Genomic DNA, 144,179 nt, shown 5'->3' with positions numbered 1-144,179 from the left:
GTGCAGAGAAAGGAGTCTTTCACGCTCCAGCCTCATGCTCAGGTACTCCCTGGTGGGCTCCTCAGTAAACGTAGGACCTTGGGCCTCTTCCCTTGGAGTTGGCACTTGTTTTCTTATAGGGCATACTCCTGGCAATGGGAGAAGGAAGAAGCAACCCAAGTCAGCAGCTCCCTCTGCAACCACTGCAGGTTGCTTTAGTGCTCCACCCATAGAAGTCAACTGGTTTGACCCAGTCCTCTCTAAAGCCAGCCTGAGTTCTTTATTAGTGAGCGTGAAAGATGCTTCAATCATGGCACCAGATGGTACCCAAACCAATTTGGATTGTCAGCTGAGGCCTACTCATTTCCAAGGATTTGGTCTAACATCAGTGTTATTTCCCTTACTACCCATCTAGCCCTAAGAGATGATCTTGCTGAGATGATTTTGATGAGAAATAATATTTTCCTCTACACAGGACCACAATCACTATTTCTTTGGATCTTTATTAATTTATTCAACAAGCTTTTATTGAGTGCCTGCTGTGTGCACTAGATGTTGTAGGGAATACCAAAGAGAAATCCATTTCTGTTCAAAAGATTATTAGTTGAGAATGTACAATGTACCAAGCACTATACAAGTCATCACTAAGATGAGGTACTTGTCTTTGAAGAACTTATAGTCATCGAGAGATGCTCAGAGTTGCACAGTGAGTACTGAGGTGAGGTACTCAGTCATTGAGGTGACCGAATGTCCTGACACAGCTTTTTGCATTTTTGCTGCTTGAGCTGTAAGCAGAATTTTGTTTGGTAGTTTATCCTCTCTTCTACAAGAGAAATTGTCCATAGCATTAATATACCACCTATGTGGGGTTGCTATCACAGAAGGAGAATGTTAAGAAAGGATGTAGGGAGAGTCATGATTTGGTTCTCTGCTATCTTGCTACCCAAAGAGTGGGCCATGGACCAGCAGCAGTGGCATCTCCTAGGAGCTTATTAGAAATGTAGGCCCTGCCCTAGACCTGATGGATTAGAATCTGCAGTTTTAATAAGATTCACAGGTGATTTATGCCCATTAAAGTTTGAGAAGCACTGCTCTGCTTGTTGTTTGTTCCTCAGGTATTTCAACAATGATGATGGACTCAATGAAAGACCACCACATTCATTTTTTCTTTAAATATTTATTGAGCACCAACAACTCTGTACCTGCTAGTCACATAATCATTTTGTAAAAAAGAGGTGTAGGCAATTCCTTACACATGGGCTACTGAGTTTTGGGCCATGTCACCCTGACCTGAGGGCCACAGATGATAGGACAGGGTCTAAGCCAAAAATAGTTGTTGATGGCTAGGGACCTTTGCTGCATCCTGGCAAGAAAACTTTCTACAATCGGACTGCTTTATATTATATATAATTCTATATTATATATAACTAACCCAGTCAGAGGCATTTCCTTAGGGAATTAAAAAAAAAAACTATATAGAATTGATATTCACCATAGGGAGAACTAGAGAGATACACAGAAAGAAGCAAGCGGAAACCACTGTAAAGAGTAAATAGGGAATATGAGAGAAATGTGCAGGGCAATACCACCATTTGTATGTGTTCACTTAGGAAAATGTTGAGAACTTCACATATATGACCTTTAATTCTTACTACACCATAGAAAGGCCAATGTTATTATTGTATTTTTTAAATTAAGCAAGCTAAGGCTCAGTAAAAGGAGGTAATTTACCTCCGATTACTCAACTACAGAATATTAAAGTCAGAATTTTCACCCAGTTCTAATAAGCTTCAAGCCCAGAGACACCAGTCTTTTCATATTTTTCCTTCAGCTTATTGCCTGTGTCTTTGCCCCAGTCTCTTCCTGGGCTATTTTGGGGCCACCTGTCTCAAGGCAAAGTGATGGACAAAACACATCCTCAAGAGCCACATAAAGGAAAAAGCTTAGTGTCCCCAGGGAGACTCAGGAGCACTTTTTCTTCACACACATTCACATGAAGTCACTGTGGGAACTAGGAGATAAATCCTGGCTTGCCTTCTGTATTCAAGTCTTTCTGAGGAAGAGAGGGCTGAAATTGAAAAAAAAAATGATGATGTAAGTTAGCAGATACGAGATTTGGAAACTTTATGCAGGTGGTAGGATTTTAGCAGGGCCATAGAAGAAGGGCTTTAGATAGATGATGATGAGGAGGGGTCAATCTAGGTTGGAGTTACAGTGTGACAACAGACAGGAATGAGTCTGTTGAGGTGCACGAGGGAAAAGTGAATCATCTCTTCTCACTTCTCAAAAGAGCGTCTAATTCAGGCTCCGTGAATGCATGCCATGGTCAGATATTTGTAAGAAATCTGCAGGTCCAGTAGGTACTGGAGACAGACTGCAAAGGGTCAGAGAGGAGAATCTAAACAATGAGGGAAAAGCCACGAATAAATGGACCTACTGGGGGTGGCCTGGCAGAAAGTGTAGATGAGTCAGACAAAGTGCCCAGTAATTGTGTCTACACTCAGAAGAGTGGGTGGACTGGGAAGTGGGTTAATCAAAGTCACCTTCCCCTCTCACTGCTGCTAGGATGGTAAGAGTGCTGAAGCCAATTACTTCATAAGTTTATTCTTGGAGCAGGTGGTGGTTCTACCACCTGAGTTGTCTCAGAATCTGTAATTATATGTGCCAGAGACGGTTAGTGCTCAACAAATATCCATGTGCACCCCTACGTTTCCTAGCTTCTCTAGAAGCTATAAGGCGGCCAGTGCTTGGGTTTTGTCCAATGGGATACAAGCAGGTGTCAGGCACTTCTAGGCCTGGCCCTTAAAAGCATCCCTCGCGTTCTTCAATTCTCTTGTTCTTCTTCAATGATTTGAAGGCCGCATGTCCCAGACAGTGTAGCTACAAAATGGAGGAGAGCTGCTTATGGGTATTGAATTTGAAATATTCATTTAGAGCTGCTGAAAGTTTCATGTTTTTTGGTTATCATAGCCAAGTCCAGTTTATTCTATATTGTTTGTTTCACCCACTAGGCAGTAAATGTCACTAGGGATGGTCACCAATATATTCCCAGTGATTACCTAACACATAGTAGGTGTTCATAAATATTTTCTGAATGAATACATGAACCATTATATCAGTCACTGGGACCAAGTTGGTATGATTTTATAATCTTAATTTTCTAGTCTCCAAGAGCAGAGTGGTTTTTTTTTTTCCCCTTTCTTTGCTCTTTTTCCTTCAAAGTTATCTTGAGATCATCTTTTCCTGGAGTTATCTGAGTTTTTGAGATAAAGTTGAGAAAAGAGTGAAAGGTGTTAGAGTCATTTTTCCACTGCCCTTGCCCCTGCTGGTGGTTGTTCTAGGGTCCATCCTCCCCTAGGGACATCCTTGCTAAAGGAACTAAATAGGTCAACTAAAAAGTCACCGCAAAGCCTGCTGTAGTTCTGCCTTTTGCCCATTTAAAGACTGCAAATCCAGGAAAGTTTTTCAGAAGAGCATTGCAAATCTCTGCAGCCTACTCAACATTTTACTTGTCTAATATATCCACCCAATCATGTCAAAACCTCTGAGTTTGAAAGAGATCAGTTCCCTGTTGTACTGAATACTTTTGCTGTAGCTTGATGTCCGCAAGGCTCTGATTTGTACTAGAAATGGTGTAGACTCACAAAGTGCAGTCTGGATTCAGGGCAAAGGAAAGGGCTCCTGCTGGAGCCCTTCTATGTCCTTACACACAAACTTTATCCACTTAGCTCCTCAGTTGGAACAAGGTGAGGATTTGTTTGTTTTGCAATTAAGTGCTAAGTGAAACCTTTTAGAAGTGTAGACTTTGGGGACCAATGTTTCCCACCAGGTCTCTACCCCCTCCAACCTTTCTGCTAAATATTGCTAACCCACATGCCTGCTGAGAGATCAGACCCCCAGAAGGTCTATTTGGAATCAGTGGCCTAATTTTTTTGAACTTCAAACTGATAATACAATAACAGCAACATGAATTTTTGTTTGTAGAAAAGTGTTTGGGGAGCCTGGGAGCATATCCATGATAAAACTGCATCATTCACTAATTAATACATGTCCCAATTTGAGTTCCAGCAGAGAACTGGTATATTTAGTCCAGAGAGAATTTAACCAAAATTTGATCATTTATTCCAGAATCCATTCAGAGTGACCCCACAGTCTTAGAGATGTGTAAAGCTGTTTAACACTCATGGATAGTTAAGACGTTTTCTCTCTGAAACATGAAGTTAATGCCTCGTTATTGGGGGGAAACTGAAAACAACCAAGTTTATAAACGCACTACCAAATGACATCATCTGTGGCAGGAGGGTATTGAGAGAAGTGCTAGGCATGGGGAGAACAACCAGATCTTCGCTGCCATTCTACTGATAGCTGTGTGACCTTGGGCAGGTCTCACTTTTTTTTTTTTTTTTTTTTGATTGTCTTTGTTTTTGTAAAAATGGTTGGTCCACTAAGTGATCTTTGGTCCTAACAATCTAAAGTTTTCTGGAAGGCTTAACACAAAATAAAACAGTAACATATTTGCATAGCAGAGTGGAAGCGGGGTTCCACTGTGCTGGACCGCTGATTGGTCCATATTTGTGGAGTCACTGTGTTTTAAAAATTCCCTTTCCTCCTTTGTCTCTCTTGTTCTCTCTTTCTCATTTTTCCACATTCACACAGAGGAGGCCTGCTTGTCTGGCCCTCTTGCTTGTTCCATTCTTCTTCTTTCCAGGGGTCTGCAGGGTGGAGAAATCAGACACCAGGACTTGGGAATTAGGAGGACTAAAATAAAAACCAGACCTCACAGCCTGCTTCCATCTGAAGCTATTCATGGCAGTCGGAATTGGGAAGAAGCGCTACTTGACCTCCCAACATCCACAGCATTGAATTTGGGAGCCAAACCTACTGGTTCATTGTGCACTTTCCCTCAGGGCTCCAAGGGTGTGGGTGTCTCTGATTTTAAAGAGAAATGAGACATTTCTGAGTTCCCTGGCCTAGGACCATGTTAATTCTACCCACTGTCACCCTGATTTTTTTTTTTTTTTTTTGTCCGTGCCGTGCAGCAGGCGGGATCTTAGTTCCCCGACCAGGGGACCAGGGATCGAACCCCTGCCCCCTGCATTGGGAGTATGGGGTCTTGACCACTGGGCCACCAGGGAAGTCCTCACCCTGATTTTTAAAAGTGAGTAATAGATATAGGTAGTCAGCCTGACTTAAATCAAACTATCAAACTTGGGTTCAACCTCCAGTGTTCTCCTCAACATGCCTTTAAAAACTAAACAAGGAAGAAAACATAATCAATCTTCTCCCCCTTTCCTGGATGGTCTTAAGCCTTCAACCCTAAGTATGTCATCCATGGATAAACATTGGGACCCAAGGAAGGAGGGAAAAAAGTACACAGACCTGGTTGGCTCCGAGTGCAGCTGCTGGAAGCATGGGCATTTGGAGGAGCAGGTGGCATTCCAGGTTGGGCAGGTGTATTTCTCTGACCGCATCAGCATGGAGAGTTCCATCTTTCATTTAAATCTACCTTCCATGGACGAGTTCCACTCTCCCAGCCTCCTCACCCCACGCATGCTCTTCTCGTCACCTGCTCCCTACCTAGATTGTGAGCTGGCGCTTATGTTTCCCTTCCTTCCATTGAGAAGATTTGCCATAGAAATCATTTGAGCAGTTGGGAAACTCAGCCAAGTGGCACCACATGTGGCAGAATCTGTCCCTGTTTTTCTGCACAGTTGGGGTTTAAACTTTTGGGGCGGGGGGCTCATGCCTGGATTTCATTTCCCTCCCTCACAGAGGAGTATTGTCAGGGAGAAGCAAACAACCACTTAAACGGTGAACCAGATTCCAGCCTGTATTAATTCTATCGTTCAGAGGTTGAGGGTTTTTTCTTTGGCTTAAATATAGCATCATGAATACACAGCTGCAGAGACTGTGCCAAATAGCTCAGCCGGCTGTACGCAGTGCCATCAACAGAAAACCGTTTTTCTTTTCTCCTGCTTGAGGTGTTATCACCAGGAGCCATGTGGATGCTCTCTGGGCCAACCAGCCATCTCTCCAGCACATCCACAAAAGCAGCCGCAGTGGGTGGTGGGCTCTGCCTCGTGGAAGGCCTCCTGGGGGGGAGGTTGGGTGGGTGGGTGGGGGGCTGGGATGGGGAAGGAGAGAGGAAAGGGAGATATAGGGAAGTCTATTCTGCTGATCACCCCGACAGTAATTCTGAGAAATGAGATACTACATTCCTGAGCCAGGGCTGTGATCAGAACATTGTACCTGAGATAGACATTGTTTCCACATTCTAATAAGAACTGTGGATAATGTATTTACGTCATTGACACCACTCGGTCTGGGAACAAGTTTCCAGCTGCCTCTGCTGTTCCCTTGGAGAACCTTGAACTCCATAAGGGGGTGGGGGCCCAAGATCTGTGTCATAGACACTGCAAAATTATTATAGACATAATGAAATAATTAAAAAAACAATGCCAGGAAATATACAGTTGTATCCTGCCCATACTTAAAACTGTCCGTGGTTCCCTGTTGTATAAAGAATGAATTTCCAATGTCATCACACGTGGATCTTCAGCAAGACCCCAGGCTTTCTTTGTAGCCTTATCTTCTACCTCTGTGACCTGTATGCTGTTCTTTGTCCACACAAAATTACCTACCACTCCCCAAACAAGGCAAACACTCGGACGCTTCTTTGTGTTTGCATGTGCTCCTTCCTCCACTAAGAATGCCCAAATCTTTCTCCTCCACTTGGTAGACACCCACTGGTCCTTCCCATCCCGGCTCCAGTGTGTCTCCTCTTGTCCAGGCCTTGTTGATTTCCCCTGACAGCTAGCATCTTGCTCCTCTGAATCCCCTGTACTTTGCATCTCTTGATTTCCCAGCACTCAGCACATCTCCGCCTCAATGTTCTGCTGGTTTCTCTTCCAGTAGACTGTTAACTCTGCAGGGATCAAGGGTCACCTTTGGGAATTCCCAGCATCTGGATCAGTGCTTGGTACACAGTAGGTACTCCATGAATGTTTGTTAAGTTATTTGAAAAATATTTTAAAATAAAAAAATGTACACATGCTCAGTGGAAAAACTTTAAACACAGAAGGTACAAAGGAAAAAGGGAAAAGTTCCTTGTCATTCTCGTGCATTCACGCATTCATATATAGATACACACACACACACTTATTTTGTTGTTGTGCTTGTTTTTAAGAGAAGTGGTACGGAAAATGCACAGGAATGTTGCATATTCAGGAAGATGTTCAGGAATGTTGTCTGGTAATACTTGGGGTGCAGTGTGGACTGGAGGGGAAGAAAATGAAAGAGGGAGAGAACAGAGATAGGGCATCTGGTGTTACTCAGTGGTGATGGGGTAGGGAAGGAGGAGGTAGTTAATTTTTGTTGGACACCATCTCTGTCTTCCACACTAGACACCTTACCCTCCTTATGTCACTTACTCCTTCCATATCTTTGTTTTAACTTTATTTTTAAAATTTTTATTTATTTATTTATTTTATTGGAGTATAGTTGATTTACAATGTTGTGTTAGTTTCTGCTGTACAGCAAAGTGAATCAGTTATACATATACACAGGTCCCCTCTTTTTTAAAATACCTTTCCCATTTAGGTCACCACAGAGCACTGAGTACAGTTCCCTGTGCTATATAGTAGGATCTCATTAGTTATCTATTTTATACATAGTAGTGTATATATGTCAATCCCAATCTCCCAATTCATCCCACGCCCCCTTCCCCCTTTGGCAACCATACGCTTGTTCTCTACATCTGTGACTCTATTTCTGCCTTGCAAATAAGTTCATCTGTACCATTTTTCTAGATTCCACATATATAAGCGATATTATACGATATTTGCTTTTCTTTTTCTGACTTACTTCACTCTGTATGACAGTCTCTAGGTCCATCCACGTCTCTGCAAATGGCATTATTTTGTTCTCAGCCAGGTCTTAAGATGAAGATGCAGAGGAGGCTCAGAGTACCATGCATATGGCCCGAAGTCCATAGTTTTGAATTTGAACCCACATCTGTTTAGCTTGGAAACGTATGGCCTTCTCACTACACTTCGCTGCTCCTCAGCCTGGCGAGGGGATTCGTGGGAAGTGGCTGAAGAGGAGAAGGGAGAGATGAGGGAGATGTTGTGGAGGACGGATCCCGGGGAGAGGGGGACTGTGAATGTGAACAGGGCTCATAAAAGCAGGATTTAACGTGGCTCAAGGGCTCATGAAGGGACCCATGGGGGACTCTTTGACTTTTTTTTTTTTTTTAACATCTTTATTGGAGTATAATTGCTTTACAATGGTGTGTTAGTTTCTGCTTTATAACAAAGTGAATCAGTTATACATATACATATGTCCCCATATCTCTTCCCTCTTGCATCTCCCTCCCTCCCACCCTCCCTATCCCACCCCTCTAGGTGGTCACAAAGCACCGAGCTGATCTCCCTGTGCTATGCGGCTGCTTCCCACTAGCTATCTATTTACATTTGGTAGTGTATATATGTCCATGCCACTCTCTCACTTTGTCACAGCTTACCCTTCCCCCTCCCCGTGTCCTCAAGTCCATTCTCTAGTAGGTCTGTGTCTTTATTCCCGTCTTACCACTAGGTTCTTCATGACCATTTTTTTTAGATTCCATATATATGTGTTAGCATATGGTATTTGTTTTTCTCTTTCTGACTTACTTCACTCTGTATGACAGACTCTAGGTCCATCCACCTCACTACAAATAACTCCATTTCGTTTCTTTTTATGTCTGAGTAATATCCCACTGTATATATGTGCCACATCTTCTTTATCCATTCATCCGATGATGGACACTTAGCAATGACTTCTGGATGGAGCTTTACTGAAAGAGGAACGATCTAATCCCCTAAGCTATATCTAATTCCATATATATATGATATATATATGATATAATATATATATAATATAATATATTATATATTATTATATATATAATATATATATTATTATATATATATTCCATATATATATGATATAATATATATATATTATGTCCCTGTGCCCCTTCCCACCCACCCCACATTGTACTGAATTTTCCTCTTTTTGATGTTCTCTATGAAAAATCCCCATTTCTATTGCCACACACTGAAACTGAACATTCGCTCTAACAACAGGCCCTTTGTAACTGCGTTTGTCAAAATGTCTCCTTGCAGTGACTGGAGTTATGTCAGTCATCTGAGAAAAAGTATGAGAGTGATAGGGTCATGCACACTCGTTGAGAAGGAGGAAATACTTGGGACTTCCCTCCTCCGTCCCTGAATCTAGACCCCATCTCAAGAACAGCCAGAGCAGAGGGTCATCTCCAGCACTGCGTCCCCCTGAACTTCTTTGTTCCACTTCCCTTGCATCTAGCACTCTCGCCTCTAGAGGGCACTGTTTGCCTTGAAATGAAGTTGCTCAAGTTTCCATCACCTTTCCCTCTGGGGTCTATTGTTTTTGCTATATGTACTCCGTTTTCTTCAAGAAGGGTTTTCTTTCCTTCTGTGCCTGTGTATTTGTGTGAGCGCCCGTTTCTCCTTTAGAAGTGAATTTAGCACGTATGAACATGGCAGATAATTACTCTGACCAAAGCCTGTCATTGTCTAGGCAGGTCTTTTGAAAGCTTTCTTCCCCCCGTATATTCTTCCAGTGCCCCTCCGTCTGACCCGCAGTGCACCTCCCCCAACCCCAATTATTTCAGCCTGGGGGTCACCGTCACAGCTCTGCCAATGCATCTCAATCCTGCCTCACAGCTGCCTGGGCCGGTTCAGCCAGGGCTCCCCACTCAGGGCAACTGAGCCTTGATTTATTACCTCGCTTTACACTGGTGCTGGTGTCTCCTCCGGCCAGACTGCTGATCATGCTACAATTTCAAATCGGTTCTGCACTGCAAACCAATGCCTGGGAGGGGCGATAATTTGGCCCTCAAACCCATTTCAACTATGACCTCCCTCGCTCAGGGGTGGACCTCTGCTCTGTGGACATGAAGGGCACCTGGCTGCCCCCTTTATGTTGAGAAGGTGGCTGGATAAATATTGCTTCTGTTTGCCTCTGCCTGAAATGCAGACACACACACACACACACACACACACAGGGTCTCAGCTATTATGTCTGTGTGGTGCACAGACACTTCAGGAGTTCTGAGCACGGCTGAGCGCCAGGCTGGCTTGGGCTTCCCTATTCTTTCTTCATTCTGTCCCAAGGGCCGGACGGTTTCACATTTCACGCTGCACATACGAGGGGTAAATGCATGTCTCAGGAGTGGAAATTAATGTCAGTGAACCTTGGGAAGGGAGAGACCCAGGACTGGAGAGCTGGATGGATAGAAGTTTCTGGGTAGAAGGATTGGGTGTTCCTTGGAGGCAGAGGGCATCTGTAGATGGCTTTAGGAGGGGCTGGGGATGACCTTTCCTGATGTAAAACCAACCAACAAAGATCTCTTCATTGTAATTCAGCTGATGGAGACACATTCATTGGGTCATTACCTCACAGCTGTATTATTTTTCATGAACAAGTCATTTAGAAGTGTTCATCTGAAAATTTTTGTAAAGTTTCTTGCTTGTTTGCGGAGGGTTCTCTCACTAACGTACCCCTAGAGTATGTATCCCCCCCACCCCGCCCCAGCAAGTACTTGATCACGATGCACCTGTGTGAAGTGAAGCAGGTAATGGGACTGACCCAGACTAAATGCATATGGGGGTCAAATGAAGTAACACATGTGGACATGATCTGAAAATTATAAATCCCTGATATTGCCATTAAAATCCAGAAGCTGATTTATTTTGGGTCAGGGTAGTAGACACACATCTTTGCCCAACTCTGAGTCTGTTCCATCAGTACATATTTGTGGAGTGTGGCAGAGAGATCAGGGAATGCTTTCGTGCCCCGTTTTCCTATCCATGGCCACTACATTGTCTAGAGCCCAGCATGGTGACCACCACGTAAGAGGCTGTCAGAGTTTGCTGAGTGCATATACTCTCAGAAACTTTCTTCTCATCCCTCTCTTAGACATATCATAGTAAATAGAGTCTCCTTTTCCCTCTACTCTTCACTATGACATCAGGAAATAATAACTAAGCAAAGTGGTTTCACCCAGCCATTACACATTCTCTCTCTCTCTCTCTGTGTGTGTATGTGTGTGTGTGTGTGTGTGTGTGTGTAGATAAGGCAGAAATATTCTCTGGCCTTAAGCCAGCCTCTATCTTGGATTTGTGCTGTGTCTTTGGCAACACTTAAATGCGTTTCCATCTATAGAAAGAACAGAGATCACATCTCTTGAATTTTTTTTTATTAACTAGACTTGAATTTGAAGAAGGACATTGAATAATTAATACCTCATATCATGAAGAGCTAGATTTAGTCTCAGATCTTTCCCTAGAAAGTCTGTCTCTCTTGATTCATATAACAGGGAAAAAAACAAAAACAAAATAAAAAATGATGCAGGCAATGGAGGGAGATATAGGTTCCACAGAGGACAATCAGATTATATTCCCTAAGTTTTCTCATTTAAATCCTGATACTTATGCTATCACATGTGTCTGGGACACCATTACCTCATTCTTTGTTAAGAAAAATCCTTTTATATGTCACCTTTTCCAAGAATCCAGACTTGACTCTACATCTTTTCTTCTCACTAAACTCTTGCTTTTGGTTTGTGCCTCTGTTACGAAGTTTATCATATACTGTCTAGGTTTTCAGTGTTTTAGGCACATACCATACGTCCCCTGGTAGATTGTAATTTTCTTTGGGGCAATAAACATATTTCCCCAAATAGAAAATACTTTGTTCATCTTTCTATCCTCATTTTTGTACTTCACACACTGGAACTGCTCAATTAAACCCTGTTGAATAAATAAATTAATGAAAGTGTAGAGATGCAAGATCAGGTTATGAATGACCACAGACAGTCTTCTTCCTGAGCTGATCAGTAAATTTAGATAGAATGTTTACCTGAGCACCAGGCAGAATGGAACCTGAGTATTACCTTCAGCTGCTCAATGCTCAGTGTAAGAGATGAACTTGCCATGCTTCTTTTTTTTTTTTTTAACATCTTTATTGGAGTATAATTGCTTTACAATGGTGTGTTAGTTTCTGCTTTATAACAAGGTGAATCAGTTATACATATACATATGTTCCCATATCTCTTCCCTCTTGCATCTCCCTCCCTCCCACCCCCCCTATCCCACCCCTCTAGGTGGTCACAAAGCACCGAGCTGATCTCCCTGTGCTATGCGGCTGCTTCCCACTAGCTGTCTGTTTTACATTTGGTAGTGTATATATGTCCCTGCCACTCTCTCACTTTGTCACAGCTTACCCTTCCCCCTCCCCATATCCTCAAGTCCATTCTCTACGTCTGTACGTCTGTATCTTTATTCCCGTCTTGTCCCTAGGTTCTTCATGACCTTTTTTTTTTTTTTTTTTTAGATACCATATATATGTGTTAGCGTACGGTATTTGTTTTTCTCTTTCTGACTTACTTCACTCTGTATGACAGACTCTAAGTCCATCCACCTCACTACAAATAACTCCATTTCGTTTCCTTTTATGGCTGCCATGCTCCTTTTTAAGGCTAAAGTCTCCACTTGTGAATTGTATTCTAACCCTCCTTGTTAATTAAGAAAATCGCTCCAGCAATTCTCTCTTTTCTCTCCTGCATCATCAAAATTATCCCTCTTTACCAGATGATTCCCATTCACATATAAACATGCTCTAATTTTCACCATATTTTTAAAAAAGAAAAAACAAAAGTCCTCTTGACCTTACATCCTGCTCCAGCCACTCTCTCATATCTCCATTGCCCATTACAATAAAACTTGTTGGAATTCTTGTCCCTACTCCCTATCATCAATATCCTATGTTCCTTTTGCATCTACTCTAGTCAGCTTTTTGCCTTCTCTTCTTTACCAAAGTGTTCTTGCTAAGGTCACCCATGACCTCCCTGATGTGAAGTCCAGTGGTTCATTCCTGGTCCTCATCTATCTTTCCTATCAGCAACATTTAATATCCATGATTCCTCTCCTCTCACCTGGCTTCCAGAGTGCTGCACTCTCCTAGTTTACTTCCTAATTCACCGGCAATTCCTTGTCCCGCCCTTTTGCTGGTTCTTCCTCATGGTCCTGCAACTCTAGAGTAACCGGTGACATGATGCTCAAACCTCTCCTCTTTTCTATCTCTATTCACTTCCTACGTGAAGTCCTCCAGCCTCATGACTTTAAATACAGTCTATATACTATGGGCTACCAAATAGATACCTCTAATATGGACCTCTTCTCTGGGTCCAGCTGCCTATTCAGCATTTAATCTTGGACATCCACAGGGCATCCTAAACTTAACATGCCTCAATTCTCATACCTGACCTGATCGTCCCTTCACACTTGTTTCCCCCCCTCCCCACAAGTGATTCTCCTCATCTTAGTAAATGGTAATTTTATTCTTACATTTTCTCAGATAAAAACCTTAGTGTCATCATTGAATCTCTTCCTTTCATAGTCCATAACCAGTTCATCATCCAATCCTACCAGCTCTACCTTCAACCTACACCCTGATTTCCACCATTGCTCATCACCTTTATCTCTACACTTCTGGTTTAAGGTGGCCATCATCTATGGCATCACCTCACTGCCTTCACTCTTCTCCCCCACCCCCCCATACTCTAGTCTCAAGCAAGCCACCAGGAGAATCCTTTTATTTTTATTTTCATAGTTTAATTTTTATTTTTTATATAGCAAAAGTAAGCTATGAGATGAATGTACAAAATTAAGCAGTATATTAACCCTTAACTGATAGTGAAAATTGTGAGTCAAGATTCTAGTTCTTAGATAATAACACTGTAATAACTCTATAACATTAACACTTGGCTATTATCAGGTTACAATTTTTTTTTTTTTCCATCTCAGAATAAAAGCTAAAGTTCTTATAATAGCCTACCAAATGGTCAGCCACACTGGCCTTTTTATGGTTCCTCCAGAGGACCAGCACAGTCCTGCCTCAGGGCTTTTGTACTTGCTGTTCCCTCTGCATGGAATGTTCCTCCATTGGGTTTCCCTGTGGTTCACACATTCACTTCTGTCAAGTCTCTTTACAAAAGTCGTCTTATCAAGGACACTATTTCTAACCAACCTATTTAAAAGCATTTCTTACTCCTCTTTCCCTTTTCCTTTCTCTCCACTAACATATATCACCATCTGACATGCTATATATATATATATATATATTTTTTAAACGGCTGTCTTTGTCTCTCTTTTTTAAAAGTATATTTATTTATTTATTTTTGGCTCTGTTGGGTCTTCGTTGCTGCACGTGGGCTTTCTCTGGTTGCAGCGAGCGAGGGTTACTCTTTGTTGCAGTGCGCAGGCTTCCCATTGCGGTGGTTTCTCTTGTTGCGGATCATGGGCTCTAGGCACGTGGGCTTCAGGAGTTGCAGCATGCAGGATCAGTAGTTGTGGCATATGAGCTTAGTTGCTCCGTGGCATGTGGGATCTTCCTGGATGAGGGCTTGAATCCGTGTCCCCTGCATTGGCAGGCGGATTCTTTTTTGTTTGTTTGTTTAACATCTTTATTGGAGTATAATTGCTTTTCAATGGTGTGTTAGTTTCTGCTTTATAACCAAGTGAATCAGCTATACATATACATATATCCCCATATCTCCTCCCTCTTGCATCTCCTTCCCACCCTCCCTATCCCACCCCTCTAGGTGGACACAAAGCACCGAGCTGATCTCCCTGTGCTATGCGGCTGCTTCCCACTAGCTATCTATTTTACATTTGGTAGTGTATATATGTCCATGCCACTCTCTCACTTCATTCCAGCTTATCCTTCCCCCTCCCCATGTCCTCAAGTCCATTCTCTATGTGGCAGGCAGATTCTTAACCACTGCGCCACCAGGGAAGTTCCTTACTACATATTTTATATAGTCAATATTTCCTGTCTGTTTGCTCATCACTAGAGACTAAATATCATAAGAGTGAAATTGTTGTCTGCTTTTTTTTCACTGCTGAATCCTTTCCTAGAATCAGTGTCTGCCACAAAGACGGTGCTCAATAAATATTTACTGTTGTTCTGTAAGCAAATCAATAATATTAACCAGTGGCTGCAATCTTTTAAGACTCGTGTTTTTCTCTAGGGCTGTGAGTGGCCATGCTAGTGAAGGGAGGGTGATCTTGAAAAGTTGACAATGGGTTGCGAGAGAGGAATTAAGGACAATTGCAAAAAAGAACCAGCAGTTTCTAAAGTAATATAAAGTATTATAGAGTATATATAAAGAATATAAAGGAATACAAAGTAATATAAAGAATTCTTTTTTCAAGCCTTGGCGTTTCACTTTTTCCTTGTCTGCTCTTCTCGCAATACTGTGCCCAATATTGGGGGCCCATCTTCAATCTCCAAATGATACAATTTAGCCAGTGTATGGGATTTGGGAACTAGTGGGGAGCAATTTGTTTTCTTAAGAGAAGATGGTTAACACATTCAGACATTAGAGCGAATGTTACTCATTTGTATGTTATTTTAAATTTTGAGGGCTTGTGGGGTATCTTGCTTGGCACCCTGGTTAGCAGTGTGATGGAAAGAGCCTGCTGTCTGTTTCTTTCTTGCTGTCAGCTAATCCCCGTGAGGAAGTAGTGGAAGGGGGCAGGTCCAAGGTCTGTGGGCATTTAGGTGTGTGAGACAAGAAAATGAGGGTGGGATGGAGAACAATGCTCATAGGAGAGAAGCAGAATCCTGAAATCCCTTACCTTTCAAGGCCTTGGGGTTTTGCCAAAATGTAGGTTTTGCAGGGAAATAGGCAGCTCCAAACCTAGAAAGACATGTTGCTGAAATTAGAGAAAAAAGACAAACTTATAAGGAAAGCTACTGGATGGAAGGCTGGAATGGTTTCTGTGGGGAGTGGTGAGCCCCCATGTGTGCCCACATCCACGCTGGCCTTCATTTATCAGAGTAGTACTCACATGGCCACATGGCCAGAGTGTGCTAACAAACTGCACCAGATGTTACTAATAAAGGCGGGCCCTCCTCTATACATACCAGCATTGGCACAATATTTTCTATGTTCCCAGCTCTTGTGGAGGCGTTGTTGACAGTTTGATGGCCTGAGGACTCACTGTGGGTTTGACTGTGTTTCAATCATGGAAACCCCAAACTGAAAGGTAGGCAGAGCATTAATAAGAGTTAACTATCTGTCTGGACTGAAAAATGCAATATTGGTGCCTCAGGTAGGACATCGCAAGAAAAATTGTTTTACATAAGAAAAGTCCCAGAGGCAGAGGTATAAAGCTTCCTGTCTTATTTCAGGTTCAGAATATATGAGATGTAGATCATACAATCTCTAGTGCAGATTAACTATGAGGGAGGGAAGTCAGGGAGGGTGGGGGGAAAGTCAATGATAAAACCAATGTGGCAATATGGACTAGACCATCTCCAAGAACACTTGGTCCTTGTACATGTGAACTGTCATTGCAGTAATAATGATGAAATAACAGTAGCCATTCATTTAGTTACTATGTTTTGCTGAGTGCCCTTTCTCTCATACACTATATATATATATGTGTATATATATATATATATGTGTGTATACATATGTATATAATATACCCATAAATACATATTGACAATTTTTCCTCTTGGAAAAATATGTGACAGATATTAGGAGCCCCTCCATTTGCCTTACAACATTCATTGCCGGGACTTCCCTGGTGGCTCAGTGGTTAAGAATCTGCCTGCCAATGCAGGGGACATGGGTTTGATCCCTGGACCAGGAAGATCCCACATGCTGTGGAGCAACTAAGCGCGTGCATCACAACTACTGATCCTGCACGCTAGAGCCCATGAGCCATAACTACTGAGCCCATGTGCCACTACTACTGAAGCCCGCGAGCCTAGAGCCTGTGTTCCGAAACAAGAGAAGCCACTGCAATGAGAGGCCCGCGCACTGCAACGAAGAGTAGCCCCTGCTCGCCACAACTAGAGAAAGCCCGCACGCAGCAATAAAGACCCAACACAGCCAAGAAAAACAAAAAAACAAAAAAAAACATTCATTGCTTTCTCTCGGTTTTCCTTCCCTCTTTTTCCCTAAACCAAAATCCTCTTCAGATTTTGATCGTCCTCCTTTCCCATACTTACCAGGTCGCAGCCTCATTCTGGCTGAGTGCCTTGTGGTCAGAACTATGGTGCCATCATTTCTCACATAATCCAGAAGGGTGACAATAGGGAGTTTAAACCTTTAGATTCTTCTGTCCTCTGTAGGATTGATCTTGGGACTTGCAAGTTCTCAGCATGGAGTAGTTGTAAAACCAAAACCAAAAGCCAAGAACAAAACTTTCTTCTGCTAATATTACTATCTCTGAGGGTATAACTTGCTACCAGAGGTAAGAGGGGAAAAGGAGTGAGGGGGCTAATAGGTCTTGCTTGGAGCACATTATTTGCTTTATTGTATACATGAGAAAGTACATTTCAAAATAGTTAAACTGGGGACTCATAAATGGGGGAAATGTGTTTTGAATTTGGAGCTATTGGACTTAAAAGTTCAGAGATCATATGCCATGTACTTTCTCTTGGCTTCTATTTCCATTTTTCATCTCAGAGGTCTTTCAAAATTCTGTATGAATGAACCAGTCTGACCCTTCTACTACCAGTGTCTCTGCAGGTCCCAGATGCTTAAGTTGCTAAATGGATGTGGGGGGGGGGGGGTTAGGAAAGGCAGCTCTGTACAGGGTGAGGGGAACCACACAGAGCACAGGGAGCCACAAGTCTATCTGTAACGTGGCGGGAAGACAAACAAGACCTATAAACTGAGAAGGTGACTGCATCAGCTCTTTCTAGCTAGAGCTAGGTTAGGTTTTCCCAACAGAGACCTTAGGTCCCATTTCATGATTCCCGGCACCGCCCCAGCAAAGCATGTGGTTAGGCCACCACCTGGAGAAGACAACAGACCTTGTCTCAGGCAATGGGCTGTCCTATGGGACCTGGGCTGTGTCCTCCTCTTCTTTGCTCCTGGGAGACTGGGTGGCTGTCCTTACGGTAATGATCTTCTCACACCCACATCCCCTCCCTTCCAACTCGTCCTCCCTTCCCTTCATTTGCCTCCAAATCCCCCTGCCCTGGAGTGGGAATTAATAAAGGACCCCAAACTTCTGGGCAAAGATACCTCACTCCACTCTTCTTCTGCTCCACCACTAACATTCCATTACTGTGAACAGAAGGAAACCATCTGCATCTCACCACTCTATGGAATGAGGATTGGAGGCCAATTTTGAGAGGATGTTGGAGCCCACAGGGAAAATATCCGTAAGCCTCAGGGCAATTGTGCATCAATTGTGTTCTTTTCATTGGGAACACATACATTCTTTATCCTCACTTGTGCTCCAGTTTTCCTCTTAAGTTGTCTTTTAATGAATGAACTTGCCATGACAAGGATACAGAGTGCATTGGATACTTCCAGGTCAGCTCTTTGGACAACTAACAGCTGATGCAAAGGCACAACTTATCAGTTACTAGGCTGCCTCAAGTTTGTAAAGGAAGGATATGAAATGAAGACACAAAACCAACCGAGACCCTTGAGAATTGTCAGGAGACAGAGGAAGAGGAGGAACTGAGTGCTTATAGTAAAAATAAACTACGTACTAAAGAACTCAAATGAAAAATCAGTGTCCAGCTGGTGATGTGGATAATGTGCGGGCTGCTTTTGTATCCACAGTCTTTTATAACAGAGTGCATATTAACTTATATTTACAGTCTAAGATCTATTGTGCTAATCAGGACAGTGGGTCAAAGGAAGAATCTTTAAAAGCCTGGAGGTTAAAATTCTTTACCTTATAAAACACTAAATCAGAGAAAAGAAAGAGGGAAGAAAATAGAATTAGTAAGGGAGGGCTGGAATAGTGCGAGGAAGTTTGGGGGGAAATTTAAGGGAAAAATTAGAGGGTGGGTAACAGTAGCAGAATAAGTTGCCCTAGATAACAGCCCTGCTGGATGCCAAGAAGAGAAAAGTGAGTGAAGAGAATCTTCAGGATGCTGGTCCAGAAGCACATAGTGGAATTGTCCCTTTGGGGCTTCTTTAAGAATCTTAAAACCATTGCTTTTCAAGGTCCTTTTATTATTATTATTATCGTCGTCATTGTTGTTGTTATGTGACACTATGTGAAGACTGGCATGAGGGAATCGACTTTATTTGGCTATCTACACTTAAATAACTTCACAAGTGATAGACGGCTCATATGATATTCAAAACCACAAATCCCTTTGGTTTCATTACCACGTATCTAGTCTTTAGAAAAAAAAAATCAAACATATATATTTTAAACTTTTTGTTTCAAAGTGTTCTTTGTAAGTCTTCACAATAGTGATTTCATTAAGATAGTTACTTTATAAAGCATTGCAGATGTCATAATTGTTAACATAATTCACCAGACTCTAGTTAATGGGTACAGTTCACTGAGCTCATTTTATACGGGAAAGGAAATGCCCAAACTGAGTAAAGTAATCCCATCACAGCCTAGCAGAACAAAGGAGAGGCTGTTTTCCAGACACTTCAATCAGGCAAAAAAAGAGATACAGAGTTTCTCTCCTCCAGCTGAAGTGCTCCATCAGTAGAAATATTCTGATAAATAAAAATGAGACAGTCAAGACCTAGTGACACTCAAAAGATTCCACAACTGGTAATACAGTAATGCTTCACCTTCTTTAGCTTCGAAGTCGGAGGATTTTTGTTATCTAATTTTTAAGTATCAAACTTGTGTTTTTTCAGCAGCAGCATCTTCACTCTGAAATAAGCTGTCTTCTTCACAATGTGATTTTTTACGTCCTCAAGCTCAATTTTAATACTAGGTGCACACCACATGACCTTTCTGAAAACTGCTTTTCTTCACAAGTTATGAAGAAGTTCAAAGAGGCATGGTTAAGGCAGAACGGTGGTAGTAAATACTACACATTCTTTGGTCATATTGCAACCTTTGTTTCCAATTTAGTGCTGCTCCTGCTATGGAATCAGATAGCGACAATGACAACTACCTTAGGATTTATTTTTAAACTGGGATTTAGAAACAACTGAGCTTCCAGATTTTAACTCCTTGGCAGCAAGATCCAACTTCCTCATTCTCACACTGGCCCCTACTTGTCAAAGGGTTAAATAGTCAGCATAAATGGTACTGTACCATACTGCCCTTCTGAATGCAGCATTTGGCAGAACGGAGAGGAAAGGAAGTTGTGTTACACATTGAAGGGATTGCGCAAAACACAACACATTGAAGGGATTGCGCAAAACACAAGAAGACACCAGGAGAAGGTGAAAATGTCATGTGAGGGCTTCGGAGCCCTGTATGCATCTTCCGTCACATCATCATGGTACTCGCCAGGCTGGCTTGAATCCCGCTCCAGGAACCACATTTTGCTTCTTTCTCCTCCTCTTGCCTCTGTTTGTCATTGCAAGGTACAGTCAATGAATTGGTCATCTTTGTCAAGTCATCAATTTCCAAAGAAAAACACACCTCTCTATCAAAGGATTCCCCAAACCTGCATGATATAGTGGCTTTTCATATTGTGTAATTTTATCTTTTAGTAACTTTTCAAAACAATTGAAGTCATCTCTTGAAAATGGACTCAGAGCATGGATTCTATAAGCTCTATTTATTAACACCAAATGTTTCTTTGGCTAATTTGAGGTCTGACTCTTCCTGTCATTTGTTTAGCATAGCCCCGGTTTATCTTTTAATTGTTCTCTGGTGTTAGAGCTTTAGGTTCTTCTGAACTCTTTTTTTTTTTTTTTCCTGTTGCTGTCCTTTCTTTTTGATTTTTTCCTCTTTTTTCTTTTCTGAAAAGTTTATTTCTGGTTTTATTTCTTTTTCTTTCCTTTCCCATCGTCACTGTCACCCTATTTATCCTTGATAGCCATACACCTGCCTTCCAAGCTGTCCCCACCAGGGTACTGCCGGCCCCCACCATCCATATAGGGCTCCATGTCAAGCATGTCTGCATCCAGATTGGAGGTTCCAACGACCCCCTCCAACGCAGGATGCCAACTGCGAGCCCATGTTTTTACCTGTACTTCTGATGGACTGGCTATAAGTCAGAGGTTCCTATGACCCCTTCCTTGGGTTCGATTAATTTGCTAGAGTGACTCACAGAACTCAGGAGACTTGTTTACTCACTAAATTACCAATTTATTACAAAGGGTTTTTATAGTGGCTTCATTATGTAGGCACAATGGATGAAATCATTGGCCAGTGGTGATAGAACTTCATCTCCAGCCCCTCTCCCCTCCTCAGAGGTTGGGGTGTGGGTGGGGTGGATGGAATGGGTCTGAAAGTTCCAAACCTCTAATCACAAGTTTTGCTCCACTGGTGACCAGGCTGCATCCTCAGGCGCAGTCCAAAAGTCACCTCATTAACATAACAAAAGACACCTTTAGCTCTCAACATTTAGGAGACTGCAGGCGTTTTAGGAGCTCTGTGCCAGAAATGAGGATGAAAACCAAATACATATTTCTTATTATAAATCTATATCACAGGTTGAAACTGAAGAGGGTCTTGGCCAGCCAGGCCTCTTGGCACCTGTACCAATGGCAGATCTCATGCTCAGGATCATTCATGTAGCAAAGTAGCCGGTAGAAAAGCAAGCAGGAAAGATAAGGCTGAACTCTGCAATATATCTAATGTTACAGTGGGGTTTACATTTGGCAGAGTTCTGAGAGACATAAATCCCAAGGGAGAAGGAAGGAAGGTAGATGAAAGGATAGTCAGAGACAGAAGGGAGACTTGGGCAATAGAACATTCGGAGTGCCAGTACAACAAGGCCTCTTGTTGAAGCAGAAACCCATCCCAGAGCCTGAAGATCCCTGGGTCCCTGGGAGAGAATAAGAATTTTTGATAAAGGATACCTGGTGATAAGACGAATGAGGGGGTGATTCACTTGAACTCCAATCAGCAGACGTTTATTGAGTTCTTCCCTGTTTGAAGACCACACTTAGGATTTTTGCATAACAAAATGACTCCTGTATGAGCCATGTTCTTAAAGAGGTTATACTATAGGAGGAGAACCAGAAACCCTACAAGAATTAAGTCAGACTGTGATCAGTGTTGAAACAAAAGTGACACACATGACCAAGTACTAGGTGATGACAAAGAAATGTGTTATTTCTTAGGAAAGCACAGACTTCTGGTTGACAGGTAAAGATCAAATGACTATGCTTTCACAATAGCCATTACTCTGGCAAAACCCATTTTGAAAGAAAGGTCAAGACTTAAGAAAAGGCAGCATTCACTGATCATGGAAACAGATGTAATTCCTTCCCAATGGCTGCTACCCTTGCTGGTTGCCTCTGCCACACACACACACACACACACACACACACGCAGCTCTCTTAATCTATCATATGGGTTTACAAAATCTGCCAGGCAATTTTCTGAGTGCCTAGTATGTGTAGGCATATGATGGGGAGGAAGAGCAGTGGAAGGAGGGCAAAGAATAAATGCCCCCGAGTCTGACCACAATCCAAAAGAAGCAGATGCCTGAGAGAGAGAGACAGAGACCAGGTCGAGGGGTCTAAGCTACAGAGGCAGCATTTGTGCTGCCGCTGACTGCGTACGCCTGTAAAATGTGCCATGACCACCCCTTCTGGGTTTAGAGCTGAATGTCTTGTTTGAAAATGGGAAGAAGGGTGAAGAGAGGGCTGATAATAGTCTGCTCTCCTACTTGGAAGATCTGTGGGTTCCTGAAGCTACGAGGGAATTAAAAATGTAAATTAGACTACAGAGTCATTTATCTCAAGCTGTGAGGAGTGCAACTCTGGGCAAAAACGTTGAGAAAGTATCCTCCACTGAAAAAGAAAGCCCCAGCCAATGCATCTTCAGTGCTAGCCTGAAAGAAGGAACAAACGAGATGGTCCTGTGTTTAAAGCCTTTACAAGGAGGTCTAGGCTTCCAGACAGCTGATAGGGGTGAGGGGTGGGAGGTGGGGCAGGCAGAAAATGACTGTAATCCCGACCCCCATTTAGAGGTGTTTAGACCAGTGATTGGTGGCTGTGACCAGAACCTTCCTGATAAGGAAGAGGGGTGTCCCTGGGACTTGGGGCTCTGAATATGTATGGCCCAGGTTTCTTTGTGTGACTGATATCTGGCTGGATATTTATTCTTCTAGATTACACATTCTGACTCTGAGGAACAAAGGACTGGTAAGAGCTGCTCTCTGGTGTTTAATAATTTGAAGGAATTTACATTTCAATGCAGCCTTGTGCTACATTTCTCATACAACCTCTCCCCCTTCTCCCTACTTGCCTTTCCCTTCCCCTAATTTCTTCTGATGGAAAGAATGGACCACTCTCCCAGTCTGGGAAAGGAGGTGGGGAGAAGGGAAGAAGGAGAAAACCATGGAGACATCATTGGAGGGAGATTTATTGATATTCCACTTAGAATTTATTCCCTCAGAATCCTATTTATTTTATTTATGTTTATAAATCATACATTACCAAGTACAATGAAATTGCCTAAGAACCCAGGAGGTTACTTGGTGTTCTTTGTGATTTGACAGTGGGAACAGAGGGAGAAAATGAGTAAGAAGTGAAGGTATGGGAGGGGGTGGGGACAGGACTGGGTAGCTCTGGAGAAAACATTTCCCAAGGAATAGCACATGTCTGTTCAGCTTGCTCTGTGACAGAGTGCGATCCAAATGGTCTCCTCTGTCCTTCCACCACTGGAAGCACTGTTCCTCCTCCTCCTCCTCTCAGGAGAGGGGATTCATTGTCAGGTAATTAACCATCAGCATTACAGAAAGTGCTTCACCAGGCAGAAGTGTGAAAACACATTTACACCTCATGTAAATGGGATAGATTTTACCTTTTGAGTGACACCCGAGGAGTCATCGAGTGACAAAGATAAAGTCATCCATGGTTAGGATTCCAAGATCCTAAGAGCTTACATTACGCTTCTGCAATGAATCACCCTCTCTCCCTTCATGTGGCTGCCACAGATTATATAGTGACCTGTGAGCCACAGGGAGCTTGGGGTATAGCTCGGTGGACATGGCAGCCCAGCTAAGACCCTACACAGGTAAATTAAGGGTTTTGTTCTGCTCTTGTTAGTGTGGTTATTCAACAATCTTGAAGACACGCCTAATCTCCACTGTAAGGCACTGTTTCTGCCTTCAGGGTACTGATCTATGGCTGTAATACAGGGTGATTATAGCAACAGAGGGGGCATGTCCAGGAGGCCACGGGAGCCAGAAAGAGACCGTCCCAGACACTTCATGGAGGAAGTAAAATGACAAAGGTCCAGAGAATGAAGAGAGGCTTGTTAGGTGGAGAGGACTGGCAAATACAAGTGCACCGAGGGCTGAGGGTAGTTTTGCTTTGCACGCTGCATGGTTTGGTAGGTAGAAGAGAGTGACTAGATGAGGTTATCTTAGTAGGACAGGTTTGTGAATGTATCACAAAAATAATTGGATTTTCTTTAGTAAATGATAAGATTTTATAAGAATGAAAAAAGTGCCAATCTATGGATGGAGTGGGTAGAAAAAAAGAATGGAGAAAAGGAGAAATGATCCCTATACTCACCAGGATGAAAGTATGGAAATGGTTAATGGAAGCCCTCTTTTTTTTTTTCTAAATTTAATTTTATTTATTTTTTTATTCAGCAGGTTCTTACTGGTTATCCATTTTATACATATTAGTGTATATATGTCAATCCCAATCTCCCAGTTTATCACACACACACACTCCCACCACCTCGCCATTCTTTAATCACAGGACGAGTAGGTCTAGGTTCCTCTCCACTGAAGGAGGAGGAGGGAAATAAGTGACTATAATTTTCATACCCATGAAGATATTCTGTTCAATTATTGTTTTCTCTAACCGGAACCTTCTCCATTAGGGGAAGGGCATCTATGAGCTTGAGGCAGAGCCTTGAGGGTCCCCCGCTGTGGTGTTTAATGTCAGTTGCTATTAGAAAAGCAAAGCTTCAAACTGAACTGCCTCTCCTCCAGCTCCAGATTAACTCACCTAAATCCTCACTGTAGGAGAAGTGGTTCACGTCTGAGGGTCCATCCCATCTCCTGGAAGTTATAGCCATGATTCCAACAAGCCTTGGGGTTCCATAAAAAGATGAGATTCCCAGGGTGTATGGGAACATGTCTGCAGCCAATGGACAGAGATGTGGGCCCTTTACTAAATGTTATTTGATGTCACAGAATTTTGACATAAGCAATGGAGTTTTGGGTCTACATATTTTATCAATTATTGAGAGAAGAGTGTTAAAAATCTCTATTATAATTGTGAATTTGGCTCCCTCTCTTTTAAATCAGTTTTTGCAAAGGAGTGCAGAATAAGCTTCTAGTGAGTAGTTCATAGGAAAGGTTTAGGTGGTAGGGTTGAAAAATGTGAGCACACTAGTCTTTTCCTTCTAGTCTTATGTTCTTATTTTAGATTCTGGAAAGTTCACAGGAAGTTTTTCATTTCAGACGAAACTCCATCCCAAATTTTAGTTTACCTAATTATATATCCCCTTAGTCAAGCAACGCTTGATTAATAAGTTCCTCATTGGCTTAACAACATTAGCCTATAGTTAGAAGTAAAACCAATTCATTTATTTAGCAAGTTAAGGGTAGGTGCGGTTGGCCCCTGTGATTGCTAAACAATTGTTATAAGCCAAAAGATGAAACTGAAGTTTCCTGTTTTCCTGTTATACATGAGTGTTTTTAATCTTTAAGAAAAAGGCACACATATATATATACAAATTCATAAAAGAAATATATTAATAATATGTATTTGACTTTCTTTAATTTTCTTATCTTTCTGTCTTCCTGGGGTTAAAATATCCTTACTATCAAGAAAACTGTTACTTCACTCCAAACACTATTAGGCTTATCTTCCCATGCAAACTTTTTGGTTGTCTTCTCAGCTGGCTGAAGTTTTGTAAACTGGAGAGGCTTCTGGCCTGAAGGAGTACTAGTTTCTTGTTTGTATATTGATGGGTCCTGTTGAACCCTATAAATAGTCACAAATCAATGACTACAAAATTCAAAGGAGGTGGTCACATTGTTTGCAGTTCCTAGATTCATGTCAAAAATTACGTATTTCTCAAGTCATTTTGCAGATTCACTTATGCATTCATTCACATAAACAAACATTTCCTGAATTCTTGCTGTGTGTATGGCATATGCTAGCCCAAGGTTCTCAGAGTGTGGTTCCTGGACCTGCAACATTAGAATTACTTGAAAATTTGTTAGAACAGTCTTGGACCTTACACCAGACCCACTGAATCAGAAACTCTGGGGGTGGACCCAGCAATCTGTGTTTTAACAAACCCTCCAGGTGACTCTGATGCAGCTCCCGTTTGAGAACCACAGTGTTAGACAATGGAGTAAAGACAGTGATGAATTAGATACATTGTAAAGTTCTCATGTCTAAAAAGCTCAGAATTTATTCTGTAAAATGAGAAATCTCAGGTTCCTCAAGATGAAATATCTCACTTGCCAGTGGTCTCACTACTAGTGAGTAGGAGAGTTAAGACAGTCTTCTGAAGGCCCATCCAGGGGTCTTTAAATAACATCATATTGATTAGCCATCTCTTGCCCTCTCTTCTACTCCTAGTTCCTAACTTAAAAATTGTATGTACTTGGGTAAATGTAGAATTGACTTCAAAGAACTGACTCTGGGCAGCTGATAGGGAGCAAAGGCACATTGTGGTGACCAGGGCTTATGAGGAATCCTGTCCCCTCCTCCAGCAAGGTACTTGGACTCTTAGTAAGATAGTTAGTCGGTCAGCAAGTGCTTGTCACCAATCACCACTAAGTGCAGGGTACAAAGTGCATATTGCCTTTTGGGTGGCCTAGGACTGGGGGCATGAGAAGAGGAGGAAACAGTTCCTGCCCTTGAAAAATTCACACACACACACACACACACACACACATTTTGAAAACATGGAGGAACAAGTCTGCTGCATGACAATAGCAAGGGCAAGATAATAGGTACAGATAAATTGAGCATTGCTGGGGGATTTCACATCCTAATGCCAGTGCTGGGAGGGCGGGGAGTTCATCACCCCCACTAACTCACTGGGCAATTTCTGCCTCATTTCGTTAGACAGAGGAGATTGTTACCAGAAAGCCAGAAAGGAAGCGCCATCTGGGACTGTGTGCACTTCCAGACAGATGGCTGACTCTTCTAGTCTGTTTTATTTCTGGCTGCGGATCACACAGCCTACAACTATACTGTAAAAATGGGATGTGATGGGACACGGGATGTTTTCAGAGTGTGTTTTTCTTTTTTCTCATTTTTATCCCCTGGAAACTTGTGGTAAAAAATAAAACTTAATGACAATCTTCCTGTTTTTCCTGTTGTTGTTCGAATGAAGCCCTTGGTTGGCAAAGGACTGATGGGTTCCCTGGAATTGGAGATGATGTGTAGGGATGTGGCAGAAGGCCAGGCTAACCTTGAAGGGGCTGCTTCATGGAAACCCTTTGTTAGAGTATGTGTGTGTGTTGTCAACCTTGAGATGGTTGAGAACTGCGACACACTTTAAAAGTATAGAGTGGTCCAGCCAGACTGGAACGCTTCTCTCTCAACCACTTTTTCCCTACCTACTTCCCACTCTGAGGTTTCCCCTTACCTGCCACTAACTCCCTTCATGCCGGACAGGGGAGAGATGCTGACACAAGCAGAGTAGTTGCAGTCTGTCTGCTTTTGGCCTACTCAAGGCCCTGGGTTTTAAAGTCTGGGATGTGAGGGATGGACTGGGAGATTCATATAAATGAAGAGTCCCCACTGCCAAGAGTTGTGAAGGTTAGAGCAATTACTCAAGCTACTTCCAGAGTGTAAGCTATCAGCTTGTTCAATACATATTTCTTGAGTGACTATTGATAAAGTATTACATCGTAGGGATGTAAAGAAGTAAAAGATGATCCCCAAAGTCAATAATGTACTAGAAAGAGCCCTGATCCCCAATTCTGACTTAACTGGCTTTGTGATTTGGGACAACTGACTAAACTCGCCTGGTCCTCAATTCTTCTATAAAAGCATTTACTACTGCTGTTGCCCTTCCTCCACCTCTTTTCCAAGTTTTGTCTCCATCTCTAACCCTTCACTGATTCTCAAACTTTGGAGGTACATACCAACCACCTGGGAAGTGCATTAAAATACACATTCCTAGGCTTAGAAAATGTAATGCGGTACATCTGTGGTAGGATCCAGGAACCTGCATTTTTAGGGTGCCCTGGTATAATTCTGAAACAACTCACCAGTGGGCCATACTTTGATAAACGCTGTTTTAACACTTTTCCAGATTTCTGCACCCAGGTTTAGTCAATATTTTGAACTCTTTCTCTGAGCTCCCATAGCATTTTATTTAAGCTTATGAATACTCTTTATTATGAACTGACTCACATTACAATAGGATCAAAAGAAAGAGTTAAGCCTTCAGAACCATCTAATAACTAATTTATTCAACAACTATTTATTAAACACTTATTATGTGCAGTCAATGAACAAAACAGAATCATCACGGCATTTACATTCCAGTAGACTGAAACAGAAAATTTAAGAAACCCACTAAAATAATACGTAAACAATAAAATACATTACACAGTGATAAGAGACATGGAGAAAACAAGCAGACAAGCAAAAAACAAAAAGCAGAGCAGGGTAAGAGGATCAGGAATGCTGAGGTGGGAGGCAGGTTGCAGTATTAAATAAGGTTTAAATATTAATTGTATCCCTTAAAGGTTTTATTTGGCCTTGAGCAAGTCTCTTAACCACTTCAATTATCAGTTCCTCATCTGTAAATTGTGAATAAGAAATCCCAACATGCAGAATTGTGAGGTTTAAAGAGAATGTAACACTCGGCTTTATGATACAATTAAGAAGCACAATTTTCTTATCTGTCTCCTTGTTCAGCTTATAAATTACTTGAGGGCATTTTCACCTTTGTATCCCAAGCACCTAACAGTACTTGGCATGTGGTGGGCACCCAGTAAATGTCAATGTTTGAGGCAACCAACTACTAAATACTGAGGAAAGAATACACAAGAAGCGTACTTACTCTTCAGGGCTCTGAGACTCACAGCATGGGCCTTTACATGTGGGGTTCACTCTCTGAAAGTAGGTTAGATATTGGTGTAGTCATTATCACATTGTGATTTTGAATCATGGCCAGGGTCAGATCTGAATGAGAAATTCTCATAATGCCATTAGGTTCCTAGGGAGGTTTCCAGGAACATCAGCAGGCCTGGACCCTTTCCCTTCATTTCCTAACAGAATAATACTTAAATACTAGGGCTTAGATGACAATGGCCAGCTGCCCTCTTGGCTATTCTACACCAGACTGGTACTTGGTGCACAGAGTAGGGCTGACAAGCCATCCTCCCTGCTGAAATTGTTTGGATTCTAAAGATGTCACCAATTCTGGGAGGTAGTATCCAAAGAGTATTTTCCTTATGAGAAAAAAAGGCTTTGGTATTAAATATACATAATAACTGAAAATACATCTTAATTTCAGGAATGTTAGAATGTAGAAAAAGTGTCCAGCTCAGAATGGAGAGACTTGAGTAATAGGAGCCATGTATCCTGAGTCCTTGGGTCCCTGTCATGCTAGAGGCAGTGGCAGTGGTGCTCAGCTTCTCCTGTTCTGCTCAGTCCTTCTCCCCCTCCTCATCTTTCTCTTCCTTGACTGCTACCACTGGGCTGCCGCTGTCTCAGCCCTTCCTTTGTTGAAGTAGGACCTGGAATCTCTTCTCAAAGAAAAGGAGGTGAGGGATGCAAGAAGGGCTGGCATGTGCTTTGATATTTTCAAAATGACTAAGAAGTCATCATAATCATAATGGTGCACAATTATTGAGCTCTTATGAGCCAGGTCCCGTTCCACGAGCTTTACGTGTATGACTCTACAATCCTGTGAGGTGGGCACAGTCATTCTACCTACTTTAGTGATAGGGACATTGAGGGATGGAAAGGTTAAATAACTCCCACAAATACAAATAAGGAGTACAGCTGGGGATACCCAGCTTTGTCTGACTCAGAAGTCCAGAGCTTCTCTGTTAAACTATGCTGCTACTCTATGAAATCTCATCTTGATTAAAAGAGCAGTTGGAATCAAATCAGGGAGATGATATGGAATAGGGTTGGTGGAGGTCTAGAAGAGCTATCTCTGCAGTAAATTACCTTCGTGACATTACAGAAAGGTAGAAGAAGCAAGGGGTACACTTTAGAGGCAGTTGGCATCTTGGGATTTCTTCATTCAGGGCCACTGAGCTGGCATCTGCACCCCAGGTGTTGCCCTTGAGATGTGGTCAGTGGCCCTAATAGGCTATGCCAGACCTGGCATCAAGGACCAGCTGATTTCTGTGTCCTCTGATGAGGGTTCACCTACTGATAAGGCAAGCTGGAGGGAATCAGAAAACTCAGTCGGGAAAAGATCAAGGCCTGCATTAAGGAGGAAAGAAATGTCAGTCACTCTGATAGGGAAATAGATTTTTGTGTTTCATCGCACCGGCATGCACATATGCACTCAAAGACTGCCACGTTTCAAAGCAGCCTTCAATGCCCTGGTGTTCGCTTGGAGGGAGAGAGATCTGAAGCCCCTCAAAGGCTGCAGGTACAGAGCAATTCATACAGGATACAGCCAATAGCCTTCTCCCACCTCCTTTTTCCACCTCCCTCCCTCCCGCCAGCCTGCGGTTTACTGGTGGTACTGAGGAGGTACGTGTGAGTGTCATGTGTGCACATTTAAATCCAAACTTAAAAGGAAGGGAAAAAAGAAAAAAAAAAGTGACAGCTTTGGACCAAAGCAGCAAGTATTCATAATGAATGGTGGAGTCATCATGAAAGAGCCGGGGCACTTTAAGAAAAACAAACCTCCCTGAGGAAGACAGCTCTGTGGATGCTGTTGAGGTAGGCAGCTTAAAAGACCCTTCATTTCAGAGCCAGCGAGAGGCGAAGCAAGGATTTGATATACAACACAAGCTTTTTTCTTTTTTTTCCCCCTTCCCTTCTTCTTCTTCCTCTGAATCCCATCTTGGCTGAGCCATGGCAAAACTAAATTAGAAAAACCTGCAGAGCATTGAGAGTCCAAATGAAGCACACAGCCAATTTATCACAACAGAGCCCAGTCATCTAATAAGCCCCGTATGTAATAAATGTGCTAAGTGCCCACCTTTAACTTTGGCACACACAGCAGCGGTCACTGGTGGGCGATGGCAGAATCCCTGACAAGGGGATGATGTCAGACTCAGCCTGGAGCTCTCAGCATCTGGCTTACATCACTGGCTTTTAAGGGTGCTGAGCCAAGGTGATAATGTCGAGGTCTCTGAAGGCAAGGCAAACCATTGCTGAACACTTATAATCCGAAGAGATACCTGTTTACAGATAGTTTTGTAGGCTGAGCCATCACCATGAGAGCAGAGTTGGGGAAACTGGGATGAGAACAGGTTCCTTTCTGCTTTGGAAAAATGAGTGTTTTGTGGAAGAAGAGGCTTCATCAGCATACAGTGTTTCCTAACCAGAGGTGGAGACAGTTCTTAGAGATTTTGTCTTGTAATAGACTATTTTTGTGTTTGGTCAATTAGTAAAGGGAAAAGTTGTGATCCGATAATGCCAAAGGGGGTGGAGAGGTAGGGCATGGCATTCTTAGTTTATCCCTAGGTAACCTTGTGACAACAGGCTTGGGAGTCTAAACGAGAGAATCAGGTTGTAGGTCAATCTTTCATTCTATAAGGACAGCTGGGTCTATAAGGGTGTCTCTGGGGTCCTCTTCATAATTGGATGATCTTGGCAGAGCTGAGCAGGATGTATTCCCAGATCCTTAGATGGCAGTGTGTTTGACACATAAAGAGTAGTTTCTATAGAACAGTGGCTCTCAGTTACAGTAGTATAGTAGAATCTCATGGACAGCTTTAAAAAATATTGATACCTGTGTCCAATCCTAAATATATATATATATATATATATATATATATATATATATATATATATATATATATATATACATAGAGAGAGAGAGAGAGAGAGAGAGAGAGAGAGAGAGGGAGAGAGAGAGATTGGTTTAATTGGTTTGGGGGAAGGTCCAGGGTCAAGATATTTAAAAGCTCCAGAAATGATTCCAATATTTAGCTGAGCTTGAAAACCACTGTGGCAGAGTGAAAAGTAGGTCATAGTCCGCAAAACAGGGAAATACTGGAAATCCCCAAATTTTTGAAATTAACCTGGGCAGCAGGAATTAGTCTAAAAAACATTGCCATTTGTGTAGGTCAAAATTATAGAATGTTGGCAATTTCATATGGTTCAAACCAACAGATTAAATTTGTGTGGGTCCTCAGTCTTATAAGATCCCCTGAGTTGGAACTTTGTTCCCAGTTGACAATTACTCTTCTGTATTTCTTTTTATCTAATATATGATTTATAATCTGCCTATATGCTAAATAGATTTAAGATAGCTACAATACAAATACACATGCATACACATGTGTATATAGGGTAGCTAAAATAAATATTAGGAAATGGTCAGAAAATACGTGGGAAAAGGAAATTGTTATTAAAGTTAGTAATTAAGGATAAGATATTAATATAACTGAACACTCGGTATAATTTTGAGCTACTGGAAGTACAAGAAAAAGTGGAATTTATTTTCACTGTCTCTAAAGGCAATGCATATTCATTTTTAAGGACAGCACCAAATTCTGGATAGACTCTATTGTGTAGATTCTAATAAGAAGAGCCTTGAGTGCAAAGTAGATAAATGTTGTTTTTGTTGAAGATGCAGTGATGATTTCAAGGCTATTATATGGAGTCACGGTTCAGTGAAATAATTTTTATGCCAAATAGACTCCCAGAATTCAATAGGGACCTGTCCTCCAGTGAAAAACAGTAGAAGGTATAGTGCCCTGAGAAATGGGTGTACCTTAAGCTGCTAAATCTCAAATCAGCATGCTTTCCCCTTCCTGCATGTATGAAACTGAATCACTGCTAATATTTCATCATGAGTAGTTCTTGTGTCTCCAGTTTTTTTTTTTAAGGGTGAGAATGGGTTTGTGGTTGTTCTCTCTTTGCTTTCTTTACTATCAAGTGTGAATATTTGTGCAACTGATTAGTGGAGTTTGGACATAGTTTGCATCATGGAAAACCTCACCCTACCACCCACTTTGATTTAAATCCATTGAAGATTACTTATTCATTCATCAAACTTCCTTCAAGAACAGATTACATGCCCATCACTGTGCTAATCACTGAAATCTCAACCCTTGCCAGATGGAACTCAGTGTGGTCAGTGAAGACAGCTGAAATGTGGACAGATACTTGGCAAGACACTGTGCTAAGTGTAATGGAAGCGTGGAGAAGATACAGACCAGGCAGAAGGAGAGAAACTCCCCATCAGCCTTCCTAGCCTCCATGGTACCAGAGCAAAGTTTGCAAAGATGCGTGGAGTTTTCAGATGGACAATGGAGAAAGGTACTGAGTGAGCAGATGCCCGGTGGCTTTGTGTAGTAACAGGCAACTTACTGTCACGGGAGCTTAAAGCGCAAGGGTGGGTAGGAAAGAGAAGAGGACACAGTCAGCCAAGGGCAGGGAAAACACAGAAAACATTGCATTCTAGTACAATTTTGCATATAATCTTTATTCATTCCACCAATATTTGAGTGCCAAGTATGTGCCAAACCCGGTGGGGGGAGGGAATAAGTAAAGCCCGATGTCTATTTTTATAAGTTTAAACATTTGCAATGCTGTTGTCATTTTGTTCCACTCTGAGCTAAGTATAACCCAATTCCATTCTTCTGGGTGTTTCAAGCAGAGCCAACAGGCACAAGGCAGCTCTCTGCTATCAGAAATCCTCCCCACCCCATCCCCTGTTCCTATAAAGAAAGGAGGGGCAGCATTGATTATTTTTCATTTAAGTCCTCCTTCTGAGTTTTCGTTTTGTTTTTGGAGGTCCTCCAGGACGTGGGCTAATTTGTATGGTGTGTTTGGGTCAGTTACATCCTTACAAATCTATGTATTTTTTTTTTTTTTTTAAACATCTTTATTGAAGTATAATTGCCTTACAATAGTGTGTTAGCTTCTGCTTTATAACAAAGTGAATCAGTTATACATATACAATATGTTCCCATTTCTCTTCCCTCTTGCATCTCCCTCCCTCCCACCCTCCCCATCCCACCCCTCTAGGTGGTCACAAAGCACCGAGCTGATCTCCCTGTGCTATGCGGCTGCTTCCCACTAGCTATCTATTTTACATTTGGTAGTGTATATATGTCCATGACACTCTCTTACCCTGTCACATCTCACCCCACCCCCTCCCCATATCCTCAAGTCCATTCTCTAGTAGGTCTGTGTCTTTATTCCCGTCTTGCCACTAGGTTCTTCATGGCCTTTTTTTTTTTTTTTTTCCTTAGATTCCGTATATATGTGTTAGCATACTGTATTTGTTTTTCTCTTTCTGACTTACTTCACTCTGTATGACAGACTCTAACTCCATCCACCTCATTACAAATACCTCCATTTCATTTCTTTTTATGGCTGAGTAATATTCCATTGTATATATGTGCCACATCTTCTTTATCCATTCGTCTGTCGATGGACATTTAGGTTGCTTCCAGGTCCTGGCTATTGTAAATAGAGCTGCAATGAACATTGTGGTAATTGACACTTTTTGACCTATGGTTTTCTCAGGGTATATGCCCAGTAGTGGGATTGCTGGGTCATATGGTAGTTCTATTTGTAGTTTTTTAAGGAACCTCCATACTGTTCTCCATAGTGGCTGTATCAATTTACATTCCCACCAACAGTGCAAGAGTGTTCCCTTTCCTCCACACCCTCTCCAGCATTTATTGTTTCTAGATTTTTTGATGATGGCCATTCTGACCGGTGTGAGATGATATCTCATTGTAGTTTTGATTTGCATTTCTCTAATGATTAATGATGTTGAGGATTCTTTCATGTGTCTGTAGGCCATCTGTATATCTTCTTTGGAGAAATGTCTATTTAGGTCTTCTGCCCATTTTTGGATTGGGTTGTTCGTTTTTTTGTTATTGAGCTGCATGAGCTGCTTGTAAATCTTGGAGATTAATCCTTTGTCAGTTGCTTCATTTGCAAATATTTTCTCCCATTCTAAGGGTTGTCTTTTGGTCTTGTTTATGGTTTCCTTTGCTGTGCAAAAGCTTTTAAGTTTCATTAGGTCCCATTTGTTTATTTGTGTTCTTATTTCCATTTCTCTGGGAGCTGGGTCAAAAAGAATCTTGCTGTGATGTATGTCATAGAGTGTTCTGCCTATGTTTTCCTCTAAGAGTTTGATAGTGTCTGGCCTTACACTTAGGTCTTTAATCCATTTGGAGTTTATTTTTGTGCATGGTGTCAGGGAGTGTTCTAATTTCATACTTTTACATGTACCTGTCCAATTTTCCCAGCACCACTTATTGAAGAGGCTGTCTTTTCTCCACTGTATATGCTTGCCTCCTTTATCAAAGATAAGGTGACCATATGTGTGTGGGTTTATCTCTGGGCTTTCTATCCTGTTCCATTGATCTATATTTCTGTTTTTGTGCCAGTACCAAACTGTCTTGATTACTGAAGCTTTGTAGTATAGTCTGAAGTCAGGGAGCCTGATTCCCCCAGCTCCATTTTTCGTTCTCAAGATTGCTTTGGCTATTCGGGGTCTTTTGTGTTTCCATACAAATTGTGAAATTTTTTGTTCTAGTTCTGTGAAAAATGCCAGTGGTAGTTTGATAGGGATTGCATTGAATCTGTAGATTGCTTTGGGTAGTAGAGTCATTTTCACAATGTTGATTCTTCCAATCCAGGAACATGGTATATCTCTCCATCTATTTGTATCATCTTTAATTTCTTTCATCAGTGTCTTATAATTTTCTGCATACAGGTCTTTTGTCTCCTTAGGTAGGTTTATTCCTAGATATCTTATTCTTTTTGTTGCAATGGTAAACGGGAGTGTTTTCTTAATTTCACTTTCAGATTTTTCGTCATTAGTGTATAGAAATGCAAGCGATTTCTGTGCATTAATTTTGTATCCTGCTACTTTACCAAATTCATTGATTAGCTCTAGGAGTTTTCTGGTAGCCTCTTTAGGATTCTCTATGTATAGTATCATGTCATCTGCAAATAGTGACAGCTTTACTTCTTCTTTTCCGATTTGGATTCCTTTTATTTCTTTGTCTTCTCTGATTGCTGTGGCTAACACTTCCAAAACTATGTTGAATAATAGTGGTGAGAGTGGAAATCTATGTATTTTTGAAACAGGTGAGACCATTGTTTGTCACTCAGATTCAGGCAGAGTGATAGAAAAAAGCAAAGAGGGAAGGAGATAGATGGGTCTGACATTGCATTCACACTGGAAGAACTGAAAATAGACGTGAAGCAAGCCTTGGAGCAGTAACCACTAGTCCTACCCTAGCTGGCTGTTTCAATGCTCCCAAAGTGGCCGAGTTCCAGTATCACCTCACTGGGACTCTGCCTGAAATCCTGTGTGAGGCTGGGATAGTGCGAATATTCCTTGCATCCCACAGGATCTGGTTCCTATTGTCTGCTGCCTATGCTTCTCTCTCCACAGCACCTCGAGTAGATGGTATTGTGATCATGGTCGTAAGTATTATTAATGATAGCAGCCATGACAACAAGTCAAGGCCCGGTCACTGGCTTTGATGTCAACAAGAGAAAAGGGAGGTTTTCATTTGTTTCAAATGAAAACAGATGCATATGGGTAGAGCTAGCATTAAGCAGAACAGTAGAATGGTGGTTTTCGTTTTGGGGGTTCCCTCATTCCCCACAAGTTTCTCTCTTAGGCAACCCTTCCCTCAGTAATTCTCCCCATGTGATGAGCAGGGAGGCGGCCCTCCTCCAGCGTCTGTTCATCTCTCCTTACCATCCAGGCTCTTCCTGCTTTTTCCTGAGAATGGTTTTGTGAATGAGAGAACCCAAAGGGAAGATGTCCCCTCAGCTTGAAAGCCTGCTTTCTCAGAGAGTGTCACTGTCATTGTCTAAGCCGGGGGCGATTTTAGAAGTAGAGAAAAATCTGCTCACTCACCAATATCTCTACCTTATGCCTGAAACTTCCAGCAAGTGAGTCGCCAATCAACTCGGCTCAATCCTATTCAGTTCATAATGATACTGAGGGTTCGTCGCTGGCATGTGTAAAACACTGTTAGATGTACAACTCTATGTCCAGCCGGGATTGTACTCATTTTAAATACTCCGTGTAGTTTACTTTTTGCTCTGCTTGGATCTTGAAAAAATGAAGTGTACATGAAGGATTCGAGATACACTAGACGTAGCCATTGCCTTTAAGAAGACTGTCAAGGTGGAGGAATTGTGAATGAGGTCGTCTGTGCTCTTTGGGGGGCAGGAGTATAAATAAAGGTGCCGCCACCCAACCCAGGCTCACCTGGCTCCCATTCCTTACGTCTCATGCTCTGTCTCTCCCTGGCCCAGTTGGGCTTATTCCCGGCTGGCTCCACTGTCCACCTCCACGGCCCTCTCTCACCTTTCTCACAGCTGCTTCTTTCAATTCCTCGGTGCCTGGGTCTCTCCTCCTTCCCAAGCGTCTCCCAGTTCCAGCTCCGCCCCCCAGATAGTCTCAATTGTTCCTTCCTCCCTGCACTTGGACTCCTTTGGCTTCTTTGGTTCTGGAATCTGTTCTTAGATTAGAATGTGGATCGACAGATTGGAGCATCTTGATCTATGGCACTGACCCTTCCCCCACCTCTTCTGCCTTCATCTCTCCTTCCTGATTCCTTTTGGGAAGGTCAAACCTTCCCCAAAGGAAAGGCCCATGTCCTTCCATTTTGGGGCTCTCTCTAATGCAGTCCTTATTACAGTGACTATTTTTGCTTTCTTAGGTCTGATTTCTGAGTCCCTCAACTAGACTACAACTGCATGGCCTCTCGAGGGGTCCCACTTTCTGGGCTCTGGAGTAGGGGTTCCTGGGTTGAATCCTTCCTGACTGCCGGCAAAGTAGTTTTTTCTTCGTGCTTTTATTTCTTCTTGTTTAAGAAGTGTCCACCGCATAGTGTCCTTGTGAGCGTTCAGTGAGATGATACATGTAAAGCACTTTAACAATGCTGGACATAAAAGAATATATATATTTATTATTATTATCATTATTATTTATTATCTATAGAAGGAGATCTTGCTAGGCCAGGAGGGATACTGGGACCCTGTGTGTCTCCTTGCTCCAGATCTTAATCTTTTAGGTCTGTGACTAAGAGCATAAAACCTGAGGTGGTAAATGCAGTGTTGGGCTCCTGGAGTTTTAGACTTTTTTCTGGAGGTTTATAGCAGAACCAGAGTTGGTTGGGAAGAGATTAGAGCTCTATTGTTGCTTTAACACTTCTATGTAAATTCTTGCAGGATAAAAAATACTTGGTAATTATATGTGGTCGGTTTAAGAGAACACTTTTCCTCATAAAAAAATAATACCTTGACCTTGAAGAAAGAAGTTATTCGGCATTTACTTTCAGAAATGGCAGGCAGATTTATCGGCAGAGGCAGTAACAGATTAAAGTCCAGGAGGACAGAGGGATAGAGGATTCAAACACGGTTTAAAATATTACTTAAACTTAATGTTGTATTTATACATTTAATTCATTTCTATTAGCTACCAAGATATTTAACATAAAATAATTAGAATCTCAAGATGGAAATCAAAGTGGCCACAATTTTAATTAAACCATCTCCTAGGGAATTAGGCTGCATAATGAGAGGTAGCCTGGTGTAGTGATGAGAGTCAGGGGGCTAGAGGTACTGCCACCAACTTGTGGATGCTTGGGCAAGTCACCTTATCTTGAGTCCAACACCAAAGAGTTTATTTGTTGGTTGACTCCCTCCCCAACACTTTTTTTTTTTTTTAACAAAATAGAATTCTTTTTTTTTTTTTCCTCTAAAGGAAATCTTGTATAGAATTCTAATATAGAAAGGAAAGTAAAATTAGCCTCTCCTATTCCCTCTCCCCTGTACCAGCCAAGCCCCTCACTGGTATCCCCCCTGGCCACTAAAGCCCCGAGGTATCCTAGAACAGGAACTCCACAGAACATACTGTGAAAAATTGCCTAGGGGATCTTGATCTTTCCTTCCAGCTATAACATTCTATGATTCTGATTCTAATATGTCCCTATCCTACATTTCACAATCTTCTGCCCCTTTTGTATTTTATTCAAGGATATTAAAAAAAAAAATCAGTGGAGATGGACTTAGTAAGCAGAAGAAAAGAGAATAAGAAGGAACCTTTTGCCTCACACATCCCTATCCCTCCCCTCTCATCTCCTTTCTGTTCTTCATGTCCAAGGCTCTAGCTGGATTTGTGACTCCAGACTTGCCTGGGGCTACTATGCATTGTGATGAGTTTGACTTAGAAAAATTGATAAAACTCTCCTTCCTTCACTGTCCTACTCAGTCTCTGCTTCCCAGGTCCAGATTTCTAGTCCTTGGTGAGCAGCCTGGCAGGTCTTGGGCCACTCACATCCTGGTTCCTATGGGCAACTGGCCAAGGTTACAAGGCCAGGGGAATGTGATAAGTTCTTTCTTACTTTCTTGAATGCTGAGCCTGGCCAAGATCTAATGTTGGCATTATATGTTGAAGAATAATCAATTATCAATTAATGAGATTGTGAATAAATGAGATATTATATGAAAAGGACTTGGCAAGCTGCTTCACCTCAGTAATGTTGCCTTTCCCTCGTCTTCCAAATTTCTCTTCCCTTTGGGCCTATCCAAGGGAACTATAACCATAGATAAGGCCTACAGGATGTCAGTCAAGTTGCTGGGTGACTCTAGTCCCTTTTAAGACTATGTTTAGCCACTGGCTAGACATATATTATAACCTTTGTAAATCCTTGTTAAAAGCAAGGTGAGATGTACCCATCACGGGCATTCATGCAAACAAGATTGCCAAATGGTTAAATATACTTCTTTCTCAATTGTCACTTTTTCCACAGTTAGTAGCAAATCTGCTCTTTCTTTAAAACCATCTTTTACGGAAGTAATTCCTTCTTTAGTTCATATAAAGGAGGGAACATTCTTAGTGTCAAATAATAGAATTGCTTCAAAACTGTATCTCATTATAAACTATTATTTCAATTGCCTTTAACAATTTGCAAATTTGTGCCTTGGGACTGCTTAACTACTGTGCTCAATTGCCCAAATGTGGATTTGGCAGAGGAAGAGATGGGGCATCGGAAGGGATGCCTCCATGAAAATATCCTCATGACTACGTTCAGCTGTATTTAAATTCTAAGAATGTTGATAGAAAACCAGGTCTGGGTTTTAAAATACCTAATCTTATAATGGACCTCACTAGTTCACATTGTACTGACCTGTCCAATGCTGTTCAGTGATTACGAAAAGGTGATTATTTCTCTGGGAGGTTCTGCCCCATGCCAGGAAATTAGACATGGCAAGCGGAGTGGGCTGGATTTCAGCTCCCACATACTCCATTGCAGACTCTTGTGCAGGGTACAGCCCAAACATATATGCTGGCTCTTGGGCGAGGCTGGCCTGATCACTAATCTGCAACAGTTCCAAAGGAAGGGAGGAGGTAACAACAGACTGAATCCTTAATTGTTTAATGGTTTCATTTTTCCTACTAAGTCCAAGGCTGCAGCTCTCCTCTGTCCCCTCTCCAGACCAGGACATTTCAGGTAATTTTTTCCAGTTTTGCTGTCTCTTGACCTTGACCTTCACACTTTTTGTTGGATTCCACTGAGTTCTGTCCTTTGGGTCATCTTCCTTTTGTCTGTTTCATTGGTATTAAAAACATCTCCAATTTCATTGGAGATGTTTGTGTATTTGTTTTCATTTTTATTTTACAAGTAATTTGTAGAAATCACAGAAAAATCAGAAAATATATACCATAGACATTAAAAAAGAAAAAAATCACCTCTAATCTTAATTATAGGAGATGACCTATCACTGTCAATATTTTGGCATATACTCTTCTCAACTTTCTTATATTTAAATCTGTGTATAGAAATCATCTTTAAAATATTTTCTAACAGAAATACCTGTCTTTTAAAATTCAGTTTTGTCTCAGAAGGTTTCTCCCAGATAAAAAGGAAACCCAGAATAGTTTTCAACATGGAACATTATAAAAGAACAAACTATTCTTCTTCATAAGTATTTTCAGCAAATTGTACTATAATTTCAGACCTGTGATCTATATCCACCATACTGAATCCAAAGTATGGTCCATGCTTTAAAAAAACGGCACAGTAATCCCTCCAACTTCATGAACCAAGATCTGTTATCTCCAAGCTGGACTGGATCCCTGGGGCTAGGGCGCAAATAGGGAAGCATAACCCACTCACGCAAATAAAAATAAGATCCTTGTTAATCTTCCTCCAGATGTGCTGTGGCTACCCAGTGCACTCATGGACTTTTATTTCACAACAGCTGGATCAATACCCAACTTTTGCCTGCATCATATTAATCGAGTCTTATGATTAGAATCCTACATTATTGATTTCAACAGCTGCTTCAGTGAAAATTTGGGAAGCACTTATTTGAAGTCTAAAAAATAAGAAAGCAGGACATTGCATCATTGAAGTGACTTCATTTCTAGAAGTTTATGTTTTAATAATTACATATGTGCAGTCTGCTCTCATTACTTGTAGCTCTTAAAAAGGTAGTACTAGGAAATCTGTTGGATTACTGTAGTATCTTTGGACAGTAACCACAGAATCCTTTATATTAGGGATTTTATCTTAACAACTGCAATGTGGTTTTCTAGTTTAAATTTTAAACTGAATAAATAAATTGTGAAAAATGCAAAAAAACAAAAATGCCAATTGCTTCAGAGAACATGCAATTTTCATTGTGCTTCAATAATTCTTATTAAATCCTGCTGCTAAATAAAAGAACAAGCATTTGTGTACAAATACACACACACACATGCACACATATTTACAATATGGTTTCCTAAAAATTAAAGACAGAGAGATAGAAGGAGAGAGAAATAATGGAGATATAGGAAAAAATTGTGCCATGGTGATAATTTAAGGTTACAATTTTTTTTTTTTTTTTTTTTGTATATCAGTTTCTTAGGACACGTGATTACACTAGAAAAATATATCTTGTCAACTGTCTTTACAGTTCCTAGAGAAGACTGTGTGTGTGTATGTGTGTGTGTGTGCGTGTGTATAAGAAATGGGAGAATGTTGGTCTTCTCAACCCAATTAAAATTTAACACTTGTCTCTTTTTAGCTGACATCCTCATTTTAGGGGAAAGAGTGAGGAAATACAATGCAAAGATGCTCTTTACAAAATAAAGATATTTCCTTCCTTCTCTAACTTGGTTTTGGCACAGCTGATAGCTCACACAAAGACACTTGGGATACACTTTTAGGCTATAGTGTTCTGAAATCCCCATGAAAAAACTCCTTACCAGTTTATTTATATTTATTTTTTGCTAAGGAAATGTTCTTGATGCTGGCAAATTGGTCTGCTTCTTAAGATTCATGTTGGTGCTTCTCTGATGGCCTCTATTACCCAATTTAAATACACAATAGTGAGACGGTTTGAACACACCATGTTAATCCAGCATCAGAGACCTCTGCGAGGCTGTTTGTTAAAAGAAAATTGTACCTGTTAAGAACTGGAAAGAGGCACACAGTTGCTGTTAACTACTTTACCAAATTGATTCTGACTCACTCGTTTCAAAATGAAAATTGAAATGCTTTTGCCTTTTTTTTTTTTTTTTTTTGGTGAGAATTTGCTTTACTTAGCACTTAAGTGGGTATCATTTCTTGTGATTACAGAAAAATGCATCATAACTTTTGATTATGCTGCTATTAAGGATGCACGGTAGCAATTGCTAGCACCCGTAAAGTACTGCTGGTGGGTTCTGTGTAACTCATTTTTATTTGGAATTGAGTGGAGGAGGAGGGCATGGATGAAATCACTCAAAGCTTGACTTACATAATGAACTCATTATGAACTCAGTCACCTGGGAGTGGAAGGAGCTAGAAGGGAAGAGGTTTTGTTAATAGATATTTTCTCCACTTCAACCCCTGTCCCAACTGCCACCCAATTATACAAAAAACTCCCATCAGCCATTCCTACACTTACTCGTTTCTTTAATAAATATATACAGAGGTCTACTATGTACAGGATGCTGACTAGATATGGTGGGGTCAAAATAAAGGAATATCATTTGAGGGGATATAAATTCTGAGGGAGCTTATAATACAGGGTAAAAGATATCTGCATAATAATTTATGCACATAAATTATAAAAATAATAATTTATATGGCATACATTAAAAGTAAATTAGATTAAAGGTGGAAAAGATGACAGAAGCCTGGATTTCTGGAGAATTAGCTTTAGTCCTCCCATTACATTGTAAATGTCATGAGAGCAGGGATTACGTCTATCTTGTTTCCTGCATTATCTAGATCACACAACCTAGGATGTAGTAAGCACTTAATAAAGATCCGTTCAGTAATGAATAGCACACAGTAGTGTGCTTGCAAGGGCTAATTGTGTGCGTGTCTTCTCAACTCTGTGTTCAGTGGTATCATGTTGGTAGCTTGAAACTGGTCATGGTGGGGGTATTTACACTATAGAAACTGGCAAACATAACAAGGAAAGGTTTTCTTTCCTAATAGCTGATTGTTAAACATTGACCAGGACACCATGGCCACAAAGCCTTTCTTTACTTTATGCACATCTTGAGATAAATAGATAGATAGATAGATGATAGATAGATAGATAGATAGATATAGCAAAATCTATATCTTGCTATATCTATCTATCTATCTATATCTAGGTATAGCAAAATATTAACAGTGATAGGTTATTGGAAATGTCCAGTTCCAAAGTAACCATCTTGTGAACTGGGCTGGCCACCAGAAGGCCTCCTTTTACCTTGGCTCAAGGCAAGCTGAAACAACTTTTCTTTTGTCCTAGACCTGCAATGCTTACCTAGTCAATGAGAGAAAGCAAGTCCATAAAATTGTTCTCTAAAGAAGAGTAAGTTGGCAGTATTTCTCTATTCAGTGCTTGCCTATCCTATGTGTCTCATGTCTTTCAAAGCAACAGCCTCAGTCTGCTTCCCAATCTGAGAGAATAAAACCTGAATGAACACAGCCCTTGGTGGGCTGAATGTTGAAACATGCTGAGTTATCACAGTGAGTTCCCTGACTTCAGCATTGTGGCTCAGTAAAAAATCCTTGCCCTAGATCCTGATGTAACCATCACATTGGGAGAAGCTGGTAAAGGTGGAGAAAGGAAAGAGAAAAAGCAGGCATACTGAACAGATAGTAGGATGTGAGTGACAGCACAGAGGTGGAAAGACCTGGGATATATCCAGTGAGCAGCCCAATCTGCAGGAGTAGGCAGTGAAGGGCTTTGACGTCAAGGCCTAGGAGTCTGGCCTTTATTTGGCAACAGGGAGCCCATGAAAGGCTTCTGATTTCCTTGGTAAGACCACTTTTGGTGGTGGTGTGCAGGATGGCTTGGGCAGAGTACAGAGAGACTAAAGGCAAGGTGGCAATTGTCCTGTCCAGGACAAACATACAAGGGGTCTGAGATAGGATGATGGCAATAGAGTTAGAAAGGCATAAATTTATTTTAGCGTTAAAAGCTCATGTGGAAGCGTATTGAATGTGGGAGGTGAGAGAAGGATGAGGGTGACACCAGGTTTTTAAAACTGGTTGACTAGGAAAACAATTACTCAATTAACAACAAATAAACAAATTAAAAAAAAAAGATACAACCCCCCCCCAAAAAAACCCCAAAAAACAATAAAAAAGAAAACTTCTGAGACAAATTTCATGGCAGATACTACACTCAGCATCTATTTCCATCCCTTTTCCTCTTTTCTTTGTCATCATAGATAGAAAGCTAGAATCTCACCTCCTCAGATTCCTGTGCTATGTGAGAGAGTGGTCATGTGATGAGGTGGCCAAGTGACAGGGCACTGAATAATGAAACATAAGTGGAAGTCTGTTACTGAGAGAGGTGCCACCATTTCCAGCATCTGTCCTTTCTTCTTCTGCCTGAAAAGCAGATATGATTGCTAGAACTATAGTTAGTGTCCCTGGAACATAGAGGAAAATCCAAGAGTATTTCAGAGATCACAGCCCTGGTATCCTTGATTTGCCAAACTAAAGCCAGTGCTTTCCTACCTCTGGACTTCTTGTTGCTGAAAAAGAAAAAAGAGAAAAGAAATTGAACTCAATGCTGTCTAATTAATACAACTGGTACCAATGTTGAATTCAGATTTAGACATGTTAAATTTGAGAGTAACAATAGAATACCCAGGTAAAACGTTTCAACAGAGGTTTGAAAATTATAAGCTAGCTTCACATTAAAATTACCTAGAGAGTTAAAAAAGAAAAACCATACCTGGGTCCACCCAGGCTAATTGAATCAGAAACTGAGAGTGGGTCACTTAACCTCTCAGAGGTGGGGATGATCTGACAGTAGAGCAAGAAGTCAAGAGTCCTAGCCTGGTTGCCTCTATTTCCACAAAGAATTAGGAGGTAAAATCATAAGCAGAAATACTGGGCTGGGAAACTTGAGGACTGTTTGAAATCGCTCTTGTTTTAAAAGTTTTTTTTTAAATTGAAGTATAGTTGGTTTACAATGTTGTGTTAGTTTCAGATATACAGCAAAGTGATTCATATATATATATATTCATATATAGAACATATATATTATATATATTCATATTCTTTTCCATTATGGTTTTTTACAGGATATTGAATATAGTTCTCCATGCATACAGTAGGACCTTGTTGTTTATCTATTTTATATATAGTAGTTTGTATCTGCGAATCCCAAACTCCTAATTCATCCCTCCCGACTCCGTTTCCCCTTTGGTAACCATAAGTTTGTTTTCTAAGTCTGTGAGTCTGTTTCTGTTTTGTAAATAAGTTCATTTGTATCATTTTTTTAGATTCCACATATAAGTGATGTATGATATTTGTCTTTCTCTGTCTGACCTACTTCACGTAGTATGATCATCTCTAGGTCCATCTATGAAATAGTTCTTGAAGGGGATGGGAGAGATTACTATCCAGGGACCTATGGAAAAATTTCCAGGAACCATGGAGGGGGGTTGGGAAGATGAATTCAGAAACGAAGAATCTGTAGAACCAATTCAAGTGATTTGGAATTTTCTCCAGTAGAGGTTGAAGGTCTAGGTTTAAGATCAGAGAAGGAAAATAGTTGCATTGATTTCAGCGTTGGCCGATTGAGTACAGAGGAAAGACAAAAGGCAAGTTGGTTGAGGATGTTAACAAGAAGAGAGGCTGATGATGTAAACCATGTTTTATGGGCCAGATAAGTAAGGAAATAAAATCAACAGGAAGCAAATAAATTTGGGAGAAAATCAGGATCAAAAAAATGGTTCTCTGGGTGAAATTTGAACAACAGATATTATACACATTGGGGAATGGGGGAGTTAGAAGATTAAGAGTTCTTGATTGAGGCAAGTGTAGTGTGCTGGCATTCTTTAAATTAAGGGTTACAAAGTAGAGTAGTTCCCTGTGACATCGAGGTCCAGGGTGTGGCCCTTTGTCTGAATGATTCCAAAGGAGTTAACAACGACTGAAACTGAAGAAGGAGGGAACTGAGAGAAAGTTGCTGGATCATCCTCTTTACAGGAAAACTGAAGCCACCACGGATGATTATGAAATCTCAATTAGAGCAGTTGACTCAACCAAGACCAAAGTCTTCAGTCAATATGAGGGGCTGACTGGGAAGTGGGCAGGTGATAACAAAGTGAAGAGTAGAAGAACCAGCCAGATGTCTTAAGGCTCTACAGGGAAGATATTCACACAAGGGTAGGGAGAAAATATTTGGAAAAGAGGGACACCTTGTAACTCTGATGGGGAGGGAAGGAGAGTATGAGAATGAGAACATACAGAGGGATCTAAAAGGGGAAGCAGCTAAGTTAGACTTATTGTCAGAGGGGTTTTAGAGATGGAAGGACACTAGGGATCACCTAATCCAAACGTCTTGTTTCAAATGGTGAAACAGAAACTCAGAGGGGGCCAGCAGTTCTCAAAGTGACACCACTAGTTAGCATAATCTGGGTTTATTCATCTGCTGGTTATTGGTTATTAATTAATCAAATATTTATTGAGCAATCAGGGCCAAGATTCAGGGTTACCAAAATGAATAAGCTCAGAACTTGTCCTCAGGGAACTCATAGCATTGTGGGACAAGTGGACAAAGTCTGAAAATAATTCAAATATAGTGTTATACAGGGCAGGAGAGGGCCTTACAAAGGTTGATGTGGAAGTACAGGGATGAGCCTCTTGCCTGGGGGAGGGAGTAGAGCTGTGTGATTGTGATAGGGGTCTTGGTGGCATCAGAGCAACGTAGATAGAACACAGTATGTGACTGAGAAAATTAGACAAAGGTGCTTTTTCTTTCAGGCCAATGCAACACTCAGTCAAGGCACGGAGCTTGTCACATTGACTCTGACCTAGATTTCCTCCAGCTGCCACCCTCCTCCTCTCAACCTTCACAATTATGAGTGGCAGTCATGCGTAAGAGATAGGGAGAATACTGGTATCAAGGGAGATGTCCCAAAGGAGATGGGGAACATTTGAACAATCTCTGCCTCCAAGTCCAAAGCTCCATCTGACTTCTGATAGTTAAAGGAGCTAAGCATCATCTTTTCTACAAAGGAGGAGGCTGAGCCATCTACTTGGAGTAAGGACATTAGGTAGTGGAGGAGAATTGGAAACTGACAATTGTGGGAAACACTAGAAACAGGTGTCATGGAGATTTAAAATAAGAAAACAAAGGATGGGATGTACTGTTATTAAGTTTACATCGAAGCAATTTTTTAATTTTTGCCCGCACCACGAGGCTTTTGTGTGATCTTACTTTCCTGACCAGGGATTGAACCCGGGTCCTCGGCGGTAAAAGAACTGAGTCCTAACCAATGGACCGCCAGGGAATTCCCCAAAAGCAATTTTTAGTCTTTCAGTTCATCCATCCTGTGGTCAAGTCCATGCAGCTCCTCCACACCCAAAAGGGGGGGTGATAGGATGATGATTTGGAGACCTTGGTTATTGTAAATGGTAAAGTGCTTTAGACCCAAACAAGACCTACTTTTCCTGGCTATGCAGGTACGGCTACAGAGTAGTTTTTCTTACAGAAATAAAAGATAAAATGTAACAAGAGACATGAGAAAAAAGTGTTAACTGGTCAAAGTGAAACTATATTAGAGGCAAGTTATCAGTGAAAATAGGTTAGGTAATGTGTTTGCAAGCTTCAAATCTCAGTGGCCCCAAATAATAAAGGCTTATTTCTCTTGTTGCTACATTGGCAACATAGGGATTCTGTTTCACATCATCCCCAGTCAGAGATGCAGACTGAAGAAGCTCCTGTCATCTAGAGATTACTGGATACTGAGGAAAACGAAGAGAGACAATGTGCAGGGTTTGCACTGGGAATAAAATCATTCTGTCCTGAAGCAACACGTGTCTCTTCTGTTCAATTTTATTGGTCAAAGCAAGCCATGTGGCCATGCTCAACTTCATGGTAGTAGGGAAGTACAATCCTACATGTGCTAGAAAGGAGAAGAACTGGAATATATAGTGAATAGAATGAAGATTACCAGATACACTTCTTATAGCACCTCTGAGAGCCCACTGGTTTCCTGTTTCTCCCTTCATCAACCTACTCTACATACTTCTACCATAGTAACCTTCCTAAAATGGAAAATTCCTCTTCCTATAAACTTCCACAGCTTCTCCTTACCTTCTGAATCAAGTCCCAAATCTTTAGATCTACTTTGCAGGACCATTACCATCTATTCCAGGTCTACTTTTCCAGAGTAATCTGGGATGTCTTCTTTCACTCTCCACGCACTACTCATCTACCCCCACCTCCATCTTTACCATTTAGGTTTTCATTCAGTTTTTTCAAATGTTAGCTTAAATGCCACAATCACCACAAAACAAAGTATTTTGCAATTCTTCCAGTTGGCATCTTGTCAGTGTTTTGTCAGTGCTTCCCAATAAACATTGCTTATATCCCTGCTTTCATAATAGAAGTTTGCATCCATGCCTCTTCCCCATTAGATAATAAGTAATTTGAGGATAGAAACAATAACTTGTTCATCATTATGTGATTCCCTTCCTGCCTTTGTCAAAGTGTCAAGCACAGATCTTGATGCATGACAGGCATTCATTTTATGTTGCCCTCCTTGATTTGATCTGGTTGAGCCTTAATCTATCATGTCCTTCCTGATCCTCTGCTTGTAGTTCCAAGGACGTTCATAGTTAAAGTAGAGTTTCCCTGTTTGTGCTCACTATTAATATTCTGGGTTGGATGTTAGGTATTCAGAGCTCAATCGTTTTTAACTGTTGTGAAAAAAATGGTGCTCTGAAAATGGATAGGGAATGTAATTGGTTGGGAAATCTTTTAGGAAAAAACGAGAAAGAGAAAGAGAGAGAAGACTATATACATACTCTTTTTAAAGAAAACCAGAATGATAGCTACCATCAGACTACTTTTTATAGATAATTTCAGTTTAATTTTTGTTTTTCTCATTAGAATGTGAATGTTTGGAGAAGGTAGAGTACATTGAGACATTTTTATACTTATCATACATGCACTGTCATGCTCAATACAACTGAGTTTCTTGTCAATTCTGTTAAATCTTGGCTTCTCCCCCATTGTGTTTATAGGTTGTGTTCACATGGGGCTAAATCAGAATGATCATTTTATAATACTGGAAATGTTTGAGACCTCAGACATGATCGATTTGACTTTTTTTTACATTATAGATAAAGAAACTGAGTTATAGGGAGAAGAAGCGACATTATTTTCTTCCAAGTGTGCTATGCAGACATTCAAAGATTCCATCAAGTCTTTTCCTTTTGGAAAGTCTAAAATGCAAAATGATAATACTGACTAATGATCAGACATATTAGTGAAATCAGAGTAATTACTTGCATGAAATTATTGAGTAGATATTAAACGTCAGCTACCTTGCTAACTGCTGGAAATTCAAAGAGGAAGGACATGATTTTCTGTATATAATAGCTCTGAGTCTAGTCTACAATGTGTAAGGTCCCTTGCTGGGTGCTCTGGGGGACTGTTTACCACTTAGTGTCTCATGGAGATGTTTTAAATGCAATTATGCACTCATGTTGCCGAAGTATTTTTCAGTTAAGTACTTTTAAGTTCAGATTATTCATTGAATTCTCTAATTGTTGGTTTAAAAGTTTCAAGATAAATTAGTTCTTTAAGATTAATGAGGGGCCATAATGATGACAAAATGTATATCTAGACTGGATATTCATTTTAACCATAATTTCAAAACAAAATGAACTGACCATGGGCGATGCTTTCCTGGATTGAAAGTCTAGGTTTAAGAACACAAAACTCTATTGCTGAGTTTCAGGACAGAAGCAGCAGTAGCAAAAGTAACAACAGTAACGTCAACAAGATCTCAGAAAATTAAAAACAAATTCTTTAAACAGTTATATGTTTTATATTGGATGTGAAAAGAGGAAGGGCTGAATGATAATCAGTATATTTATTTAGAATCAGAGAAGGGCAGAGGACTCAAAAAACATTCGAAGAAATCTCACCTTAGCATTGATCTCAATCACAGAGAAAACGCAAATGTGATTCTGAGGATTATGTTTCACCGAGAGCAAAGGGGAGCAACTAAAAAGAGATGGTGAAGGTGACAATGAGATGGTGGAACTACTCAGGAAATTAAAACCATAATAAGGCACCAGTGGGTTGTGTTTCTGTCCCTTTGCAATAACAGAATGTGAACAAAAGGGTCAGAGGGCAAAGGTTGAAGTTCAGCTTAGAAAATGAGGGCTGTCATGGGGCTCAGGCTGTGCATATGGCAGGTGGAACAAGGCTGACAAATTAGACAGCTCTGGACAACATTCATGGTTGAAAATCGGGTCTCTTCACTTTGCTACAAAAGACTGAGTCTAGTGTAGGTAAGAAAGAGGAGTAGCATCATTTCATGAAGCTTTTAAAATGGGCAATATGCCATCTCAGCTTAGAGGAAGGCAGAAAAGGAGACTGAACAGGGAAAGTGGGTGTTGGGTGTGAGATTGAAAGTGTGAAAGTCAAAAAAGAAAACTAAAGAGAAAAAAAAGAGATGTGAGAGAGAAAAAGAAAGTGCAAGAAGGTAGAGATAAAAATGATGTGAGAGCCAATATGAGCAAGTTAGACTGTGAGAGGAAAAATAAATTGAAAGAGCAAGAAAAAATGTGTTGGGAGGAGATCAATAGACAAAGATGAGAGCTAAAGAGAAAGGGTCAGAGGAAAGAAGACAGGCGAAAGCCAAAAAAGAACAACAAATGCAGACACTCCACTGTAAATTCAGGCCTGTTTCAGTGTGCAGTTTCAAGGGGACTGCTCAGAGCTCTCTGCTGTCAGCCAGGAAGTAAGGAAGGGAGAGTGAGAAGGCAGAGGTAAGAACTGGGTTCAGGCACACAGGTAGGTCCGGTGGATGGAGCTGAGCCCTTAGAATGACAGAGGTGGAAGCTCTCCTTTCCTTATCTACTGCCTGCTAAAACCAGAAGATTGGTCTTTATTTTTGCCCTTTTTTCTTTATCTACTGCATGCTAAAACTGGGAGATTGCTCTTTATTTTTTTCCTTTTTTCCTTATAAGCTATCTTTGTTTCACATGCTCTCCAAAGCCATTAAAATGTTTGTAACAAAGCTTTTCAGTTGGTCTGTGTACAGGTCATAATATTCAGACCAAGAGGTTATTATAAGGAAGGGAGATTACAGGTTTTCCCAAGTGGAGATTTAAGTAATACTTAACAGTCTGGGCCATCTGGTGAATACCATGGAAAACAAATTGCCTTTCATAAGCAGTTTTACTATTGCTACACCATGTTAATTTGGGTGGACAAACTATTCCTTAAGGGGTTTCATACAGACAAAGAATAGACAGCAGCTTCTCTGTCCTTTCTCTGGCTTCTCAAGACTACAAAATGTCTGTTTTTCAGCCTGTCAGGGCCACAGTGGTTGGGAATATTTATTTGCCTTCTTTTAAGAGTCCAGGTGACACCCACTAATAGATTAAAAGGTATTGGTTGAGCACCTACTATGTGATCAGATGTTATGAAACAGGCACAGAATTATAATTGTCTTATGGACTGTCAGTAAGTATAAATTTACACCCATGAATGTTCTATGTACTCATAAGTGCTTGGCATACACACAAGTGCATTTGTCAAATTCAGTAAATATACACTTAAGATTGTGCATTTCATTGCATTTAACTTTTACTTCGTAAGAAAAACACTGTACATAAATATTGAAACCTATTCACCACTATGCACACTTGCATGCTGAAATATTTGGGGTGAAGAGTACTGATGTCTGCAATTTGCTTAGAAATACATCAAAAATAGGATAGACTGATGGATGGAGAGGGATAGATAGATGAAAAAGTAAGAGCAGCAAATATTAAAATTTAGGTGGTGGTATATAAGTATTCACTATAAAATTCACTTTTGCTATGTTTGAAATTTTTGTATTTATTTCATGAAATAATCAGTAAACAATTAAAAACTAATGATGTAGTACTAACTCTAGGAGTTAAGAGAGTGATGGGGTAAAGAAGGAAAAAAGGGATGTGGACAGAAGGAAGGTAACGAGGTATAATTGTATTAGTTATTTATTGCTGCATAAAAAATTACTGGAAAAATTACAGGTTTAAAACACCCCCCAGAGATTGGCTCAAAATGGCAGAGTAGAAGGATGTGTACTCCTTCTTGCAAGAGCACAAGAATCACAACTAACTGCTGAACAATCATCGACAGGAAGACACTAGAACTCACCAAAAATGATACCCCACATCCAAAGACACAGGAGAAGCTGCAATGAGATGGTAGGAGGGGTGCAATCACAATAAAATCAAATCCCATAACCACTGGGTGGGTGACTCACAAACTGGAGAAAAATAATACCACAGAAGTCCACCCACTGGAGTGAAGGTTCTGAGCCCCATGTCAGGCTTCCCAACCTGGGGGTCCAGCAGAAGGAGGAGGAATTCCCAGAGAATCAGACTTTGAAGGTTAGCGGGATTTGACTGCAGGACTTTGACAGGACAGAGGGAAATAGAGGCTCCACTCTTGGAGGACACACACAAAGTAGTGTGTGCATCAGGACCCAAGGGGAAGGAGCAGTGACACAATAGGATACTGAACCAGACCTACCAGCTAGTGTTGGAGGGTCTCCTGCAGAGGCAGGGGGTGGCTGTGTGTCACCATGGGACAAGGACACTGGCAGCAGAAGTTCTGGGAAGTACTCCTTGACATGAGCCCTCCCAGAGTCTGGCATTAACCCCACCAAAGAGCCTGTAGCCTCCAATGCTGGGTTGCCTCAAGCCAAACAACCAACAGGGAGGGAACTCAGCCCCACTCATCAGCAGACAAGTGGACTAAAGTTTTACTGAGCTCTGCCCACCAGAGCAACACCCAGCTCTACCCACTACCAGTCCCTCCCATCAGGAAGCTTGCACAACCTCTTAGTTAGGCTCATCCATCAGCGGGCAGAGAGCAGAAGCAAGAACTACAATCCTGCAGCCTGTGGAACAAAAACTACATTCACAGAAAGATAGACAAAATGAAAAGGCAGAGGACTACGTACCAGACGAAGGAACAAGATAAAACCCCAGAAAAACAATTAAATGAAGTGGACCTAGGCAACCTTCCAGAAAAAGAATTCAGAATAATGATAGTGAAGATGTTCCAGGACCTTGGAAAAAGAATGGAGGCAAAGATCGAGAAGATTCAAGAAATGTTTAACAAAGACGTAGAAGAATTGAAGAACAAACACCCAGAAGAATTAAAGAACAAGCAAACAGAGATGAACAGTACAATAACTGAAATGAAAAATACACTAGAAGGAATCAATAGCAGAATAACTGAGGCAGAAGAATGGATAAGACGGAATGGTGGAAGACATTGGAAGACACTGGAAGACAGAATGGTGGAATTCACTGCTGCAGAACAGAATAAAAAAAAAGAAAAGAAAAGAAATGAAGATAGCCTAAGAGACTTCTGGGACAACATTAAATGAACCAACATTCACATTATAGGGGTCCCAGAAGAAGAGAGAGAGAAAGGACCCAAGAAAATATTTGAAGAGATTATAGTCGAAAACTTCCCTAAAATGGGAAAGGAAGTAGCCAACCAAGTCCAGGAAGCACAGAGAGCCGAAGGCAGGATAAACCCAAAGAGAAACATGCCAAGACGCATAGTAATCAAACTGAAAAAAATTAAAGACAAAGAAAAATTATTAAAAGCAACTAGGGAAAAATGACAAATAACATACAAGGGAACTCCCATAAGGTTAATAGCTGATTTCTCAGCAGAAACTCTACAAACCAGAAGGGAGTGACACAATATATTTAAAGTGATGAAAGGGGAGAACCTACGACCAAGATTACTCTACCCAGCATGGATCTCATTCAGATTCGACAGAGAAATCAAAAGCTTTACAGACAAGCAAAAGCTAAGAGAATTCAGCACCACCAAACCAGCTCTACAACAAATGCTAAAGGAACTTCTCCAAGTGGGAAACACAAGAGAAGAAAAGGACTTACAAAAACCCAAAACAATTAAGAAAATGGTAATAGGAACATACATATAGATAATTACCTTAAATGTGAATGGATTAAATCCTCCAACCAAAAGAAACAAGCTCGCCGAATGGATACAAAAACAAGATCCACATATATACTGTCTACAAGAGACCCACTTCAGACTAGGGACACATACAGACTGAAAGTGAGGGGATGGAAAAAGATATTCCATGTAAATGGAAATTCAAAGCAAGTTGGAGTAGCAATACTCATATCAGATAAAATAGATTTAAAATAAAGAATGTTACAAGAGACAAGGAAGGACACTACATAATGATCAAGGGATCAATCCAAGGAGATATAACAATTATAAATATATATGCACCCAACATAGGAGCACCTCAATACATAAGGCAAATGCTAACAGCTATAAAAGAGGAAATCAACAGTAACACAATACTGGGGAATTTTAACACCTCACTTACCCCAAAGGACAGATAATTCAGACAGAAAATTAATAAGGAAACACAAGCTTTAAATGACACAATAGACCAGATAGATTTAATTGATATATATAGGACTTTTCATCTGAAAAGAGCAGGTTACACTTTCTTCTCAAGTGCACATGGAACATTCTCCAGGATAGATCACATCTTGTGTCATAAATCAAGCCTCGGTAAATTTAAGAAAATTGAAATAATATCAAGCACCTTTTCCGACAACAACACTATGAGATTAGAAATCAATTACAGGGAAAAAACGTAAAAAGCACAAACACATGGAGGCTAAACAATACGTTGCTAAATAACCAAGAGATCACTGAAGAAATCAAAGAGGAAATCAAAAAATACCTAGAGACAAATGACAACAAAAACACTGTGATCCAAAACCTACGGGATGTTGCAAAAGCAGTTCTAAGAGGGAAGTTTATAGCAATACAAGCCTACCTCAAGAAACAAGAAAAATCTCAAATAAACAATCTAACTTTACATCTAAAAGGACTAGAGAAAGAAGAACAAACAAAACCCAAATTTAGTAGAAGGAGAGAAATCATAAAGATCAGAGCAGAAATAAATGAAATAGAAACAAAGAACACAAGAGCAAAGATCAATAAAACTAAAAGGTGGTTCTTTGAGAAGATAAACAAAATTGATAAACCATTAGCCAGACTCATCAAGAAAAAGAGGGAGAGGACTCAAATCAATAAAATTAGAAATGAAAAAGGAGAAGTTACAATGGACTCCACAGAAATACAAAGCATCATAAGACACTACTAGAAGCAACTCTGCCAAAGAAAATGGACAACCTGGAAGAAATGGACACATTCTTAGAAAGGTATAACCTTCCAAGACTGAACCAGGAAGAAATAGAAAATATGAACAGATCAATCACAAGTAATGAAATTGAAACTGTGATGAAAATCTTCTAGCAAACAAAAGTCCAGGACCAGGTGGCTTCACAGGTGAATTCTATCAAACATTTAGAGAAGAGCTAACACCCATCCTTCTCAAACTCTTCCAAAAAATTGCAGAGGAAGTAACCCTCCCAAACTCATTCTATAAGGCAACCATCACCCTGACACCAAAACCAGAAAAAGACACTACAAAAAAAGAATATTACAGACCAGTATCAGTGATGAATATAGATGCAAAAATCCTCAACAAAATACTAGCAAACAGAATCCAATTAAAAGGATCATACAACATGATCAAGTGGGATTTATCCCAGGGATTCAAGGATTCTTCAATATACACAAATCAGTTAATGTGATATACCATATTAACAAATTGAAGAATAAAAACTATTTGATCATCTCAGTAGATGCAGAAAAAGCTTTTGACAAAATTCAACAATGATTTATGATAAAAACTCTCCAGAAAGTAGGCACAGAGGGAACATACCTCAACATAATAAAGGCCATATATGACAAACCCACAGCAAACATCATTCTCAATGGTGAAAAATTGAAAGCGTTTCCTCTCAGATCAGGAACAAGACAAGGATGTTCACTCTCGCCACTATTATTCAACATAGTTTTGGAAGTCCTAGCCATGGCAATCAGAGAAGAAAAAGAAATAAAAGAATACAAATTGGAAAAGAAGTAAAACTGTCACTGTTTGCAGATGACATGATACTATACATAGATAATCCAGAAAACTACTAGAGCTGATCAATGAAATTGGCAAAGTTGTAGGATACAAAATTAATGCACAGAAATCTCTTGCATTCCTATACACTAACAATGAAAGATCAGAAAGAGAAATTAAGGAAACAATCCCATTCACCATTGCAACAAAAAGAATAAAATACCTAGGAATAAACCTACCTAAGGAGGTAAAAGATGTGTACTCAGAAAACTATAAGACACTGATGAAGGAAATCAAAGATGACACAAACAGTTGGAGAGGCATACCATGTTCTTGGATTGGAAGCATCCATATTGTGAAAATGATTATATTACCCAAAGCAGTCTACAGATTCAATGTAATCCATACCAAATTACCAATGGCATTTTTTACAGAACTAGAACCAAAAATCTTAAAATTTATATGGAGACACAAAAGACCCCAAATAGCCAAAGCAATTTTGAGGGAAATAAACAGAACTGGAGGAATCAGGCTCCTTGACTTCAGATTATATTACAAAGCTACAGTAATCAAGACAATATGGTACTGGCATAAAAACAGGAATATAGATCAATGGAACAGGATAGAAAGCACAGAGATAAACTCATGCACCTAAGTTGAACTAATGTATGACAAAGGAGGCAAGGATATACAGTGGAGAAAAGATAGTCTCTTCAATAAGTGGTGCTGGGAAAACTGGACAGTTACATGTAAAAGAAAGAAATTAGAACACTCCCTAACACCATACACAAAAATAAACTTAAAATTGGTTAAAGGCCTAAATGTAAGACCGGACACTATAAAACTTTTAGAGGAAAACATAGGAAGAACACTCTTTGACATAAATCACAGCAAGATCTTTTTTGACCCACCTCCTAGAGTAATGGAAATAAAAACAAAAATAAACAAATGGGACCTAATGAAACTTAAAAGCTTTTGCACAGCAAAGGAAACTATAAACAAGATGAAAAGATAACCCTCAGAATGGGAGAAAATATTTGCAAACAAATCAATGGACAAAGGATTAATCTCCAAAATATATAAACAGCTCATGCAGCTCAATATTAAAGAAACAAACAACCCAATCCAAAAATGGGCAGAAGACCTAAATAGACAATTCTCCAGAGAAGACATACAGATGGCCAAGAGGCACATGAAAAGATGCTCAACATCACTAATTATTAGAGAAATCTAAATCAAAGCTACAGTGAGGTATCACCTCACACTGGTTAGAATGGGCATCATCAGAAAGTTTACAAACAACAAATGCTGGAGAGGATGTGCAGAAAAGGGAACCCTCTTGCACTGTTGGTGGGAATGTAAATTGATACAGCCACTATGGAGAACAGTATGGAGGTCCCTTAAAAAACTAAAAATAGATTTACCATATGATCCAGCAATCCCACTACTGGGCATATACCCAGAGAAAACCATAATTCCAAACGACACATGCACGCCAATGTTCATTGCAGCACTATTTACAATAGCCAGGTCATGGAAGCAGCCTAAATGCCCATCAACAGATGAATGGATAAAGGAGATGTGGTACATATATACAATGGAATATTACTCAGCCATAAAAAGGAACGAAATTGAGTCATTTGTGGAGATGTGGATGGACCTAGAGACTGCCATACAGAGTGAAATAAGTGAGAAAGAGAAAAACAAATATCGTAAATTAACGCATATATGTGGAACCTAGAAAAATGGTACAGATGAACCGGTTTGCAGGGCAGAAATTGAGACACAGATGTAGAGAACAAACGTATGGACACCAAGGGGGGAAAGCGGCGGGGCGGGGGTGGTGTTGTGATGAATTGGGAGATTGGGATTGACATGTATACACTAATATGTATAAAATAGATAACTAATAAGAAGCTGCTGTATAAAAATATAAATTAAAAGTAAATAAATAAAAATAAAACAATTAAAAAAAAAAAAGAAACACCACACATTTACTATCCCATTTTTTCTGTGTCAGAAATACAGGAATGGCTTAGCTGGGTGGTTCTGGCCCAGGGTTTTTCATGAGGTTGCAGACAGGATGTGTTCAGGGATGCAGTCATTTCTTTCTTTCTTTTTTTAAGATTTTTTTAATGTGGACCATTTCTTTAAAGTCTTTATTGAATTTGTTACAATATTGCTTCTGTTTTATGTTTGATTTTTGGCTTTGAGGCATATGGGATCCTAGCTCCCCGACCAGGGGTTGAACCCTCACACCCTGCCTTGGAAGGTGAAATCTTAACCACTGGACCATTAGGGAAGTCCCAGGGATGCAGTCATTTGAAGTCTTGCCTGGGGCCAGAGAATCTGCTTCCAAAAAATGGCTCACCTCACATGGATGCCAGCAGGAGGTCTCAGTTCCCCACGAAGCAGACCTCTCCATTTGCTGCTTGAGTGTCCTCACCACATGGCAGTTGGCTTCCCCCAGAGTGAGTGATCCAAGACAGAGAACGGGAAAGAGATGCTGTGCCTTTTATAACTTAGTTACACACCATAACTTCTGCCATATTCTATTCATTATACTCGAATCACTAAGTCCAGCCTACGCTTAAGAAGAGGGGAATTAGTTTCCATCTTCTGCGGGGAGGAATGTCGAAAAATTTGTCGACACGTTTTAAAACCACGATAAAAGCTTAGGTGGGATTTTAGCAGAATGGCTTGCTTTCATAAGCAGATGGTTAAGGAGTCCTCAGTCTCAGGGTTGCTGAGACCCTTGTCTGAAGAAAACACAATACAGAATAAGGCAAAACAATAGCAAAGCACAGACTTGACCTCTGTGAAGCCTGGGAGGAAGGCAAGGCTGAAAAATCTTTATTCTAGCAAAACCTTCTCATCTAGATGACTATAGAATTCCCACTGGGGCCTACAGATTCAGGGCTGGGTGAGATTGTGAACAAGGCTAGCCTTGGTTTTCTTTGTTTGTTTTAATTGAGGTAAAGTTCACATTACACAAAATTCAGCTTTTTAACCATTTTAAAGTGTATAGTTCAGTGGCTTTTAGTATATTCGCAATGGTGTGAAGTCATCACCACTCTCTAATCCCAGATAGTCCCTCCCAAAGAAACCCTGTACCCATTAATCATCACTCCCAATTTTCTCCCTCCTCCCTCCCAACCACCAATCTATTTTTTTCTATATGGCTTTGCCATGATTTTATGGTTCTGAGTCAAGAACTAAAGAGGAACCAAGGTCAGACTACCTGCAAAGGAGAGTCTAACATGTGTGGAAAAGTGGGAATTGACAAGTCCAAGAGAGCTAGTGGAAAGATGATACAATCCCAAGTAACAGAAAAGAGAGAATAATGTGAATATATTTACATAAGTAGTTTAGGGCCATCTTATAAACTTAGACACACTAAAAGGGAGTGGTCATTTGAATGCATATTACCTGAAAATTAAGGGTGATTCTGGAGCATCATTGGATTCTAAAATTTACTTTAGAAGAACATCCACACATTATCCTTAGCACATGATGAAAGATGTAGTGATTCAACCCCAAATTGGCTGTGTTCCAATAAGAAATGTCATCTAGTTATTTTAGAAGCATAGATAAGAATCTGGTAGAGAACAACTGACTAGCGAAAGAATAAAAATCTAGATGTCATTTTGAGGGACAGTTTGGGGAATCAGTACAGTGTATTGGTTAACTGTATCTTTTTGAGCTGGACATCCTATGTTTGAATTCCCGCTCTGTGACCTTGGACAAGTGACTTAAACTTTCTGCCTCTTTTGTAACCTAGGAGACTAAGTAATAGTAAAGTAAAATAACGCCCATTACATTTTAGGATTGTTAAGTGGAATAAATGAACCAACACACTGAAGACATATGACCAGTTCCCAGCACACTACTATAAGCATCCACAGACGTTTGCACTGATCACCTCACCATTGAAGGAAGCACACTCTTTAGGGGAAACTAAAGAGATGTAATGTTTCTTTCATCCAATTATTTTAACATATAAAATCCTACATATTTTATACTAGGCCCTAGGCAGATGGAGTTTTAACTGTTCACAGCGTAAGACTGTGAACGAAGATACTGCAAATTCAGTCGCAGCGTCAATCTGCTGACAGTAACTGTTTCCCTTTGACATTTCTCAAAACCAGGACACCGTCTTGAATGCTCCAAGTGTGTGAAAGAACTCCTCAAAGAGACTCTAAGCTTTAAAAATATGAATCGGCATCTGGAATCACTCCTGTGCACAACACATTTTATGATACAAATATCTCCTGGGATCTCTGCGTCACCAACTCTTTTTAAAATAATGGAATTCTATAATGGAGAAAACATTGCTCTATAAAACATAAAGTTTGGCTGTCAAAAAAAAAGGGAGAAAAAAAGGAATGGGTGAAAGATTTAGTAACTGAGTCCTACGGTTAGAAGTGGGTTGGTAAGAGTACTGCCAATAGGTCAAATGGCCAGAGTACCACAGGTAAGCTGTGCTATCAAATCGGATAGAATATGTGGGAGACCAAGCTCCTTTATGCCTAGCTTTTAGGATACTGTGGTTCAGCTGAAACCTGCCAACATGTGCTAAGGATCAAAGTCATTAAAATAAAAAAAAGGATCAAAATTATTATTTAAAAAGTACCATGAGAACTGAAGATAACCATTTGGTAATACCACTTGCCAAACAGGTTGTGCATAAAATCAGCCTATCAACTGACTGTCAGTCTTTCTCCAGGATATATGAAGTTTCAACCCAGTCCACTTTTCTAGTCATCTAGAGATGACTGCTAATTTAGTAACCAAATTTGTAAAGGATTTTCTAATGAAATAAGGTGCAAGAGAGAAAAAGGGGTAGGGGAGAGACAGAGAGAGAGAGAGAATAAATGTATTCATAAAACCCCAAATCTTACTTTATGACTTATTCCTACAATCAGGTCAGTGGGTATAGGTGATGCTTGATGACCTGTCAGATGAGTCCTGTGTATATATGTCATGATGCCTTTGTAGATGGATGTCAAAATCTCAACACTGTTGTTTAAAATTTCTGGCTGCTAGGCAATAGCTAACCTGCTTCTGGCCTATAAACAAGCCAGCCCCATCTACAAACTTACTGTAACAGTAAGCTGCATTAGCCAGCCAGGGCTCTCTGTTTCTACTCAGGCCACCTGACCACTGTCCTATGCACTGCTTGTTTTTGACCTGTGTTACACTGAATTCATTTCTGAAAGACTGAACTTCTGGCCTTCTGATGCATAACCATTCCATAATGCCCCCTCCTCTTCTGATAACATATCCTCTATTTGCACTCTGCCTCTATGTGTTTAGGGTTCATATGCAATTTTTCTGACATTTCGGACTTCAGTTTTTTTCTTTAGATTTCAGCTGAGTTTAACCCTTTGACTTTCAGTTTTCAATGTAGTTTAATATAGTTATCCCTGCACTGTCCCAGCCCACTAAAATCCAGTGTCCAATGGGTGGCTAGGCCAATATTGACCTCTTAAGGGAGGATTTAAAAAATGGGTCACTATTCAGACAGACATCTAGAAAATCCTCTCTGTCTTGTACAAATATAAGCAATACTAAATTGGACTTTGGCAGAGTTTTGAGACAAGGGAAAGAATAGAAACAGTCTGTTTAGTGCCCCCTCCCCAACTTTCTGGGATATATGATGGCGTAGGTACCCATTTATTTGACTGTCTAGTTTACTGATTGAGTTGAAGTAACTGTAGTCAGAAATAACAAGACTTTTATCACAGCACAATGATGAAGGAATAGAGAGATTTATTCTGATCAGTGTTAATATTGAGATATCAGAAGCATGAAATATCTACCTAAATTACTGGGAATTAATCATCGATGTAATATAGCCCACCTGAGTCTGGGCAAATTGACAAATTGATATCTGAAAACAATATTTAGACATTACGTTGAAAAGGCTTGGGTTCAAACTCTGTTTAATGCTGATGCTAAAAAAGACCTTAGATGAGGGCCATGGAAATGTATCTATATGAGGTGGTGTCTGAAGAAGCCAGACTGCTTTTTGGAACTCTTACTGAGTACATTAAAAACAAGTTTTACTAATGAGAAGTGATGTTGCTCTGTGGTTAATCATGTTAAAGAAATGTTCCACATAATCACTGTGAAATTGAATGTTGGTAAATAAGCTGCTTAATATTTATTTAAATGATTTTGTAAATGAAGAGGAATAAGAAATAAGACATTGGGTTATGATAAAAAGATTTGCCCTGAGAAGCCACTCACTTCAGAGAGCCAAAATATAATTGCAGATGTTCCAGGAGCTGTTGTAAATCCAAGGTATGGTTTCAGTTATCTAGATTGTATTAGGAATTTTATGTGGATAAATCAGGGCATGCAATTCATGTATAAATGCTGGTCATTTTGCTGGAAAAATGTAAAGGGAAGATCAGAGTTCAGACATTTGCATTCTCTTTGAGGTGTTTCTGAAGATCCTGAGGCCTCATAAAGCACAGCATTCTTGAGGGTGGGGAGCTGCTTGCCCTCTTTTCTTTAAAGTGACCCCTTTGACTTTTGGAGAGGAATCAGAAGCATCACACAACTTTCTCTATCTAGAAATCAAAGGCCTGGATGATGACTTTGAAGGCACTAGCTAAGGAAAAATTTATTACTCACCCTGATCATGAGCGAAGAATTGTGACACCTATTACCAATTGGGAAAAGTCTCCTGGCAAAGTATCTGTTAAGTAGCTAAAACTTTTAGGAAATTATATCCCACTATCACTTTCTGTCAGTTGGATGCATAGATGATAAATATAAATAACACATATCATTTTTGTGACTATATGTGCTTCATAGAGATCTATAATGGAAAATGTATTTTATATATTCCATAATGTAAAATTTATTATATATAAGAAAACACAATGTATATAAGCATGGAATCACCAAGAGACTTTTGAGTACTGTTATTGAAAATATGATATTTAAGGAGTTGCCATAGAGAAAAGGCCTATAGATTTATTAAACAGTCTTTGAAAATCATGGAGACTGGAAGGGCTTCTCTTTTGGGCAAAAAGACATTAAGAAGAGGTGATGCTGAGGTCACCATTTTTACAGTTGATTGGGAGACTGCTATGTACCTGTAGCTTTACTTACATTATATTAGTCCTTCAAATTACCCTACAAAGAGGTTCTTATTTCATTTTATACATGAGGAAACTAGGAAATAGGAAGGTTAGGTAATTTGTCTAAGTTTACAGAGCCAGTAAGTGGCAGAGCTGAGATTTAAATCCAGATCTATCTGACCCATAGCCCATAATCTTTGCAGTATGTAAAACAAAATGATGTTGATTAGATAAATGAATAGTGCTATTCCTGTTTCCTTCTGCTGACATGTGTGAATGGTGGGTTCCTAAAGATATGTCAGAGATTGCTGAGTTGCCAGTGGGCCTCTTCAGGAAGAAGGTGTGCTGGACCTGAGTATTATTTAAAAAGTATTAATTCATCACATATGTTTTGAGGCCCCTCCATGTTCATGACATACTATAAAGTTTGACAGGTGATAAAAAGTTGACCGCATCTGCAACTCGAATAGCGCATGCAGGGTTAATCTTTAAAATGTAAAAATGACCTAAGAGCAAAGATTCATGAAAGACTAGCATGATGAACAAGAGCACTGAGGGTGGGGCTTGTGTTACATGCACATCGGAGTGAAGATGATGATATTTTAATCTGAAAAAGCAAAGGCTGAGAGAGACATGAGGGCATCAGATCAGGACTCAGTTGACCCTTTGGCTTCATAACCCTGAGTAAATAATTTAAAACATTTGAGGTTTCAACTTGCTCTTTTGTGGGGATCCTAGGAAAGCCTTTTTGGTGCCTTGGTTTCCTTATTTGTGATATAGGATTAGTAGTATCGACTTTGCCTATCTCAGATCATTGTTTTAAGAATCAATTTGAGGAACTCACAGAGTTTTAAGTTCTAAATAGGCGAAAGGAATCATCAACTTTACGAAAATAAAATTAGTCCCTAGGAACCTTCAAATATGATTGACAGATATGAGAAACACACAAATTCAACATATGATCCAACAGCCCCCGATCAGAGGGATACAAATGAGGGGCCATGTTCAAGTGGGAACTCAGCTGGAAACTGAGGGTGGTCATTTGTTTAGAATTAGATATAACAATACTCTCTAAACCTCAAAAGGGTTGGTAGCATGGTATAGGTAAGTGTTCATTAAATTTGAAATGTCTGTGGAATGATCATAACATTGTAGTCTACTGACTGATGCTGAGTCATTTAATCTGGATGTAAAGTGGCAAATATATTATGAGGTTTTCTGAAAAGGAAAACCAGGGTTTAAATGATTACCTGATTTTGAGCCTTTTTTTCTATGCAAGGAGAAAAGTGTGGGAAGTGAGCTATCACCTGTTTTAGGAAGGAGGTAGTATATGGTGAAGGAGGATCAGTGCTGCACATTGACATTTAAAAAAAAATTTATTGGAATATAGTTGCTTTACAGTATTGTGCTAGTTTATACTGTACAGCAAAGTGAATCAGCTGTACGTATACATACATCCCCTCTTTTTGGGATTTCCTTCCCATTTAAATCCCAATGAGACCTATGGCAACCACAAATGGATGAAGCACTCTGATTATTATCTTGTCACTGCTTTCTGGAGGATACTTATCTTGCAGTGCCTCCCATACCCTTTACTATCCAGCACCCCATTACCTGGACAACGTCTGTTGACAAACACTCCCCACTCACAGAAATAACTCCATGTTAACTGAGGCTCATATAGATGACGCATTGGCCTCATAATATGATTCTAAAGCCACTTCTGAATCATCAAGGTGTGATGAATTATGTTCAGAATAAATTTTATGCCCCAAATATTTTGTTATGTTCTATATATCTTATAATAGGTAGATTATTTCAATTGTGAGTTTCTGATTGTCAGAACATCTGATTAATGAGAACACTTTCTTTCCCTATGTTGAATAGAAGTTACTATCTTACTGATCTAGTGATGTCATGGATTGGTGAAAATTCAAATTGGATCACATTCCTGGGGTTACAAAATTTGAGTTCAATGCCTTCCACAAGGTGAGACTTGGGATATGAAGGGAGAAGAGAGATGCTGAAAGGAGTTGGAATAGATAATGGACAATTCACATTTATCCATCTATTACCTATCTATCATTATCCATGCAGCCTCATTTTTAAGCATCTTGAGAACTCAGTGACACTGGAAGGAGAAGAATGTAAGCTAGTAACTTAAGGGGCCAGGACCAGGAGAACAGATTTGGCTGAGGTGGTCATTAATTCAAATCTCAATATCCAAGTGGCCATAACACTGCTCCATAAAGAGGTCCAATTATTTAAATCGCAGCAGAAATCTCACTTAAAAGACTGTTTGGGGGGCTTCCCTGGTGGCGCAGTGGTTGAGAATCTGCCTGCCAATGCAGGGGACAAGGGTTCGAGCCCTGGTCTGGGAAGATCCCACATGCCACGAAGCAGCTGAGCCCGTGAGCCACAATTACTGAGCGTGCGCGTCTGGAGCCTGTGCTCCGCAACAAGAGAGGCCGCGACAGTGAGAGGCCCGTGCACCACAATGAACAGTGGCCCCCGCTCGCCACAACTAGAGAAAGCCCTCGCACAGAAACGAAGACCCAACACAGCCATAAATAAATAAATAAATAAATAATAAAAAAGCTCAGCTATTAAAAAAAAAAAAAAAAAAAAAAGACCATTTGGGGTGGTTAGTAGTATTGTGATTATGTGGAGAAGAATGTCAGCCACAATTTGTGGTGTGGACAGCTGGGACTCAGAGTCCAGCAGAGGTCCAGAGCCCCCAGGAAGATGCACAGGAATTCAGGGCCAGGTGTCTGCCTCAAAGGGGAACTGTGGCACAATCAGTACATCAGAGCAGAAGCCTGACTCTAAAAGGGGGTCAAGACAGGAGAAGTTAGAGGAAAAGGCTGAAGCTTAGAAGACATGAGGGTGTCCAGGCTATCTTTGGACACCAAAGATGCCAATCTTCAGGAAGCTATGCTGACTTCACTTACTAGGAAATATTAGATTTCCTCCTACATTTGGGGGATGAGTCTACAGGCTGAAGATCTTTATACCTACAGGCAAGCAGGGCTTTGGTTGTAAGGATGACACTGACATGTTTCCATTGCTATTCTGCCGCCTACCAACTTTCTGTTCTGATAAAGTTTCTCTCAAAGAGAAAGGATGTGAGGTAGGCAGGCAGCCAGGTCATTATAGACACTGTCACATTTTGAGGTTCTTCAAAAGAACTTTTACTAATTATAAGTTTTGACTGAATGAATCCATTCTGAACCTTTAGAGATGTTACAGAAGGGATGGATGGATATGAGATAATGCTGTAGTTAGAGCAGCTCATGAAGGATTTTGTTGTTGCAAATGTAAAAACAGAATACATTTAATCAAATCAGATGGGTAAAATGAAACATAAATCAGTGCCTCATAGCTACTCATATTTTTGTTTCTATTTTACACCTAACATTTTAGGTCTATTCCCATGATAGGCTGACTTTTAAAATTTTCATTTAAGAATTTGCAAGGATAGGGGTTTAATCTGAACATTGATCTTCATTAAGACAGGCAGTTTAAAACTTTCCATTTTGTCATGGTTTTAAAGCTGTATGTGAAGCCTTTATCTCTTCCCGTTGAACGTGGGAGAGAAGGGAAATCTGTAACTGCGTTGGTGATCAGATTGTGGCAGAAGTCACACCTCTTGGCTTCTGAGGCTTGGTTAGAAAAGGCCACACAACTCCTGCTGGTTTCTTTTGGGAAATTCTCTCTAAGAGCCTTTGGCTGCCATGTAAGAAGCCCAGCCACTCTGAGACCAGCATGTAGAGAGAGAACATGGAATGATCACATGCACAGAGAGATGCCCAATGAGCCCCAGCTGTTCCAGTCGCAACTGTTTTGAATCTTCCCAGTCCAAGCACCAGAGAAGTGAATAAAGAAATATTTGGATCCACTTAAGTCACTATTCCACTGCAACCTCTTTAAAGATGTTGAGCAAGAACTGCCTCACTGTCTTAGTGCATTTGAGCTGCGTTAACAAAAGTACCATCAACTGGGTAGCCTACAAACAACACAAATTTGTTTGTCACAGTTCTAGAGGCTGAAAAGTCCAAGATTATGGCGGCAGCATATTCAGTGTCTGGTGAGAACCCTGCTTCCTCATAGATAGGCATCTTCTCACTGTAACCTCACATAACATGATGGAAGGAGCAAAGGAACTTTCTTGGACCTCTTTTATAAGGGCATTAATTCCATTTATGGGGGCTCCACCCTCATAACCCAATCACCTTCCAAAGGTCCCACCTCCTCATAGTATCACATTGGGCAGTAGATTTTCTTTTTTTCTTTTTCTTTTTGGCCTCACCACGTGGCTTGCAGGATCTTAGTTCCCCAACCAAGGATTGAACCCAGACCCCAGGCAGTGGAAGCGTGGAGTCCTAACCACTGAATGGCCAGGGAGTTCCCAGATTTTCAACATATGAATTTTCTGGGGGATAAAAACATTCAATCTATGACACTCACTGAGCCCAGTGAATTCCTAGATTCATTAACAAAATTAATAGTTGTACTTCTTTAAGCCGTTCTTTTGGGGAAGTCATCACTTGGCAATAGATAACCAAAACACAATTTAATGACCATTTCTATGGAGTCTCTGCTTCCTGTTGGAGGGGAGGGGGTACAGGCGATGGTGGTAGTGAGAAGTATTGTCACTGAGTTTGATGGGATGGTGAAACGGGATCAGGTGGAAGTTGCTTCCTACTGCAGCAATAGTTCCTGTCTTTCTACTTGCTAATTTTACACTGTCCCTTCTACCTTCCCCTTCCCTTCCTGCCCTGCTTCTATGACAAAAAAGGGACACATGTGTTCATTGCACCTCTTTTCAGAGCACATAGGTAGACTCCTAGAAGACTCCCTGCCTCTCTTGAAGTTAGGTTGAGGCCAGGGTGATATAAGCATGCCCCCTTCTTGCATGCCTAGCCCTAAAACCTTCCTATGTGACACTTGGATACTCTCTCTTTTCTTTCAGCAGTGATCTTGGAGGCCATGTTTCCGAAGGTGTAGGAGGGCAATGCAACTCACGTCAGCTGTGACATGAGGAAGAAATAAACCTCTACTCTGTTAAGCCACTGAGATGCTGAGTATTGAGGCTATTTGCTCAGCAGCCAGTGAGCATCACCCTAACTTATACAGAACCCTTTGATCTGACTCACTTTTTGCTGACATGGAAGGCACCTAGGGGGAGCAGTCCTTTCTGGGAATATCTCACAAAACCTCAGCCCATCCTTTCAGTCATTTTTTTTTCTTTCAGTTTTATCAAGATATAATTAGCATACAGCACTGTATAAGTTTAAGGTGTAGAGTATAATGATTTGACTGCCTCTCATTTCCAACTCTCCTGTGGGGTACATAGAAGATGATCAAAGAGGCAGAACCCCCTTGGGACTCTGAGACCTACTCCCTTGTTATACCCACCTCAATCTTATAAAATCACATGTTTCTAACGTGTGTTAAAGGAACTTAGCCATCATGTTTCCCTGCCATTGCGACCTATGATTTACACAGAAGAGATCAAAATTCTGTATTTCATAACTGAATTTTCTCTCCTAAAGAAATCACAGTAATAAACTTCAAAGCAGATTACACAAGAGTAGGGGGAAGAAATGTAGAGAAAACTATCAACTCACCCCCATCCCGAAAAGAAGACTGATCTTTCTTAAAGATACTGTTTTTTGTCAGTCAAATTAAAATATGCTTTTCCACAGATAAGTCAACTTCTCAATTGATAGTCAATTCAAGGAAGATTGAGTCAGTTCAAAAAATAAAACAGTGGTGTAGAAAAGTTAAGCTATAATCTGGTTTTTCAGTTGAAGTGTTCTCAAGAGCTGTGTATTTTCCAACTGTCCCCCTCTTCCCAGTGAAAAGGGAAAGAGATAAAATAATACCCTCAAATGCTCTTCTAATTGTCACAGTCATTATCTCTTTCCCGATTGTTCTGTATTTTTCTCTCCCACACACAAACACATATGCATTCGGGTTTCTAATCATCCACCAGCACACACACGAGAATCATGGCCATCTTAGACATTTGGAGATGCTCAAAGGTGATGGGGGGAGGGGATGAGGGACCAACTACCCTTTGCCCCAGGAGGGAGCTCTTCCTGCCCAGAAGCTAATAGCGCAACATCACCCCACAGGTCATTCGACCCCACAGTTAAGAAAAAAATGCTGGCACCGGAGATAAAAGGGATATAATGAAAATGTAAACGAAAAACTTTATACCAGGCATGGCCTGACAGAGGGAAGATTGATATCCCATGATGCTTTGTCTTGATGAGACAATGAAAAATCACCACCACAGCAGCTGTGTCAATATCAGACTTGGTAATGCACCACTGGCTGTGGGTTTTTATTTAATCCGCTTTGCTTTAAGATGATAACGGTTGTTACTTTTCAGTGCCTGTCTGTCAGCGCCCAGCATTGCAATATTCCTCCGCAGCTCTGCGAGCGGGTTTCATTTATTTTAAAATACCATTTCACACACTGCTGACTTTTAACAGTGTTCTGTGTGAGTTTGTGAGATTGAATAGTGACAGAAACAACACTTTTTATGAGAATACAGAATATTAAAAACGGGGCACAATATACAGATGGCAGTTTTCACTACAGCTTGTTTTTTTCCCCCTTGCTTCTGCTACTGAGCTTTCCCACTGAATGCATTTGTAGTAACACCATAAATGTCACTTTCACTGACTGCCTTTTGGCATTTTATTTAAATGGAATTCAACTCCGGCTTGCTGCTGCCACTGTTGCCGCTGCTGTTACCAACTTGTTTTAGGGTGGTTCTGTTTTACAGAATCGTCCCCTTGGCTTCATTCTTTGGGGCCCCAGATCGGGAAATATAGGAATAACTGCTCAAACCCTAATGGCAAGGAGTCAAGGTCCAAGGATTCCAAAAGAAAAACTTGACCAGCGGAGGTTACTGTAGACATATGTATTTGACCTTCACAGCCACCACTTAGTGGAAAATACTTCTCAACTCTGAGAATACTTCTGACTGGGACATAAGTTACTTCCTTGTTGTGGGGAAAAACCAACATATACAAACTGTCTTCGGTTGAAAGCCACAGGAAAACAGAGAGACAGGGCTCTGAGTGACGTATCTGGGCCTTGGGTCTATTATTACTGACTAACAGTACTTTGGTTGGGACATTTACCTGGGACCTGGCTTCTCTCCATCGATTCTTATCTTGGCAGATACATGCTTATGCTGCTGGGCCTCTAGACACGTACAAGGGGTGGCATCTTGCTGCCAATGTGATGTTGACGTGTGCAAATTCCCCTTTCTCTCTTGCACAAAACATCTGTTGTTCCATCAATTCCAGAGACAAAGTAGAATAGACAGGGGTGGTGAAGCCTTTTCCTGGGAGAACCTGCAATTTGGGGAAAACTGGATTCTTGTCTAGGCCAAATGAGGCTAGAAATGATGTGCTTAATGCAGCCATATAAATGTGTTCACATCTCACAGGCTCGGGCCTGAATCAGAGGCCTAAGAGATTTCTAGCTGAGAGCTCAAATTTTCAGAAAATTGGAAATCTTTATAGAAAAAAAAATTAAACAGAAAATGCAATTCAAAACCTCAGTCCTGGCCTGTATACTGTGGCCTTCATGGTCCTCTTGTACAATACCCCTTAGAAACAAGTAAAGATGGGAATATTGGGTAAGTCCAAAAACATTTTTACAAACCTGACTAATTTGTGGAGACATCTGAAAGTCTGTCTCAATCTCTTTTTATCCTTTTAATTAGAAAGATTGAGAGAGGTAGGAATGGGAGACTAGAGAGAGCCCCATAAAATAAACTTTGGAATCTCTTTGTTTTGGACTATTTATACTTCAGATTAACTTCCATAAGCCTTTCAGAAGTGCTGAAGCAAAGTTAACAGGACAAAAAATTAGGCCACAAAAATATTTAAATAAATTTGGGAAAGGAAACTATTCAAGACCCCTGAAATAAAGGAGGAAAGAAAGAGAAAAGAGAAGTAGGACCCAGGCAAGGACAACGTTTTATACTATTTATGCATTTCAGATAATACCTAGCACAGAAATCTGTCTCTTCAAATGCACTCCCATCTCAGTGAATGGGAAAAACATCTAAGCAGTTTCTTTAGACAAAAATCTTGGGTGTCATTCTAAACTCCTCTTGTTTGGCAACCTTCTCCTCCAATCAATCACTAAGTTCTGACAAGAGATCTACTTAATATGATTTAAGTGCATCTATAATTCTCTCCATCCTCACTTCCACCAACATTAAATTGTATCACTGTTGATGTATCAGTAGTCTCCTTGTCCTCTTTTTTCCTCAAATCCATCCTTAATAATGTTGCTAGAGTATTATTCTAAACAAACATCTGGCAGTGACACTTCACCCTTCAAAATCTATGCACTGTTCCTCTCTGATGTGGTCTCATGAAAGAAGTTTTCTCTGAGTGCTTGAGCTCACTGCCATCTTTATCCTCCTTTACTTACTGTAAGCATCTCTCATGTGACTTGGCCTGTGTTTGTTGCCCTTTTTTAATCTTCTCATTTACATATGTCTTTTCTCCTGTCTTAGAATGTAAGGGATGACATTTATGTTCTTTGGTATCATCAACAGTAGCTAGTTGGCTGTTGGGTGCAGTGCCATACCCCCAATAAATTATGGGTAAAAATTCAGAGAGTTTGTTGAATGTTTGTGTCTGTGTAACATGCAACACGGTGCCTGACCCAGTTATCAATGATAGAGCTTTCTGAAACTTAAGGCACTAGTTATGGTGCAGAAGAAAAGCAACTCTCTATTGTGTGTGCTGGTCACCAGCATGATCTTCAGCCAAGCTTATAAGTGAGGGAAAATCCCCTGTCTGAGGACAGAGATCTCAGGGTTTGCCTAGAAAATCTTGGGTTGGAGATGGTATTTCTACTCCCAAACTCTTCTGCTCAACTACACTGACTTTTTTTTTTGGTATGATTAGTATTGAGGTCAGTAACTCTTCTCTTGGGCTGTTGAGAAGAACTAGATGCATCTCTCCCACCATCTTAACTAGAGAGTCAGTAAAGGAGTGATGGGGCCTCCCTTTCAGGGGTGTGTGAATCATCTGTCTCTCTCTGGAAGGGAAAATTACTATTGGAAAGGTGGGCAAATCTCATCTCTAAGTTTCTTCTTCCACTGGTTCTTTATATTTTAGGCTTTGTCATTGAATGTGTATAATTAATTTGGACTGAAAATTCATTTTTTAAATGAGAATAGCTGTTATTTTAAAATTTCTGTGGATTTTTGGGAGAACATTTTTGAATTTTATGATTTCTAGACGCTCTCTTTGTAGTCTTTCTCTCCCTCTCTCTCTGCCTTTTGTTTTTTCTCTATATTTTGCAGCCACTACTCACCTCACAAACATATATGCCTTTTATTTATTTATTTATTTATTTTTTAGTTTCATAGTGATAGTCCTTAAAGGTACTATCTCTTTCCATGACCTCCACTTAGGATCAAAAGGAAAAAAAAATATTGGGTAGAGTAAAAATCAGCTAAAACAAGTTTACCCAAAGATGCAGCCCAAATGCCTTTTCCTTTAGCTTCCATAAGAAATCTAAAACTAAAAGCTGAAAAAGGTAACAAAAACAAAGTGTCTTCTAGGATAAGCCAAAGGATCTTTCAGGATGGGACACTAATTGCATTCTTCTCCAGGCAACTTTGACCTGTGTGACTGTGAGGAAATCCAAGCCCTCTGTGACCCAAGAAGCATCACCACGGTAGGGTTGTCACAAGCGGAGCTGTGAGTCAGCTGTTTCTCCAGAGGCTTCCTACCAAGAAGTATTTCACTTTCAAGAGAAAGAGAAAAAGTATCCTCCCTCCCTATTCTTCCATCCTCCATGAGTAAAACAGTTTCTAAATTTCCAGGGCTTAAAATCAGAGCTAATTTGAAAAAATGTTTAGAGGCCTTTCAATGCTTAAGCACACAGATACAAACCTTTTTTTTTCTTTTTAACCCTAGAGTTTTTCCCTCCATTAATTCAAGGCAACAAGAACTGGTATAGTTTCATCCTACCCCATCCCCCCATCCCCTTTCCCAGCCCAGACTCCAGAGCAAAGTTTCTGGGCCTCTAGCCACATCAGATTTCCTAAAAATTATAATTCACTTAAACTAACATTCTTTGCTTTTTCTCAAGGTATTATGGGTGACTGTAGACATCCTGTCATTTTGTCATCTTCAAAGAGGACTTTGATATCTGGCTAAAGCCTTCTTGGTCTCTCCAAAAGACATCTAAAATATTGGGGAGATTTGGTGTCTTTGTTGACATCACATCCAATGCCCCCAAATTACAGTTCCTTGCCATGTTTGATTCTAATCTTTCTTCCATCTCCTCCCCTCCAGCACCCCTGTAATATTCTATTTTCTGACCTAAGCTTTGTCTTCCTTATGTTTGTCTCTGTTATTTACACTACACATCTGTGCTCTGCTCTAACTGTGATCTCCAATTCTTTGACTCCTCCTGTTCTCCAAGTCTGTCAGGACACCCACTCCTGCCTGACTTCTCCTCACTCACAATCCAGGATAGTCACCCTCCTAGTACATTATGGAATCATTTGGTGGGGACCGTGGACATCCCTCACTCCCTTGTTTTCCTGTCCCCTTCTCTCAGGGCTGCTCAAGAACCATGCCACGCATTCCTTGTCTACTTCTCTTCTCACCTTCCAAAGCAGTTCTTTCAAGGCTTCAGTTTTCCTTGCAAATTCCCTGCCTCCACAGCCAGCCTTCTTCCTAGAAGGAAATAGAGGGCATTAGGCTTCTAACTAGCCCACTGCTGGATGCTCATACCCTTGTGAAATTAACTACCACTTATATTCTAAGCACTCCCAAATCTGTACTTTCATCTCCAGCTTGTTCTCTTCACTGATACTGGAGCTCATGAATCCCACTCCCCAATGAAAATTTCTTGTTGATTATTGCTCATTTGTCTTAAAAATCAACAGGCCCCACACTGAATTTATTATATTCCTATTCTTAAACCTGGGATGTTAATATAAACTTCATCATATATTCATATTATTTTGAATTAAGTCAGAAAAGAGAACAACTAAATGATTTTAAAACTATTGAGAAATAGAGCCAGAAGGACTTAATGATAAATTGAATATGCAGGGGTAGCCACAAGTCTAGGATAATCTCTAGATTTAGCTTTAAGTGACCTGGTTTGTGTGGTTTCCTAACAGGAGAGGGAATATAAAAGGAAGAATACATGCGGCAGTTAAAAAAATGAGGTCATTTCTGGACAAGTATAATTTGAATGAATTTGATATTCAGAATGCAGGTAAGGAAATGAGTTTTAGATTCAGGTAAAAGAACTGAAAGTAAAAGATATATTTTGAAGTTATCAGTATAGAGGTGGTAGAAGTTGTTGGGCTGGAAAGTGTTGCCCAGGAAGATTTTCAGTGAGAAAAGATCAAGAGTAAAAGCCTAGGGAACATCATTGTTTAAAGGTAAATTGAAAAAGGAACCTGAATATGAAACTAAGGAGAAGGTGATAACACACAAGTAAGTTGGATAATTTGAGGGAAAAGAAGTGCTCAAAAGCATCAGATGTCAAGAAGAAATTAACTATGATATGCACTGTTCAGTGGCTGTTGGACTTGGCAATTAGTGGGTAATTACTGACGTTAGCAATAATCATTTCAGTGGAAGGGTTCACGGGGAAGACAGATTTCAATGGGATAAGGAGGGAATGTAAACTGAAAGGGGAGAGAGGGGCACACGCATCATCATCTGTAGCGTAAAGCAGACCTGCGGAGAGCTATAATACAGGTATTGATGGGCTGTGGGCGGAGCAGGGAGAAGCATTTCCTGTGAGTTTGGAGATTGGTGAAGGCTTCTTTGAAAAGGTAGTATTTCAGCATGGCTTTTTAAGGATAGGCAGAATTTTTAATCCATGTTATTGAAGCATAGTTTACATATAATAAAATGTGTCCATTTTTAAAATGTGCCCATTTTAAGTCTGCAGTTCAAGAAGTTGGACAAATATTTGTACCCATGACAACCTCAGTCAATATATAGAACATTTCCATCATCCCAAAATATCCTGTCATGCCCAAATGCAGTCAATACTTACTCTACTCCTAGCGCCAGTCAACTCCTGCTTTTCTTTCAGTCACTGCAGGTTAATTTTTTCTGGTCTGTAATTCCATATAAATGAGATCGTAGATATGCATTCTTATGTGCAGCATAATTTTTTTTTTTTTGCTATTCATGCATGTGGTTGCATATCTAAGCAGTTGTTTCTTTTAATGGTGAGTAGTATTCCATTGTATACCACAATTTGTTTATCCATTCGCCTGTTGATGGACATTTGGGTTGTTTCCAGTTTGTAGCTACTGTGAATAAAGCAGCTTATAAATATTCATGATCAAGTCTTTCTGTGGACACATATTTTTACTTTTCTTGGCTATATACCTAACAGAGGAATTTCTGTGTCATATGGTAAGTGTAACTTCATAAGAAACTGACACATTGTTTCACAAAGTGGTTGTAAATTTTTACATCCCAATCAGCAATATAGGAGAATTCCAGTTGCTCTACATCTTCATCCACAGTTGATATGTCAGGTTTTAAACTTTAGCCACTATAGAGGGTGTGTAGTGATATCTCATTATGGTGGTCAAGTGCTTTTTCTGCATGAGACACAATCTTGTTGTTTTTCTGTGGTTTATTTTATTGTAATGTCTTTTTGGAATCAGTTTAATGTTGGCCTCAAACAGTGCGTTGGGAAGCATATCCCCTTCTCTATTTCCTGAAATTGTTTGCATAAGTTTAGTAATATTTATTTCTTAATTGTTTGATGGAAGTCAGAATGAAGCCACCTGGACTTGGAGTTTTCTTTGTGGGAATGTTTCTAATAAAAAATTTAATTCCTTTAATAGATTCAAGACTATTCAGCTTTTGTATTTAAGGAAATTTCGGAAATGTTTTTCAAGGAATTCATACATTTTATATAAATTGTCAACTTTATAGGCAGGAAGTTGTTTTTAATATTCCTCTGTAAGAGTATTTGGAAATGTTTTATTTGGAAATGTTTTCAAATTTACAAAAAGAATTGCAAAAGAAATTCCAGAAAAACTCATGTCTTTTACTCAAATTTACCTCTTGTTAGCATTTTACCTCATTTGCATAATTATTTGTTCTGTCGTCTCTCTCTCTCTCTCTCTCTCATAATTTTTCTGGATCTGTTGAGGGTAAGTTATATACATCGTGACCATTTGCCACTAAATACTTCAGTGTGTGTTTTCTAAAAATAAGGATATTATTTTACATAATCATAGTCCAGTTATCAACTTCATATATTTATATTGATTCAATGTTTTTATCTAATCTATCATTCATATTCTAATTTTGTCAGCTGATCTAATATTGTCCTTTATCACAAATTTTTCTCTGTTCCCTAGAGGATTCAGTCTGGTATCAGGCATTGTATTTATTGGGTTGGCCAAAAAGTTTGTTCGGGTTTTTCTGTAAGATGTTACGAACTTTATGGCCAGCCCAATAGTTGTCATGTATCTTTAGCTTCCATTAATCTGGATCATTTCTATAGTCAATCTTTGACTTTTATGATATTTTGGAGGAATACAGTCCCCTCCCTTTAAAAATAGTTTTTCCTTTTTTAACTTTTGTATTTCTTATTCAAGCTGTTTGTTAATATCCTCGTGTGCTTGCTTAAAATGCTATGTTATTGTTATCTTCAACTTTGTGGTTCACTGCACTACTGCACTTTTTTTCAGAAACTCATCAGTAGAAAAATCTTCTGTTTACAAATTCTGACATTTTGCAGTAGTTTTGTGTGGTTGTGGTTTGGTTTTTCTCTACTTGTATTCATTTTGTAGATAGAATTCCAAATTTGACAACACCCTATACTGGCCTTTTTGGCTTTCTCTGCTCATAAGCTGTTTTTCTTTATTATTGATATATAGCAATTGGATTATGATGTTCTTGGTGTAATTTTCTATATGTTTATTCAGCTTGGGCTTTGTTGAGAGTAATGGATCAATGGGTTTATGACCATCATCAAATTAGACAATTTTCAACCATTATATTCTCAAATATTTTTTCCATTCTGCCTTCTGTGGCTAAAATTTACACTTATTTTCCCACAAGCCACTGAGTCATTGATCATTTTGTTTTTGCATCTTTCTTCCGTGTTTCAGTTTGTATATTATCTATTACTATGACTTTAAGTTCAATGATCTTTTCTTCTTCAGTATTTAATCTGTTTTAAGTCCTAACTATGTAATTTTCAGTTCAGATACATTTTCATCTCTAGAAATTCTATTTTTTTTAACACCTTTTATTTCTTTCCACATTAAGTCTATGTGTTCATTTTAATCTTTGAGCATATTTTAATATTTAAAATAGCTGTTCTAAAGTCTTACTAATTTAAGGTTTTCTTTCCTTTCTGAGTATGTTTCTATTGAATGATTTTTTTTCACCTGATTATAGGACACATTTTCTTGCTTTCTCATATCAGTAATTTTTTATTTAATACTGGACATTTTGAATATTACATAATTCTTTGCTGGATTCTGTTGTATTCTTTTAAATAGTGTTGGGATTTGTTCTATCAGGCAGTGTAATTTCTTGTGGATCAGGTGATTCTTCTGAGGTATGTATTTAAACTTTTGTTAAGGCAGAAGTACAGTAGCCTTTACTCTTCACATGAGTAAAGTATGAACCTCATAGTGTTCTAATGAATGTCCTGTGTATTTGACACAGTCTCTCCTCTCTGGCTGGTAGGTACCTAAAGGATTTACAACCTGTGTGAAGTTCTGGGAATTGTTTGGCTTATAGTTCCTCATTATTTGCTCTTTCCTGGGCATGACCTAGGGAGTTTACTTATGTATGCACAGATCAGCCAAAGACCTTAGGGACCCATGTTGATTTCTGGAGAACTTTCCCTACATAGTTCCCTCTTCTTTGGTACTCTACCCTACAAAGGCTAGCCACTTTCATATTTCTGAACTCTACTCTCTGTCTCCTTAATTCTCTGACTGCCAGGCTTTGTCTAGATTCCTTCTTCCTACATTATACAGTCCAGAAATTTCTTCCTGGTAGAAATCCAGGGTAATTATAGGGTTCACTTTGGTTGTTTCCCTTCTCTTAAGAAACAAAGCCCTCTGCTGCCTTTTTTTTTTTTTTCATTGCCTGAAGATAATAGTTTCAGACATATTATCCAGTTTATGGAGGGAGGGAGGTAATGTCCCATAGAAATTACTTTTTTATTGGCAGAAGTAGAAATGAAGTATGATTTTTTAAATAGTGGAAATGGAGTGAATGAGCAACCCAGGAAAAAAGCAAATAATAAGCAAAGGCAGTGAGGGGCAAAATTCTGTGTTCAAACAATAATGGACTGTTTGGGTCACTGGAGAGAACTATTTGAAGAGTAGGAAAGAATTGGAGATATGGCCTAAAAAGCCTGATTCACTGTAGCTTTCAAATGTTTCTCTAGGTACTGTTTGTGAAGGGACTTTTCAGATGTAACACCAGTCTCAAATCAGTGGACAACAAAATACAGAGATAAACCAGGTGACCTAATCACATGAGCCCTTTAAAGGCAGAGAGTTTTCTCTAAGTGGTTACAGAAGAAGAACTCAGAGAGATTAAAAAACAAATGTGAGAGGGATTTTCCATGAGGGAGGTTCTCTGTTGCTGGTTTTATAATGGAGCTGGACCTGGGCAAGGGGCAGCTCTTAGAGCTGAGATCTGTTCCTGGCTGACACCAGCAAGTTCATGCGGACCTCAGTCCTATAACTACAAGAATGGGACTCATTCTCTGCCTGCCGACATCTTGACTTCAACCTTAGCTGGGAACCCAGCCATGTTCTGTCAAACTTCTGACCTACAGAATTATGAACTAGTAAATAAGTGTTCTTTTAAGCTTTTAAATTTGTAGTGACTTTTTTTAAACACAGCAATAGAAAACTAATACAGAGGCTAGTAAGATGTTTTATAGTGCAGTTTATCAAGATTAATTATAAAAGCCCTGATTTTAGAGATTTAATTGTATTACTTTAAGGCTACTTGCTGAAGATTTTTGTGTGTTGAAAATTTGCTCACAAGGAGATGGAACAATCTTCAACCCATCCATTGGAATATTAGGTGTGTATATCAATATACATAGGGTAAAGGGAGTAATTTTCTAAGATTGGACCAGGAGAGATGCATACTTGGCTCTTGTCCTTTAGATACATACCCCACTTCTGCAACATACACTTGTCACCTAATGCACGTGAATTCTTGGTTCTTTCACCCACTTTGATCCTTATCTTCTAACTCCTAAGACTTGGTATCTGAATGTGTTTTTCCTTGTAAATGTATCTTGGATTTTCTTTATAGACCTGGACTTGGTCATTCATCCACTTCCTGGAATCATCATTACATATAATTTGAAATATTAAATATAGTACGATCCTTACAACATACATGCCTAGTACCCATTCAGGCCAGCCTGGTCTCTCTGGTAATGGTGTGACTCATACATTCTATATAAAATCCTGAGTTCTGGGCATCCTTCTTTTCCATCCAGGAAATAGAGATGAAATTACCAGTAGGCATTTGTGGAAGAGATCACAGACCTCTGTATACAGGTGATCATGTGGGATATCCAATGAAAACATGAGAAGAAAGTTAGTCTGTACAATAAATATGGCAACAGCTTTTATTTACATCTTTACATCTGTTGCTATTGCTGTACATGAAAACTATTGCAACCCATCCAGAAAACTGGGTACTCATTGCTGAATATGCCCACTTGCTAATCTTCATGCTGTTGCTGAAATGTCCTCCCCTGTCTTCTGTAACTGGAGAAATACTACTGACCCTTCACTGTTTCTCTACTAAGCTGTAGATCCATTGGAGCTGGTTGTGATTGGGTCTTGGTCATATATGAATCCTTGACCAAAGAGCTCTCCTCCTCTAGCTTTGAGAAAGACAAACATGGGGAATTTAGTAAAGGAAGAAACACTTTCCTCTTCCCACCAGACTAGAGAATGAAGTCAAATCTGCTAATCAATATTATGACAGATGTTCTGCCAGACCCCCCCTCACAGTGCCTTGAATTTTGGTAGTGCAGAGGAAGGTCGAAAATTTCTATATAGGTGGGATCATTGAGACAAAGTGAGATGGGGTGGGAGAGTGTTAAGGAGACTTGGCTTGGAGCTGGATTTGTGTAGAAAGCATGCTTAACACTTAGATTAAGTAATTTTAAGACTAGGTTTGGTAGTTACTGATGGATATCATAAGGTAGAAGAGGTATAAAGCTTTTTTGCTAGCCCTGAGATACTCTTTGTGTCTACTACTGAAATGATTTTAATAGAGTTGAAAAGAGAGAGTTTGATTAATCTCATCCCATGCAGCCAAACGTGCTTGCCTAAGCAGTTCCTATAAGTTACAGGAATCAATAAAAAATATCCCTTGTGCAAAAATTAGACTTGAAGTCTTAAGTGATCTTATGTGATTCAAAACATAGGGAGGACAAAAATGCAGTAATATTCATACCTCATATAATTGCCCATAGCTCGTATCCCAGAAATGAGATATACAAAAATCTATTTCCCCTTTTGAAATCAAGGGAAATCTCAGAGTCAAGGAAAACCAAGTACACTAATTTTTCTTTTCTTTTTATGAACTTAAGTAATGGAAGGAGGATTGTGCATATGTAAGAGAAGGCAAAGTTTGGTTCTGAATGCAGACTTTTCTATTTAACTTATTCCTGGGTGAAATCCCTCTGGGGAACAGGCACTATGCATTATACAGTGTATTTTGCCTGATATCATAACTCAAAAGTCAGTGAGCACATAAAATTAAAACGTCTCTCTCTTAAAGCATAGCCAAAAACTGTGCATTAACAGTACGTGAGAGGAATTACAATCTAAAAGAAGTATATATTATTTTTCTTTTATCTAAAAGTTCTTAAGAAAATGAGGACAAGATGTTATACTAGGTGTCTGGGGATCTTGAACCACATTCATGCGTTAAATGTGAGAACTTCAGAAATATCATTCACCAAACTTATATTCATAATTTGGTAGTGGATGAATGGATAAAAAAGATGCAAGATACACACACACACACACACACACACACACACACACACACACTGGAATATTATTCAGCCACAAGAAAGAAGGAAATCCTGCCACTTGTGAAAACAAGGGTGGAACTCGAGGGCATTATGCTGAGTGAAATAAGACAGAGAAAGACAAATATTTATAATATCGATATCACTTATATGTGGAATCTAAAGAAGCTGAACTCATAGAAACAGAAACTAGATTTATGGTACCTGGGGCTGAGCATTGGGGGAAAAGGGGAGACGTTGGTCAAAGAATACAAACTTCCAGTTATAAGATGAATAAGTTCTGGGGAATAATACTGCATTATATAATACTTGAAAGTTTCTAAGAAAGTAGACCTTAGATGTTCTTATCACAAAAAAGTATTGGCAATTATGTGACATGGTAGAGGTGTTAGCTAACTTTATGGTGGTAATCATTTTGCAATATGTAAGTGTATCAAATTAACATGTTGTACATCTTAAACTTACACAATGTTATATGTCAATTATATCTCAATAAAGCTGGAAGAAACGAACCAGGGTTGCTTGGAAGTAGGAATGCTAAGGCTTGAACTATCCATGCAGATGTGCTCTGGGCATTTCCAGAAGAGAATAATTTATTAATAACCTATATTTTTTCTTTTCATCACTGATTTAGGTAATATCCTTTGTCATATAGGGAGATGAGGTATTAGATTTAACTTTTAATGGGCATCTCCATATATTGTAATGTGTGAATAACTGATGTAACAAGGTAGAGAAATTCACCTTATGCTTGTGGATAAGTATTTTCCTAGTCATTTGGCTTTGTTTTCGGTTGTTTTGTTCAATTTTGTTTTTTAGAAAGGAGTGCAGTTTTTTCCTTTAACTGCTGGACCTTGGAATTAGGTCATATTGTTTCAAGTATTCGGCTTTATAAAAAAACTCCTAAGGAGGGTAAAGTAGTCTATTTTGTAAGGGTCTGTTTGTGAATTGTTTTCACTGTTTCATCTAATACTATTCTAGGTTTATAAAAGCCAAAGGGGTCTTTTGTGTCTGAGGGCCTAACAAGAGCAGAGACAGGGAACTGGATAGATAAGGGACTAGAGGCAAGATATAGACAGACAGACAGACAAGAAATGGGCCTGGCATTCAGATCCCTGGGCCCTTTGCCTGAGTGTGGCCCTTTCACTGACCCACAGTCTGAAAGTTCCAGGGCCTGCAGACCTGGAGAGGTCCTACCCTCAGTGCCTGGGAAGTGCCCAGGACCAGAAAATGGACCTCAGACACGGCTGGGGAAATTTGCTCAGGGAGCCTATGATGGGTCAGTGAGACTTACTTTGGCTGGTACCTTAACTAAGCACTGGGATCTTAACCATCAACTATTGTTGTGGGTGGGAACATTTTCTGTGCTTGGAAATGCTGGCCACTCTCTTTCTCTGGAGTGGGATCCTTAAAATGTAGTTAGTGTGACTGAGGAACTAAATTTTAAATTTTATTTAATTTGAATTACTTTTATTTCAATGGGCACGTGTAGCTAGTGGCTACCATATTGGATATAGAACTTTCCCATCATCACAGAAAGTTTAATAGGACAACACTGCTCTAGTCTTTTACCCAGACAAGCCTAAGCCTAACTGCAAGTGTTCTAGCAGGTTCCTCAACACTAAACTCCAAGGGGGCTCTTAGGAGTCAGGATCTGGTGTACCTGTACCTCAGAAACAGGCTGGGACATGGTTAGCCCCCTAGCTTAGGCCAGAGAGGAATGAAAACTACCATAATATGCATATTCAACACCTTGAGAAATGAAAAGCTTAATTTATAAGGTCATTGAGGAATAGGTTATCACAAAATTGAAGTTGAGGGTAGAAGATGGTTAAAAAGAAAATGTTAAAGATGTTGCCATTAGAAGGAAGCATCTGACATTAATTTAGAGAAACTCTAGTTGAGACAACTTTTTCTGAATGAGAAAAAATTTTCAGTTTGGACCTATTCTGAAAGTTGCTTTTTCCTCATCAAAACTTGGAAAGGCTAAATTCCTAGGGAAATTGCTTAAGTTCTGTGCAGTAAAAACTAAAATTGTGATAACTATAAAACGGCAGTAGATGAAGCTCAGTATTTATGTACTGAATTTGAGCAGTTTCAGAGATCAGCATTCCTTGATGGTGGTTCAAATGCTCTAATGTAAGGAAACAACATTTCCACTGCAGACCAGTGTGGGATAAAGCATGAGCCTCTGTTTCTTTGATCTCATCTCTGTTGACCTCTTCCTCCACTGCCCTTAAGCCACCCTCTCCCAGGATCACAACCCAAGTCTTGCCATCACCAGAAACTATCAATTTCAGACACTTCACCTTCCAACCCAACATTTCCTATATTCTATGTTCCTCCAAATTTTCTTCTGTGGGTATACTAACATTTGAAAATTATTTATTTACTTTTATAGAAATTAAATCATACTGTGTAATACTGTTCTTCCACTCTTTCTTTTCATTTAGCAATATATTAGCAACAATTGTTCTATACCAGATTCTTCTAACTTTTGGAATATATTACTAGTTACCTGATTTTAAACTTTTTTTCTTTATACATATATACATATACACATATATATGTGTATATATATATATATATATATATACACACACATATATATATACAAAGCCTTAGCCACATCTTGCAAATTGTTATATGATATATTTTCATTATCATTCAGTTTAATACAATCTCCAATTTCCATTGAGATTTCTTCTTTGATTCATGTTATTTAAAAGTATATTGATTGTATGCTTGAAAGCCAAGGATCACTGGTTTCTTTAATGAGAAATGATATTTAGAGACCATAACATGGACTCTAGTGGTGCTTATTCCTTTTTGGTTGGTCAGTGTTTCTGGGCCTCTTCAATGAATAGAATTAAGAAATATGTACTAACTTTTAAAATATATGATACATTCAAATGTAAAATTAAAATTCAGAAAAACAAAAAATAGTATATTGATTAATTTACAAACACTTGGAATATGGGGATTTTATAGTCATCTTTTCATTATTGATTTCTAGCTTTAGGTGTTACAATAGAAAACAAACGACATGGTTTAAATATTTTTGAGTTTGCTGATATTTACTTTATGGTCAATTTTGGTAAATATCTCTGTGTGGTTGAAAATTTGTATTCTGAAGTGATTGGTCCAGTACTCTATGTATGTCAATTAGATAAAGTCAATTAGGTAAAACTAATTGTTTTTTTGGAACATGTTTATTCGAACATGTTCCAATCTTCTATAGCCTTCTGATTTTTTTTAAAATACCTGTTTGCCCTATTAGTTGTTGAGAAAAAACATTGAATCTTGCATAATGATTGGGAATTTTATATAATTCTTCAGTCTGTCAATATTTCAAAATTTTGTATCTATTTTGGGTTATTATTACTAGCTGTAAAAAGGTTTAAATTGTTTTATCTTCCTGGTGAATTTACACTTTCATTGTCTTAAAAAGTCCTCAATTTGCAGTATTGCTTCTTGCCCTAAAGTATACTGTTGTTTATTATTTATTTTGGTTTTCTATCATATGGCCCTGGATATTATTTTAAGTGCCAGGCAGGCATTATTTTGTCACAATTTATAGAAATAATTTGAGAATAGAGTGATGTTTTTCTTTCAGAGGATTTAGTTTGCATCATAGTCTACTAGGGGCACAGCAATTGCAGATTTGAACAAAAACCTACTGAATTCTGAATCACTGTTACTCCTACTTTGTAGCTTTTTGATGTTTGAGCCCAGAGGGAGGAATAGTGATTAGGGTACTCCTTATTGGTAGTCCCAGGACTCCGATATTGTCTTCCTGTCCTCTTTCAGCTGCCTCTTCTGGGAACAGGAGATGCTGCTAAGGGAAAATGTCCTCAAATGCTTTGCTCAGCCCTTTGGCTTGCCTTCTTCTGGATCTTGGTCCCATAATTAGCTGGAACCTTGTTATGTTTATAATGACTCAAGCAGATAAATATGTGTATCTGTGTGAGTGTATTCCAGTTATTCTAGTTGTTTTTAGTGAGAGGGTTTATCAGAATTGTTTTGGCATTTCCTCTCCATCACTCTTCAACTGATTCAGTCTGGTTTCCTTATCTACCATTCAGCTGCTTTGTTAACATCATATTGGCCACCATGTTTCCATATTGATTAATATTTTCTTGAGTCTCATCTTACTTGAATCCTCAGTAGGATTTGGCACCACTGACTATTCTTTCTACCTTGAAACCTTCTCTCTTGAGTTCTATAACCCCACACTCCTTTTTTCTCTTACCTCTCAGATATCTCTATCTCAGTTTTCACTGATGGCTTTTTCTTTTGTACTTTACCTCCAAATGTTAGAGTTTTGCATAACTCTTTTCTCCTTTTCTTTTCTTTTTTCACATTCTCAACTAAAATGGTTTTATCCATTACTGTAGTTTTAAATAACAGATGAAAAAAAAAAACCTGAGATTTATTGGTAATACCTGCTTCTTTCTCACCTCTCATCAAGTCTTTCATTACCCCCTATAGTTCCAACCTTCAAAATGTTTATTCTCCCCATTTCTATTGGCACAAAACTCAAAGCTGTATTGATTTCTCACTTGAACTAAAGCCAAACATTTCTAACTGACCCCTTTGTTTTTCCTTGTTTCTTCCCCTTCAATTCATTCTCCACATAACAGTCAATTTGCTTTTCAAATATGTGAATTGGATTTTGTCATTCATGTGTTTAAAAATCCCTCTTGACTTCTCATTACAGTTAAAATAAAATAAAAGCCCCCCTTTTTTTTGATGTCTGTGTCTGTCAGGTATAGTGTTCAGCTTCTAAAATAGATATCCAACTAAGGTATTTAAACAAATCAAAGGTTTATTCTTTCACGTAGAAGAACTCTGAAAAACATTCATCTAGTGTTGGTTTGGTGGCTCCACAAAGTCATGAGGTACCCTGGGTCATTTGACGGTGTTAGTCTGCCATTCTTAGCCTTGGCTTCCCTCCTCAATGTGGCCCCATGATCATAACATAACAGAACTTACAGCTATTTATTTTTCAAATGGGAAGAAACAAAAAGAAAAGATGCAAAAGTGCCCCCTCCAGTTCTTTATCCCCTCTTTGAAGGAACTTTTCTGGAGGTTCTCAGCCAAGTTCTGCTATGTCTCCTTGGGCAGAACCTAATCACATGTCTATATCTATAGTCAGAGGAGGCTAAGAAAGATGATATTTTATCTGAGTACATTTCCAACCTCCAAAAAAAAAAAAAAAAAAACCAAAAAACAACCTAGCTTGTCCTAAAAGGGAAGAGACTACTACCAGTCTCTACCACAAGTCCTAAATGATTTTAACCCTGGCTCCTTCTCCAATCCTATGATACAAACTCTTTCTCTGCTTATCACATCTTGGCTGCATGGTCTTTTGTGACCATTGTGTAAATTAAGATTTTCCTGTTAATCTCCATCATAGAAATCTTTGTGCCTTATAGTCTTTCATTAAAAGCTTTTGCTTTTAATGATTTGGCTGAACTGCTCACCATCCAGTAAACTGTATATTGTTCTTATCTCATGATATTAATTTATTCATTCTCAAATCATTATACTTATGAATTACCAAGTTAAATAACTATTCTATATGTGATTCAAATAGCTATATGGAACAATTGAATACCCAATGATAATCTCAGCCAAATTTCCAGTACCTACAACTAAAAGACGAGCAACATAACTATGTGTTATACCTGTAAGCACCAAGTGTTTTCTAGAAAACAAAGCAAAAAATTACTTTTTTGTTTCATTTTCAGTACTTATGGCTCATATCATTGCTATTTGCAATTCAGAATGGTTATCCAGCCTGTTCAGGATCATATATTTAGTGGCAAAGTTAAATTAGAGCTGAGGTCTGGACACTCAGACTGACATTAAAAACAACAATAACGGGCTTCCCTGGTGGCACAGTGGTTGAGAATCTGTCTGCCAATGCAGGGGACACGGGTTCGAGCCCTGGTCTGGGAAGATCCCACATGCCGCGGAGCAACTAGGCCCGTGAGCCACAGCTACTGAGCCTGCGCATCTGGAGCCTGTGCTCCGCAACTAGAGAGGCTGCGATAGTGAGAGGCCCGCGCACCGCGATGAAGAGTGGCCCCCGCTTGCCGCGACTGGAGGAAGCCCTCACACAGAAACGAAGACCCAACACAGCCAAAATTAATTAATTAATTAATTAATTAAAAAGAAAAAAATAAAGAAAAAAACAACAATAACAACGAAAACCTTAGATTAGTTTAGAGAAAACAAAATCCAAATTACTGTTCACTTCCTTCGATCTTTCTTGTGGATCTTCTCATTCCTACATTTTTGCAATCTGAACCCAGACACAGTACAGGGAAGAGGCCCAGACAGCAGGCACACATATCAAGAATTCCAGCGCTTATGTCGTCCCCTTAGAGTCAGGCCTTTCCCAGAGTGTGACGGGAAGAGCTATATATTTCCTAGGTCTGGCCGGTGGTCTTTGTATCTTTAGGAAGAGTGAAAATGTGGGGTTGGCACAATCACCTCTGTGCCCTCAGAGTATTGTGGTGGGTCCCAATGTCCTTTGCATTTTGTCAAAGGGCATCAACAGCCTCCCGTCCTCTGCAGAGGGGGACGGGATGATGGTGATGGGGGAACCAATTACGGCAGCTTCTCACTGCAGTGTGCAGAGTGGCTGGGTTGTCATTCATTACTACCTAATGTTTAGCTGCAGTATGCAAACCACCAAGGCTGGGAGGAATCACAGCTGAGAAGGGAACGCCTGACAGGGGCAATAAAGCACCTGCTTCTTCAAGAGGTGCCACTGCAGTGTCATAGAATTTGCATGCTGCTCCAGTGGCGCCTGGAGCTCAGGTTATTAATTATTATCCAAATTACCCCCCTTGTTACCTCCAAGCTCTCATTATGGCTGCAAACACAGGTATGTTCAACTCCCGCCCCACTGCCCCCATATATTATGCCACCACTTTGTTACATAACTACTGAGAGCAGAAGCCCATCAGAGGGACTTTAAACAAAATAAAAGCTCTGCTGAGGAGTGCTTTCTCTTGGTTTGGCTTAAAGAGGATGGCGGTAATGTAAAATACCTTCACACTGAAGTTCAGTATTCATACTCATCAAGTGGACTTAGATTTTGAGATTATCTTCTGTCCTTTTGTCACAATGCATTTGCTTTGTAAAGGGCAGCATCAGCGCGGGATGCTGTTCACCACGCTCAGAATCAGGTCCTGCCATAAACAGAAAGTTAGGAGCATCTCCGAAGCAAGAGGTTAACCTGATCATTGTTGTTTATTGAGGCCCATGTAGTGCCTTTCACAAGCCTCAGAAGCTTTATGGAATTCAGACTGACCCCATAACTCTGCCTGCTGGTGAAACATGGCTGCCCTTGCTGCCCGGCTCATCTCTTTTGTAAAATCACCAGCAATTGAACAATAAATGATTTGCTTTAGAATAGTAGGCTGTCTCCTTGCCCTCACGACCTCTCTTGCTCCCCCTGGGATCTAACAGTCTCCACCGTGTTGGCCTGGCCTATTCCCCACTCCAGAGGATATGCCAAGAAATCCACACTACCTGCACATTTTTGGAAAGCTGATGTCTTTTACTTGCAAATTGATACCTCTGTATAATCTGTATTTACATCCGTAAAAATTCATTCTCAAATATGTGACTAGTGGATACTGACTTTTATACTAAACCAAAGCAACTGTGATAATGTGGCTATAGCATTTAGTACAGTGCTAAGCAGCTTCATAAATATTGCTATCATTATTTAAATCAGTTTTAATAATACGTATACCCAGTTGCTGACAAAATTTCTCCAATAAAGGCCGTTACCATGGGAAACTGTGCTTCTATATATCTCTTCATTTTTTTTTTTTTTCTTTCTTTATGACACCTTTATCCCAGCTCTGTCATGCCTGCCCCTGAGGCTGTGATTGGAAAAAAATACTACAACTACACAAATTGTGCCTCCTGGTGTATTGCTAGGACCCCGGGTTTTGCCAGTTTGGGCTGCTATAACAGAACACCCTAGGCTGGGCAGCTTAAATAACAGACATTTTCTTCTCACAGTTCTGGAGTCTGGGAAGTTCTAGATCAAAGTGCCAACAGATCCAGTGTGTGGGGAGGGCTGTCTGCCTGGTTTACAAGCAGCTGTCTTCCTGCTCTGTCCTCCCCATGGTGGAGACAGAGAGATAATCTCTCCTATTTCTTCTTATAAGGGCACTAATTCCATTCATGTGGGCTCCACCCTCATGACCTAATTTCCTCCTAAAAGCCCCACCTCCAAATACCCTCACATTGGGAAGTTAGGCTTGAATGTATGAATTTTGGAGGGACACAAACATTCAGTTCACAGCACTCAGCATTAGGATAAAGTCACTACTGAGTTTGAAATTCTGGTGGAAAATCATTTCAACTTGGGTCCAGAGGCCAGGCCAAGAACCAAAAGGATCAGAATTTTTGGTCAGGTTCTGCCAATAAAAAGCTCTTTGTCCTTAGGTAAATCTCTTTGTCCTTTGGCATCTGCTATGTGCCAGGCATACTGTAGCATCTCTCAGTTTAAAACAAAACAAGAGGCTCTGAGGCGGGAGTGGGAGTGGGGGCATCAGCGTCGGGCCCAGTGGCTGGAGGCCAGACTCACCACACACACTGCTCTCATTTGAAAGGGTAAGAAAAAGAAGAGGAAGAGAGAGAAACTACAGGAATCTACATCAGTTTTATAATGGCAGACATCCAGCTTCATTTGATGACACATCCAGCACCAAGCAGTCTTTCTGTCACATGATACTGAAACCCCCACCAGGTGGAAGAGGTTAACTGTCTGCTGCTCACAAGCACGGAGACCCCAGACCGGTTGGAACCTAAAGTTTGATGATCTTGACTCCTGATTACCTCACCACCAGCCTATCAGAAGAATGTCCATGAGCAGATCTCACACCCCCAAACTCTCCTCCCTCACCCTGTCTCTAAAAACTTTTCCCTGAAAGCCTTCGGGGAATTTGGGTCTTTTAAGCACTAGCTGTCCTGGCCTCCTTGCTTGATGCCCTTCAGTGAACGCTGCACTTTCCTTCACCAGAACCCACTGTCAGTAGATTGGCTTTACAGCGCATGAGCGGGCAGACCCAAGTTTGGTTCGGTAACATCTTCAGGTGAGAGCAGTTGACATTCCACGGTTTGGAATCATTAGCCTGGATCAGAATCACCTGAAGGGCTTGTTAAGTCCCAGAGTAATGGGCGTCACGTGCAGAGCCTTTGATTCAAAATAAATAGGTTGAGGGCGGAGCATTTGCTCTTCTAACAAGTTCCGCAGGGTGGACGGTGCTGCTGGTGCAAGGACCACGCTTAGAGAACAGCGGAACAAGAGAGGTTAGTGCTTATAAAGATTTCTATATTATCCAACTTCAGCTACTAGCAACCTAGGACCAGTCTTGCTTTATGTATATTCCTACCCCGTCCTCCTCAGAAAATTGTTTTGAAATGAATATCAGAAATTGTTATTTTGTTTGTAAATATATCAGTACTATCTCTAAAATATAAGAACGTTATTTTCTTCATTGTTTTATGTTAATATATAGAAATGCGATTGATTTTTGTGTGTTTATCTTGTATTGTGTGACCTCACAGAGCTTGCTTACTTGCTCTTGTTTTTTTCTTTTGGTGATTACTTGGGTTGGTCTACATAGATAATCATGGACACCTGCAAAGAGAGAGTTTTATTTTTTCCTTTGCTATCTTTGTGCCTTTTATGTCTTTTTCTTGCCTGTTGTAGTAGCTGGAACTTCTGTAGTGAGGAGAATGAGTTGTGAGAGTGCGTCCTTGCCTTGTTTCCAGTTTTAGAGGGAAAGCTTTGCGTCTTTTGCTATTAAGTAGGATGTTGGTTTTAGTGGTTTTTTTGTTTGTTTTTTGTAGATTTTCTTTATCAAGTTGAGGTAATTCCTCTGTAACTTTCTGAGAGTTTTTATCATGTTGGATTTTCTCAAATAATTTTCTTTACCGTGTTGGAATTGTGGATTTAATTTGATTTTCAAATGTTAAATCAAAGTTGCATAGTGGTTTTTTGCAGAGGGATCCGTTTGTTTTTTTGTACTGTCTTTGGTGTCAGGATAATACTGGTCTCATAAAATGAGTTGGGAAAACTGCAAAGGAACCTTCAAATTTGGCCATGGCATGGTAATTAGTGACCGGAGAGCAATGTAAATGATTAGAACAAAACTTTCACTAAGCTTTGGAATTAACATGAGGTTGAATATTGTCACTGTCAATATTATGAAAATTATTTTTGTTAAAATGAGCCTAAGCTGGGACTGAGTGAGAGATTTTAGTAAATATAAGTGAGTTTGTATTGAAGAGAAGCAGCCAGTAAAGATGGAGACTGTGGAGTAACCCAGATTAAAGACAAGCACCTGGGAGTGCTAAGTGGAAAAGAACCAGATTTGTAGGTAGAAAGATTTTTGCGGTTTTTTATTGGTGCTGTGGGTTTGGCTCACGCTGGCTCAGGAGGGCCCACTGTTAAAATTTCAGGAAGTTTGCAAGACAGTTGACTTCATGTTGGTAGTTTAAAATTAACCAGAGTAGGAGTATTTACTCTATGGAAATTGGAAAATAGTACAAATCAGGATTTGAACTTCCCGTCACTGCCAGAGCCTGTTTTATTTTATTTTATTGTTTTAATCAGTCATCAGTTTTATACACATGACTGTATACATGTCAATCCCAATCGCCCAATTCAGCACACCACCATCCCCACCCCACTGCGGTTTTCCCCCCTTGGTGTCCATACGTTTGTGCTCTACATCTGTGTCTCAACTTCTGCCCTGCAACCCGGTTCATCTGTACCATTTTTCTAGGTTCCACATACATGCGTTAATATACGATATTTGTTTTTCTCTTTCTGACTTACTTCACTCTGTATTACAGTCTCTAGATCCATCCACTTCTCAACAAATGACTCAATTTCATTCCTTTTTATGGCTGAGTAATATTCCATTGTGTATAGGTACCACAACTTCTTTATCCATTCGTCTGTTGGTGGGCATTTAGGTTGCTTCCATGACCTGGCTATTGTAAATAGTGCTGCAATGAACATTCGGGTGCATGTGTCTTTTTGAATTACGATTTTCTCTGGGTATATCCCCAGTAGTGGATTGCTGGGTCATATGGTAATTCTATTTTTAGTTTTTTAAGGACTTTCCTTATTGTTCTCCATAGTGGCTGTATCAATTTACATTCCCACCAACAGTGCAAGAGGGTTCCCTTTTCTCCACACCCTCTCCAGCATTTGTTGTTTGTGGATTTTCTGATGATGCCCATTCTAACTGGTGTGAGGTGATACCTCATTGTAGTTTTGATTTGCATTTCTCTAATGATTAGTGATGTTCAGCATCTTTTCATGTGCTTCGTGGCCATCTGTATGTCTTCTTTGGAGAAATGTCTATTTAGGTCTTCTGCCCATTTTTGGATTGGGGTGTTTGTTTCTTTAATATTGAGCTGAATGAGCTGTTTATATGTTTTGGAGATTAATCCTTTGTCCGTTGATTCATTTGCAAATATTTTCTCCCATTCTGAGGGTTGTCTTTTCGTCTTGTTTATGGTTTCCTTTGCTGTGCAAAAGCTTTGAAGTTTCATTAGGTCCCATTTGTTTATTTTTCTTTTTATTTCCATTACTCTAGGAGGTGGATCAAAAAAGATCTTGCTGTGATTTATGTCAAAGAGTGTTCTTCCTATGTTTTCCTCTAAGAGTTTTATAGTGTCCAGTCTTATATTTAGGTCTCTAATCCATTTTGAGTTTATTTTTGTGTATGGTGTTAGGGAGTATTCTAATTTCATTCTTTTACATGTAGCTGTCCAGTTTTCGCAGCACCACTTCTTGAAGAGACTGTCTTTTCTCCATTGTATATCTTTGCCTCCTTTGTCATAGATTAGTTGACCATAGGTGTGTGGGTTTATCTCTGGGCTTTCTACCTTGTTCCATTGATCTATGTTTCTGTTTTTGTGCCAGTACCATATTGTCTTGATTACTGTAGCTTTGTAGTATAGTCTGAAGTCAGGGAGTCTGATTCCTCCAGCTCCGTTTTTTTCCCTCAAGACTGCTTTGGATATTCGGGGTCTTTTGTGTCTCCATACAAATTTTAAGATGATTTGTTCTAGTTCCGTAAAAAATGCCATTGGTAATTTGATAGGGATTGCATTGAATCTGTAGATTGCTTTGGGTAGTATAGTCATTTTCACAATGTTGATTCTTCCAATCCAGGAACATGGTATATCTCTCCATCTGTTGGTATCATCTTTAATTTCTTTCATCAGTGTCTTATAGTTTTCTGCATACAGGTCTTTTGTCTCCCTAGGTAGGTTTATTCCTAGGTATTTTATTCTTTTTGTTGCAATGGTAAACGAGAGTGTTTCCATAATTTCTCTTTCAGATTTTTCAGTGTATAGGAATGCAAGAGATTTCTGTGCATTAATTTTGTATCCTGCAACTTTACCAAATTCATTAATTAGCTCTAGCAGTTTTCTGGTGGCAGTTTTAGGATTCTCTATGTATAATATCATGTCATCTGCAAACAGTGACAGTTTTACTTCTTCTTTTCCAATTTGTATTCCTTTTATTTCTTGTTCTTCTCTGATTGCCATGGCTAGGACTTCCAGAACTATGTTGAATAATAGTGGTGAGAGTGGACATCCTTGTCTCATTCCTGATCTTAGAGGAAATGCTTTCAGTTTTTCACCATTGAGAATGATGTTTGCTGTGGGTTTGTCATATATGGCCTTTATTATGTTGAGGTAGGTTCCCTCTATGCCCACTTTCTGGAGAGTTTTTATCATAAATAGGTGTTGAATTTTGTCAAAAGCTTTTTCTGCATCTATTGAGATGATCATATGGTTTTTATTCTTCAACTTGTTAATATGGTGTATCATATTGATTGATTTGCGTATATTGAAGAATCCTTGCATCCCTGGGATAAATCCCACTTGATCATGGTGTATGATCCTTTTAATGTGCTGTTGGATTCTGTTTGCTAGTATTTTGTTGAGGATTTTTGCATCTATATTCATCAGTGATATTGGTCTGTAATTTTCTTTTTTTGCAGTGTCTTTGTCTGGTTTTGGTATCATGGAGATGGTGGCCTCATAGAATGAGTTTGGGAGTGTTCCTTCCTCTGCAATTTTTTGGAAGAGTTTGAGAAGGATAGGTGTTATCTCTTCTCTAAATGTTTGATAGAATTCACCTGTGAAGCCATCTGGTCCTGGACTTTTGTTTGTTGGAAGATTTTTAATCACAGTTTCAGTTTCATTACTTGTTATTGGTCTGTTCATATTTTCTGTTTCTTCCTGGTTCAGTCTTGGAAGGTTATACCTTTCTAAGAATGTGTCCATTTCTTCCAGATTGTCCATTTTGTTGGCATAGAGTTGCTTGTAGTAGTCTCTTAGGATGCTTTGTATTTCTGCGGTGTCTGTTGTAACGTCTCCTTTTTCGTTTCTGATTTTATTGATTTGAGTCCTCTCCCTCTTTTTCTTGATGAGTCTGGCTAATGGCTTATCAATTTTATTTATCTTCTCAAAGAACCAACTTTTAGTTTTATTGATCTTTGCTATTGTTTTCTTTGTTTCTATTTCATTTATTTCCACTCTGATCTTTATGATTTCTTTCCTTCTGCTAATTTTGGGTTTTGTTTGTTCTTCTTTCTCTACTTTCTTTAGGTGTAAGGTTAGATTGTTTACTTGAGATTTTTCTTGTTTCTTTAGGTAGGCTTGTATAGCTATAAACTTCCCTCTTAGAACTGCTTTTGCTGCATCCCATAGGTTTTGGGTCGTCGTGTTTTCATTGTCATTTGTCTCTAGGTATTTTTTGATTTCCTCTTTGATTTCTTCAGTGATCTCTTGGTTATTTAGTAACATATTGTTTAGCCTCCATGTGTTTGTGTTTTTTACGTTTTTTTCCCTGTTATTCATTTCTAATCTCATAGCATTGTGGTCAGAAAAGATGCTTGATATGATTTCAATTTTCTTAAATTTACTGAGGCTTGATTTGTGACCCAAGATGTGATCTATCCTGGAGAATGTTCCATGCGCACTTGAGAAGAACGTGTAATCTGCTGTGTTTGGATGGAATGTCCTATAAATATCAATTAAATCTATCTGGTCTATTGTGTCATTTAAAGTTTCCTTTTTTATTTTTCTTATTTATTTTTGTTTCCTTATTTATTTTCATTTTGGATGATCTGTCCATTGGTGTAAGTGAGGTGTTAAAGTCCCCCACTATTATTGTGTTACTGTCAATTTCCTCTTTTATAGCTGTTAGCAGTTGCCTTATGTATTGAGGTGCTCCTATGTTGGGTGCATATATATTTATAATTGTTATGTCTTCTTCTTGGATTGATCCCTTGATCATTATGTAGTGTCCTTCCTTGTCTCTTGTAACATTCTTTATTTTAAAGTCTATTTTATCTGATATGAGTATAGCTACTCCAGCTTTCTTTTGATTTCCATTTGCATGGAATATCTTTTTCCATCCCCTCACTTTCAGTCTGTATGTGTCCCTAGGTCTAAAGTGGGTCTCTTGTAGACAGCATATATATGGGTCTTGTTTTTGTATCCATTCAGCAAGCCTGTGTCTTTTGGTTGGAGCATTTAATCCATTCACGTTTAAGGTAATTATTGATATGTATGTTCCTATGACCATTTTCTTAATTGGTTTGGGTTTGTTTTTGTAGGTCCTTTTCTTCTCTTGTGTTTCCCACTTGGAGAAGTTCCTTTAGCATTTGTTGTAGAGCTGGTTTGGTGGTGCTGAATTCTCTTAGCTTTCGCTTGTCTGTAAAGCTTTTGATTTCTCTGTCAAATCTAAATGAGATCCTTGCCAGGTAGAGTAATCTTGGTTGTAGGTTCTTCCCTTTCATCACTTTAAGTATATCATGCCACTCCCTTCTGGCTTGTAGAGTTTCTGCTGAGAAATCAGCTCTTAACCTTATGGGAGTTCCCTTGTGTGTTATTTGTCATTTTTCCCTTGCTGCTTTCAATAATTTTTCTTTGTCTTTAATTTTTGCCACTTTGATTACTATGTGTCTCAGTCTGTTTCTCCTTGGGTTTATCCTGTATGGGACTCTCTGCACTTCCTGTACTTGGGTGGCTATTTCCTTTCCCATGTTAGGGAAGTTTTCGACTATAATCTCTTCAAATATTTTCTCTTGTCCTCTCTCTCTCTCGTCTCCTTCTGGACCCCTATAATGCAAATGTTGTTGCATTTAAGGTTGTCCCAGAGGTCTCTTAGGCTGTCTTCATTTCTTTTCATTCTTTTTTCTTTAGTCTGTTCTGCAGCAGTGAATTCCACCATTCTGTCTTCCAGGTCACTTATCCGTTTTTCTGCCTCAGTTATTCTGCTCTTGATTCCTTCTAGTGTAGTTTTGATTTCAGTTATTGTATTGTTCATGTCTGTTTGTTTGTTCTTTAATTCTTCTAGGTCTTTGTTAATCATTTCTTGCATCTTCTTGATCTTTGTCTCCATTCTTTTTCCAAGGTCCTGGATCATCTTCAGTATCATTATTCTGAATTCTTTTTCTGGAAGGTTGCCTATCTCCACTTCATTTAGTTGTTTTTCTGGGGTTTTTTCTTGTTCCTTCATCTGGTATATAGCCCTCTGCCTTTTCATCTTGTCTATCTTTCTGTAAATGTGGTTTTTGGTCCACAGGCTGCAGGATTGTAGTTTTTCTTGCTTCTGCTGTCTGCCCTCTGGTGGTTGAGGCTATTTAAGAGGCTTGATGGGAGGCTCTGGTGGTGGGTAGAGCTGACTGTTGCTGTGGAGGTCAGAGCTCCGTAAAACTTTAATCCACTTGACTGTTGATGGGTGGGGCTGGGTTCCCTCCCTGTGGTTGTTTTGCCTGAGGCAACCCAACACTGGAGCCTACCTGGGCTCTTTGGTGGGGCTAATGGCAGGCTCTGGGAGGGCTCACGCCAAGGAGTACTTCTCAGAACCTCTGCTGCCAGTGTCCTTGTCCCCACGGTGAAACAGAGCCAGCCCCCACCTCTGCAGGAGACCCTCCTACACTAGCAGGTAGGTCTGGTTCAGTCTCCCCCAGGGGCACTGCTCCTTCCCCTGGGTCCCGATGCGCATACTATTCCATGTGCGCCCTCCAAGAGTGGGGTCTCTATTTCCCCCAGTCCTGTCAAAGTCCTGCAATCAATTCCCACTAGGCTTCAAAGTCTGATTCTCTAGGAATTCCTCCTCCCGTTGCCGGACCCCCTGGTTGGGAAGCCTGACGTGGGGCTCAGAACCTTCACTCCAGTGAGTGGACTTCTGGGGTATAAGTGTTCACCAGTCTGTGAGTCATCCACCCAGCTGTTATGGGATTTGATTTTACTCTGATTGCGCCCCTCCTACCGTCTCACTGTGGCTTCTCCTCTGTCCTTGGACGTGGGGTATCCTCCTTGGTGAAGTCCAGTGTCTTCCTGTCGATGATTGTCCAGCAGCCAGTTGTGATTCTGGTGCTCTCGCAAGAAGGAGTGAGAGCACGTCCTTCTACTTTGCCATCTTGGTTAATCCCCTCTCTTCATTATTATTCCCATTGTCCCAAACTAGGATTTCCAGACTGGATGTCTCTCCCAGTTTTTTCACTTTCTCTTTCTGTTTCTCTGTGTAGTGTGTGTATGTGTGTGTGTGTGTGTGTGTGTGTGTGTGTGTATGTGTGTGTATAAAAATATATTAAATAAAAGAAAATTTCAGCTCAGTAAATATTTGTATAGTTTGCTCTGGATTCTGTTACTATGCCAGCTCAGCCTGGACTCCTCAGCAATCGAGGCAGCAAAGTGGTGAACAGTATGGCATTTTGCTGGACTTTGAGTAGGAAGGATTATCCCAACAGAGTCACCATTTATGAATATTTGGATTTTATAAAATTATATTTTATCCATGCAGTATATTTGCCTCCTGCACACTCAGAATTGACTCCTGTATACGTTGAAACATGGAGGCAGCAAATTGAGGGCCAGAATGCTTTAACAGAGACATGATCTTTTTCACTGGTTCTAAAATATACACCTGGAGATTGGAAACAGGCAAGGGCTTTCAAGTGTCTTAGCTTTGCCCACTGAAAGAGTGAAAATAGAAATATTATTTCCTGAGCTCCATGGCCCACTCATCTGTCATAAGAACCCTCACAACACTTCTTTCAAGGCAGATGTTATTCACTTATTGCAGCTGAGGGATATGAAATGGAAAATGGCCAAACGATGTTTCCAAATTGACAGAGTAAGTGGCAGAGTGTGTCTTTAGCCCTAGATTTAACCAACAAAGGCTAGGTTCTAGTCACGATACCACATTTCCCCGTGTTGGGCTTCAAAATACTCACACTGCAATTGCTCAAACATCTTTGTAAACGCCTCTCTGGGAATATCCTTAACAGCTATTTCCCCAGGTACAGAAAACATCAGTATCATTGCAATATTGTCACATCTGGTTTTTGACCCAGAAACACATTACTCACCTTAATTGTCAGACTTAGTTCCAAACACCTTTTGCCTGTTTTCAGAAATTAAAATCACCATGAAGGCATGGGAGTTTGCTCCACTGAAGGTATTTAGTTTCTGAATAAACAACTCCAAAGAGGGAACACAACAGATGCTTTAAAAGAAGGCAGTATCTGTGGAATCAATATACAACTCATTTGTGAGGCTTGAAACATCCTCTTATATCCTGCATTGCTCTTATTCTTGGTCATCAATCCATGCCATCTCATCTTGTTCCAATTTCCCTTTTCAGATGCAGGGCTCTGGTACCCACAAAAATCAAAATGGGAGACCAGGGTCATTGTGTGGCTTGGCGTCTCCCACAACAGGGTCTGGGGGCAAAAATAGAGGGATTTGAAATAAAAGGATTTCCTTCTCTTCACCTTACACCCTACTATACCCATTGTATTTCACAGTGGTGAGGTGGCCCAGGAATTGTGTCATCTCAAAGGCTGAATCCAGTTTATTGACTAAAATAGCCTAGTGTCAGCTCTGTTTGGGGAATAAAGAGAGGATTTGCTCAAACCATGGAGTGTAGAAGTGAGGAGCATCAGAGTGGTCTGGAGAAACATCTTGAAAAGCCCAGAAAAACTCTTCTCAGTGGTGACAAATGACAACAGGATTAAGTAAACTCTCCTTGGAATCCTCAGGACTTGCAAAAGACACAGGGCTTCCAGAGGTCAGCTGGAACAGGGACTTGGATGATGACCTTTAGGATATTACAGGTGTAATGTGACTAGGCAGGCAAGAGAGCTTGAGGACAACTGAGTTTTGTAGAAAAATAGAGAACAAATTGTATGATGTTGGTTTAAAAATGTTAAAAATTAGCATTTCATGTTCACACATGTTACAATTAGACTGGGTCCATTAATCTTTACGTATAGGAGACAATATATGTAAGAGCTCTCATCACACTGATTGACATCTAGTAGGCATTTATATCTGTCAACTTTTATTGAAATGTGTGATCTTTGCAGAATCACGGTAAATCAGAGAGATGCCAGAAGTCTAAATGGGCAAATGCTATTTTGATTCCCAAACAGAAAGAGAGGATGAATTTCATAAATCCTGACAAGGCTGGCACTGTTCCTTAACAAGATGCTACAATTTGTAGACATTTAGAAGTGGTAGTAGTAACAACTAAGGGCTCAGTCTCTCTTGGGTTCACAAAGAACCTGCTGATCCTGACCAGCCCCATTTATTTCTTTAATAGTATTATTAGATGACAATGTTAGGGAAATAGTGTTAACCTAGTCTAGTTGGCTTTCAGCAGGGTGGGTGTTATGGACTGAATGTTTGTGTCTCCCCAGTCATATGTTGAAATCCTAACCCCCCAGTGTGATGGTATTTAGAAGTGGGGCCTCTGGGAGGTGATGAGATCATGAGGGTAGACCCCTCACGAATGGGATAAGTACCCTCATAAATGAGACTCCAGAAAGGTCCCTCCTCACTTCCACCAGGTGGGGACTCAGCCAGAAGCTGTCTATGAACCAGGAAGCTGCCCCTCACCAGACAATGAATCTCCCAGCTCCTTGATCTTGGACTACCCAGCTTCTGGGACTGTGAGAAATTAATTTTTGTTTTTTATAAGCCACTTATTCTATAGTATTCTATTATAGCAGCCCAAATGGACTAAGATAGCACGTAATAAAAACTGTTTCATCATACTCTGTGGCCAAGGAGAAATAAGAACTTGTCCAGTGTATCCTTATACCATATTTTGAAGGTTCCATTCAGTTTCATTAATCTTCCTGTCTGTTAATACACGGTTTTAACTAATTAATTTTAATTCTTGAGACTTTAACATATACTTTAATCACAGAGGACAGATTTTGTGGTTGGATAGGGGGGTGTTTTTTGGAGGTGCATTTTGAGCTTGAGTTGAGAAACTCACTGAGTGAGAAACTTCATGAATGACCATGTCCAAAAGATGATATTAATGAATTATCACAATATCAAAGGAATTGTGAGTGACACCCAGTAGCACTGTCCTGATCAAAATTTTTATCAACAATGTGAAGAAAACTAGTTTCAAGAAATTATTTATTCAGATTTTTCCAACAATGCTCTATTGTCATGATATTGTTCATCTATATTACTCATGTACTGTATCTGGCTCCTTTTTTTCTCCTCTGTTTTTCCTTTTCACATTCTGGGAGGGATAGCAAATATAATTGTGACAGAGTCTGCATCCAAAAAGATGATTTGCTATCGAAGTTTTGGTCCTGCTGTACACATAAGTGATGATTTTCATGTACAGGAAACCCCCCGTGGGCATATTCAGATCCTCATGAGCCCCCAATGATGTTGTAGAGAAATAAAACACCCGATAATTTATAATTTCAAAAATTACGATGCATTGACAAGGCTCGACTAAAATACATGAGAATCCGCAGAAGACATGCTATTTGACCCCACTTTAAACTGATATATCCCTTATCTATTTGTTCAATGTCTATTTAGCACTGAATTCTATACTGGAGAATACAGTCAGAAGGCCACTTCTAACATTCTCATGTTTTCTTCTATTCCCCTAATCTGTTCAAACTAGCTATCCTGTTTGCAAGATGAGTTCCTTCAGTTGCCCGGAGTTACTGTCCTGAGAAAGCAGTTTAGCAATCATCTGCTGTTACTACCTGTGACCCCTCTACTCCCTAATTGGCACCTTGAAGTTATCTTATTAATCACATAAACAATTTCCTTCAAAAGTAGTTTTTCTGAGTACCTTCCCGGTGATGTTTTAGGGTCCTCGTAGACTAGGATCTTGAGAAACTGCAGGCTGGTAATCCAGCTCTGTATGTTAGCGAGAGTCCCTCATTACCAAGTGACCATGTAATTTGTCATCCAGTGTGAGACACTTTTGAGATCAGGAGGAGCTATCAGTAGAATTACTGGGATGCTGGGACAGCAGTGGTCCCATGGGATTGTCCTAGGCCAATCAGGATGTAAGGTCATCCTACTTATAATGACTCAACTGCTGCAGAGATAAAGAAAGACAACAATTTAGGGTGAACCCCTGGTCTTCTTAGTTGAAATCCATTTTCAAAGAAACCCAGGGTATTTCTTTTCTACACCTAGTTCCTGAAAAACATTCACTTTTGCCCAGCTCTTGGGAAAAGTGCATCTCACTCTGGAGAGGCAGCTACCTCTTTTTACTCTGCCCTAAGGCTGTGGCTGAACATGGTTTCTTGTCTTGGGTCTTTCCCAGGAGAGAATCAGGTACCAGTCCCCGTGTGCCTTGACCTCCATGGGACACCAGTCAAGCCCCTAGGTGATTCTCTCATAGGTCTTTCATTTGACTTGAGGTGAGCCCTTTTGTGTCAGCTGGAGGTGTGTGTTCAGCTAAAGCATGGAGGACCAGTTCATGGCTCTTCCAATTCTGCACAGAATGCCCCTAATCTCATCTGGCCATGCAGATGTACTTGACACCTACCATTTCACTCTTGGCCTTAGGGGGCTGCAGCTGAAGAAAATGTCCTTCGTTAACATCCTGGTATGCTTTTGTAGAGTGCCATCAACCTAAAACAAAGATTCTTCTTATAAATTAGACCTTGAAATTTTCTTTTACAAATGTCTTCAATGACATTTTTTGACTACATCAAACTTTATACTTTTGGCAGACACTGCTAATTACCTATCCGATATCCAGTCTCTCCTTCTTTGATGACAAAACTCTGCCTTTATTTGGGTTGGTAGGAAGCCTGATGAAAAAAGATTCATCTTCTTCAGATTTCCTTGAAATTGGAGATTAACACGAGACCCTGTTCTCTTCAGTGAAATGTTAAGTGGCGGTTGCTAGATGAGGTTTCTGGGAAAGCTTTTAAAAAGGACAGAGTTATTCACACATCTTTTTGCTGTTTTTCTCTTCTCTTGGTCTGGATTCCAGTCATGATGCTTGGAAGGCTTCTGCCATCTTGTGACCTTAAAGGTGAGACCACACAGTAAGGATGGCAGAGCTTGAAGAATAGGAGGGTCCAGGGGTCATTGAACCACTGTTCAGCCCTAGACTGCCTACACCTGCACTTCTTGTTCCACGCAGCAACTACAGCATTTCTTTGTGCAAGCCACTCTCTGAGGGATTTTCTGTTACTTGCAGCTGAATGTATCATATCACTGACTAATAGAGTTCTCTGAACACCCAGTGTCTTTCTCCCTGGAATAAGTAGGAAGTAAAAACAAATATGCACATGCACCCAGATTATTTTGAGAGCAATAGGATGTTTGCTTATTGTTTTCTCCAGCTCTCCTAAGACTTACTTGGGGGAGGAAGAAGCAATAAAGAGAAAGGAAAAATAAAATGCTGTTTCACTAAGATCTCCCTCATATGTTGAGATGACAGGGCTGCCTATTTTGTAGCCTAAATCATCAGATGTAACATAAAGTACCTCCTCCTCTTGGAGCTATGGTTAAGAGTAGGTAGCAATAAGAAATGGACACATCAGGCTGAGCAGTCCCTCAGTGTATTCCATGAAGCATCTCCTACGTGCCAAAGACAGCTGGAATGGAGAAGAAGCAGGACAAAACAACATGCTGGGGTGGCCTCCTAGGTTTGGCAGCAGTTTCAATGCCCTTGGTGTGCACCACTAGCTTTTGGAATTAGTGAACTTATGGGAAGGGGTATTGGCAAAAAAACCTTGCAGTGTCCTGGCAAGAAACATAAATATGTGTGAAATGTGAAGTGACAGTTGTTAAGACGATTAGTTCCTAGTGGTGGAGTCTGTCAAACTAGGGAGGACAAGCTGGCTTAGAGGATCAAGCCAACACTTAAAAAATCTTTGCCCCCCCAAAAACTTGTACATAGGGTCATCCAAAGACAGATGCAAATTTGCTTTACTGAGGATGGCAGCAAAAGGGGACAGCAGGGTTTCCCTGGTGGCGCAGTGGTTGAGAATCTGCCTGCCAATGCAGGGGACACGGGTTCGAGCCCTGGTCTGGGAAGATCCCACATACCGTGGAGCAACTAAGCCCATGAGCCACAACTACTGAGCTTGCGTGTCTGGAGTCTGTGCTCCGCAACAAGAGAGGCCACGATAGTGAGAGGCCTGTGCACCGCGATGAAGAGTGGCCCCTGCTCGCTGCAACTAGAGAAAGCCCTCGCACAGAAACGAAGACCCAACACAGCCAAAAATAAATAAATAAATAAATAAATAAATAAATAAATAAATAAATAAATAAACTGGATAGGAAAGGATGAAGAAAAGCAGAAGTATAACAATTATCTTAAAAAAAAAAAATGAGACAGCAGCAGGGTAAATTGAAGCCAAAGAATATGGGGAATATCTCTTAGCTGAGGAAACTATTTCATGAGCCCTCAAGAAACCACTCAAGAACCCCAAGGTTTAATTGGGAAAGAAGTGGTGGAGGCAAAGCCAAATTAGGTGCTTTTGTTATTATGATTATGTTCTTCTTTTTATCCCCAACCTGAAATAGTCAGGGAATTGCTTGTTTCTGTGAATATATTTGCACTTAGGTTGAAGGGAGATAAAGTACATTCATTTCAGGCTCCATGTTTTCCCTCATCTTTGACCACACGTAGCACAGAGATCATGATCAATAAATGGTAAATTAATAAGGGGATTTCAATCAATCCTGGAATAATAGTGATGATTATGATGATGAATAGCTATGATAACAATAATAGCTATGAATTTTGAGTGATGATTGTGTGTAAGATGTTATCTATGGATGAGATCTACAAATGAGAAAACAAGATGGTGGGGGGGATTATAAAAATTGGTAAAGCCGGTTAAAGTGGCAGAGCCTGGAATCAAAGAAAAGCTGGTCTTACTCAGGAGCAGAGCTTCCTACCTCTTTGTTGTACTGCCTAGGTTAAGGGCTTTTATATAGTGAATTCTAGTATTTCCACAAAAATAAAGGATATTTCTAAAAGAACTTAAAAAATGGTTCTCTGACAAAGCTAAGCAGCTAGCTAACTCCATCCACACCATCACAAAATAGCTGCTTTCCCAGTTTGCCTAGTTTGCCCAGCAAGCAGACCTGCAGAGTGAATGGCTTCCTACTAGGCTGTTTCCATTGGAACATAGGGAACGAAGGAGAGGAGTTATGCTGTGGCACATATAGTCCGCTGATGCTGGGTCTGATGATAAGATGAATAGGAGAGTAATAAGGAGCAGTCTCCGTGGGTGCAGGCCTGCTGCAGAGAACAGAAAAGGATTCCGGAGGAGTGTTCTAAAAGTCAACTGCACCCCCTTCCTCACCGCCCACCCCCAACACACATCTACAAACCTCCTTGAATTCCAGTGGAGGCTGAACTTTTTGACTTCAGGCTCTGGCTGACTTGTAGGAATATAAACATCAACAGGTTCCCCTGGGAATGAAGCTTGTACTGCAGCTTCATTGTAATTTATTAATCGCAATTATTTCAAGATGAAAATGTAAGCTTGCTATTTGACCACACACACATGTTACACATAAAAGGCTTCAAAATATCAAAAGAGCAATCTCCTCTGGGGGAAATGGAGCATGGAGCATGGCTTAGATACCAAAGCTGGGGCCACAGGGCCCTATGACAATCACCAAGCTACGGCTCCATTTGTGTCTTTGGGTTTTTCTGTTATTCTAATGGTTAGATCTCTGTCTTGTGCTGGCTGTCTTGTTCAACACAATGAAAACTGTCTGTAGAACTGGAGCAGGCGTCAGTGAGTACCTTCAACACCATCATTGGCAACATCTGTCAGGAAAGACTTCTTACTTCCTCAAAAGGGGCCCTGGGGCTGCCCAGAGACTGCCCTGCACCTCTGTCTTCTAGAAGGTTTTAATGCAGATATATGAGGGAAAATGTGATCATGCATTGGGAAGTAGAATTAAACATCAAAATGAAAATCAAAATGAACATTAAAGTGGTTATAAGTTTATTTACAAGCCAAAAATAAGTTTGGTTTTAGGTTGGGAAGGGAAAAGGATGAACATAGAATTCATCCATATACGCATCCTTCTGGTTTCAAATGTTAGTGACACGTGTGCTTGGTGTCAGCTCCTAAAGTGAGACCTGGAGGGGAAACAGAGGTGAGATCCTGGGGGTTGAGTGTAGGAGAAACTGAGAATTTCCTCTGTGGTCCACCTAGAGGAAAGGGCAACAAGCCTTGCCTAGCAAGGTGATCAGGGACATTCTTGTGGGGAAGGTTGGGTTTCAGGAATGATTTACAAGATGGGTGGAAAGAGAAGCGATGGGAAGAGAGGTGGCAGAGGTGAAGAACATTGTATAACAGAGCCAGGACGGACTCTCTGCGGATGTTGTCCCTGCCACTCTGGGGGTTTATGAAAGTTGATAAGATACTCTGTTTCTAGTACTCAAAAAAATGTAGAGAAAAACTCCCCAGAGACTAGAAAAATCATAGTATGTGGATGCCCTGAATTTCTAGAGAAGAGAGTCCTGAAAATCTGGGCCTCTCCTTTTTTCAGGACTCCATTGAATTAGGAAGGTCTCAAAGGAAGGAGGAGCTGGATCCCAAATGTGCCTCTTGGGGTCCCCAGAGGGAAAGAAGTCTCCCAGGGGATTTCTGAGCTGGGGAAGCAGACTCACTCCACCGCAGCGCCATCAGCAGGGCACACTGAGTAAATCATCAAGCCCTCTGCTGGGATGTGCCTTGCTCCTGCTCTGATTCTCTCCTCCTGACATATCCCTGATGTTTATTAAGAGATGACAAGTCTATCAGGCCTCATGAGCAGTCTTTCATAAGGAGGAGATCTTCCCATACATCCAGGGAGTGTCATCAATCTTGTGCCGGCTCTGAGCGCAGAGCCTCCGAGTGAACAAGGCCCCTTCTCCGCCCCGCCCCCTCTTTGTAACCATCTCTCACTGGCTTCCTTTGCCTCCTCTCCCGGGCTTTGTAACACAGCAGGAGGTGGCATAAGAAGAGACGCTATATGCGTGAAGTGTTCCTGGTAAAGAGACGAATACAGAAGGATAGACTAAAAGGGCCCTTTCTCCTATGTTACTGGCTTTAGGGAATATATTTCATCATTAGAAAGGGCATGGGCAGAACTGAGACAGCAGAAATGACTGCCAGCCATACAGCTAACACTGTTTATGTTACAAACATCTACAGTATACAAATGTGTTTCATATAATACATGTGAATATTATACCCATCTCATAGAGACTCAGTTGTCCATCTTTCTAAAATATCAAAAATTTGGATATTCCATTCAGTGTGTATAGGCATTGTGTTGCCTTTCCTATGTGCCTGCTTTGTTTTCTTCCCAGAAAGATTTTTGTTGTAACTATCAGCATTTAATACTCAACAAAAGACTCCATTGCTTTGCATAGGAAACAAAACTGACACTAGTAACTAGCAATTGCAAATGGACCTCATTGAATATATGTCTTTTGAATATTATATATGTCACTATATTTGTAAGTCAAATGTGTTCCACATTTATTTTTCATTAGAAGGCCCCTAATCTGAACCACACAGCTTCAAGCCCTGAAAGACACTCTGTCAGATGGGATAATAATATCATTTTTAAATTTCATGAAATTTATTGAGGCTTACACATCATTTTTTGGCACTGGTTCAATATTTAAACATTTCAATCTAACATGTCATAAGGTTGTTTTTTTATTTTGGGATGGGAGAGAGAGGAAATTATTTTCCTGTATCATGAATACCTCCAAATATTTTTTTTGAATCTTCTTCTTTACTATAATATGTGCTTTTCAAAGATTTTGACACTGGGCTTTGTTCAGAGACACGAGGAAGGTCATGAAAAATGGCTCTTTTATCCTTTGCACGGCACCTCTATGACTATAGCAGAATCAGATAGGAATGAAAGATTAGACTGGCTTCATTCACACTTGAAGGCCTCTGTAAGACTTAGCTGCTGGTAAAGTGCTTTACAATGCTTAGATTCTGTGATTTGTTTCAATCTGGAGCCATGAAGTTCCAGAAATGCTGTTTTTAGGAATATAATAAGCTCCCAACGTTAAACAGTTGCATATGCCAGCCTAGCCAGTTCCTACCTTGGTATTGCAGGTGAGGGTCCCCAAGCTGTTCCATGTAACAACTGAACGTGGGCTTGTGTGTGTGCACACATGTGAGTGTGTGTGTGTGTGTGTTATGGAGAGCAGGTATGGCTCAGACCATTAAAAGAGTAATACAATAGCAGCATAAATGACTTCTGATGGTGAGATTAGCTCTGCTCTGGATACCTAAAGAGAATCTTGTTACAGTTAAATGTGACATTATATTATTTTCCCATTTTGATGAGCACTACTAAAACGGGGAAAAGAGCCTGGTCTTTTATGGGAAAATTAAGTAGGGCAAACATGTTTCCAAACCTCCAAATTTGTTATGAAAAAGATTTTAGTTTTTATTAAAAATTAGCTTCCAATATTGGCTTGAAAATTTTAGTTCTCTTTTTTCTAGAATATGTAGAAGCTTTTGTTTGCATGGGGAAGAGTTGGGGGACCACTTCTTCACCATCATTTCAGACGTGTTTTGTTTTTGTTCTTGTTTTTTAACAGCTTTACTGAGATACAGTTAAAATACCATGCACTTCACCCATTTGGAATGTACAATTCAATGGCTTTTTATATATGCACAGATTTGTACGACTCTCACCACGATCACGTTTAGAATATTTTATCGCTCCCAGAAAGAAAGTCTATCTCCCTTGGCTGTTTACTTTCCAACCACCTAGGGAAGCAGGATCTATTTTCTGTTTCTATGGAATTGTCTATTCCGAATATTTTATGTAAATGGAATCGCCTAATATGTGACTTTGTGACTGGCTTCTTTCACTTCGTATGATATTTTCAAGGTTCAGCCATGTTGTTACATGTATTGGTACTTCACTCTTTTCATTGGTGGATAATATTCTGTTGTAATGATCAGTTGGATGGGCATTTGGTGTTGTTTCTACTTTTTGGCTGTTATGAATAATGCTCCTATGAACATTCATGTACAAGATTTTGTGTGGACATGTGTTCACCTCTCTTAAATATAAATCTAGGAATGAAATTGCTGGGATCATATGATATGTTTGTTTAATGTTTTGACAAACTACTAGACTATTTTCCAAAGAAGCTGCACCATTTTACGTTTCCATTAATAGGGTGTGAGGGTTCCAATTTCTCCACATCTTTGTTATTAACTGTCTTTTGGTTATAACCATTCTAGTGTATATAAAGTAGTATCTCATTATGGTTTTGACTTCCATTTCCCTGATGACTGATGCTGAGCATTTTTATTTTTGCCTTTTTAAATCTTTAGAGAAATATCTACTCAAATCTTTTGTCCATTTTCTGGTTGTATTATTTGCCTTTTTATTACTGAGTTGTAGGAACCTTTATATGTTCTCGGTTTGCATCTCTTAACAGATATATGATTTTCAAAAATTGTCTCCATTCTTTTCCCTTTCTTGATAGTGTCCTTTGAAGCATAGGGTTTTTAATTTTGATAAAGTCTAATTTATCCTTTTTTTTTTTTTTTTTTTTGGTGTCATGACCTGCTTTATTTTTACCTGACTCTTCAAAGGAACTCCTAAGTTTTTGGATTCTGGCTGCAACAGGAACATTGAGGGAGAGTGGTATTGGAGTGGATGGTATTAAAGATTGATACCAGTGAGTTTAGAAAACCCAGATTTCTGCTGCAAGCACTTTCACAACATACCAAAGTCTCACCACATATTGGTTAGGAAAATATGTCGTAAAAATTTTGTTTTCTCAACCCTTCCAAGTATGTGTGACTCTAAGGACACACATATTGACTTTATAGTCAACTCAAAAATATTATACAGTATGCTGCCACCAGGTGGTGGTAGCAGCAGCCTTGAATGCACAGTCTCATTGTTTGCACTTCAGGAAACATGGTTTATGTGAGACCTGGGCTTTCTATTCTAGCCCATTGTAAGAATAACTTTTCAAGACTCTATTTAAAAAAATCGAATTTTCTAATAAAACCCAACACTGAATGTTAAAAGCGTACATTTAAAAGAAGATAAAGAACAGAGAGGGAATAAACATTTACTGAGCACTTACTATATGACTTTATGTACACAATTTTATTTAATCCTCATAATACTTTTTTATATAGCTTCTGTGTCTTCAGTTTAAAGATGTTTAACTTTTTTGTCTAGGGTCATATAGCAATGACATACTAGAATTCAGGCTACCTGGCTGTAAAGCCTGTACATCTGCTACTATGTCTGTATTTTGTGGCTTCCTATCAATAACTAAAATGTAAATTCATGTTCAACTAATATTTAAGAAGCATCCACTGTAAATATGGGTACAATTTAGATTTTTTCCATTAATCCTAATTATTATCTAACATTGCTTAAAATAAAGGTGATCTTCCCTAGAGTTGATCAGGTTCTTCTTCTCTTTCTCAAGCTCTCTCTGCCTCTCTTTCTCCTCCTTCCCCTTAAAACCAAAAGGCTTCACAGGCTGGTATGTAGTTTGGGGGTTTCAGCTCAGCTCATTGTCTCCAAAAAAAAAAATCCTCCAGGAACACTCGTCTACAGCTTTCTGGTAGTTTGCAGACTTCCTGTTTCATGGCTTATCGACACTAATTGGGGGGCAGCCTTGTCCATACAGATCCCCTGAGCTTCCTGAAGGAAGGAATTCTATCTGCTTGTTCTCCACTTTAGCTCCACAAAATGCTTCTGATGCAGTAAATGAAGATTCATTTAGTCTAATTATTTTTATGTTTTTTTTAATTTTTGTTTTTTTATAATTTTTTTTTTTTTTTTTTTTTTTTTGGCTGTGCCACACGGCTTGTGGAATCTTAGTTCCCTGACCAGGGATCAAACCCTTGTCCTCAGCAGTGAGAGCGTGGAGTCCTAACCACTGGACCTCCAGGGAATTCCCTAGGCTGATTATTTTTAAGGCCCAGAAGACCTAGGAAGCAACTTTGACCTTCCCCTGACTGTTTAAAAGAATATAGATAGAGGGCCTGTTCCCAAATAGAGCTATCACCAGAGATACCTGCAAAGAATATGGACTGGGGTGGTGGGGAAACCCTAGGCAGGGCCTAGAGATCGGACTCCACTCTGTGTCCCATGTCTCTGCCAGGCCCAGCAAGTATTTATTTACCAAACCTTTGCTTTTGCATCTCCATGTGAATTGCCTTCCTCCTCTTTGAAGTCCCAAACCACTACCCCCAACATCTTCTTTCATCTTTAGCTGAAGATGGTGGTTAAGGTGAGGGCTTTGGCCATTTTGGTGAGTTACTCAGTTTTCCTGGGTCTCCCCCCTGTTTACGTGTTTTTAAACTTCTGTTTGATTTTCTCCAGTTAATCTGTCTCAGGTCAATTTAATTCTTAGACCAGCCAGAAGAACCTAGAAAGGTAGAGGAAGGTGTCTTCCTCCCTGAACTTCGTTTCTTCTCCTTCTCTCTCTCCCTCCCTCCCTCCTTCCTCTTCTTCCTCCTCTTAGTCTTCCTTCATCATTGAGAAAGACTTTTGTTTTTCTTCCCTTCTATTTTGCTATATCCACTTAGTAATTCAGGGCTTCTTTATGTCTTGTCATAAAATTCTCCATGATTGTTCATGTTCCCTTTTCACATGAAGTTTTACTTTCCTTTAATGCAGAGTATGTCCTGCCTGCTTACATGTATTTTCAGGGGGAATCACTCTTCAGGGTTTTTTGACTTTTATAGGCACTGTTTCTGTTTATTGTGGCAATTATCATCCCGCTCCAATATTTATAACCTATCTCTGCAAGAGAGATCTTCCCAATTAACTTTTAAAACAGTTAGTATGCATACTCGGATAAGATTTGTTTTACCAAAACTATAAACGGTGTTTTGAACCCTAAGGTGGATTCCTCAAGATTTGGGGAGGATCAACACATATGTACCATAGCTGCTTGAGTGAGAGTTAGGAGAGCAGCGTTTTTCAGTTTTTCATGAAATAAGATAAGGGAGGGTAGAGTTGGAGGTGATTAGGTTCAAGGGCTAGTGTTTCTCCAGAGTCAGGGAAAGGGGGAAGGTGTGGCAACAGGTAAGACTGTGCCTGAGTCACGGCCCTCACGTAATGCACAGGAGAATTGCCATGTGTGGAGAGACTTACATTCACAAACAGCTTTCACATCTTGAGGCAATATCTATGCATACAAATATTTTAGTTGTTCCGCCTTTAAACCAATCAGCAACCGATTACTGTTAATGGGCAATTAAAAGCTAGTCATTTCCAACAAGCTGGCCATGGAGGGAAAAAAATCTGGTGTACTTCCTCCTGACTTTATTATCTTCCCTCTTCCATCCCCAAGCTTAAGTTGGTAGTAAGAATGACAAGACAATCCAGGAGAGTCTTTACAGCTTTTGGAAACCCAGAGCATTCATGTGGGATTGTGAGAACATGGGGCCATGAAAAACTAGCCCTGAGCTCTCTTTTCCAGATATATCTCAGAAATTTGGACCTATGATGATGAGAAGATCTCAGTCTGCAAATAAGAGCAGGCCTGCATGCAGGGGGTGGGGGGAGCGCTAAGCAGGAGGAGTGACATCAGGAATGATGAGAAGGGAGACACATCAGGACCTGGTTAGCCCTTCTGTGCTCTGAGTTATTGGAAGTTTTTAACAGCCTTCCAAAAAAGGACAGTTTTCTGGGTTTCCCCAGGACAGCAAAAGCATGCATAGGAAAGTTGAGATATCCAGACAGGCAAGTGTTTAATGATGTGAACTCAGGAGCTCCTGATAAGGTAATGAAAATCTAACTCATCTCTGTTAGGGGATTTTTACCAGCCCCTAAGGCAGTCTCTCTGCTCTTGTTTAATGTACCTCTACCAAGAGTAGGCAAGAATGATCCCTAATTATCCTTCAACACCTAATGGAAATTCCCTCTCCCCAGTTCCCCTAGGCAGAATAAATGACTCCTGCTGTGTGTTCTCATAGTCCTTTTACATAACTTTACTGTACTTTTATTCATTTAAAAATATTCATTCATTCATTCATTCATTCATGTATGATTTGTACCTTTTCATTTATTCATTCATATATGATTTGTGCTGCAGATGGTGGATACAGAGATCACTAGGAGACAGTCCCTGGCCCTCCCAGAGCTCACAGCCTCAGGAAGCAAACATCTGGGTAAGCAAATGATTAGAGCAAGGTGATTGTTGTCATTGGACAAGGTTCTGAGAGCACAGAGGGGAGGAGGAAACTTTCTGAGAAGACTGGTGTAGGCTTCAGAGGACGCAGACTGTGAAGGGTGGGAAGAATGTGATTAAGTGAACAATGGCCAAGGAATGAGAGTGAGTAAAACAAGTGCAAAGGTTCCCAGGTGAGCATGCACACGTGGTGCTGGGGGAAATCTCTGCAGGCTCATCTGGGCTGGGGTGAAGTGTGGGAAGTAGGAGGGGAGGGGGCTCTGGAAGCAGACAGGGCTGGATCACAAGCTTCTAACACACTTTGTAAAGGGAAGTGACCTAAGGCAGACCCTTGAGGATGATCCTGCCAGGTCCCAGGGGAGAGATGATGAGGGCAGACAAGGGAAATGGTTGCAAGGAGGGAGAGGTGGGGTCCATTTAAGAGGGGTGGAATTTCAAGGACTTGACACACCAGGTTTAGTGGAAGGTATCTCCCAGGGTTCTGTGAACCTGAGAGCAGGGTTGAGTCTAGCTGGATTCTCTGTCCCCAGTGCCCTCCTCTGCCTGGTGGGGAGTTGTCATGAAGTCCACACTTATCCAGCAAATGAGTGAACAGCAACTCATGACCTCATGGGAAAGAGCTCATCCACTCGGTTCTACATGGGTTTTGGCTGAAAAGAGAGGAAGAGAAAGAGAGTGTGGCTAATAAAATACATTGATTTGTGGCCACATAATGAGGGGTAGGAATGATCCCTGAATGGCTATGCCATTGTCTCCTCTGACTAGCATCTTCTCCTTCCCTGTCAAGACCACAGAACTGTCCAATGTGAACTTGACTTTGGAAATATTTGGCCCACTGTTTGCACCTCTCTTCTTTTCGAACTGCCCTTCCTCCTCAGAAGCTCTTCACCTTCTGTCAATACAGGGCTGCCTATCAGGGCAAACCACCCAGGCCCATCTTTCTCATATAGCACTTAAAATTTAAATGCTTAAAAAGACATTTTCCATAAAGCCCAATAGCACATAAGAAAGTACTCAATAAATGGCAGATATTATTTTTTCCCCCACCACTTGAATGAGCTCATTACTTACAACTTCTTAAGTCTCTTCTTTCCATGGGAAAAACAAATCCTTTCTTGTGTGTAAATGAGATTAGCCTTCTTGAGTACAGATACCTTTGTATTTTTGAATGGGGTCTTTCTGGAAATACAGTGACCTAAACCAAGCAATGGTTCTAATGCTGGGACTTACAGCCCCTGAGGAAGAGTGATAGGGAGCTGAGTGCATTTCAGAGCTGTTTGCATGGTACCCACAGAGATGGCTCCCTACCCAGCTTATGAGGCCTAGCCCCGGAAAGATCATATTGCTCTGGTTTCTGTCTCTTTGTAATGACCATCCAGAATGGCTTCAATGTGTTTTCCATGTGTGGAAGTGGTTGTAACTTTCAAAAGATGGCTTGCCGGGGGATGGGTTTGGGGAGGAGGGTGGGGTCTGGGCAGATGAGGCAACCATAGATGAACTTTGTGCACAGAACAAAGCGTAGGGAAGAGGAAGCAGAAGACACAATGAAACATGTGTCTCTGCTCCAGCTTTGTCTGCCTTCTTGTTCAGTGCTGCCTCAGGCGGCCCGATTCTATTTGTGGGATGGACACCATAACAACGCCTGAAAACCAAGCACATTTCTTTCTGTCTTGCTCCTTCTCCCTCTCCCTCCCAGGTATTTATTGTCTCCTAACACACACTCTTCTAGGCCCTGTGGACACAAAGACACTGCAGAAATAGCCTTGGCGAAGAAGCTCACTGACTGGTGGGAAGAGAGATGAGGAAATAGACAATAATAGCAATAATCATTGCAAACACTTAAATTCCCTTTACTATACACTGTTTGAAGCAGTTTACTTATTTCTTCAATACTTACAACACTATGATACTATTTTCATTATCCCATTTTGAAAACGGGGGGACTGAGGGACAGAACAATTAAGTAACTTGCCTAAGGTCACCTATCTAGTGAATGGCCAGGCTGGGATTCAATCAGCCACTTGGCTGGACCATGCAAACACTTCCCTGACTCTTGACACAGTTGTTTTACTGGAGAGGGTCTCAGCCCTGACTGACACCTCTGGGAAAGCTTCCTAGAAGAGATGATAACTGAATCTTGAAAAAATGAATACAGGTTTCTCAGGCAAAGGGGGAAGAGGCCTGCAGGGTAATAGGGGTCTTCCAGGCAGAGGCCATGTCAAAACCTGGAGATATGAGAGGGCGGGCTTGTTCAGAGGATCCCCTGTTGCTCAAGGTCACTGGAGCGAGGGGTACAAGCCATTGTTGCTGGTGCAGAAGCTGAAGAGGTAGGTAGGAGCCAGATCACAAAGGGTCTCCTAGTCCCAGCTGAGAAATGTGGACTCAATTCTGAAAGCTATGAGGAACCTCTAAAGATCTCAAAGATTACCAGACTTGAATTATAGACACCGCTGTCCTCGTTTATGTGCATTTCTGAAAGCCACATTGTAAAGTAGGATGGCTGCAAAGAGAGAAGCTATTCTTTCCTTACCAACTCCCTCTCCCCATCCTGTGTCTACCACCCACATAGGCTAAGATGGGCTTTTGCTTGTTCGTTCACATATGCAACATGTATTCAACAGGTATTTATTAAGCACCTATTATGTGTCAGGAATGGTGCTGGGTACCAACATTACAAATATGAATGAAGCACAGGGAAGGCAGAGTTTCCTGGGGAAATAGACATATCAATTCATAGTTTCAAAGCAGTAGGCAAGATGCAATATAATGGATATGTTCAAAGTGCAGAAGATGAATGGTAGAAGAGGCAGTAGGTCTTCATGATTAAGAACACAGACCCTTGAGTTGTGCTGCTCTGGGTTAAGACCCCAGCTCTGCCATGTATTAGCTCTGTGACATGAGGTCACCTGTTTCTTTTCCTGGGGTCTCAGTTTCCTCATCTCACAAAAGCAGATCATAATATTAACAATCTCACAGAGTTGTGGTTAAATGAGTTCACATTTTAAACTTATTGAGTACAGTACAAAATTAGGAGCCCTGAAGTGACATTGTTCCCCAGTAGATGTCACTGCTACATCGCGAGTTAGGTGAGATACTATCTGAGTTCAAGTCTACCACTTAATAATCCCTTCAGAAAAGTGCTACATCAATGGCCTTCTCCTCAAAATACAAAATACGGCAGAAGGTAGGATGTGAAATGTACAGGGTTGAGGGGGTGACGATCACCTTTTATAAAAAAGTTCTAAGTCTTTAGATCTACCTCACAGTTTTTAACGTTTTCTGTAGTGGCTCTCTGGTGGAAGCAATTTTTTCCCTGCTTCCTAGAAATCTTGGATGTGACTCCTTCAGCTTAGGCTTTGTCAGGAAGCATCTGCTCATTTCCAAGTTTTTCAAGCCATTTCTGAGAAGGAATGGAATAATGATTGACAAGTTAGGCACTGAGGCCTAACTTTAAAAGGAACTCAGGATGGGGAATGGGACACGGTGACATGGGAAGAAACTTTGTGAGGTAGCAAGAGGCAACTTCACTGGGACTGGCTTTATGGCAACTGGATTTGAGCCTAAAGCTTTATTTTCTATGGGCCAGGAAAGGTCAAAGTTCAGAGATACAGGTTTTGCCCCATGACCTATATATATCTCAGCTTAGGCATAGCACTGGGTGAATGAGTTCTTTCTGGTTCTTAACTCTGACATGACCAGCCCTTGAGGTCAAATGGGGAGGCTGAGACAACAGGGGTCGTCATATACTCATTTACTTATCAGAGTTTTATAGAAAATCTCTTTTGGGCCAGACTTTGTATTAGGTGAAGGGATACAGAGATAAATAAGTCCTGGTTCCTTTCTTTTCCTCAAGTCTAGGCAGTCCACAGTCTAGACAGGAGTGGAAGAGCATGCAAGCAATAACTTGAGTGGAAGTTATAATAACTTGAGTGGAAGAGCATGTAAGCAATAACTCTAACATAAACGTTTAAATATTATTTGAGAAGTGTAAACAAAGTCTATAATAAAAGGGAAATGGACATTTTTTGGAAGGATGAATAGGAGTTTGTCATGTGGAGAAGTGAGAGAAAAGCATTCCAGATAGAAGAACCAATGCATACACAAGTATAAAAACTTAAGGGCAAAATTAATGGCAATTGCTCTGAATTGAGAGTGTGGGTATTTGGGTAGACAGATGAGGTGCCACCCTCTAATTCAAGGAGACTGTACTATAGTGTTAAAAAGACCCAAAAACTTTACAAATGGAATCTTAAAATACTGCAGAGTTGGAGCCACCCTTCTTTCCTACATGGTTGCGTCTACAACTTCTGTTTCCTTGCCAGGCAATCCGTGCTCACTTCATCTCCCAAGGGCCTGGGCTAGAAGGGTAATTTGGGGCTCACAGCACAATTTGCCTTTGCCTTTGCGAAGGACAGCCTTGGTAAAAACAATCAGCCTTAACATGCACCAGATAATAATAATCATGACATTAATAACGGCTAATCTTGTTGAGTGCTATCTGTCAAGCTCTGTACCAAATGCTTTATGTGTATTATCTCATCTAATCATCACAATAATCCTATTAAGAAAGCAAGATGGTGCAGAGTAAATAGTAGAGCTTGGGCTTTGGCCATCTGGAGCCAGACTGCCTGGGTTTGTGGGGTTGATTCTATTCCTTATTAACCGTGTGACCTTGGAAAGCTGTTCAACCCCTCCCTGTGTCTCAGTATCTCCATCTATAAAATGGGAATAAAAACACTACCTACCTTTTGTATATGAATTCATTTTGAGTGGACACCTCAAGAGCTAAGATGGGCTGCAGATTGCCCTTGGTGTGCAGAGCCGAGAATGATTTAAAAACCCTGCTTTGTATCCAGCTGGCACCACCCATTCTTCACTTACTGTGAATGAATCCAAGAAATTCAACAGGTACAAGCAATCACCAGAAAGCTATTTGTTGTGATTGGAAAACACTCAAAGAAATGGAGTGCTTCACAGATGATTTAATATTTTAGAGGTAGCACATGCGAATGAGTAAGCTCAGGGTATATGAGTGCGTTTACATTCTACATCAAGGTTTTACTTAAAGTTTACATTTTGTTTAAATGAAAAGTAAGATCAATGTAACATGGCTTAAACCTTTCTCAGAAATTTATGGCTTCTTTTAATAAACTTCATAAAAACACTTTTAAACATATGCAGCGTTCTTAATGTAATGGTTTCATTCTTGAAATATATAGTATTTAGGTTGTATTTAAAATTCTCTAAAAGTATCACAAAGGCTGTAAAAATATTGTTAATGGGAAGAAATCTTTTGGAGGGATAAATATTTTCTTGGAAAAGCTGTGAACCTTTTAGGCAGGGGAATGCCTTGGTTTTGAAAAATAACAATTTGCCTTTTTTTTTTTTTTTTACATCCTTTCTGTGGTTCTACTTCAGCCAATTATTAGATTAAAGCAAGCTGTTGCTACGTGCCCTAGAAACTCAGATGGATTTGATGTTGCACCCTAAGTTTGCGAGGACAAGTTCCATTTAAGGCTTTAATGAGGTCAAGGGAACAAAGCAGGAGGCTGGCTGAGTCTTTTGTGTTATTTTAGGACTGGATCTTAGAATTATGAGGCTTGCATAATGCCATGGAAAGAACACAAGATTTAGAGCTAAAAACCCTCAGTTTGAGACCTGGCTCTGCCATTTACTACCTTTGTGACCTTGGCCTAATCACTTAGATGCTCTGAGGCTCACTTTTTGGGGGTCTAGAAAACAGGGTCAAGAATACCTGCTCTAGCCACTTTGTAAGTATAGTGTGGAATCAAATGAGATAATGCATGAGAAAGTGCTTTGTGAGCCAGAAAGGTAGAAAGTGCACATAGACTTTATTTGCTGGACAAACATTTGTTGAACACTTACTATGTGCAGATACAGAGCACAGCCTCTAAACCATTCTACACAGATAAGTAAGTCTCTTCTATTATTTAAGAGAAACAGTTGCATCCTTCTTCAGTGAGCTGTTTCCCTCTCTGGAGATTGCAACCTGCAGAAAATTTTCCATTAAGTATAATTTAAGATACATATAGCTGTGAATTATAGGGAAGCATGCCATGCTACAGATGGAAAAAATATTGAGTCCAACTTCTTTACAGCACAGATGAGGGAACAAAGATCCAGAGGGGGAGATGGTGTGCCCTGTTAAATTCAGTTTTCATCTGCTACAAGCCACAATTCTATATACAGATATAGTAAAATAAGAAAAACAATACTTCTCCTACCTACTGCACAGACTTATACTGAGTGAAGAAGGGAATTGTGGAGGGTGAGCCTGGAAAGATAGGTTAATATCAGTCCAAGAGGGATCTTGTATATATGTTAAGGAATTTAGAGATTACCCTGAAAATATGGGACTCCAGTGAAATATTTTAAGTAAGAGAATTACAGAATTAGACGTATGTTTTAGAAAAACGACCCTGGGACAGTGTAGAAAATGAACTGGCTCAAGTCATGGCAGGGGACAAGGAATCATGTTGAAGGCAGTTATAGAACCCTGAAGAGAAATAATGGTTTGAATGGAGGAGTGTCAGTGGGGATGGGCTTCTCGGTCTCTGGCTTGGCAAATAAGGTGGGTGATAATTTTCACTGAGAAGAAAGGAGGAGGAGTTTATCTGGGGGAAGATTGAGGTTAGGCTGACACTGAGGGGCAGGTGTAAAAATAAGTAGTTGAATATGATCCTTGAAGTTTGGAAAAAGCTTTGTGCTAAAGACATTTATTTGCTATTTCTAATTCCTATGATGAACACAGTTTAGACTCCAGTGTACATTGTTGAGAGAAAACAAGATATAGGGCAGAAAATAATAAAAACAACTAATAAGTTATTTAGCCCTTTTTATGTGTCAAGCACTGTATTAATTTAACATCTTATTTCTCACATCAACCCTATAAGGTAAGAATTAAGCCCATTAAACAACTGAGTAATGAAGGATCAGATAGGTTATGATATGATTAATAGTCATATTAACCCTTATAAGCAAGGACTCAAAAGGAGATCTATCTGCCTTCACAAGCAAATGCTTTTACTCAGATGATACTTTTCTGGGACAGACATACCTGGGTTCAAATCCTGACTCTGCCACTCATTTGTTGTATGAACTTGGTCGAGTAATCAGACCTCCTAAGTCTTCTATTAATTCATGTATGAAATGTGGTTAAAGACACCTGCCTCTCTGTCTCACAGAGGGGATAAGGGAATAAGTGAGATTACATATGAAAAATTCTTAAAATAATGCCTGTCATGATGTGTACTCAATAAACAATGATTTAACTGGCTTCACTAATTACAGTCTTTCCCTCTGTATGTCTGTCCTTCAAAATGTTATTATCGTTTATTTAAAGACATGCGGAGAGTTCTGATTTTAGTATCATCCCATTCCACCACTAGTGATATCAAAACAAAACACACTCTGAGTCAGTAGTCATCTAATAAAAGATAGAGAGGTCGTCAAGGACTTCTCACCCCAAAGAAAATAAGTAAATGAGAAAAGACACAAATGAGCTTGGCTTGGAGCTTCCAGGACCTTGGCAGTTGAGAGCTGGACCCTCAGTGGTCTGGAGCCAAGATCTGGTCAACTGAAATTAAGAAGCTGAGGCTAGATTCATATAGCAATACTAAAAGATTACTAAAACTTGGAGTGGCAATTAGATGAGGAAGTGAGCTATGAGATAAAACCCTCCAAATTGGCTAACATTGTCCTAAATAGATGTCTTCTGACTTATAAATATAAAGAGAGGAAAGCTATCCCCATTTTAGGCCTTTAGGTCTCTCACAGATTACCAAACAAACAAGAAGGCAAGATACTATGTTTGAGAGCAGAAAAACAACGAACAGAAAACCAAAAAAACTGATTTTGATCCCCAAGGAGTAAAGATGCTGAAGTTGTGAGGTAGAGGATATATAATAATTCTCTATGAGCTTAAAACAAAAAAACTATCAGACATTTAAAAAAATGATTTAAAAAAGAAACAAATGAAACTTCTAAATATTAAAAGAAGTTTAATATCTAAAATTTAAAATATGAGATAGACAAACAGCAGATAAGAGAAAGTTGAAGGGTGAAATAGTTAAAAAAAAAAAGAAATAAAAGAAAATAAATATATGAAAAATAGAATGAGAAATTCATTTTCTGGAGTTTTGGAAAGCACCATAGTGATAATGGGAAAGAGACAATATTTAAAGAGATGATGGCTGGTGAATTTTCTAAAACTGATGAAAAACACACATCTACAGACTAAGGAAGCAAAATATATCTGAAGGGGTTTAAAATTTTTCTCTTACAAGATGAGAAAAGTGCTCACCATAAAAGAAAATGTTGATAAATCTGGTTATGTTAAATTAAAATCTCCTGTTAATCAAATAAAATCACACGTGAAGTGAAAAGACAAGATCTTCAATTACTGTGTTGTCTTGTTTTGAGGACATTTTCAAGGGCAGTCAAGAATCTAGTTATTAGCATGCTGAAGAACTCCCTAGAAGTTTATGAAAGGTTTTAGTATTAATTTATTTTATCTTGGTTTATACTCTTGCATGTTTAATCTGAGGACTCATGGCTTTTCTCAAATATGAAAAATTGTCAGATATTAGCTCTTTAAATGTGCTTTTTTACCATTCCTTCTTTACTCTTCTGAGATCTATGTTGGAGTCTATCTATTTATCCTCCACGTCTTTTGACTTCTCTTTCATTTAAAAAAAATGCAATCTCTGTTTTAATAGAACTATACTGCCGAACTAAATAAGGTGAAAAGTGGGATAATCAGTCAAAATTACTAATGAAAGATTAGTATTGTTTAGGTACAGTAATGCTGCCTTTCAAAATTATACTTTTCTTTCATTTGAAATATTTCTTTTTGTAGAGCCACTATGGAGAACAGTATGGAGGGTCCTTAAAAAACTAAAAATAGAGCTACCATATGATCCAGCAATCCCACTCCCAGGCATATATCTGGAGAAAAACATGGTTTGAAAGGGTACATGCACCCCAATGTTCATTGCAGTGCTGTTTACTATAGCCAAGACATGGAAGCAACTTAAATGTCCATCAGCAGATGAATGGATAAAGAAGATGTGATATATATACACAATGGAATATTACTCAGCCATTAAAAGTAATGAAATAATGCCATTTGCAGCAACATGGATGGACCCGGAGATTATCATACTAAGTGAAGTCAGACAGAGAAAGACAAATATCATATGATATCACTTATATGTGGAATCTAAAAAAATGCTACAAATGAACTTATTTACAAAACAGAAACAGATTCACAGACTTAGAGAACAAACTTATGATTACCAGGGGGGAAGGGCAGGGGGAGGGATAGACTGGGAGTTTGGGATTGACATGTGTACACTGCTGTATTTAAAATAGATGACCAGCAATGACCTACTGTATAGCACAGGGAACTCTGCTCAGTACTCTGGAATAACCTAAATGGGAAAAGAATTTGAAAGAGAATAGATACATGTATATGTATAACTGAATCTCTTTTCTGTACACCTGAAACTAACACAACATTATAAAGCAACTATACTCTAACATAAAATTAAAAATTAAAAAAATAAAATATTTCTTTGTGCTGTGTTTTGGATGAATTCTTCAGTATTAATAAGTATTCCACTACTCTTTGTATCAAATCTAGTAGTTAGCTGTATATTTTTCATTTCCAGAATTTTTTTATTGCCTTTCTTTAAAAAAAAAAAAAAAACTCTCTTGTTGTTTCACAATGTTTTATTTTTTTTGCAAAGAATAGGATTTCTTCCTTTATGTGAGGATGTTAACTGTTATTTTAAAGTCATTTTAATTGGTTCTATTGATTTTATTTAATCTCTATGAGTTAATTTCCTAATTGTTGATTTTGGTGGCTTTCTTAACATTTTTTTTCCTTATACTTTTTTAGCTTTTTGTTTTACCTACTCATCTTCTGTGGAAATCCCACTTTGCATCATTTTTATCTTACTCTTCCCTCCATAGTAGTTTTAAGTGTGGTTTTAATCATCTTTATCAAGAATCGCCTTAGGGTTAAAGGCTCCTACTACCTTTTTATATTCTAGATATTGCAGATCTAGTCACCAATCTGGGTGGCTTGACTCAGGTTTGGCTAAGAAGCTGTGTCTGTTTCCTCCTTCCTCTCCAAGTAAGCAGCTTTATATAATTCATAACATAGAGAGTGTTTGACCCTCTTAACAAGTAGGAGACACTCACCTCATAGTTGGTTTTTAATTGTAAGATTGGTTCTGGTTTCATTCTTCACAAAGGGCACATTTCAGTGCCCATTACTCAACAAGGTGGTAGCTTTTCATTGCCTTTGCCTCTTTGGGGAGCTGAGTTTAGAAGATCTGCGGATTTAGCACCATTTACTTTCTTGGGCTTCTATTCCAGTTCTGTTCCACAGAGATATTTATTTTATTTCAGAGCATTGAAATATATGTGGAGATGGAAGTTGCCCTGCAAACATGAACTCCCCATGCTATTTTTAAAAACTGCTTTAGTGAGTTGTAAGCAACTACAAAAAATGGTACATACATAGAGTGTATAATTTGATAAATTTTAGTCCATGTATACACCCTTGAAACTGTCACCAAAATCAAGATAATGAACACATCCAACACTTCCAAACATTTTCTCATTTCTTACCTAACATAGCTCCTCACACCCTACACCCATCCTCATGCAACCACTGATGTGTTTTCTGTTCCTGTAGATTAGTTTGCAGTTTCTCAAATTTTATATTAATTGTACTAAACAATATTTACTCTTTCTCATTGGTCTGGATTCTTTCACACACAATGATTATCTTGAAAATCATCCATGTTGGTGTGTGTTTCAATAGTTCATTTATTTTTATTGTTGACTAATATTTCATAGTATGGATGGCCCACAATTTGTTAATTTAATCACCTGTTGATGGAAATTTGTCTTGTTTTGAGTTTTTGGCTCTTACAAATTAAACTTCCCCAAACATTGGCATACAAGTCTTATGCAGTTTCATTTCCCTTGAATATTTACCTAGGAGTGGAATGATTAGATCATGTGATAGATATATCTTTAACTTTTTAAGAACCACCCTAAAAGTTTTCCAAAGTGTCATTTTAGTTTGCCAGAGGAGTTTGTTAGAGTTCCAGTTCTTCCACATCCTTGCAAACACATGACATGGTCAGTATTTTAAATTTTAACCAGTTTACTAGGTTTGAAGTTGCATTTTCTGTGGTTTTATTTGCATTTCTCTAATCACTAATGATGCTGAGCATCTTTTTATGTGCTTATTTACCATCCATATATCCTCTATGGTGAAGTATTTGTTCACATCATCTCCCCATTTTGTTATTGGGTTTTTGTTTTCTTACTGTATTTTAAGTGTTCATTATGTATTCTGATACAAGTTCTTTATCAGTTATATATATACTTTAAAATGTTTCCTCCAGTTGGGATTGTCTTTTCATTCTCTTAATGATGAGCAGAACTTTTAATCTTTTTTAAAGTTTCTAAATATTTTTAGTTCTTTGGCTGTGCCACACGGCTTGTGGGATTTCAGTTCCCTGACCAGGGACTGAACCCTGGTCCTCAGCAGTGAAAGTGCAGAGTCCTAACCACTGGACCACCAGGGAATTCCCAGAAGTTTTAATTTTTGATAAAATTGAATTTATTGATTTTTCTTTTATGAACCATGTTTTTGGTGTCATATCTAAAAAACCTTTGCCATACACATGGTCACAAAATTTTTCTCCTTTTAGAAGTTTTGTAATTTTAAATAGTACCTTTAGGCATATGATCTGTCTTGAATTAATTTTTGAGTTTGGCATGAAATAAGGATATAAGTTTACTTTTTTATGTGTGGGTATCCACTTGCTACAACTTTTGTTTGTTACAAAGACTATCTTTTCTACACTGAATTGTCTTTGCACCTTTGTCAAATATCAATTGAACACGTAGGGTGGGTCTGTTTCTGGACTGTCTAGTCTATTACATTCATTTGTTTGTGTTTACACTAATGCCACATTGTCTTGATTAATGTAACTTTATAATAAGTATTAAAGTCAGGTTATGTAAGTCCTCCAACTTTATTCTTTTTTCATGGTTATTTGAAATATTCTAGGTCCTTTGTATTTCCAAATGAGTTTAAAATTAACTTTTACAAAAACTTGCTAGGATTTTTATTGGAATTGTGTTAAGTTATTCAACAATATTGGGGCAATTGACATCTTAACAGTGTTGAGCCTTCTAATCCAAGAGCAAAGTATATAGCTCTTGTTTGATTACTAGCTATAACTCTTTATTCTGTTATTTTTAGTGATTGTTTTAGTGTTTATACTATATATTGTTAATTTATCAGTCTACCTTCAAGTAATATTATTGTACTTCACATGTAATATTCAAACCTTACATCAGTATGCTTCCATTTCTCCTCTGCTGACCTTTATATTATTAATTGTCATATATTTTACTTTCACATATTTTATCAACCCCATAATACATTTGTATTGTTTTTACTTAAGCGGTTATCCTTTAACAATATTTAAATAACAAGAAAAAGCCCTTATATATTTACTCATATAGTTACCATTTCCAATGCTCTTCATTCCTTTATATAAATCCATACTTCCATCTGATGTCATTTTCCTTCTGCCAGAGACTTCCTTTTACATTTCTTGTTGTATGAATCATTTAGTCATCAATTCTCTGTTTTTTATGTCTGAAAATCCTTCAGTTCACCTTCCCGCTTGAAAGATATTTTCACTAGGTATAGAATTCTAGGTTGACAGATTTTTTCCTCTCAATACTTTAAAGATGTAATTTTGTTCTTTCCTTACTTGCATTATTTCTGAAGAGAAGTCTGTAGTCATCCTTATCTTTGTTCCTGTTTGTACGTTCCTGGCATGTAACATGTCATTTTTCTTTGGCTACTTTTAAGATTTTCTCTTCATAACTTGTTTTGAACAGTTTGATTATGATGAAACCTTGTGTAGTAGTTTTCTTCATTTTTGTGTGTGTGTGTGTGTTTCAGATTTGTTGAGCATCTTGCATCTCTGAGTTTATGTTTTTCATCAAATTTAGAAAAATTTTGGCCATTATTTCTTCAGATTTTTTTTTCCTGTTTCTTTTCTTTGCATCTCCTTCAGGGCTTGTAATTATACATATATTAGCCCCCTTGAAATAGCCCCACAAGTAATTGATATCCTTTTCTCTTTTTTTCTTTCTCTTTCACTTTGAATATTTACTATTGCTTTGTATTCAAGTTCACTAATATTTTCTGTGAAGTTTTCTGATCTGCCATTCATGCCAACCAGTGTAGATTTTTATTTCACACAGTATAGTTTACATATTTAGAAGTTTTATTTGCATTATTTAACACCATCCATGTCTCTGCATAATGAGTTGAACATATGGAATACAGGCATAATAATTGTCTTATTGTCCTTGTTTGCTAATTCTAACATCTGCATCAGTTCTAGGTTGATTTTCACTGACTGACTGATTTTTCTCTTCATTATGTGTAGTATTTTCCTGCTACTTCTATGCATGCATGGTAATAGTTTATTGGATGCCACACATTGATAATTTTACCTGTTGGGTGCTAGATGTTTTTGTATTCTTGTAAATGTTCTTGAGCTTATTAAGGCAAGGTCTTCTGACTACACTACCTGATGCCCCATTATTTATGAGGTCTCCAATTTGACTGGTAGAAACAGTCCTGCATATGTACCATGCACTATTACATCTAATTCTTTCTGGAAATTCTTTCCCTAGTCTCAGGTAGTTACCTCAAGGCACATGCTAACCAGTACTTGATGAAATCTTAAGATGTACCCTCTGTAGACCTTTGAAGTTCTTTTTCTTTTCAGCTCCCTCTTCTCTAGTAGTCTGTCTTATGGACCCTAGTCTCCTTTCTCTTTCTAGTCTCTTAATTCTGTCTTCTCATATCAGAGAGTCTCCCAGGCTCTGTCTGTCTGGATTCTCCCTCTGTATTATTCAGGGTTCTCCAGGAAAAACAGAACCAATAGGATATATGTGTATATAAATATAATAAAGAGAGATTTATTTTAAGGAACTGACTCATCTGATTAGGGAGGCTGGCAAGTCCAAAATCAGCAGGGTAGGCTGGCAGGCTGAAGACCCAGGGAAGAGTCAAGGTTGGAGTTCAAGTCCAGAGGCCATGTACTGGTAGAAATCCCTGTTGATTGAGGGAAATCCGTTTTTGTTCCATTAAGACCTTCAACTGATTGGACCATTCTCTCCCATATTATAGAGAACAATCTGCTTCACTCAAAGTATACCAATTTAAATGTTTGTCTTATCCAAAAAACACCCTCAGAGAACATCCACAATAATGTTTGACCAAATATTTGGACACCATGGCCTAGCCAAGTAATACAGAAAATTAACCATCACACCCTCCTTACACTGCAGATTGGAAACTCTCTCAAGGTGGTTATCTGGAGTAGTTCTAGGGTTCACCTAATTTGGTTTTCATTTCTCAGGATGGGATCACTGTCCTTTGTTTCTTGATGTTCAATGTTTTATTTTAAATATTTTCTCTTTTTTAAAAATTATTTCATGTGGCAGGGGTGGTAAATCCAGTCCCTTTTATTCCATCTTGTCTGGAAACAGAAGTCTTCTATTTATCTTTTTATGGTTATATTTTCTCTCTGAATTTCATTTTGGAATTTTATTTCTGTTGCTATTTCTCAAAGTTCTATAGTCTTTTCTTCTGCAGTATGTATTCAGTTGTTAATCTCATCCAATTAGTTTTCATTTCAGATATTATAGTTTTTGTTTCTGGAAGTTCAATTTATGTTTTTTTTAAACCATATTCCATGTCTTAACCTAAATTTTCAATATCTCCCTAGTTTCTTGAACATGTAAAAAACCAGAACATATAAAATTTGTTTTATGACTTGTCTACTCATTACATCATCTGTATCACTTCTTAGTCAGTTTCAAATGGATTTATTTATCCTCATTATGGGTTATATTTCCCTGCTTCTTTGCATGTCAGGTAACTTTTCATTGGATGCCAGACATTGTGAATGTTACTTTTTGTGTGATAGATGTTTTTGTGCTCCTAAAAGTCTTCTTGAACTTTGTCTTGCAAAGAAGTTATATTACTTGGAAATTATTTAATCCTTTTGGACTTTGCTTTTAAGCTTTCTTTGGTGGGATCAAAACGTGTTTAGTCTAGCCTAACTTTGTCCTTTTACAAAGGTAAACTCCTATGAGTACTCTAACTGATGGTTCATCAATTATGAGATTTTCTAATTTAGCTGGTGAGAACAGGAAATATTCTTGGCTCTGCATAAAGTTAAGTAATTGGTCCTTCTAATCCTTCAGGTGGTTCTTTCCCTGGCCTCTGCTACTTTCCTTAAACATAATTGCTGATCTGTACTAAGCTAAAGATTTAAGGAGGGCTGTCTGCAGATTTCAGTTGTTCTGTCCCTATATAGCTCTCTCTTCTTCAAGATTCTTCCCTGAAAATTCTCACTGCCTTAACCTAACTGTACTTCCAGTTCCATTTTCTCAACTCAGATAGACTGCCAGTTTTGTCTAGGTTCCCTTTCCCTGTTCTGTGGTCTGGATACACTTTCCAGGCAGTAATCTAGGAAGATCATAGGGCTTATATCATTTGGTTCCTGTTTCTGAGGTTTCCTTGTCTTTTGTTGTCTCATAGCTAATTTCTTAAAATACTTTGTTTTATATATTTTGCATGGCATTTGTTTCAAGGAGAGGGTAAATCCAATCCGTTTGTCTAGAATAATAATTCTCAAAATGCTATCTTGACCAGATGTCAGGGAGATATTGAATGCACTGAAAACTACTGAGTTGAAACATAAACACTGAAGCCAGGTATTAAACAAAGATCATAGACTTGAGAAAGGCACAGATCCATGGAAGAAGAGTAAGGGGACTCAAGGAGCTGTATAGTCTCTTCCTACTTTAGAATGTGGTCTCTGGTGAGAACTGAGTCAACTGTTGAACTATCTAATCCAATTACTAAGGTCAACTCTTAGCCATGCCAAAGTTCTTGTTCACAAGATTGTATTGCTCCTCTGGCCCTCTTAGGAAGTTCTGAGAACCCATGAACTATGCAGCTCCACATGATACTGTATAGCTCTTGAGTACTAGAAAAACCACAGTGACAGATAGCATGGTCTAGTCTGGAGCACTCAGAGATACATGGCTTGAAAAACCATCAGTCAAAACTGATTTAGCTCCAGGAACTGAAAACCAAAATGTTTACTAGTCTCATAGGGCTGCTGTAATCAACCACTACAAACTTGGTAATTACTACAAACAGAAATTTATTCTCTCATAGTTCTGGAGGTTAGAAGGCCAAAATGACGGTGTTAGGAAGGCCATGCTCCCTCTGAAGTTTTTCCTTGTCTCTTCTAGCTCCTGGTAGGTCATGACATTCATTGGCTTGTGGCAACATAACTCCAATCTCTGCCTCTGTTTTCACATGGCCTTCTTCCCAGTGAGCTGGTTGTTAATGCACATTCTGAATGCCTCACATTGTTGCAGACTTGAAAATTCTGCCCCACTCCCTCCTACACTTTTCTTAGTTCTCCCGATTCCTTCTCTCTGCCACACACCCAAGATATCTTACTGAATTGGTTGTTTAGAGTAGTAGTTATGAGCATAAACTCTAGATGCAGACTGTATAGGCTCAACCATAGCTCCACTATAAAATATTTGTGCAACCTTGAGTAAGGTTTAAAACATTTTTGTCTCAAATTCTCTTCTGGAAAATGAAGACAATAATAGTACACCTACCTCAAATGGTTGCTCTGTGGGTTTACTGAGCTAATATATATATCAAATACTTAGAGCAGTGCTAGGCATATAGTAAGTATCATACAAAGGTTAGTTGTTATTTTTGGAAAAGATCACTAGGATTCCATTTCAGCAGACTGAGACTATCGTAGCGGCTGATTCAGATTGTTTCCTGTCTCTGAAGTTCCCCTGTCCTTTCTTGCTTGATATCAAATGATTTGAAAATCATTGTTTCATTTATTTTGTATGTTATTTTATATGTTTCAAGGGGAAGGCTAAACTTAGTCCCTGTAACTTCAAGTTGTCTGAAAGCAGAAATCTCACTGTGCTATCTTAACTAAAAGTCAGGAAAGAAAGTTAGTCCTTATAAGAAGCTGGATTTCTGTAGTACACAGAAACAGAAAGTTAAACAGAATGGGGTTCTAAACTTCTGAAAAATTTCTTTGTAAACTTGCCTGGATTCCATTTTTAATTTGCTTTCAGCCAAAGTGCCAGTGAATTATGGCAGTAGTAATGTATGTAGATATCAGAGCTCACATCTCATAAACTTTCTCTTCATGCTGATCTGATATTACATCACAGGAACAATGAAAAATATTATCCCTAGCACCATTTTCTCTGTAGGTACCATCACATTATTCAGTCATTCATTTACTTTGGAATAAAGTTGTTATAAGGAAAGTAGTGGGAAGTGGCTTGGTCCTGGATATATTTGGGGCATATTTATTTTTGACATGACATCCTGAAGAATTAAATGTTGAGTATGAAGGAAAAAGAGCAATCAAGGATAATGACTGGGTTTTGTGTCTAACGAAATGAGTAGAAAATGCTGTCATTTACTAAGATGAGGAACACTAGGTGAGGAGTAGATTAGTAAGATGAGGCTGATAGGAAAGCAAGAGCTGTGTTTTGACCATGTTATGTTTCAGATATCTATTAGTCATCCAAGAGGAGATGCCAAATACAGTTAAGTCCCCTACATATATGAATGAGTTCCTTTCCGAGAGCGCATTCTTAAGTCTGATTTGTTGGTTAAGTCCAACAAAGTTCGCCTAGGTACCCAGCTAACACAATCGGCTATATAGTACTGTACTGTAAAAGATTTATAATACTTTTCACACAAATAATACATAGAAAACAAACACAAAAAATAAAATATTTTTAATCTTACAGTACCTTGAAAAGTATAGTAGTACAGTACAACAGCTGGCATACAGGGGCTGGCATTGAGTGAACAGGCAAGAAGAGTTACTGACTGGAGGATGGAGAGGAGTTGGGAGATAGTAGAGCTGAAGGATCATGGAAGGTAAGCTGCAATTTCACTCACGCCTGACGTTGATGGCATGCACAAGTTCTGGGTCCTTGCTGGATTCAATTCTATCTACCCTCTTGAAAAAATGATCCAGTGATGTCTGGGTAGTAGATCTTTTCTTCTCAACATAGATGACACGGTGGCACTGGATTGCATTCTGAACGGCTGCTACAAACTTCGTGTACCGTTCTACGTTCAGGTCCTGTGCCTCAAAAACTAGCAGTGCCTCCTCAAATAAAGAAAATCTTCTGGCCATTTCCTGTGTCATGAATCTCTTCAGTTCTTCAGTTACTTCTTCTTCCTCTTGTTTTTCTTCATCCTTTCTCTGGGCCTCCAATTCTACCAGGTCTTCAACACACGTTCGCATCTTTGAAAGTTCCCAACTTGAAGGTTCGTATGTAGGGGACTTACTATAAGCATTTGGATTTACAAACTCAACATAGAGGTCCAGGCTGGAGATATGGTTTTGGGAATCTTAAATTTTATATATATATATATATATATATAGATATATATATATAGATATATAGATATATATACATATATATATCTATATCTATATATATATAATTAATAATTATATATATGTATAATTATAATGTATAATTATACATATATATAATATTCATAGCACTCAGAAAGATCATCTGAGGAGAAAATGTAGAAGAAGGCCAAGGACAGATCCTTTAGATCCTTGGAGTGCTACAACATTTAAGGATGTTGCAGAGAAGGAGATGCCAATTAAGGGATTGAGGAGAAGGTCAGGAGAAAATTGGATGAATGCCATTTCCTTGGATGTTTAGAGAAGAAGGTATTACAAGAAGGAGGGTGTGATCAATTGAATCAAATGCTGGAGAGAATTTGAATGAGATGAGCACAGCAAACTGACTATTGTGTTCTGGCAAGATGGAAGTTATTGGTGACCTTGAAGAGTCCTATTTCAGGACTCAGAGATGGGACAAAAGCACAGTGGGAGTGGTTGAGAAGGGGACAGAATTTGAGGAAAAAGAGTCAGTGGGTATATACAACTCTTTTGAGGTATTTTGTTATGAATAGGAGCAAAAAAATGAGATGAAAGCTGCTGGGGAAGTCAGGGTCAAGGAGAGTTTGTTTTTCTTTCCTCAGATAAGTGATATTAAACCATGATGTTAAGGTTTATTAAGGTATATTTTTTCTTTGGATCTGTCTCCTAGAGTAATGGAAATAAAAGCAAAAATAAACAATTGGGACCTAATTAAACTTAAAAGCTTTTGGGCAGCAGAGAAAACCATAAACAGAATGAAAAGACAACCTATGGAATGGGAGAAAATATTTGCAAATGATGTGACTGATAAGGGATTAATTTCCAAAATATACAACAGCTTGCACAGCTCAATATTAAAAAAAAAAAAAAACTCAATCAAAAAAATGGGTAGAAGTAAACCCATACTAAATAGACATTTCTTCAAAGAAGACATACAGATGGCCAACAGGCACATGAAAAGATGTTCAACATTACTAATGATTAGATAAATGCAAATCAAAACTACAATGAGGTATCACTTAGCACCAGTTAGAAAGGCCATCATCAAAACATCTACAAATAATAAACGCTGGAGAGGGTGTGGAGAAAAGGGAATCTTCCTATACTCTGGTGGGAATGTAAATTGATACAGCCACTATGGAGAACAGTATGAAGGTTCCTTAAAAAACTAAAAATAAAGTTACCATCTGATCCTGCAATCCCACTCCTAGGCATATATCTGGAAAAGATGAAAATTCTAATTAGAAAAGATACAGTCACCCTAATGTTCATTGCAGCAGTATTTATAATAGCCAAGACATGGAAGCAGCTAAATGTCCTTTGACAGATTAATGGATAAAGAAGATGTGGGGGATATATATATATATATATATATATATATATATATATATATATATATATATATATATATATATATATATATATACATACATACATACACACACACACACAATGGAATATTATTCAGCCATAAAAAAGAATGAAATAGTGCCATTTGCAGCAACATAGGTGGACCTAGAGCTTATCATACTAAGTGAAGTAAGTCAGACAGAGAAAGACAAATATCATATAATATCACTTATATGTGGAATCTAAAAAAAATGAGACAAATGAGCATATTTACCAAATAGAAATAAACTCACAGACAAAGAAAACAAACTTCTGGTTACCAAAGGGGAAAGGAGGAGAGGGATAAGTTAGGCATTTGATATTAACAGATACACACTACTATATATGTACTACTATATATCTACCACTACTATTACACACTACTATATACAATAGATTAAAAAGTACCCACTGTATAGCACAGGGCACTGTATTCAATATCTTGCAAGAACCTATACTGGAAAAGAATCTGAAAAAGAATATACGTATATTTTTATAATTGAATCACTTTGTTGTACTCCTGAAACATTGTAAATCAACTATCCTTCAATTTTAAAAAAGGCAAATAGTTTAAGGTTGACAGAAAGTGAGTGGTTATGGTGTCACACTATGAAATCCATGCTGAGTAAGTTGAGTAATAAGGATGTAAGGAGGAATAAGTAATTTATGATGGCCAACCTAACTCTGCTGTAGCCCCACTACCCTTTTGGAGAATGCGTGAAGACAATCTGCTTTCTCTTGCTCCCCCAGGAACAGGGGGTTTGCTTCCATTCCATCTTCGCTAGATCAGCTTGTGTTCCTTGAACCTGCTCTGTGGCAGGTGCTGTGCTTGAGACCAAAAGAGGAGGAATTTAAACATTAAAAGGATACTTTTCTTGTAGTTAAATTTCAAAGTTTTACTCCTAAGAAGACCTGACTTTCTAGGCTGCTACACATGTGTCCCGTTTGTACTGTGCCTGTGCTTTGCTCCTGGTGAGGGGAGACATCACACGAGGGATGACGTATCTTTCCAACTCAGGTCAATGACCTCAGAACCCACGTGACCACCGTGTCAGGAGGACTCCCAAAGGGAGAAGGTATGGAGTAAAAACTATGTAGTAAAGCCCAGAAGTTAGAAGACAGGGCCTCCAGTCCTGAATGAGCTTCTGGCTGGTGGTGTCACATCTGGTCCTCAGCCCCCTCACCTGTAAATAACAGGGAATAGGAGATCGCATTTAGGCCAATTCTGCAAGTAGGTGGTACCATGTATCCTGCAGCACCTCTGCTGTCTTAAAACGATTTCCCACATGAGCCTCCATTGCTGGCAAAAATGTCTAATATTTAGCTTATGTTTTCAAAAGCTTTCTCAAAGAGTGAAAGACTTAATCTGTTGTGATCTGGGAAGTTAATTTTTATCCCGTCACAGGAATTCATTTACAGTAAGTCCCCTACATACGAACCTTCATGTTGTGAACTTTCAAAGATATGTTCACATGTCCAATCACGTAAGTTAGTTCATGGGTCTGGCGTACATTGTCACACGTATGCATCCTCTACAAGTTGTTGTGCTTTTGTGTACTTTACTATATAAAGTAGTACAGTATCTTTATTTCAAGCCCAGAATGTCCGGAAGTAAGCATAAAAGTAGTGGTGATATAGCTGGTACTGCTAAGAAGTACCAAGCGATACGATGGAAACAAAAGTGAAAATAATTCAGAGAGTGAAGTGAGGGGAAGAGATGGAATTGGACGCCCAGAGAAAGGATGAAGAAAGACAAGAGGAAGAAGTAACTGAAGGACTGAAGAGATTCATGACACAGAAAATGGCAAGGGGATTTTCTTTATTTGAGAAGGCACTGCTAGTTTTTGAGGCACAGGACCTGAATGTAGAATGGTACATGAAGTTTGCAGCAGCTGTTCAGAATGCAATCCAGTGCCACCGTGTCATCTATGTTAAGAAAAAAAGAGCTACTACCCAGACATCACTGGATCGTTTTTTTCAAGAGGGTAGATGGAACTGAATCCAGCAAGGAACCAGAACCTGTGCCATCAACGTCAAGTGTGAGTGAAATTGCAGCTTGCCCTCCGTCTCCTATTGCTGACGATCCTTCAGCTCTACCATCTCCAACCTCCTCTTGCTCCTCCAGTCAGTAACTCTTCTTGCCTGTTCACTAGATGGCAGCCCCTGTATGCCAGCTGTTGTACTGTACTACTGTACTTTTCAAGGTACTGTACTGTAAGATTAAAAATGTTTTTTTTATTTTTTGTGTTTGTTTTTATGTATTATTTGTGTGAAAAGTATTATAAATCTATTACAGTACAGTACTATGTAGCCGACTGTGTTAGTTGGGTACCTAGGCTAACTTTGTTGGACTTACGAACGTGCTCTTGGAACGGAACTCGTTCCTATGTAGGGGCTTACTGTATTTGATGAAAATCTCTTGCATTCACTTCTACCTGGAAGAATACAGGATACTGAGGCCAGAAATTCCTTGACTACATAGACCCCATGTTGATGAAGGGAAACATTTTGTTACTATTGGGCACTGTTGAGAAGGAGAGTGTGTGTGTGTGTTGGATGAGATGAACACATAAAAATGGGCGAAGAAGACTAACTACTCAGAGACTCAGCATTAAAAATATGGAGGGGACCTTAGAGATATTATAACTCACTGTCAGTGTGAGAAAACTAAGGTCCAGAGGAGGAAGAATGGCTCCAAGCTCCCTCACCTTTGAAGCAATAGAGCCAGGCAAGGGGGCACACTGTTCAGAGTCCTAGTGCACTCTGTATACTTTCTCATTCTTTTACAAATAGCTATATATCTCTCCTCTCCAATTTTTCCAATTGCATTATTATATCTCCAATTCACAATTCTGCATCAGGCAGGGTAGTTATGTGTTAATATGCATGGACAAAGGAGTGAAAAGATTTATTTTGGTCCTACAAGTGCAGCAGGTGACAGTTTCTGGATGTGAGGTTAAAAATAATATAATCTCTGTGACCTTTGGGAAGACAGTCACTCATACTTCCCTGAGCTGCTTTATCACTAAGGACCAAATCATGTATTCTAACAGGTCTTTTTCACCTGAACCCATGATGTGTACTCCTGCTAAAGACAGAGGTCCAGACCCTCAGAAGAAAGAGTTTTCTACTTCCTTGAAGTCTCAATTAATGTTTAGGGCTGCACAAGTCCTAGGAATATTCTTGTCTTCCCACAGGTGCCCCTTCCCTTACTTTCTGTAACCTACCCTCCCTCCTTCCCTCCCTCCCTCTCTTCCTTCCACCCTTCCTCCCTCCCTTCCTTCCTTCTGTCCTTCCTTCCTTCCTTCCTTCCTTTTGGCCAGGAAGTGTCTCTATAATACATGCTGGGATCAAATATCAAGGAGCACCCAGCAATAAAGCTCCTGAAAAATCTATGATCAATACTAGTTAGGAAAGGAAAACAGATGTTCTTCTTTTGCTTATGTAGATGAGATGCTTGAATGTTCACTAACATACGTATGCAAGTGCAGAATGGATTTCCAAAACTCGTAGCTCCAAAGGACTCTAGAAAATGAAGGTCCCAGTTTACCACCAGCATGGACGTATGGAACAAGGGAAGCACTGCTGATTTTTTGATCAAAAGAGAGGGTCAGATTTCAAGCACAACATTACACAACTCTAAATAGGATAAACATAGAGCAGAGAAGATATGTAGTGGGAAGGTGGGGATGAGGTGCTCAAGGAGGCCTTGCTGACTGATATTCAGGGGCAACAAGGAGGAGGGAGACCTGATGGGAAGTATTGAAAGATAAACTGAGGCATATTAAACATTTTAAGAGTTCATGTGAGCAAAAATAGATTAGAATTGGGTAGCAGCCAATCTAGCAGAGAGAAAGGAGCTCCAAGAAGCTTTACAAAATGAAAGACTTTTATAGGCAGAAGGGAACAGGAATAGGAAGTTATCCTAGGCAAGAAAACAGGTAGGTTATTGCAAGGTTTTTTTTTCCTTTAAGGGATGACAGGGGTCTATTAGGCAGTTTACCTAACTAAGTGTTAATCAGACAACTCCTGACTGACTGGATTAGGATTCTATTTCTGGGAGACTCAAACTGTAATTGTCTTGGTTTGGTGACCTGGGGCTTGCATAAACGACTCCATTTGGGCCTGTTGTTTTTAACAGAAGTCTCAGCAGAAACAAAAGCAGGAGGACCAGCATCCACAGGGAAGGGGAAAAGGAAATTGTTTTGGACAGATGGAATCAGTACTTCCTGACATTGCTGATGCTTCATGAAGAATAGCTTCAGATAGGAATCCACACTCTCTCTGCCTCTCCCCACGCCTCTGTACACACATACTTGGAAAGTCTAAGTAATGTTCATAGGTCTTAAACTCATGGAATGTTGGAGCAGGAAAGGTCAGAGCATCATTTGATTTGCCCCCTCTCATTTTCTAGATGGGAGCACTGAGGCCAGCAGAGATTTTCCACCTTACCCTGACCTTAGTTTTAAGGTGAGATGGGCTTTTAAGACCATGAGCACTTTGAATTAGGTAACAGCAAACTCCTGCCCACGATAAGTTCCTGAGCCCAAGAAATCCTAACCCAACCGCAGCATGCATGGGAGATGAAGCTGTGCGTGTTAGATCTTTATCTCCTGAATGCTGCCCAGGACATTCGGATGAGGCTCCAACCTGGTGAGAGGAGTCAGAGCTCATAATCAGGGGGCTAGTTCCTGGGTGGTGTGTGTTGACTCAGTTCAACCTGTCTATATCTTATGCACCTTAAAGGGACAGATTTGTCCTACATCCCCAGGAAGTGCATTCCAACTACCACAGCCTCATGGTCTCTCTCTCGCTGACCTTCTTTAGCCCAAATACCAATAATAACAGTTTCTAAAACCAGGCTCTGCACCTACTTCAACAGAATCCCTTGAGAGGAAGCTTTATCAAAAACTAGTTCATGGGCCCACTCCAGCAGATTCTGCCTCAGTAGGACCAAATTGGAGTGGAGCTCAAGGCTATGCATTTTTCTAAAACATCCATAGGTAATACTGATGTGAGCCACATTCTAGATACCAATGTTTTCTACAACTAATGAACATAAAAATCAATTTTTTGGTCTATTTACTTAGTGCCAGGTTCTCTATGACTACTATCTCATGTTATCCCCCGCCTCCAATAATCCCAAGAGAAGGGTGCCATTATATTTTGACCAGGAACTTTCCCAAGGTCACAAAGTTATTGAGTGGCAGGACTAGGCTGGAATCCCGTCACCATTATGTTCACTATTGGACATTGAGCAAATTAGCAAATCTCTTTGAGCTTATGTATTTCCTCTGGAAAATGAAGATAGGAATTATGCCTATTCCATGGGGGTTTTGCACCTAATGAATAAGTGCTTAGCACATTGTGTAACATACAGAAAGCATTCATTCCTCGTGTGGTGGTATTGTTTTGGATCACTTGGGAACCTGATTACCTCAATGAACATGTTTAAGAAAGGAGATTTACGGTGTAAACTATTGATATTACAAAGTATATGTTGCCTGGTTTCCAAAGGAGTTCTTTACTATCAGAATTCTACTGTTTACACTAACAAAGCCCTTTCACTTACCATTTGTCATTCGCTCTTCAAGATCCTTAAGAGGTATTACTCTTTTCTACATTTGGGAAAAAAAAAAATAAAGATAGAAATTGGAGGTCCTACATAACTGCCCTAAATTTGTTTTCTTCATAGGCCACTCTGATTTATCAGAGGTTCTAAACTTATAAGCCCATGAATATATATATAGTTATATAAAAATTCAAGGTGCTATTTATCTTTGTTTAAAGCAAAACAATTTATCCTCTACCCTACCTCTCTGCCCCCTCACTCACTCAGACTCCTCTAGAAAATACTTAGGAATTGGTCAGGGTGCATGAAGAAGGCCCCCTTGGGAAAGGTGTTCCTGTTTGGCTGTTTAAGTAACTTTGGAATTTTCATTTTATCCTAAGGTCAATTTGCTCACCCTAAGAATGACACATCTTTGATGAAATGTCGTGGTGTAAGATAGATAGTTGTTTCGGTTAGACAGGAATGAGGCATTAAAGATGGAAGATACAGTACAAAACAGATCACCTCATTCACCCAGCCCTGACAGTGGACCCCCAGAATGATCTGTCTCCTCTGGGCCACTTCTTCCCTTTCCTTGGGAAAGCCCCTTATCATAGTTGATTTCTCCTTGTCTGTCATTCTGATGTCCTGTCTAAGAGGTTTCTTTCTGAATTTTATCCCAGTTCCCTCAACATTTTGTTCCATTTCTCTTTTCCCAGAGTAATTTAAGAACATTGCATTTCACATTTTGCAGGCTTTCATTAATCTTCCATAAATGTTGATATATTCCTCCTTTAATTCCTCCTAAACTTTATAGATCTTTCAGAAATGTGGCCCACTTAATTTTAGTGGTAAAATATACTCTTTAGCAAAAGGTATTTTAGTCTTTTGCATTTGACAGTAAGAAATGTTTTCTTAATGGTCGAGCCTAAAAGCTGAATCAGTGTAGGTTATACTCCACCACTAAGGCTACTGTCTCAGATCTTTGCTTTTCAGGGTGCACGGTTTCAGGGGCTCTGTGGAGACAAACGGGCTGATCTTTCTTGGAGGATGAGGGACTGAGGCAAGGAAAAAAGAAAAGAATATGGGAAGCCTCGCAGTATTCTCTCTGTCAAGACCACAGGGAACATTCTGCCTTCCTGTACCTCAAACTCTTCTCAGCTATAAGAATCTATCTAACCAGTAAATTAGTATTAAAAGAATCAGAACCATGGCACCGTTTTAATAAAGCTTAATTTATATGGATGTCTGGTTTAATTCAGTCAGCTCTTTTCCTCTCTTGGTCTCTCTGTCTGCACCTCCCCTACGCTTTCCTTTGTCTTCTTAGTTGTTTGGTTGATTTCCACCAGCTGTGGGTTAACCCACTCCCTTGGACTTCTAATTGCCAACTGTTCCTGTCTCCCAGACCAGGAGTCCCAGGGTTCTCATTCTAGGGCAAGAGCTGGATGCCCTGCCTGAGTCCTGTGGAGAAGTTCACAGTTGTGTTGCCAGTATCTGCAGACAGATCCATGAACGTTTTCATCCTTGTGGTTTCATTGTACAAAAGATTCTCACTCAAATATAAATTTGTATTTCCTCTCTGAAACTAATATTTTTTTTTCTTTGCCTTTTTTATTCCAAGATTTAGGCTATTCTAAAATTGCATTTCACTCCTGTGCCTGGTTACCCAGTCTGTGTAACAGGGTTCTTTTGTATAAGTTGTATTTTCTGCACATTGCCTCTGAGTTTATTCCTTACACTGAATTACTATACCTTGATATGCAATCCACAGAGCTTTTCTTTTGAGACTTCTAAAACATTTTCAACATGGGATTTCCATGATATTAAATTTTTTTATTATGAAATACATCATCCACAGAGAAGAGTCTATATAACATATATTTAGAATTTAAAGAAAAATATTGACATGAACTCATGTGTACCCATCAGACTGCATACAAAAGAGAACAATACCAGTACCTCTTAACATCCTGTGTGCCCAGATAACAATCCCTCTCTCCCGGCTTGGATTCACCATGGGCTGGTTTTGGTCTTAATCACTCTTGTTGTTGTTGCTTTCACACTTGTATGTCTCCCTACACAATATATTATTTACTTCTTCTGTTTTTGACTCTATATAAGTGAAATCATGCTGCATACATTTTGCGATTTTGAATGTTTTGCTCAATCTTATATTTTTGAGATTCATCTACACTTTTACATAGAGCTATAATCACTCATTTTACTGCATGGTATTCCCTGTTTTTCATATAACACAATCTGTTTATCCTTTTTACTATTGAGCATGTGTGCTGTTCTCAGTTTTTTTGCCATTGTGAGCATTGCTTTTCTGAACATCCTTATATCTCCTGGAGTAGAATTGATGGGTGGTAGGGTCTACACATCTTCAACTTTCCAAGGGGTTTATTACCAAATTATTTTCCAAAGTAGTTGTATCAACTTATCCTCCAATTAGCAGAGTATAAAACTTCTCATTGAACATTCTTGCCAACTTCAGGTATTGTATAACATTTCAATTTTTACAAATCTGTTGACTGTGTAGTTGTATCTCACTGGGATTTTATTTTACAGTTCACTGATTACTGATAAAATTAGGAACTTTTCATATGTTTATTGACCACTGACGTTTCCTCTTCTGGAAAATGCATGTTCATGACTTTTGCCAATTTTCCTATTGAGATTTTGTCTTTTTCTTTTTGAAATGTAGGGTTTTTCTCTTTTTTTTCTGAATACAAATCCTTTATTATTATATGTGCTGCAAATATTTTTCCCTAGCTTGTGGCTTGCCTCTTTAACTTTCTTTATGGTATCTTTTGTTGAAAATAAGTTCTAATTTTAATATAGTTGAATCTACCAGTTTCTTTCTTTATGATTTTTACTTTTAAGTCTAACTTAAGAAATGTTTTCCTATCTTGAAGTCACAAAAGTCTTTCCTTACATTTTATTCTAAAAGTTATATCTTGCCTTTTAAAGATAGTCATAATTCTAGCTGCAACTGATATTTGCAAATAGTGGGAAATATTCAGTTTTTTTCCATATGGCTAACTAGTGATCTCCACATTACTTATTCTATAGTGTTTACTTTATTCACTGATTTGCAAAGTCAGTTCTGTCACATACTAAGTTTCTAAGTTTGTGGATCTCCATTTGATTGCATTTGTCTATTTATCTTACCCTATCCCAAAACTACATTGCTTTTACCAGACTATAGTATAATTCTTGCTTATAGCCAGATTCACAATCTTGTCCTTCTTCTGCATTAATGTATTGGCTATTCTTGAATTTTTGTTCTTAGATATAAATGTTAGAATCAGTTTGAAAAAAAACCTATACAATTTTCTTTGGAACTGAATTGAATGCAAAAAATAATTTGGGAGAGAATTGACATCCATGAGTGGATAAGATGTATCTTTCCATTTACTTAAGCTTTATTTAATGTACTTCAATAATACTTTATAATTTTCTCCATAAAGGTTTGGTCTTCATATCTTTTGATGCATTTGCTCCTTGTATTTTTAACCATCATAAATAGTACACATACACACACACAATGTTTTCTACTGCTTTCATATTCTTTCTAGCCATGGAATTGATTTTTACAGATTGACCTTCTTGCTGGAAACACTGCTAAATTATTTTATTAATTCTAATATTAACCTCTATATTTTTTTGTTTTGGTTTTCCATATAGACACTCATATCATCTGAAAATAATGACAGTTCAGCTGCTTTTTTCCAATCCTTGTATTTATTATGGTATTTTTTTTTTTTTTTTTTGGTAGTCAAATTGTGCTGTCTAGGTTCCAATACTATGTTGACTAGAAGTGGTGACAGTAGGCTTTTTAAAACTTATTCATAATTTGAAAGAGAATGCTTTTAATATTCTCTGTGAAATATGGAGTTGCTATAGTTTTTGGCACATACCTTTTACCAGATGAAGGAAATCACATCTATTCCAAGTTTTCTAAGATTCTATTTTTAAAAATCATGAATATCAGCTAAATTTTATCAAATTAGTTTTCTGTATTTATTGAAATAACTGTATTTTTTATTTTATTCTTTGAATATGGTGAATCACATTAGTGCATTTTCTTATACTGAAACTGTGTTGCATTCTTGGAATAAATCTACATTGTTAATGATGTGTCATCTTTTTATACATTGCTGAATTTAGTTTTCTGGTATTGTATTCAATAATTTTTCACCAAAATTTGTGAATGAAATTGGCCTGTGATTTTTCCATATTCATAATTTTCTTTTCTCATTTTGAATTTGTATCTAGATTATTCCTATGGAATTAATTAGACAATATTTCCTCTTTTTATAGTGTTTGAAGGAATGTGTGAAAAACTGTAAATTTACCAATTTCTTAAATATTTGGTAGAACTCAACTATAAAACCATCTGGACCACCAGATGTGTTTTTGATGAGTAGATTTTTAATTGGTTATTCATTTTAATTAATGATTATAGATAGGAGTGACAAGTAGAATGTTTTACTAGTGGTTTGGATCAGGCACTGAACTAGTCAGGATAGATGCCAATAAATAGCCCTGAAACTGGATCCGAAGGCCTACTGGACCCAGAATTAACCTTCAGTTGATGGATTATAGAGAGGTTTAAGGGGGCCTAAGGGAGGAGCAAAAATGGTCCAGTTAGTACTTAGGGATCAAGGTAGGAGCTTTAAAAGCTAGTGTGTAGATGTTTCAATATTTAACAATGTATATGACACATTATATTAAAACAATGTGTGCTGAATTACTAAAAGAAGATTTTTCTAAATTGACTTTTGGGGATAATTCCTATTTTATAATATAATTTCTAACAATTAGGCTAATTTATTGGTATAAAATTATCATAATATTTATTTAATCTTTTGTTCATCTCTGATCTTATTCCTCTTATTCCTAACATTGTGCTTGGGAACTTCTCTTTCTGTCTCTGTCTTTCCCACGTTCTTTCTCTGTAATCACTTTTTGCGAATTGTTTGTCAGTTTATTAGACTTTACAAGGAATCATTTTTTTTTTTTTTTGATTTTTTGATCCTTTCTATTGTATGTTTGCTTCTTATTTCATTAATTTCAGCTCTTATCTTTTTATCCTTTCTTCTTTTTTGTGTTTGCACTCTTTTTCTAAATTCTTAAGTTTGACACATTAGTTTTAAGTCTTTATTTTTAAATTATAACCATTAATTTAAATTTCTTTCCACATCCTGCTCTTCCAGCATTTTTCAAATTTGACATATGCCTTTTTTATTGGTGTTCAGTCCAAAGATTTTCTGAACTGAGATGGTATCTCCAGATATTTAGCCTACC

The sequence above is a fragment of the Balaenoptera borealis genome, assembly GCF_965194805.1.
Source record: "Balaenoptera borealis genome assembly, chromosome: 1".
In the NCBI taxonomy this organism is placed as follows: domain Eukaryota; kingdom Metazoa; phylum Chordata; class Mammalia; order Artiodactyla; family Balaenopteridae; genus Balaenoptera; species Balaenoptera borealis.
The sequence above is the reverse complement of the archived record's forward strand: the minus strand, read 5'-3'. Positions refer to the sequence as shown.